This window comes from Puma concolor, chromosome C1 (assembly GCF_028749965.1).
Source record: "Puma concolor isolate L17-30 chromosome C1, mPumCon1.1.hap2, whole genome shotgun sequence".
In the NCBI taxonomy this organism is placed as follows: Eukaryota; Metazoa; Chordata; class Mammalia; order Carnivora; family Felidae; genus Puma; species Puma concolor.
In genome coordinates this window covers 9,617,363-9,761,541 of record NC_141674.1, presented here as the reverse complement: position 1 = coordinate 9,761,541, position 144,179 = coordinate 9,617,363, and the positions used below count along the sequence as shown (strand labels likewise).

The 144,179-nt window shown below is 43.7% G+C and overlaps 2 protein-coding genes and 2 long non-coding RNA genes across 14 annotated transcripts in view; 2 read left to right on the top strand and 2 right to left on the bottom strand.

Moving 5' to 3' along the window:
* PRDM2 (PR/SET domain 2) overlaps nucleotides 1-47,571 on the bottom strand; it is a 124,494-nt gene extending 76,923 nt beyond the window's left edge. For 2 of the 10 annotated variants that reach the window (XM_086715722.1, XM_086715725.1), the window contains exons 1-5: nucleotides 47,440-47,555; nucleotides 32,439-32,512; nucleotides 14,848-14,965; nucleotides 12,894-12,997; nucleotides 468-620 (exon numbers count right to left, since the gene is read on the bottom strand). In XM_086715722.1, coding sequence (XP_086571848.1) covers nucleotides 468-620; nucleotides 12,894-12,997; nucleotides 14,848-14,965; nucleotides 32,439-32,447 — 384 coding nt within the window. In that variant the 5' untranslated portion in view covers nucleotides 32,448-32,512; nucleotides 47,440-47,555. Of the gene's footprint in view, nucleotides 1-467; nucleotides 621-2,163; nucleotides 2,185-12,893; nucleotides 12,998-14,847; nucleotides 14,966-32,438; nucleotides 32,513-37,447; nucleotides 37,471-46,278; nucleotides 47,380-47,439 lie in introns of those variants that run through there. The other 8 variants (XM_086715730.1, XM_086715731.1, XM_086715733.1 and 5 more) reach the window with 7 other exon arrangements.
* Nucleotides 47,572-70,837: 23,266 nt separating this feature from the next.
* LOC147577790 (uncharacterized) lies at nucleotides 70,838-105,707 on the top strand. Its single transcript, XR_015254483.1, has 4 exons — nucleotides 70,838-71,608; nucleotides 76,218-76,410; nucleotides 95,934-96,095; nucleotides 105,650-105,707. It is a non-coding gene; the product is annotated as an uncharacterized LOC147577790 (long non-coding RNA).
* On the bottom strand, nucleotides 103,183-131,790 carry PDPN (podoplanin). Of its 2 annotated transcripts, none has more exons than XM_025912333.2 (6): nucleotides 131,453-131,790; nucleotides 112,470-112,606; nucleotides 110,675-110,804; nucleotides 106,594-106,632; nucleotides 105,930-106,041; nucleotides 103,183-104,906 (listed from the first exon to the last, which is right to left on the bottom strand). In XM_025912333.2, exons 1-6 carry the CDS (start codon nucleotides 131,517-131,519, stop codon nucleotides 104,900-104,902), a joined length of 492 nt encoding a protein of 163 aa, XP_025768118.2. In that variant the 5' UTR covers nucleotides 131,520-131,790; the 3' UTR covers nucleotides 103,183-104,899. The 2 variants fall into 2 exon arrangements, with proteins under 2 accessions (XP_025768118.2, XP_086571846.1); XM_086715720.1 differs by having other exon boundaries at nucleotides 105,936-106,041; nucleotides 131,453-131,789.
* Nucleotides 110,216-121,241, top strand: LOC147577789 (uncharacterized). Its single transcript, XR_015254482.1, has 3 exons — nucleotides 110,216-110,314; nucleotides 117,347-117,495; nucleotides 118,147-121,241. It is a non-coding gene; the product is annotated as an uncharacterized LOC147577789 (long non-coding RNA).
* Nucleotides 131,791-144,179: the final 12,389 nt, after the last annotated feature.

Here is a 144,179-nt window from a genome sequence, read left to right as displayed (position 1 = left end):
GCAGGAAGAAGACACCCGCTCTGTTTAATTTCCATTCTGAATCACATCTACAGAAGAGAAAAGCTGATAATCCAAGGCTGCCTTATACCGAAGACCAAGTACATGTTTTCGGTCAGCACAGAACCACCGCAGCTGGCGACAGCTGCTTACAGTCGACACGTCTGCCAGTCAGACCGTTCGTGACGCCTCCGTTTCGTAGGAGGAGGGAAGTAGTTGCCACACACCTCACTCATTGGTCTCTGCGAGGGGGCAGGGTGTAATTACTTAACGCGATCTTTGTGCTTTAGCGCACACAAAGCGGTGGCAACTGTAGATTTAAAACAAAGACCTTCCGATGTGTTGATGAACCACTTTCAAATATAATCCTTTCAAGGTCGGCAAAGTCATTCTTGTCAGTCCCAAGTGAGGACAGTTTTTGCAAAACTGCACGCAGAGTGACTAGAGCAGACCAGCTTTAACACTCTTACCTTTAAAGTTTTATAGTAAATGGCCCTGTTGATTTCCAGCGGAAACAAATTCTGCTCTTCTCCTGAGCAAGCCCAATTCACATACCGCAGCCAGTTTCCCTTCTCTGGATCGGTGGCATCAATGCACATCCATCCCAAATTTGGGTAATACACCTGGGGGGGAGGGGGAGGTAAACACCTTTGTTAAAATAGAAATGTCTTTAAAATGTTTCCAGTTTCAACTTTTAAGACAACTCTTTTTCGTCATATCCAAGTACTCTACAAAACGCTTCACAGAAACTAAATTAGCAGCAAAGAAAAGAAAAATAAAAGATAAAAACAGAGATCCAAAACTGATAATCCTCATTACTCATTTTTCTATCTGGACTTGAGTCATTTTTCTCTCCTAAACCTAAACAACTATAGTAATTGTGTTTAATGATCTCTAAATGCTCTGCAAATACCGTATGTACACAAAGACGAGTGACAGTCCTAGTCCCTACATGAACTTGAGAAGAAGAGTGAGCGTCCAGCAATGCCCCACCGCACCCAAATCCCCTGAGTGTTCTGGGTTGTTCTGCAAGTGAAGTGCAGGGGCCTGGTCCTGCCAGACCACACGGTTTGGCGGGTCCCTTTACTGCAAGGCTGAAAAAGAACTTCGGTGAGTGAAGGTGCAGTACGAAGGTCCACGTGAGTGACGGCGTACGAAGCCCTGGCAGACGCAGCTGACCCTCCAAACCTTATCTAAGCATCTGTCAGGACTAAGGTATCATGGAACATACTTCGGGAAATATCAGTGTCCTTCCAAGACTGGAAACCCAAGCCGCTTTTCTGGACTCAGATCAAACTTACTCCTGCAAGAAACTTGCCCTGATCATCCACTCTTGGTCAATGTCCCCACCCCACTGGCCTCTACCACGTGTCCAGCACTTCTCATACCGTCAATTTAAAGAAAATCTATTTAGCAACTATTTTTAACTTTTACCTTTGTACACACACACACATATATATAGATTTTTTTTTTTTTTTTTACTTCCCCCAAACTAGACCGTAAAAACACTTGATTAAGCACTGAACTAGAGCTGCAGGACCAACTGGTGATAGACCTGTCAAAAATAAAGCAAAAGAAATGAGTCTTTTACTTCTCTTTAGGAAAGAAAGGAAAGACTCTCGATGCTTCCATTCCTTCCCTACGTATACGAAGCGAAGACTCCCGCCACTCATTTCTTCTCTCCTCTCCCACCCACATTGCACACTCTTCTTTACTGCAACTTTTCTTCCGGAACAAAACTCCCACTCTCCACTCTCAGCTCTTCTGACCATACCTGCATCTCCAAGCCTGTGTCTGGCAGGGGGCAGCGCCCAACCTTACTGGGTACTGACCATATTTCCTTCCTATTGGGAACTGGATGTCAGGCACAGTGCTATATGCTTTGCATCTTATCTCATTGAACAGGGTAGGTTCGTTATCATCTCCTTTTTTAACATGTGGAAGGTGAGGCTCAAAATTCAATTGAACTTTCCCAAAGTCACCCAATTAAAAAAAAGAAAAGAAGATGTGCCTGACCTCTACCATACATATCAGCACCTTCCTTGACCGTCCTGGTGAAAAACTACGAATCCCTCTCTTCCCATCAGCCCCCAGTCATCCCCCCAATTTGTTTTTCTCCATAGCACTTAGGCTCTTGTAAAGTATGAGATCTACTCAGGGACTTACTTTTTTTATTTCGTGACTGCATCGTCACACCAGAGTATGAGCTCCATGAAGAGAAGACATGTTAGCCTTTTTTCACTCACTGCAGTGCTTCCAGTATCTTGACTGGTACCTGGCACCGAGCAGGCCCTCAATAAATAACTATGGAACGGATGTAAGGATGCTGTCACACATAAAGGTATTCAGGGCCGTCCCCTGTGAGTTTCTTCAAAAACTGTCTGTCTACTGAAACCCCTCTCTGCACCACTCCAAAGAAAAGCTCTCCCTGTCGCTGCAGACCCCTCTTCAAACTCACTCTCATTCACCCTCAGTGCATACAAGTATGCGTGCACACACACTCCCCACCCCCTTTTTCTTAATATTTATTTCTTTTTGAGAGTTGGGGGGGAAGACAAGAGATTCCCAAGCAGCCTCCACACTGTCAGTACGGAGCCCGACGTGGGACCTGAACTCACGAGCCATGAGATCGTGACCTGAGCCGAAATCAAGTCAGACGCTTGCTTAACCGACTGGGCCACCTGCGCGGGCCATCCACTCCTCTCCCTCTAAACAAAGAGAAAGGGAAGCCCCAAACAGTGTGTTACCAAGAGCCTCACAACGCAAATTTTAAAGTTAAATTTTAAATGCCAGAATAACAGAAGTGGCTTTACTTTAAAATGTTTAAGAGGGGCGCCTGGGTGGCGCAGTCGGTTAGGCGTCCGACTTCAGCCAGGTCACGATCTCGCGGTCCGTGAGTTCGAGCCCCGCGTCGGGCTCTGGGCTGACGGCTCGGAGCCTGTTTCCGATTCCGTGTCTCCCTCTCTCTCTGCCCCTCCCCCGTTCATGCTCTGTCTCTCTCTGTCCCAAAAATAAATAAACGTTGAAAAAAAAAATTTTTTTTTAATAAATAAATAAATAAATAAATAAATAAATAAAATGTTTACGAGACGTCTGTCACATTTGTCAGCACGGTGAATTAAGGAAAATGGGAGCCGTCGCTACTTTACCAGTCAGCCCACAGTAGGTAGCGACTTTGGACTCACTTAGCGATCAAAAGCGTTGCTTCGGTTTATCACAGAGGATGGCACGGTCCTACTCACACCCCACCCGACGTACTGACACCGCTCCAGGAAACCAACGGGAGACAGATGGTGCTGGAAAACCCCACACAGTCAAAGAGGGCAGCTGGGGAGAGACGCGAAGCCCACCCACCAACCTGAGGATATCAGCATGAGCCACGCCAGAATTTCCCGACACTCTGGTCAACACTGACCTCTGCAAAGAGCAAGGCAGCCCACTCGAGTGAATTATTTATTTACGTAGGGTTCATTTTGTTTCAAAATCGATGGCAGCATCTGCTAAGTCATACTTAAACTGAAATACGTATTTCACAGAAAAAGATGAACGCTTCAATTCTTTTAACGTGCAAAAATAATTCAGAAAGGAATACACAGGACCAAAATCTCATGGAAATAAATTAAGTTTACCTAATAATCATAAAATAAGTTCAAATTAGATCATTTCTACCTAGCAGACTGGTAAAAAGAAATTTTTAAGAGAAAAAGGAAAAAAACACAGGACCAGAGAGTAGACATTCTCCCAAACAATGCTGATCAGAGAATAAATTGGTTATCATTTTTTGGATGGAATTTATTAACAGTCCGTGACAAAAAAAAAAAGCTTTAAAATGTACACACACTTTAGTGAGCATACACACTTGCAGGAATTTATTCTCATGAGATAATTGGCAATTGTACCAAGACGCATGTACAAAAATGTTCCTAACAGTGTGGTTTATTACAGACTGTTTCCAATTAGTTGCTAAGTGAAAACCACTACGGATTAGCTCAGTATGATAATCCATGCACAGAGCAGAATACTAAGCAGACCTAAAAAGCACTTTTGTACAAACTGTTAGTTTATGTGGAATCTTTTATTTTGCTAGATAATTCTATATCCCTTAAGAATTTTTCCAATGAACACACATGACTTGTACAATTGGAAGAAAACCAAGATAACCACGAGCTGGGGAAGTATTTTTACTGGTGCAAAGGGCGGACACAAAACTAGTGACGACTGAATAAAGCTGGTTATAGAAAGTATGGCTTAAGATGGCACCATTTGTGTTTCAACATGTGAATTGCCTGAGGAGAAAAATAAGCTGACACTAAACACACGAAACTGTCGGCAACGGTTTTCTCCGAGGAGTGGGATCATCCATAGTTTTTGTTTCCTTTCTTCTGTTTATCTGCATTTTCCGCCTTTCCTCCACTGACTTCGTGTGACCTCAAAGTAAAGAAGGGACAGGGTGGGAGAGCAAATTCGTCTCCGGCGTGAAACCCCACGTCGGACTGAAGGCCTCAGAGGCCCTACCGATGCTCCTCCTTCCTCCTGCCATCACCACCGTCGTCACACACAGTGTAGATCTGCAGCTTTGTCATTTTTATTGAGAGTCTGACCTTACAAACAGAAACCGGTATGAAAACATGTTTCGATACAATTTCTACCTTAGCTGGCCAAACCTGGGCTTCCAATCAGAATCAATTTCAGTGGCTGACACACAGAACCCAAACGGTAACATGTGACAGCTCTGGCTTCACGTTAACCGCCAAAACTAGACCACAAAGGCGCTGCGGCACTGTTAGGCTAGGGTAGCGGGAAACGAACTAGAATCCCTTCTTTCACACAAAGCGAGTGCAAAGGCAGGTCAAACGCCCACTCCAGCTCCAGCTCAATAAATGATGTGCAACCAACCAATTTCCAAATCTTTATAATGACCGAAAAATATTCGGCTGACTTGACCCCAGAGAGAAATATTTTCATATAATCAATAATTTTTCCTCATCCAATCTATAGGAGTCCCTTTTAACAAAGCAAGGTATACCCTTTAACAAGGCATAACAAAAGGTACACCTTTTATACAAGGCAAGGCAAGGATACCTGATTGTGTATATACAAAACAATTTTTACAAATTAACTTCCAAGTGGAAATTCCTTCCTCGGAGAAACAGAGCTCAGGGAGAAGCATCTCCACACCAAGCCCCGGGCTAGATGCTTAATGAGGGATTTTATTTAGCTTTTACAGGAACCCTATGATATAGAAGTAAGCCCCTTTTATAAATCGAGATACTAGGAAAGGCTGCTAATTTTACTAGAACACTGAAGTCACTAAAAGTCTGAGCCAGGATTCAAACCCGGTCCCCTCAGTTATGCTTCCATTTCAATTTCCCTTTTTCCAAACCTCTCCTCCCATCCTGGACCTTCCCTCGGTCACCCAAGCCTGACCTCCCTTCTGCCCTTACCACTGAGCACAGCCTGGGTATTAACTCTTTGTCGAACAAAACATAATTTTCACACCACCTAATTGCCATGCAATTTAATCCAATCCTTTTGAAATTGCCATAAAACCACCTACACTCAAAATCCAGTACACACCGCAATCTAAAAATGCATCAAAGTTAAAGACTCCTGAAGAACAGAGGATGCTTTGCAAAGGACGAACCAAACTGATAAAACATACTTACCTCCTGGGTTGGGGGTGAGGGTTTTCATTTAGATCCGTCCTTATCATTTACTTGTTATATTCTATATGTGTTCATTCAAATTTGTAAACTCAAAAACCTCTCATTCAATTAATGCAAACATTCATCATTTGAATCCTCAACTGTCTGTCTAGGAGGTCCTTACCCACTCTCAACTTACAGTAAAGAACTTTACTCTGACACAAATCACTGCCAGGGATTAAGACAGAGCACTAAAGATGCTTCCTCATACTGAATCGACTCTCATGCTGAGATACATCTTGCATTCATCCAAACAACCCCCCAGCCCCCTGCAAATTAGAGTCTACAGTGATACAGCCTTTCTGTTGGCTGTTCTCTGGACTTGCCCTTCAAACAGCTCTGACACATTACTAATGGAGGGACAGAACCTCTCTGGGAGGTCCATGCTCCTGAGGCTCCTTTCCATCTTTATTCCTCTGGGGATCTAGCTTACTGAATTTCCAACATTATGATCCATACACTGTTTGCCACTTTCCCCGCCTGTTCCCGGGAAGAGACAATATCTATTTCCACTTGTGGAGACTGACAAAATGAGTAAAGGGGAGACAGGAGGCTCGTGTCTCTACAGGCCCAACTTGCAGAGCATTTACTTCTCATGTGTTCCATAAGTAAACAATAACTCAGCTTGTAGAAGTCACTTTCAGGATTCCTCCTGCCCCCCCCCCCACACACACACACATACCGTGTTAGAGCTTTTTGGTTCAAAATACAGCCCATACTCTCTAACATTAGAAGAGAAAAAAATTCGGACCACCTGGGTGGCTCAGTTGGCTGGGCATCCGACTTTGGCCCAGGTCATGATCTCACGGTTCGTGAGTTTGAGCCCCGCGTCGGGCTCTATACTGACAGTTCAGAGCCTGGAGCCTTCTTCAGATTCTGTGTCTCCTTCTCTCTCCACCCCTCCCCGACTTGTGTTCTGTCTCTCAAAAATAAATAAATGTAAAAAAAAAAAAAGACAAGAAAAAAATTCAGGGCACCTGGGTGGCTCAGTCGGTTAAGCCTCCAACTTCAGCTCGGGTCATGATCTCCCAATTCTTGAGTTCGGGCCCCATATCGGGCTCGGCGCTAACAGTGTGGAACGTGTTCAGATTCTGTCCCTCTCTCTCTTTGCCTCTCCCAACTCGTGTGCTCACATGTTCACTCTCTCTGTCTCTCAAAAATAAACAATTTTTTGGGGGCACCTGGGTGGCGCAGTCAGTTAAGCGTCCGACTTCAGCCAGGTCATGATCTCGCGGTCCGTGAGTTCGAGCTCCGCGTCGGGCTCTGGGCTGATGGCTCAGAGCCTGGAGCCTGTTTCTGATTCTGTGTCTCCCTCTCTCTCTGCCCCTCGCCCGTTCATGCTCTGTCTCTCTCTGTCCCAAAAATAAATAAACGTTGAAAAAAAAAATTTTTTTTTTAAATAAACAATTTTTTAAAAACAAACAAATAAATTAGAAATTCTAACTCTGGACTATGGATGCTTAAGAATCCCATATAACCCTAAATATGATATGCAAAATGTTGTGTACATATACACACTTATACATTTTCTGTGGAAATTTTCAAAAGGGCCCACAACCCACAAAAAAAGTAAGAACCTCCGGGCTCTGCTAGCGGGAAGGGCACAGAACAGGCAACCAGGAAGCCTGGACGCGAGGCCAGACTCTGGGACTGGCAGCTTGAAGGCATGAAGCAAGCCACCTCACACAGATTTCTCACCTGTCGAAAGACTCAGGGCATTTCCAGTATCCTATTATTCCACAAACAAAAATCTCCACTGGGTATTGCCAGTAATCTATGCAATACCGCGAATATTGTATGTCAGACTCAGTGCTCCAGAACTTAGGACACTGGTAAAAGCACATGCCAAAAGCTTAACAAATAGGGGCTAAAATAAAGGAATAAATGGACTCCCAGAGACACTTTTTTTTTTTTTGCACCAGACCAAGCTGCCAATCTGCGTAAAAGTTAACTTATTTGGGAGGATCACTTACTTCTCTGTATTGCAATGCCCTAATCTGCCCTAAAGTTCCACAGAAAAGAGTATGATCGGCCTAGAAGCTTCTACAACCACCAACTGTACAGCTACTCCACTGGTAACTACCAAGTTCAAAATCTTTTCACTACTGGGGTGCCTGGGTGGCTCAGTCGGTTGGGCGTCCGACTTCAGCTCAGGTCATGATCTCACGTCTTGAGTTCGAGTCCCCTGCCGGGCTCTGTGCTGACAGCTCAGAGCCTGGAACCTGCTTCGGATTCTGTGTCTCCCTCCCTCTCTGCCCCTAACGCACTCGCATTCTGTCTCTGTCTCTCTCAAAAATGAATAAACGTTTAAAAAATTAAAAAAAAATCTTTTCACTGCCATCAACCACATAGCTTCACAGTAAACCTAAGACACCAGTCATCACCACACTCATCCCCACTTGCTTCTCCTTTCTACACACTGAGACCAGGGCTCAGCTAACTTTTTCTGTAAAGAACTAGCAATAAATATTTTCAGCTTTGCAGGCTGCACGGACTCTTGTCTAAACTCCTCAACTCTGCCACCGTAGGGCCAAAGCAGCCATCGATAACATACAAACAAATGAACGCAGCTATGTTCTAATAAATCTTGATTTGTGAGCGGACATCTGAGTTTCATATGATTTTTATGTGTCACGAAACATTGGATTTTTTGTTTAAACCACTTACAAATGTAAAAAGCACTCTTGGCTGTGGGACTGTAAACAACAGGTGGCAGGTTGATTTCTATGAGACCCAGGTCTTTTCCTCTGGCACCCCCCCTCTGGTGCAGGTTTGGAAGATGGAAAGAAGAGCTGAGCAGTACTTTCTAGAAAAAGGTTCTACAGGATCAGCTGGCAGACTTCTCTGCTCTTTTTTCTTCTTGCCTCCATTTTTAACTTAGAAATAATCTGAAATTCAAAGTGTTGAGCTAGGGGGCACCAGGATTGGCTCAGTCGTTTAAGTGTGAGACTCTTGATTTCGTCTCAGGTCATGATCTCACAGTTCGTGAGATAGAGCCCTGTGCCGGGCTCTGCGCTCAGTGCAGACAGAGCCTGCTTAGGACCTCTCTCTGCCTCTCCCCTGTGCACATGGACGTGCGCAAGCTTTCTCTCTCTCTCTCAAAATAAATAAATAAACATTAAAAAAAAAAAAGAAGTGTTGAGCTAGCCAAGACTAGGGAATGCACTTGCTCATGTCTAATCTGAACAGTGCAGATGGATAAAACGCTTTTCACTTCCTCAAATGATTAAACTCTTCTCATTGAAGAGCAATAATTCATCAATTTTAGTTGAAATACAATTCTACATCTTCCCACCATCCCCGATTCAAAAGTTATTTGCCTAAATGAATAACATGCAAACAGAAGTAGTGAACTATCAGTTTTCACTTATAAGAATGGGGCGGAGGAGGGGACCATTAAAAAGATTAACAATACTGGGTTTTAAAAAGCTAGAAAAGGGGCGCCTGGGTGGCGCAGTCGGTTAAGCGTCCGGCTTCAGCCAGGTCACGATCTCGCGGTCCGTGAGTTCGAGCCCTGCGTCAGGCTCTGGGCTGATAGCTCAGAGCCTGGAGCCTGTTTCCAATTCTGTGTCTCCCTCTCTCTCTGCCCCTCCCCCGTTCATGCTCTGTCTCTCTCTGTCCCAAAAATAAATACACGTTGAAAAAAAAAAAAAAATTTAAAAAAAAAAAAAAAAGCTAGAAAAAAATAGGTACTTTTGGTGGGTATACAAATCAGTGCAATCCTTCTGGAGGTCTGTTAGCAAAATTTACCAGAGACTAAAATGTAAATAACTTCTGACTTAACATTTATACTTCCAGGAATTTATCTTAAGAAGATAACCAGACAAGTCAGCACACGTGTATACACGGTGAGTTTCATAGTCAGAAGAGTTGTTAATACCATGAAGAGATGAAAACTATTTAAATGACAACTGGTTGAACAGTGGAAGAATGCAATGGAATTCTATGTGGCCACAGGACATAATGATGCAGATGAAACTGTTTGACATGGGCACGTCCACAGCAAACTGAAAGAGAAAAACCCGTCACAAGACTGCATGTGCGCTTGGATCTCAGTTGCACGAAGCATCTCTAGATGGTGTTTGTATATGCACCAGCCTGTGTGAGAGACAGAAGAAAAACAGGCAGAGAAGCACAGACTTGGAACGTTCACCAAAATATTCACAGATGATTTTTACTTTCTTGTTTATAGTGTTCTATAATGTTTACGTTATTTTCCAATGAGCATGTATTACTTTTATAATTTAAAAGAGACTTATTAGAATGTAAACCAAGAATTAACCCTAATGAAAACTATGAGCTTTAAGTGACAGTGATGTGTCATAAGTGCAGGCTCTCTGAAAGTCTAACCAATGCACCACCCTGGTGCGATGGTGGGAGGAAGCGGGGATGGGGTATGCAGGCACACTCCGAACTTTCTGCTCAATCTGCTCTGAACCTAAAACTACTCTAAAAAATAAAATCTAGGGGAAAAAAAAAAACGCATCAAAACAATTCACATGCAAACAACTCACAAGTGCAACAGAAGCCATCTGAGACCCACGAAAGCGAATCTGAAAGGCTTTTGTCAGAAGCACAGATCACCGCAGACCTCTCGGCACGGCACGGGTGGGGGCAGTCAGCACGGGTGGGGGCAGTCCCGGGAGTATCACACCAAGTCCAGCACTCCAGCTGCCAGCAAGCAGCTCCCCACCAGAAACTGCTCCAACAACTGCTCTCCTCTTAGGAGAACCTGACTGTTTGGGGCATCACCCTGAGGATACTTTATTGTTTCTCTCCTGTTGTTTCTGATTTACTAGAATGTTTTCAGTGAAAGCTTAGGGGACGTAAGACTCTGTGAGACAATCAAGGGCTCAAGAAAAGCAACTTAACACTTGGTCTTAGTTAGCGTGAAAATGGAGTTCTAGCTGGGGCAAAAGACGAGGCTGCTAAAAGATAAGCAGGTCTTAAGGGGCTTTAATAGAAGAACAAATGCCAAGATGAGATTTTAATGGTAAGAAGTTCTCTTACTTGAATACAAGCCATTCTGATGCAAGTCTGAGGATCAGACCAAGGTTGGAAGAAATCACTGGGGATATACTAAATTTTACTTGGTGTTTTACTTTCTTTACAAGACACATGGACATTTTAACTGCTGCTTCCTGTATTTTACCGAGTGCATGCCTCTACATATACATGTATCTACTTTTATTTTAACAGAGCAAAGGCTTACAGGTTTCTGTACGGAATACTATGTACCTTGTAGTCGGAACTACCTGAATGACATCCAGTTGTTTTTAATTCCAAGAAGGAAAAGCCAGCCTTGACAAGAACTAAAGTTTTAAATATAACAAGACCTGGCAATGTCAGAAGACTCACAAACTGTGGTGGTATACAAGTAGAAGTACCTAAGTTAACAATGCGATCTTCACATGTTTGTAAGTAGAAATCGAATCCCTAATATGTCATGGCTCCAAATTAGGATATTCACCAAGCTACTATGAACTCACACGACGTACGAATTTCAATACAAACGAAGCTTAATTTACAAAAGACACTATTAATGGTTTACATACTACGCCCAACAATAATAACAAACTGTTAAGGCGGGTAAATTAGGTACAATAAACTTAGGTATAATATTAATGACATTTGTTCAAGCTCAGCAATACACACACGGAACTAGAGAACACATCTCCTGGTTTCCAGATACTGTCCTCACTAAGATTAGCGCGGACCCGGTAGAACATATCTGCTAGTTTCCCTTGGGAAATTTCTAAAATTAAAAATGCAGTTTATCTGGGGGCATACTTTTGTGGTCCAGACATTTTTAATCATACAGGCATTATCTTGAGTAATTAATATCATTTTTTGGCTGGGCAGTTTTTCTACAAATAAATATAAGCGCTCTTTCACCTCAAAAGTAGTGAAATAGCATAATGTGATTATTCTCACGCTAACTCCTCATTTCCTAAGGCCCTTCGGGTTAACTGTCATCAGATTTATTATAAGGGACTCACGACAAACACAGAACCTCAAAATTACTGGAAGAAACCAGAGGAATCTTCAAGTTAAGAAACACTGCTCTGAACACTGAGAACAGCAGCGACATACCTGATGTACAAATGTCACAGAACTTCTTGATGTAAAGTATCCAGACATTTCCTAGGCATATTTTGTTTTTAGGTCTGTGTATGTTTACGTGTGAAACAGATGTGATTCCATTTAAGACAATCTGATAGGAACGCTTTTCCTAACCACCGAAAAACTTCACTTGCTTTGCAAAGGGAGTCACACACCACTGAGATCCTATCAGACCACGAGAGCTTCCCCAGAGCACCTGATCTGAACAAAATTCCACAAGAATGATGAATTTGCATGCAACGCTCCAGGAAGCAGTAACAACCTATTTACCTTCACAGCCATCTTAATGAGGGATTTCTTCTTGTCCCCGTTTTTAAATTGAGGATTTTAGGGCCCAGAGGTTAAGTACCCTACACCCAGAGTCACAAGGCTAAAATAAAGGTAGGATCTGAAACCAGGTAATCCAATGAAACATTTTTAAATGTCTTACTGTCGGGCAGGAGACATGGGTCCTAGCTCTGCATCAACACCACTCTCAACACGGGTCCTCACGGGGAGGAACAATTCACCTCTGTTCCTGACGGCCTCACCTCTGTAAGGCATGTGCTAATGCCCTACTCTGTCCTCCAGGATCATAGTGAGAATAGGAAATGCACAAAATTAAAGCCTCCTGAGAAGTCCGAAGCACTCTATAAATATGCCATGTGCTAAATATATCCAATTCTGAATATTCCAGCAACACAGAGATTATTTTCTAAAACACAGAGAAGACCCTAACAGTGTTTTATTTGTGGTCACCTCAGAGTGTTCTTTTATGGTACCTATTTGGAAGCCTGTAAAGGGACAGACCGAAGTCTTGGTTGTAAAGCAAAACACCCTGAACAAGGCAATATAAAAACTGGATTTGACATTCATCGTTGAGGACACCCAAGCCGCTTCAAAATACAAAGGTAAACGGCGGTCTGTATCCAAAGAGACACATTTTCTCTTTAATAAAAACATTTTTGATTTTAAAGAACGTAGTAAGCGAACTATTTTAATCTCAAATGTCAAATCCTGAGAGAATAGAATGATTTCTTTAAAAACGTACTGAATGCTGATAAACAAAGAACCAGAATTCTTTCTTACCTCCCACATGTACACATTATTCTTAACCTGAGATCTTTTTTTCTTATCACCAACAAATGGCCCAAACTTTTTGCCTTTTAAAATTGGTTTAGTGGCCCAGACACCTAGAAAATAAAACCAATATTTTTATAAAGTATTGTGGTTAAAGATCAAAGCATTAAAGTCAATTCTGTTTCACACAATAGTTAAAAGGCTAGCCAGTCTAAAAGCAAGATAATGTTAAATCAATGGAGAGCAAGTGAAATTAAATGAAATCAAGTCTTCAGGAGGATTTTTATTTTTCTTCTTTGTATTCTTCTGTACTTCCCAAATAGCCTGTAAAGAACCTACACTGTTTTATAAGTAGGAAAGAATGTTTTATATCTGTTTGTTTCTATTTCTCACATGTAAAATTACCCAGATGGCACAATCACAAACACCCAGAGAACAGCACAATAACAACTTAACGAGAAAAAATACAAGGAGTGAAACTATAATTTTTCGAGGGAATGTTTTTGTTTTAAGATGTATTTATTTATTTAAGTAATCTCTACACTCAACACAGGGCTCAAACTCATGACCCCGAGATCAAGAGCCACATGCTCCACCAACTGAGCCAGCCAGGCGCCCCGAAACTATAAATAATTTTTAACTCTTTCTACTTTTCCGCAGATTTGGAATGATCTCCAATGAACATGAATTGCTTTTACAAAGGCTGAGAAATACAGTTTTGTGAATAAGTATTTCTGAAGTTCGCTCAAAACGGAACACTCTTTCCTCTCCAGCTAGGTCTCCTGAAAACTTGGCTACTGTAACAACTCACTCTTCAGAGCTGCAAACAGCCAAGAGTTATACCGCTGCTGTTCCTGCTGCTCCTGCTGCTCCGTGGTATTCCTAGGCTGTTGTTTTTCTGTGCACTACCCATAGGCAAACAGACGAGCCGAAGAAGGCAGCAGGCAAAACGGCGGAAGGTGGTGGTGGGGCCAAGGGAACCGGCACCCAGAGGTGACGCTCCCTGACAACATCCCTTTGGACAAGTTCCCTCATCTTCTGGTCTCCGTTTCCTCAGGCACAGAAGGAAGGCGGAGACTGAGCCAGTCCTGCCCAGCTAGGAGGTTCAAGTTTCCCTCTTCTGTAGGTCTATGAATCCAGTTTGATAACAGAGCTAACGATCAGTTAGTGGAGCTATAAAATCAACCACTTTCACGTGAATGATGTAAGCGCTCAAGTTGCTTACTGAACACTTTTTCAGTGAGAATTAGGAAAAGCATTTATTAACAATTTATTCACACACATATACACATAAACTGGAATATCAGAAATACATCTTTAAAAAAAAAAAACAAAAAAACGAAAAGGGATACAAACATGATAGATTCCAAAAATGTACTCTGACTAAATTTTTATGATTTACTTCCTTATTAGCCTTCCGTCTAAAGATTAGGTCACAAAAGCAAAACCAAATACACAAAAGCTCGGTTTGTATTCAATGAGAAATCCCAGCCAGAAGCATTCAGAGACACTCGGATCATCATTCGTTCAAGTACCTGCTGAGGTCCATAATGCGTCAGGTACTGGAGACATAAAGAGAAATGAGAAATGAAGGCCCTCAAATCAATGCAAGGGCAGATGTGACGATACACAAGGATGAAATTAAATATAACAGCACAATCACACTCAAGTCCCAGTGAAACAAGACAGGAAGGAATACGCTCTGTAGTACGAAGAGCCCCGAGGAAACGTGGAAGGGAACACGCGGGCTGAATCACGAAGGACGGGAGGTGGTGGGCGTGGAGATATTTCTGGTTCAGTTTTATAATCTATGTCCACCCTGGATTCTTCACTGGAAAATGCAGAAACACCACACAGTGTTCTAAATCAAAGTGCAAACCTGTTGCTTTTATGATGAGCTCCCCACCTCCACACAGGCTGCTCCCTTCCCCTCCCCGTCCCCTCTGGGGACCCTAGTACTCACCAATCCGAGTCTTGTCAACAGCAGATGGGAAAAGCCTCACTTCCTCCGGAAGTCCTCGAAGCACATGTTCAGGTACCTCAGCCAGGCTCTCAGCAGCTGCGACAGGCTCGGTGGCGTTCTGCAAGTCAAGGAACAGAAGGATCAGAGCAGAGGGAAGCAAACCCAGTTGGTGGGTTTTTTGTTGTTGGTTTTTTTTTTTCTGGTCCAATAAGCAAATATGCAAAACTGTCACTGCAACCTGAAGCTGGCAAGCCAGACGGAGACTACAAGATGCGAGATGCAGAGCATTTCAGGAGTTGCTTTCATTGTTGTGAGTCTCCAAAGGAAAAAACTGCAGCCTTCAAGTCTGTCTGTGTTAGTCTGTTTTGTTCAGCCACCTGTAGTCACTTTCAAACTACGTGAATCTCTGGCACCACACTGTTTTCAACTCCCACAGAATCTGGAAGTAAAATACGGCTTCAGCTTCCTTTTCAGTCAAAGGCTACCATCAGCATTTTAGAACACTTAAAAAATAAAAATCAACACTCCTACTTAAACGAATACTTCTGGCACACACACACTGCAAAGGCCCAGCCAGCCGGCCAGATCCCACCCCACCTATGTTTTCATCCTTCTGGCAGCAACACCCCCTTTAACAGGGGCTTGAATATTCCGACAAGAACACTACAACTTTTTCTGGGCCCTCAGTGGAAATGCAACCTTTCCCGGAAGCAGTAATTTACCGCTTCTATCAAGTCACATTAAACAGCAAAGTTGCCAGAATATCACAGGCTCCAAGAAATAGAGAATTGTATATAATTACTAACCAAAATTCACTTTAATCTTAAGAAATAACATTACTATTAGGTATGTATTATATAAGGGAAGAGGAAGCAAAAATCTGAGGCAACTGGTAAAACATGACTGTTCGTTTGAAAATAACGTTCAATCAAAGGAAAGCCAAGTTTGTATTGACTGTTATCCCATATACCCGCAAAGAACCGATGTATATATCATAACACCACTAAGAATGATGGGTCCTTTAGTCTTAGGTGTTTTTTATTTCACTGCAAAGGGAAACACTTCTCAAGGATTTTCAAAGATACCAAAGTAAGCAAAAAGCAAACTCCAACCTAAGGAAGTTAACTTCCCCACAATGAAGCTCTTATAGCTTTTAAGAATGTTTTGTACAAAGACAAGAAATCATCAACGTTTGTGTAATCCCAACATTATTTTTTTTGATGTTTTCTGTGCTGTGTTTGTTTGTTTGTTTGTTTAAAGTATCAATAGGCTGCTTTAAGAGAAATAAATCCGCCAGCAAGGAGCAACTCATTATGAAGGTCCACTCTCTGGCCTTTTTCGAGTCGGGATGCACACCAGCGGGCCCCCAGGGACGGAGATTCCCTTCTCAAACAGGGCAAAAGCTCACAGTGCCGGCACTCCGGAAGCACGAACGCCGTTAGCCTGCTGCTCTACAGCTTGGTTCTGACAATAATACCAAGCACACGTTAAATGCCTTTCAAAACACAAGAATGCCAGAACTGCCCCCGAAAATGGGTCTGATGGTGTTTTTAATTAGCTATAGTGTGAATAAACTCAGCACACAAATTTCTCACTTTTAAATATGGTACCCCATTTTTAAAACTTTAATCTATAAATGGTGATTCTGGAAACAGGAATCTTTTTTTCCAAAGGGGGAACAGGTATTAAACTGGCAGTGGGCACCCTAGGCTACATAATGATCACTGGACAAATAATAACATGGACAAACATGAAGAAGTACTTAGCTAAGGCTCTGAGTCCCATCAGCACATGGCCACTTAGCAGCGTGAGGAAGTTTTCTTCTCCTTCCTCAGATAGGACCCTAGCCTAAGATTTAAAAGGATCTGACACCATTTAACCTCCCTAGGAGCTTTGAAAAGACAGTGCATCAGCTCCTCTAAACGGGTACTTCCAGACACAATGACAATAATACTAACAAGTTAGCATTTCCTGAGAAAGTCCTGGGGGCCTCAGTACAAGGCACTGTACTAACCGTCTTCTATGCATGATGGCATTTACTCCAAACAGCTCAAGGGGCAGGGACTGTCATTGCTTCCTCTGGCACCGCCCCTGCCCTATCCCCTCACCCCCACCACCAACACCAACACACCCATTAAGGAGGAAATTGAGGCTTAGGGAAGTGTTGTCTAAGTTGCTCAAGACCAGGATTTGAACCTTTGTCTGTCTGACCCTGAGCCCACGTTCATAACTACTGTGCTCTTTCCAGTTAAGATTCTGCTGGATAAGGTCTGAGGATCTAATGTAAAACATGCTAACTCTAGGTGATAGCACTGAATTATAGAATTGAAATCTGCTAAGAGAAATGTTCTCACAAAAAAAAAAAAAAAAAAAAGGAAAAGGATAAATATGAGAGATGATGGATGGGGTAATTAACTAGATGGTTACACATATATCAAATTACCACTATGTATACTTCATATATCTTACAATTCGTCAATTATACCTCAATAAACCTGAAAAAAAAAAGAAAGAAAAAAATTCTGCTGGAACAGAATCTGAGAACCTCTGCCCTAAAACCTCCCAACTTCCATGGCAGTGACAGCAGCCAACGGCTCCTGAGGCAGGAATGGTCATTCCCACGGGAAATGTGTCACTGGAGTGTAATTCGGAGACCACGTGTGTTAACATTTCTGATACACCTGTGAACAGAAAGGACCTCAGCAGACCTGCCACAAGAAAAAAGATAAGACAGGGGCGCCTGGGTGGTGCAGTCGGTTAAGCGTCCGACTTCAGCCAGGTCACGATCTCGCGGTCCGTGAGTTCGAGCCCCGCGTCGGGCTCTGGGCTGATGGCTCAGAGCCTGGAGCCTGTTTCCGATTCTGTGTCTCCCTCTCTCTCTGCCCCTCCCCCGTTCATGCTCTGTCTCTCTCTGTCCCAAAAATAAATAAACGTTGAAAAAAAAAAAAAAAAAACTTTAAAAAAAAAAAAGAAAAAAGATAAGACAAATTCCTATGCATTTATTTACCTGCTTTTGGTGAACCCCTCCCTGCTTGTAAATTTGGGCTCATTTACCTAGTGGAGGAAAGCTTTTTTTTATATTTTAGTAGCCTTCACACTACAAGACTCGACTAAAATTTGCAGACTTCCAACCACACCAAGCCAACCCTGGCAGCCCCAGGACCTGGCTCTCACCTTTCCAGCTGCGATGGCTCCAGCTGGAAACTGCCTCTTCCCTCCCTTAGTTTACCTTCATAGTTCTTATCACAATTTTAAATAATTAGTTGTAAAATTATGTGTTTAACGTACCTCCTCTGATAAACTACAGTGAAGACAGATGGTATCTTTTTTTTTTTAAACATTTATTTATTTTTGAGACAGAGAGAGACAGAGCATGAATGGGGGAGGGTCAGAGAGAGAGGGAGACACAGAATCCGAAATAGGCTCCAGGCTCTGAGCTGTCAGCACAGAACCCGATGCGGGGCTCGAACTCACGGACCGCGAGATCGTGACCTGAGCCGAAGTCGGACGCTAAACCGACTGAGCCACCCAGGCGCCCCAGATGGTACCTATCTTACTCGATGTTGCGTTCCCAATGCTCAGCAGGGGACACAACATGTTTGTTGTCATTTAAATACCTGAATGAATACATAATTCTTGTAAACCAACTTAAAACTTTTTTAGAAAAAGGAGGGCTAGAAATAAAATAGCTGGGTCATCTATCGGAAAGCATTTTTTCCATGTGCCTGAATTTCTTGAATGTGAGGTAGGTATATTTCTGGGTCAACATAAGAATTCTTTTTTAGAAAATGTGATATATGCTTTCAATTCTTAGCATGCAACTTACAAGTAAACCTTTAGAACAAAAGACTATTTAAAAGAAAATTTCTCTCCCCCACCCATATATAAACTGAGATCTCATTTATACACACAAACATACATATACACATATATTTATATATATGAACATCCTTAGAGTATTAGATGTAATATTATACTCTAAACAAGGTCATGTTGGTTCCTACACGGAAGATCACCATTTGATCCTGGGACTACTTCCCAGATCAATTTTTCTCTAAAAGAAATTGCAGCATCTACTCAATTTCTGAGTCCCTTCTACGGCCCAGGCAATGTTTTAAGCACCTCCTTTGCCTTAACAATGTGTCACTCTATGGAGGAAGACCGACAAAATCAACCAAGGATATACAATGCCTGGTACTTTCTGATGCTCTGAAGAAAAATTAGGCACAAGAGGAGGACACAGTGACGGAGATGGGTAGGGTGCTATTTTAAACAGAGAGCTTCAAGAAGTAGAAGGGCATCATGTGACAGTATGGGGGGCAAACACACCAGGACAGGTAATCAGCAAGGACCCTTGCTGACTCAAGAATAAGCTTGATATGATCACAGAACAGACAGGCAAAAAGACCAGCGAGTCCAGAGCAGAGAAGGTGAGGGAAAAGCAGCTGGAGCTGACGCGGGAGAGGTAGGTAGGGGTAACACCTTAGGAGAAATGGATCACCTGCTGAACTACACAGAATATGAGGAATAGAAGGTGACCAACCAGAGACCAAACTGCAGGCTCCAGGAAGGACCCTTGCTCCCCCTTCTGGAGTGGCCAACCGCCCATCCTTGCCATCCCAGAATAAAGGCACGTTCCTGTTTCAAGGGTTTCTGGACACCGATCACTGTGGTAAGCACAGAGGACGTTACAAGGACTTCTCTACTTTCCTATTACGTAACAGGAAACAGAAGAGCTCGTTTATTTCACCGCTTGATGAAGTAAAGGCTCCAAACGTGTATCAGTGAACTGATCTAGAACAGCGTATGTTAAATTTAATGTGTTAAATTTAAGTTAACTTAATAAGCTTTGTTATTGATCTCATTAAATCAAGGTCTCCAACTTCCTAACTCAAACTCAAAAGAAGGCAGTCAGTATTCCTTCCCCTCCCCGACTCGTGGCCACAAGCAGCTCTCCTTCACTCAGTCCATCACTCAGTCATTAACAAACACTTCCTGAGAGCCCGCTCCAGGCTGGCCCTGCGCTGAGCAGTGAAGGTACGATGGTTCACGAAGCTGATCCGGGCCCTCTGCTCACAAAGTTTTCAGAGAACTGCTTTTTCCCTTCCCCTAATACCTAATACCTTTCCTTTGGCTCACGATGACTTCCCATGCTGGATGGTGGGGGAGCGTCAGGAGTATGACTTTTACTCCTTCCTCTGGACCAAGCTCTGTGCTCAATGTTTTTCCTGCATTACCTCGCAATAATCACAGCTAACACTGATGGATGTTCAGGACGCCACTCGGACGCTACTGCAAGCTCTTTTAATCTTTTTTTTTTTTTTTTTTTTTTTCCTGAATCTGCCTCTTTGTTTTGTTTTTTTTTTTTTTTTAATTTTTTTTTTTTCCAACGTTTATTTATTTTTGGGAGAGAGAGAGACAGAGCATGAACGGGGGAGGGGCAGAGAGAGAGGGAGACACAGAATCGAAAACAGGCTCCAGGCTCTGAGCCATCAGCCCAGAGCCTGACGCGGGGCTTGAACTCACGGACCGCGAGATCGTGACCTGGCTGAAGTCAGACGCTTAACCGACTGCGCCACCCAGGCGCCCCGCTCTTTTAATCTTTTAACCAGCTCGTTTAATCTTTACACCGCCACTCTGGCTGTGGGCACCTTCATGACCCTCACTCTACAGATGAAACTGAGACCTGCCCACAGTCATGGCTAGTAAGTGGCAGAGGCAGGATTCAAACCCAGACAGTCAGGCTTCAGGGTCTGGGTTCTCAAATACTATGCCACAGAGCTGCCCTGTCAAGTAACTCTCCCAAGCTGCGTGGTTTTAAAGTAGCAGAGCCAAGGGGCACCTGAGTGGCTCAGTCGGTTGAGCATCGGACTCCTGATGTCGGGTCATGATCCCAGGGTCAAGGGATCAAGTCCCGCATCGGGCTCTGAGTTGCGTGTGGAACCTGCTTAATTCTCTCTCTCTCCCTCTGCCCCTCCCCCTCTTACACTCTCTTTCTCTAAAATAAAATTTTTAAAAACACATAAAAAATAAAAATAAGAAAAATAAAGTAGCAGAGCCAAGATAAAGTCCAGACAGACTCCAGAGTGCACGTTCCAACCAAGCCAGTGGGGTATCTCACGGTCATTTAGGGCCACCTTTGGGGGGTCCACAGGGTCAGGGCTGTTTCAACAATAGTCCTAGGATGTTACCTGCCTTTTTCATTCTCAGGCATGTAGAGGGGAGGTTTTCAGGGTTTATGACAAGTGATGATGTCATCATTCCACTGGCTAATGGATGTGTGATTGTCTAATCTCATGTTTTAAAAATTTCTGAACTATGAGTAAGGACTGTAGTCTAACCAACTCCTGAACTAGGTCTAGTTCCTGGTTTTGATACTGTAATAAAGTAAGATGTTACCACCGCGAAAAACTGAGTGAAGAAGAGTATAGGGCTCTGTACTATTTCTGCCACTTCCTGTGAAGCTATACTCCCTCAACATTGTTCAAAGAATTTTTGTTTCAAGGGGCGCATTCGGTAGAGCTTGCTCATTCGGCAGAGCTTGGGGCTCTTGATCTTGGGGTCGTGAGTTCAAGCCCCACAGTGGCTGCAGAGTTTACTTCACAAAAAAGAAAAAAAAATTGCTTCAATTTCTCACATGGTAAATATCCAAAGATCTAATGCACATAAACAAAAGCCTGATGATTGCTGCACGAGAGACCACCTCTGCTCTTCCGGCACCTCCCATCTCAGGACTGAGAAGCAGAGATCAGGAGAGATTCTAAGAGACTAACTAAACCAAGAGGAGAAAGGAGGGTGGGGTCCGCACATTCGCACCCTACCTCCCCAACTTCTCCACTACAACTCGAGGAGCTGTTCCCTACAGGCAAGGGGGGGGGGTTCCGTTTTAAGGGTTTCACTCTGAATCAAGCAAAGCATACCAGAACAACCTGGGATAAATAGCTTCAAAGGCAATTAAAGGCAACCAGTTATTGTCCATGCCTCTGGGGCTCCTGCCCGGGTCGGATAGAAAAGCAGAAGAGAGTTCCTACCCCTTACTTTAAGCACCAGCCTGGTTGGGCCAAGGCAGGTGGGTGTCATTTTGACCTATCAAGGCAGGAGGGTGTCATTTTGCCTGCAGGGCTCTGGGCCTCTGCCCTGCCCTAAGGAAGCCAGTCCCCACTGTCCTACCAAGCAGGATTTCCCCTAAGGCTCCATTACCACACGCCCCACCTCTCCCCACCTCCCCCAGCACTTTGCACTTTGTAAGCACTTACTGGCTGGCTGGTTTAATGGCCTCTCCACCAGAGGCAGGTTTAAGCTGCAGACCCAGGGGGCAGGTTCCGTTTCACTCACCGCTGCACCCGGCGCCTGGCACAGGATGCCGAGCCCCGAGCAGTGGTTGCTGTCAACAAACAAGTACCTGGCAGTCAAGTGCAGGAGGTCTGTGTGCACAGAGATGGCTGTGAGGGTGTACAGACTCAACTGGCCATGGAGTCCAGGGGAGTGGATGAGATCAGAGAAGAGAGACAAGCAAGGACAAAGCCCTCAGGATGTCACTATCTAAGAGTGGGAGGTAAGACCAGGCACGATGTCACCGTGGCAGAAGGGGCATCAAGAACATGATGTCAGAAAGGCTGGGGAAAAGGTTCCACGAAGGGGGAGAAGTCAACAGTCGAATCTGCTGGTGAGCTTGCAGTGTGTGGTATCTGATCCTTCTCCACTTCCCACCGCTGTAGTCACCCTTCAGCCTGAAATAACACAGCAATCCCCTCATCCTGCGAAGGGCAGACGAGCACCCCGCGTGCCAGCACTGCACTACCGAGGAAAGCAGCAGCGAAGACAGATGGGTTCTGCCCACCTGACCAGGTATTCCACTGGGACCAGTGAAATAAAGAGTGTGATGGGGCACCTCGGCAGCTCAGTCGGTTGAGCTCCGACTTCGGCTCAGGTCATGACCTCACGGTTCGTAAGTTCGAGCCCCGCGTTGGGCTCTGTGCTGACAGCTCAGGACCTGGAGCCTGCTTCGGATTCTGTGTCTCCCTCTCTTTCTACTCCTTCCCTGCTCACACTCTGTCTCTCTCTTTCAAAAATAAATAAAGACTTTAAAAAAAAAAATTTTTTTTTTTAAAAAGAGTGTGATAAACAGATAAGGAGGGGGCACTGTCCTCGTCAGGGCAGCTGCGTGCGGGGGGACATCTTAGAGAAGATCACACACACAGACACTTGGACCTGAAAGATGAGAATGGCCACGCATTAAGGAGCAAGCATTCCAGGGAAACGTACTAAGGGGACAAAGGGCTTGGCACGTTCAGGAATAAAATGAGACCACCGTGGCCAGGTCACAGCGAGCCAGGGAGAAAGCAGAGGCTGCTGCCACCAGAACCTGCAGAACCTTGAAGGTCAGGGTAGAGAGAGACTGGAGCTCATTTAGAGAGCAGCGGGACACAAGTAGAAGGTCTTGGACAGGGGAGCGACATGACGTGACGAGAAGGTCTTCTGGCTTCCAGTCTGTTCCCTATTCAACTTCTCTGAACCCTCTGCCTTCTTGATTAATCATCCTATAAAGCATCCGGTTCAGAATTCCTTTTTTTTTTTTTAACTTTCTAAATAAACCAGTGGTTACTTTACTGGTTGTAGAGTCTCTCGAGGTTGAAGAGAAGCAAAGTAAATTAGACCTAAGAGCTCTTCTCAACCTGACATGCCCCTGAAGGAGGGTTCTGCTGCCTCCTAGTGAGTCTGTTACTGCTGAGACTGAGCTGCCAAATTTCAAACCACCTTCATCCAAGCAGCAAACCAAGGAGCAACAGCCTTTCAAGTCAGGTGGGAGTTTGCTTGGTCTAGCCACAGCCTTAAAAAAAAAAAAAAAAAAAGAAAAGAAAAAGAAAAAGAAAAATTCTATTGGAAGAAATCACAGAAAAATCTCGATTTTACTCTCAAAGTTCCTCCCTAGTCCCTACAGGCACCACTCTCTGGAGGTCCTCCTACTCCTTGGCGTCTTTCACAGATCAGGCTTTCAGCCAACAGGGCCCCCAGACCACTGATCCTTCTGGCCCTCAATTCTTCTGACCAGTCAATATCTTCTATATCCTTCCAGGTCAAGTTCAAATCCATTCATCCATGAAGACTTTCCAAACAACTCACGATAATCGCCTGCTTTTCTAATTTCCTATATGCTCAGGTTTATGTTGTATGAATACAGTACTCAAGACATACAGAGAATGGTCCCACAGAGAGAGAGACCGTCAGCCAAGCAGTGGTCAATGAGGGGGTTTCTGTGAAAATCCAAGGTAATGACTTGGTCTGAACTAAAGCACTAACAGTGCTTAGAAAGTATGTTACAGGACACAATCAGCACTTCCTTACGAGCTGAAAATAATGGTGATGATGATACCTACAGTGTTTCCTACATGCCAGGCGCTGGCCTTGACGTTTATTAACTCATTTACTCTTGACCACAACCACATGGGGTGGTCACCACTATTATCTCTATTTAACAGGTAGGAAAGCAAATACCAAGAGGTCAAGTGACTTGCCCAAGGTCACACAGATGGAGTGGCTGTGAAGGACGAAAGTCCACTCCCTGTGGAGTCCTGTGAAGGACTGAGGGTGAAAGTGAGTCACCACACAGCAAAGTTGAGGAAGAGCAAAACGATCCTACAAAACCTTTTTCTTTGCCAAAGCATTAATATCAGAATAACAAAAAATGTAAACCTTCTTGCCAGAGTTCCTCCCACAGTTATATAAGAAAAATGTCATCCAAGTTGCTAATTCTTTTTCAAATTTCAGAAATAATCTAATATTTTCATTCACAAAGACAATGTCCCAGATCTTATAAAAACTGCCAATTTATCTAGTAGAATACATGATTCAAAATGAGATTTAAGTGCCATCATTATTAAACATGTTAATTTTCTGAACTATACATTCATTAATCGAAGTTTAAGTCATGACACATAAGAATCACCTTACTTGGAAGTCTCTTTTTAAAAAGCCTGAAAAATCAAATTCGCATTTATAATTACTTATACAAATCTAATTCTATATTAATAACATGCTACAACAGCAAAAGTGGTTTCAACGTTTTATACCTCATTATGCATATATACCCAGGATTAGGAAAAAAGTGGGGAAGATAATCTAAAACCAAAGATAGAAAGCCATTCAAGGCTTTACCAAATCTTTGGAAATACATCTGTGAACAGATGTATCTGAATGGTCACATGGTCTGCTGCCCCCCATAAAGCGTCCTCTGTGAAAGGAATAAACTACCACCTATAACAACATGGATGAATCTCAAAAACACCACGCTGATCAAAAGGAGACAAACACAGGGGCGCCTGGGTAGCTCAGTCGGTTGAGTGTCTGACTCTTGATTTCAGCTCAGGTCATGATCTCAGAGTTCATAGGATTGAGCCCCACTTCAGGCCCTGTACTGACAGTGCAGAGCCTGCATGGGATTCTCTCTCTTTGTCCCTCCCTTGCTTGTGCTCTAAGTAAATAAATAAACATTTAAAAAAAAAAAAAAAAAAAAGGAGGGGGGCAAATACAAAAGGGCAAGTACTAACGATTCCACTCACGTGAAATTCTAGAACAGGAAAAAACAATCCACAGGGACAGAAAGCCAATCAGTGCCTGCCTGGGGTAAGGACTGGGGAGGTGGGGAAGTGACACTAACTGCAGAGCAGCAGGAAAGAATTTTTGGGGTAATGGAAGTGTTCTGTACCTTGAGAGAACTGAGTGCAGGTATCTGGCAATCTTAAGACTTGCGCACTTCAAACAGGTACATTTAAAAAAATTTTTAGGGGCACCTGGGTGGCTCAGTCAGTTAAGCATCCAAGTCTGGCTCAGGTCATGATCTCCTGGTTCGTGAGTTCGAGCCCCACGTCGGGCTCTGTGCTGACAGCTCAGAGCCTGGAGCCTGCTTCGGATTCTGCGTCTCCCTCTCTCTGCCCCTCCCCTGTTGACACCCGTTCACTTGTGCTCTTGCTCTCTCTCCCTCTCTCTCTCAAAAATAAACATTATAAAAAATGAAAATTAAATTTTTTTAAACTTTATTGATTTATTTTGAGAGTGTGTGGGAAGAGCAGAGAGAGAGAAAGAGAATCTCAAGCAGGCTCTGCACTGCCAGTGCAGAGCCCAATGTGGGGCCTGAACTCACAAACCGTGAGATCGTGACCTGAGCTGACATTAAGAGTCAGTTGCTTAACCAACTGAGCCACCCAGACGTCTCTCAAATGAGTATATTTAATGCACACAAATGATACCTCAATGTTGGGCTCTTAAAGTAAAATAAGTAAATGAATTATACACTGTCCTCTTTAAATCATGTCCAAATGAAACGGTAATGGTCCCAGAAAACCAAAGATAAAATACTGATGACGTAGTAAAAAAAATTTTTTAATCAAAATTTTTTTCAAACCCAACTCAAGCATTCCTCTGCTCAAAACCCTCCAACGGTCTCCCATTTCCTTAGGCAAAGTCTACTCTGTTCTTTACAATGACCACAGAGCTGAGCCCACACCTCTCCTTCATCTGCTCTGCTCCAAGCACACAGGTGCCCTAGAACCAGCCTGCTCTGCTCCCTAGCCAGCCCCCACCTCTTAGATACACATCCACTGGGATCAGGAAGGTAACTCCACTACACGGCGTGATATATATAGCATGGCATTGGCATTGGCTGCTGTTACAGGAGGCTGCAAGTACGATCTGACATAGACAATACGTACTAATGTTTTCATTTTTAAAAATATAAAAATAAGCAAGTTTTACTGGTATCTCATTTAAATTTGTATCAGTAACTAGGGGCACCTGGGTGGCTCAGCCGGATAAGCGTCCGACGTCGGCTCAGGTCATGATCTCGCAGTTCATGGGTTAGAGCCCTGCATCGGGCTCTGTGCCAACAGCTCAGAGCCTGGATCCTGCTTCAGACTCTGTGTCTTCCTGTCTCTCTCTCTGCCCCTCTCCCACTCATACCCTGTCTCTCTCTTTCTCTCTTTCTCTCTCTCTCTCTCTCAAAAATAAATTTTAAAAAAATTTTAATAAAATAAATTTGTATCAAACTCTTTTTACATATTCTATCCAGAAAACGACCATAAATGATCATACCCATTTTCATCAATTTAATTAAAGCACCTAGTTTCTTAAACATGAACTTTATTTTTAAATTTTAATGTTTATTTATTTTTGAGAGAGAGAGACAGTATGAGCAGAGGAGCGGCAGAGAGAGAGGGAGACACAGAATCCGAAGCAGGCTCCAGGCTCTGAGCTGTCAGCACAGAGCCCGACATGGGGCTCAAACCCACAAACCATGAGATCATGACCTGAGACAAAGTCGGATGTTCAACTGAGTGAGCCACCCAGGCGCCCCTTAAACATCAACGTAAACATCAACACTGGAGAGCAACAGCAGTGTCTGACAGAAGAGTTTAGACTAAACATGAACATGACTTGACATCGAGAATGTGTCATAGTATATCACACTAAGATACATGCTATTCTACAACAGACTAATGATAAGTACCACAGTTCATTGTTGTCACCAGCAAAAGACATCCAAGAATTAGAGCGCTAATATTTCAAATTCTATGAACAAGTCTTCTTTGTTTAAACTTGCAAACAAGACTCTTAGCTACTATTCTGGGAGCAAACAGTGAGGGGGAGAGAGGATGAAACAAGCTTCAGTTTACTGAAACAGCATTAAATCATGTTTGGTTAAGGAATGAGCAGAAGAATACGACCGCAATAACAATAAAGAGATGCGGACACCAAACAAAACAACCTTTACACGGTCTCTGGAAAACAACAGTAGCCAAAGAGTTCTAAAACACACCAAGAAAGTACCCTCTTTCAAAAAGCTGGCAGGCCCTTTAAATTGTCCGACTGAAGAAACTATCTTCAACTACGGCATTAATCTCAATAGTGAACAAACATATAACTATACTCTTGCCCAATAAAGATAAAGGGGCTACTCTAAAAAATGGAAACCAGATCATGTCACTGTCCAGTCGCTTCCCACTGCACTTAGAGTAAAACATAAGCTTCTTCCTATGGCCCTTAAGGCTCTATAAATCTGACCCCAGCCTCTCCCCAACTCCATCTTGTCTCAGAGCCCCCCTGATGCCTGCCAAGCTCCAGGCCCTGGCCTGTTCTGTCTGTGTTTGAACCAGCAAGCCCATTCCCACCTCAGAGCCTTTGCACTCACTACTGATCGCTCTACCTAGAATTTTCTTTCCCTGGATCTTCACATACCTGGTTCTTGGCTACCACTTGAGTCTGTTTTAACTGTTAGTCACCTCTTCAGAGGAGCCTTCTCTGACCATGTGATCCGAAGAAACTCCCTGCTGCCTCCATTCATCACCCTTTATCACACCGCCTTGTTTCGCCATCCTCACGGCACTTTTCGCTATCTAAAATGGTCTCGTCTTCCGCTTTTCAACCATCTCTGAGTAGGTAAGCAGCAGAGCAGAGCCCTGGCCTATCTAGTTCACTGTGGAACCCACAACACCCAGGGGTGCCGTCCAGTCCATCAACGGCAGGATGAATGAGGGAGCAGGTGAACACCCAGAACAGAGAAGAGAATGGAACCGGGGACTGCTTATCCCAGTGCTCAGGGTTGGATCTGCAGCATCCAGTGATTAAAAGCTTCTTTTGTTATTTCACTGTACAAAACTTTTATTTAAAGTCTGGAAGGCTAAGCTGCTAAAACTGTTTTGCTACTGGCAATAGCAGATCGTTCATCTGGATGTAGAAATGCTGCAATCATAAGCTGCTTTGTTGATAGAAAATTTCAAGTGTTAGTAACAACCTGAGTTACGCAAAGATTCAAAAAAAAAAAAAAAACCACCTATGTGTGATTCAATAAATCAGAAATCAAGGCAGCTGTATTACCTCACTAGGGCTAAAACTTACACAATGCCCCGTGTCAATTAGATCTCAATAAAGCTGGGGAAACAAATCACCGAGGCTATACCCAAGATGCCACAGTTCTCCTCTCTTCCCCGCAGGATTGTACTGCCCCCCAGCCAGCCCCTAATACCAGAGTTTTAAGTCAGATGTGGCCATTTGACTAACTTTGGCTAATCAGATGTGAGTAGAAGTGATGTATATTGAGACAAAGCCTTCATCATCTCTGGTTCTTGAGCAACTACAAAGGCAGATCCACACAGGATGTGTAGCAAGAACAAGAAATAAACAAATGTTGTATTAAGCCCCTGAGATTTTGGAGCTGCTTTTTGTTAGCACAGCATAACAGAGCTTATCCTGACTAATAACGGCAGTATAAAATGGTGACCTGGAACCTTAGCTTTGGAATTTGACGAGTGACGGTGTGAATCAGAGCTCTATCACTTACTGTTTGAGTGGCCGTGGGCAAACCACGGCCACCTCTCTGGGCTTTAACTACCTTCATCCATAAAATTGTTATACTACCCACACTTCATAGAGTGGATGCAAAGACTCAATTAGTGAGAAAGTACATATGCAATATTTAATGGAGTGCCTGGCCTGTTGGTTAAGCACTCAGTAGACAGGAAGTGGTATTAAACTCTAGCATACCTATTTTAAGCTACTATAAGCATATTCACATTATGGAACTTTGCTCACCTTTGATATTCTATAAAGTAAAGCATTCTAAACTCTTTATTCAACGAGAAAGTAATTTTTAAAGTTTTGGATGCTCCTAGATAAATCTATGGGGGAAAAAAGAAAGAAAATAGTGGAACATCTCAAAAGTTAAATATTGGGATGGGTGTAGAATGTTAATGAAGTAAAGGACACCTGTGATTTAAAATGGGAGAGAAAAGAAACTGGGAGAAGGAAGTCGGGAAACAGAATGGCTCTCCTCTTGTCTGCCAACCAGCCTGCACTGAGTTGGAACAAAGGATCACGGGCAACACGAGTGGAGTTCCGAGTTGGGAAGATAAGAGAAGGGCTAAGTGTTGAATGGAGAACAAACTGGAAGAGAAAGAAGGACAAAGAACATGTGGATCTGGAGGCTTTGTGCAGCCCAGGGCTAGGGTCAGAGAGAGAGCCTGGTGAGCTACCACACCAGGAACGACTTGGAACACACTGGTAAGACTGAGCAGTTCAGAATGTTGCTCCAATAGTTAGTGTTTAATATACCGTGAGACTCTGGAGTCTGTTGTTTCTTCTAAAGGACTCATTTACAAACAGTATGGTCTGCTCACTCAGAGGATCCTTCAGTCCCTAAAACTCAACCAGTAAACACATGAATGAATGATACAGTACTAGTCTCTTTGAGACCATTCCCACTATAAGAGATTGCTCTGACTGCTAAAGTTCATCTAAGCAAAGCTGCTTGGTACCTACAGGGAATAATCTCAGCGTAACATCACCATTAAGATTTTAATTAAAAGTCAATCTGGTTCAGGGGCGCCTGCCTGGCTCAGTTGGTGGAGCATGCAGCTCTTGATCTCAGGGTCACGAGTTCGAGCCCCACGCTGGGTACAGAGATTGCTTAAATAAATAAACTAAAAAAAAAAAAAAAAAAAAAATCAATCTGATTCAAGTTAAAACTTTAATATCCGAATTTTTGTGTAGTTACTTCCAAGTTTCTCAAGCACTGATTGCTCATTTTCACTGGCTGAAAAGGGGGAAATAAATATAAGAGGGAAAAAGATAAAATGTCCTGAAACAATCCTTAACTTTTAAAAATTACTGAGACAACTGCTGAAAAACACTCAGAGATTTTATGCCATGACATAATAATCAGGTCTAAATATCATACAACCGATATTCCTCAGATAATGAAAATATAACTAAAGATGCTGAAAATTTTACTCATAAAAAGCGGACAACTTTTATACTCCAAATGAAAGTTTCATTACTACCAGACCACGTAAATTACATCCAAATCAGAAATGTGCTAACCATTAGAAACATAAGAGGACACTTTTCCCCTGATATTTGGCATTTGGCATCAAAGGCAGTCTTCTGCAGATCTGATATTAAAACTTGTCAAAAACAAAATGAAATTGTAAAAGAGCCAAAAAAGAAATGGTTATTGCTACAACTCTTCTGAATGGCATGTGGACTTTCTCCACACACAAGGTCGTGTGATGTAAGGGGAGCCACAGGGTGAAAAGTATGAGGTGCCCAACAGGTCGAAACACGTTAGAAAGAAAATATTAGTAGCCTAATATGGTGTAAGAATTAATGCGTTAGTAAGCCTACCGGTAAAGCTGTAGCCACCTGAAAATAACTGGCTGCTGATTAGCAATACAACAAAAGCAACGTCAACATTTGGATTCCACTATGGAAGCCCTCGCAATCGTTCTAATCCAGAATCAAGACTCCTAACAACAGTTCCTAGGCAGGAGAAAAGCAAGTTCCTTTGGGTGACCAAGTTCACATACAGAACCAGTCTTAAGAGAGAAAGAGAAATGAAATCTAGGACATATATGTGCACATAACTTTGAGGAACAATGACTAGGGCAATCCACTGTTCTCTTTTCCCCTCCCCCATCTGACCATTTCAAAACTAATTTGGCTTCAAAAGCATGTCAGTAAATCTGCAAGTTGTAAAATAATAGGAACCATGTGCCCCATGTGTTCGCCAGATTCATTTTTTATGATGTATGGTCCTCCGCATTAAAATAAACATATTTTTGATAAAGAAAAGTAATGAAACAAAATCAAAAGAATCCATTCCAAAAAAGTCACATCTCTCAATGCAACCCGGGACTGAACTTTACTAAATGCAGCCCACCCCAATAAAAGTGGGACTCCAGTTAGAAGCACCTGTGAATGATGAAAAAAAAGGTGTCCAAAATCTCAGATAGTGAGGGATACAAAATGTTTTCAAGTCTGGTAGTTTTAAGCTCAACACTACTAATTAGACTTCACATTTTCAAGTTTGTCTCTCATATTTTTTAAATGTTTATGAAGATCTCAAGAGAGTGTCTCTAACACCCATGAATTTCTGTTAACTACAAGTAAAATGATAATAAACCAGAAAATAAGAATCCTCGTTTAGAATACATTAAGTCCATATAACTGGTTTTACTTATCAGAACAGCCCTGAGGCTCCAGAAATCTCCACAGCAGAATTGTTTAATCCCCAGGTAGCTCCACACCCTCTTCCACTAAGAAACACATCTTACATTTCAATATCTGCCTTCTTGTTTGTATTCTATTAACAGGGTTTTCAAGGACAGAGTGCTTATAAAGTCTCCCACTTGATCAGTTTCAGCTTCTAAAAATAAATTTCAATCTTCCCTTTTCAACCAATGGATAATTTACAAAATAAAAAAAATATTAAAAATGAAAGCTTAATAAGCTTCAAAACAAAACCAAAAAATGAACACTACAACGTGGCAGGGGAAAGGTAAAAACAGAAAGTCTGAACTAAGGTCTCAAAGACTCTGTCCCCTGAGCAGGCTTCCTCAGAAAGGCCAAGCCACGCCCAAACAGAGCACAGGCCACTCCACAAACAAATGCACACTATGAAAGCAATGAGCTAGTTAATGGTGCGAAGAAACAGAAAAGAAAATCAGGGGAAAATGAATGTGTGTGTTTTGATCCTTCAAAAATCAAGAACTGGTCTAGCATCTAGGTAATGTATTTGTATAAATTCTTATTTTTAAACTCACCTGATTCATTTTCAATTCCTGTTGTGTTCTGAAAAGTTACACACAACAAAGAAACTTCTTTGATTACATGAGCCCTAAAAAGAAAAACAGACAATTGTAATATGTACCTGCCTACACATTTACAGTGATTTCAAACCACATACAGAACTGTAGAGTTTGCTCAAAGGGCTATTCATAAAGCAACTCCATGCCAGGTCAACTTCAATCTATGCTGAGAGCTTACTTTGCAGATTTATTATCTACAATAAAATAGATTTCTTACTAATCTTTACTAGGCCCTCATTGTACTCTACAATTGAAAGCAGACTCATTAGAATGACATCAAATTTTTGCTGTGAAATTGCATCATTCCTAAGAAGAAACAGATTAGCTCTGTTAATAGAAACACAAAGCACTGCTGAGTAATTTATTATGCAATGTAAATGTTTTTCTTTTACTTATATCAATACTGTGTTGAATGCAAACACAATTAGACCCTTTACATTATTTAGTTTTTCAAGTTCCTGAAGTACAGCGGTGAATTTACTAACATTTCCATGGGGAGTTCTCTTTGAGGAATAAAACAAAAACCGCGTAGTAAAATACAAATGTTTTCATAAAAACTGTTTGGAAAGAACTGCAATATTCCTTTACAATCTTTATTCGTATATTCACAGTACACTAAAACGATACGACAAAATCATTTCTTGTAAATGCGTGCGACATACTTGTTTCTAAATGACGACCTACGAAGACAGTCCTTTCTGCCACGTACATCCTAGGAGGCACTGGAAGTCACTCACAATAAATGAGAGTCGTGCTGCTTTAAGTAGCACTTCCACAGAAACGTTCTAAATGTTTCTGGCAGGTACAGGCACACATACCATCAGTCATAGGTCTATTTTTTCATGAACTTGCTTTAATAAATTATCCTTCCTTCCTAGATCCACAAGACTCCACTCACACTGTAGAACTTTATGTTCTAATTGTTAATAAACCAAGGAACGTGGGACATTTTTCATCTCAGAATATGCTGCCTGCCCGCTATCATAAAAAACAGCGCTTTGACATTTTGTCCCAGTTCATTAATATGAAGATTTTGGGTTTTTATTTCCCCTTGAGCTACTTCACCACACTCACCTTGATCAGCTTTAATAATCAAAGGTACTGTATTTAAGTTAGGGCCTGGTCATCTGAACTAGTTTTTATTCACAAATGGCACAGGGAAATGTATTCTGTAACTTGCATCTTGTTAGAGAGCTCAGTGCTAGCCCAACCAATACAAACTCTTAATGAGGAAATACTCAGAGAATATGATTTCAGGTAACTGGAGGTTAGCCCATGAGGTCCATTCCTTTAAATTTTAATATCGAGCATCTTTCTCATATATATTTACCATGTCTTTCTGTAGTATACATCTCCCCTTGAACATAATCGATCCTTTTCTATGAGACTTGGAATCATTATAAAGTTCAAAGTGTATTTGGGTGTTAAACAGTGATGAGGTTAGTGGCCCGAGGTGTGCGTCCCTCAACCCCCTCTGTCACCAATGCCTACTGAATGCCACACAGTCCACTAGGAGGGCCATGAGGGACACCCTGGCACCCAGAAGTGAATAAAATATCAGTGGTTTCACCTGCCCTCTTACGAAGCTTTTATGGATGGATTTAGTAACATCGGCCATAGGGAGCTCTCTTTAAGGAACCAAAAAAAAAAAATGCAGTAAATGCCAGTACTGTAATGAAAGATCTTTTGGAAAGAGCTATGATGCTTTACCATTTCCTTCAGATGGTCTTGTCCTTCCCATGAGAATCTTCGGTATCATCATCGTAACTATCACTTATGATGCTCCTCCCAAGATAAGCAGGCACTGTGCTATGGTCACGTAAATCAGTCCAGCTGATTTTTACAAAGATAAGTACTAGCACCCTCAACAAACAGGTTCAAGGAAGTTGGATAACTCAGCCATAACTGAGTCTCATAACTGGTTTCTATTAGTGCTTCTTCTTAAAAAAAATTGTTTACCTGTTTATTCGGGGGGGGAGGGAGGGGGGGAGAATCCCAAGCAGGCTCCATTCTATAAGGACAGAGCACAACTTGGGGCTCAATCTCATGAACGATGAGATCACGACATGACCTGATATCAAGAGTTGGATGCTTAACCGACTGAGCCACCCAGGTGCCCTTCTGCTATTGCTTCTTAACCACACTTCACCAACTTTTACTCCCATCTCACCGTAACTCCTACTATCTTTGTGTCAACCACTGTTTTCAGCAGTAAGCAGAAAATCCCTGCCTCTGGGGAAAGGGACCCGCAGACCCACAACAACAACAACAACAAAAAAATCAGTAAAATGTGCAGTAGATAATGAAAGTGCTTTAGGGAAAAATGAAGAGGTGGTAGGGAGAAGGAGGTAGGAATTACCATCTCTGTCTCTATGCCTGTGAAACCAAGAGTAAGTATGGTCAGAAAAGGCCACTGTAAGAAAAGGACATCTGCATAAAAGCCGGAAGAAGAGCTATGGGCCAGGACGGTATGGGAACATGAAGTGAGAAACCCCATTCGGCAGCATGCCCATGCCCAGGTGTTTCAGGGAGGGCAAGGATGGAGGCAGGGAAAGTGGAGGAGGGGATTCAGAAAGGCAGGGAAGGCAGATAAAGTATGGGTTTAGCAAGGTAAGCACTGCTCACCAGAATGGCTGGAGCTTTTCCATCCAGGGATAGAAAGCCGTTGGGAGGCTCAAGGTGGCCGACCTCATGTGACTTAGGTTTAAAAAGAGACTGTAAGGGAAGAGGGTGGAGGCAGGCAGATCTCTCAGGAGGCTAATGCCCCAATCTAGGCAAGAGATGATGCTGGCTTGGCCCGCACAGAAGAGATGTGAGAAGTAATCAGATCCCGGATATATTTTTAAAACAGAGCCCCCAAGATTTGCTGCCACCGGAGATATCAGGTATGAAAGAAGAGGAAGTCAGGGATGACACCAAGATTTTTATCCTAAGGACAAGGAAGGCTGGAACTGCCATTTTCTGTCATCGAAGGAGATGCTGCCTCTTCCTTTCCATCTGCTTTTCCTTGCTTTTTTCCTCTTCACTTAACATTTTCTTCCTTTCCTTTCCCTCCCCTTTTGTAGTTGCTGGTTCACAGGCACAAATAACTGAGATACTATGGCCTCTAATCCCAAAGAACTCAAATACTAAAGTATTCAGAACGTTTCAGTCTTTCATTTGTTTCTCAATGAATCTCACTTTCTCTTAATAAAAAGTTACAACATAATTCAGGTTGTTAAATGATTAATAAGCTTCTCTCTGACTTTCTGCACTATCTGTTTCCTTCCTTGTCCTAATAGGAATCCGCTCATCATTTCTTTCCAGAGAAAAGGATCGTAACATCTTTTTTTTTTTTTTTTTTTTAAGAGTTCACTTATATACATGCGTGCTTGGACCCTCCTCTCCATCACTTCTAATCCCAATTGCCAAAAACCAGAGTCTCATTTTTTTTCTCTCTTAACTCACGACATCGTCAATTATATATCTAAAATATTTTACGTGAAAAGCATTGCAAATCCGACACTGACTTCTCAAATGATACTTTAAAAATTAAATCTTTTACTAAATTATACTGAAAACAAGGGATGTGAAACACAAGAACTGAGAATTTGGCAGTGGCTCTCAATACAAGACCACTGCATTTTGGACTGGGCAACTAATCCTTGTCTGTCCCTTCTATCATGGCCATGGCCTTGTCTGTCCCTTCTATCATGGCCATGGCCATGCCTGCACAATCAATGCCGGCAGTGCCTCTGACTGTTTTGAAAATCACAAATACCTACACACCTCCCAAATAACCTCCTAGCTGAGAACCTCTGAACTGTAATAATCATGTAACTAGCTGCAATATGACAACATGTTTAAAAGCAACTACAGACTCTGAAAGTTGTTACTGAAGTAACTTTAGATTCCTCCAGCATGCAAAACCCCTGTGGAAGCGTCCTGGCAATCCTACCTATTTTCATATTCAGTGCTGACTTCAACAGCATTATTTTCACATACCCACTTAACTAACATAGAATCTCAAGGTCAAAGTTTTATCATATGTACAAACTTGAACCAACAATCCTATCAGTGCAGTGGCAGAGAAAAATCTTTCCATACCTATCACTGAAACTTACTAATTCTATCAAGTTAGGGGGAAAAAAATAGCTAAACAGTTAAGTGCCTCTGGTTTTCCAATGGCAAATATTGAAAATCTTAAAATCACGAGGATTTCTCCTACCCTGGCTTATGCCTTAGTTTCTTTTTTGGATTTCTGTACCTGACCAAACCTCCTTGAATTCCAGCTTGCTGACATTTATCAGATAAAGTACATGAGGCAGATACACAGACTAAGAGTATGGGAATCTTTATCATCAACTGTACTTTACTAATAGCATACATTCTTAGAAAAATAAGAGCTTGATCTTGATTTTACATATCCATGGCTTTAATAATATACACGTACTTAACTTTTCAAGATATTGCTTCCAAATTCTAGGGCAAATCATCCTCACAAGTATTTAATTTAATATTATAGAGATGACTTGATTATACATGATCAGTATCAATGCAGCAACCATAAAATAATTAGGGTCTTTATTCCAACAATGGTCCCTTGAAGTGGCAAGACAATGTCAAGAACCGTAAGCTGCTGTCTTCTGACATGGAGGCCAGGGACCAGAAAAGGGAGAGATACGTGGGACACCCCCGTCCCTGGGTCAGACCAGCCCGGCAGCCCCAGCGGGGCACACCACCATCACCCATCACCCATCCTCAGAGATAAGGCAGATTAAACTGAAGACAAACACAAAATAACATGAATGCAATACACAGAACAGGTTAAACAGTCACATCCACCCTTTGTAGACCTGTCCATCTACAAAAACTACATGAGAGGCAAAGTAAAAGCAACAGCAGATTCTTTACGATCAGTCTAAATCTGAGAAGGAAGGGGGAGAATTAGGAAGATAATTATTTGATTTGATTTGCATATTCACCTTTTAGTCACTGATGTTATTTTACAACTATTCTCTCGGGTCATTTTAGATCTTTTGGAGCTATCTGGAAAATAATTAAATTTGCAACAAAGTCATTAATATTATTTTATAATTATTTTAAGTTATAAAAAAATGCATATTGTAACATCAAGACTCAGAAGAAACTAACTTTTAAGACTCAGGAAGCAACATAGAGCTTACAGACAAATACTAAAAGAAAAATAAAAAAACCAGTATGGTATATCAAAATGCAAAAGATCATAAATGCCCTAAAAATGTGGGCTAGATGCAAAGAAAAGTTTTAAAAATACCAATCTGTGGGGCGCCTGGGTGGCTCAGTCGGTTAAGCATCTGACTTCGGCTCAGGTCATGATCTCATGGTCCGTGAGTTTGAGCCCTGCATCGGGCTTTGTGCTGACAGCTCAGAGCCCGGAGCCTATTTCGGATTCTGTGTCTCCCTCTCTCTCTGACCCTCCCCCGTTCATGCTCTGTCTCTCTCTGTCTCAAAAATGAATAAAAGTTAAAAAAAAAAAATTTTAAATACCAATTTGTGAAAGAAGTCTTAGAAAGTTTATGGCCTATATAAGATAAATATATATATATATATATATATATATATATATATATATATATATATTCTAAACTAATCACAGCATAAAGTAGATCTTTCATGGTAAGTAAGTATCATTGTAGCAAATGCAGAGATGATTCAGCTTTTAGTGGAGTAGATTTACAGTGTTTAACACTGATTTCAACTTACTCTGACCAGAAGATTCTTGAAATCCAGAAACTTCTAGAGAAAACAGTAAAAATATCTAAACTATGCCGACTTCTCAAAAGCAGTTTTCATTAATTTACAAACACAGCTAGCATATTTGACATTCAAAACTACCACTCCTAATTCCTACCAGAAGAATGGAATCACCAAGTTACAATCTATAAACTCTAGGTATCAATAACGAAAACAGTTGGCACTTATTCAGATTAAGCAAAACCACATAATTCATAAATACTGAATCTGCCCAGGAATTTGTCAAATACAAACACAATTTCACAAGAATAATCATCTAGAACATTTAGTTTCACACTAAAAAACATACTCCCAACTCCCCTCATAAAAGGCAGATTCTATTACCATATTAAATCAGCCAAAGTGAAAAATCAAACCAGATACGTTTATCATTTTAGGAATAAAGAGGTCACGTGCACCCGTTGTGTGCGTAAAGAGAAAGAGACCCAGAACACGGCAAAGATTCGGCCAGTGTGAACTCTTGCTTCTTGACACCCCACCCTCCCGCCTCTCTCCCCATCTAGAACCATTTCTACCCAAGGCAAAAAGGCAATCATGCAACACACTATATCACACAGGAAATTTCTCTGCCTGAAAAGTAAACGAGATTTGAAGAGAAAGCTCACAAATAAATCCGTACTTTCTCCTACTTCAATGAAGCGATTTCCCCAACGAGGCCTAGAACACTATGGACAAAAATACCCCAGGGCCTGATCCTCCAAATTCTTGGAGCAAGGTGTCCTGACACAAACCTAAATAGGGAAGCAGAGTCCAGCGAATCTACTCCTGGTGGGAGAATCTGATCCTGACAACACGGTTTCAACAAGAAGGAAGGGGAAAAAACAGAAAGTCTGCCGTTCTGAATGGCTTCAGAGCTGCAGAAATCAATGAGAAAATGAGGTTGATTAGAGCTTTTGTTTGAAATATGTAAGTTAACACCACGGAAGAATGTTAAGAGATCTGTGGATGTGCGAGGAAAGTACTATAAAGCCGAATTTAGATTATGGCGCCCTGGGGGTTTTTTCCTCCCTTAGAATATCTCTACAGGAAAAAAAAAAAGAGAGAGAGAGAGAGAGAGATTCAAGAAAACTTTTTCATAAAATATTGCTTCAAGCACCCATTAATGAAGAGCTAGCTTAGCTCTCATAAACGTATAGCAAATGCTGATTATCGCTTACGTGGTTTATGTCATGGGCAGCTACTAACAAATGCTCTCCTTTCTTTTGACTACATTTATACACCCATGTCATCATATTACATTACATCACAAATTTCAGGTTTTGTTTAGCGTTTCTACAATAATACCCTCTAACCCCACAATTTAAAATACCCAGTTTCTCTACAGAAATTAAAACATATTATGCCCACTTTAACATGTTCCTCTGATATCCTTCCTCAAGGCACTAAAAACTAAAGAATCACTGTCCATTTTCCCAGATGAACTAACTCCATCAATTTAAAATACGCTTGAATTAAAAAGTTACTTTCGGGGCGCCTGGATGGCGCAGTCGGTTAAGCATCCGACTTCAGCCAGGTCACAATCTCGCGGTCCGGGAGTTCGAGCCCCGCGTCAGGCTCTGGGCTGATGGCTCAGAGCCTGGAGCCTGTTTCCGATTCTGTGTCTCCCTCTCTCTCTGCCCCTCCCCCGTTCATGCTCTGTCTCTCTCTGTCCCAAAAATAAATAAAACGTTGAAAAAAAAAAATTAAAAAAAAAAAAAAAGTTACTTTACTTTCCTTATTTTCAATGCTACCTGATAAGAAGTCTAGATGTAAAACTCCACCTGGGGAGATGGGTGGGTAAGAACACAAATGCCAGCCCCCAGCTCTGTAACACAGCTGGGCTCCCATCTCTCCTAGAAGTTCAGCTTAACCAAATGCTGGCTGAACATTCTGCCAAACAGCATTCAAACCAAAGCAGTTTCTATAAAATGATACTTTTCTGATATTTCCCTATGTTAGACATGCAAAACTTTTAAGTTCTTTTCAAAGGAAAATTAAGTCAATTCTTCCCTAACACTTAAATGTCACACTTCCAACTCAAACACAAAATTTCTAAAGCAAGATGCCACATGGTAGTTCATTTCACAATCCCTAAAATACAAGGACTTCTCAGTTGACCCCTTTGAGTCAATGTTTTTCCACTGTCATTGCCAATACAGATGTCACTTCTGTGATTAAACACTTAAAACTGAGGGATCTTCAGGAACCCTACAAAATACTTGTCAATTTCCTAGAAAACGGAAGCAACCTTCTGCAACACGATGCTCTGGTCCTGGCACTCAAGTATTCATTTTCTCATGCAAGGACTCTCTAAGCAAGCGAACGGAATCACCTTACAAGTGGCTGCTGACAGCCTTTCTGGTTTTTCCCACACAATAAAATATGTAGGAAAACTCATCTTCCGCAAGCTACACGGAAATGACAAGGCTTCCTGAATTCATCAGCGAAGAACCTAAAGTAAAATTGCAAGTTATCCCAGACAGACTGACAACTTCCACCGTACCTTGCTAAGATCCCAGACACGCTTTATGTCACTACAAGATTCAAGGTGTTCTCCCAAGAGTTTATTAAGGTATTTATTATTTTGGGAGGGAGTGACTCACTCCACTTTAAATAAAGGCTGAGGTTTAGGGTCGCTCCTCTATATATGCAAGTACTTCTGTTCTCAAGAGCGTTTTGAAAGAACAGCAACACCTACTGTCTGCAGAGCAATGTTTGTGAATTGCTCTGCAGTTTAAGTGGCTCTGGTACATACATAAGTTTTTACTTTTTAAGGGAAAGCAGGATTCCAAATAAATCATCTGTAGTTCTCGTTTCAAGGTAAAGATATGTAACTTCCCCGCCTATGACAGAAAGAATGAAAGCCTATCTCTTGGTACTATGAGCAGTGGTAAACCAAAGAGCACGACTCACTCGAGACTGTGTGCAAAAAGCACTAACAGATTAAATGGGAGAGTTCCGGAGGGGTGTGAGTCCCAGGTTAAATGTAAATCTGACCCTGTGGGTCAGGCTCCCCAGATGTCGTGTGAGGAGTTATTATCCCACCCATCCTCCCTCTGGACCCACTCCAAAAGCCCGGGAGGTCTTTAAGGAAAGACGCAAGAGGAATTAAAGGCAGAGCCCGTGAACACGTGCACCTGGGAGACCAGGGCCAAGAGCCTGATTCCATGACTGTCTGTCAGGCAAGCGGCTTCCGCCACCTGGGATGAGCAGCGCGGAGCCACCGGGAGTTTCTGACTGAGGAATGCTGCAAACAAAACAACGTCTAACAGTTTAGAAAGACTAAATGGACAGGAAAGAGCGAGGTGGGGAGACGGCAGCCAGAAAGACTGGGACTGGGCAAGTCGGTTAAGAATCCAAGATGTTATGTGATGAAGGTCTGATATGACCGACGCCACACACAGGAAGAATAGACAAAACGTGTCTTCGAACTAAACAGGAAGTAAAAAGAGATGGTGAAGAGGAGTCCAGAATATGCAATGTGACTGAGCGGAAGAATGAATATGTTTTTAAAGATAGAGCAGCCAGAGGGGCGCCTGGGTGGCGCAGTCGGTTAAGCGTCCGGCTTCAGCCAGGTCACGATCTCGCGGTCCGCGGGTTCGAGCCCCGCGTCAGGCTCTGGGCTGATGGCTCAGAGCCTGGAGCCTGTTTCCGATTCTGTGTCTCCCTCTCTCTCTGCCCCTCCCCCGTTCGTGCTCTGTCTCTCTCTGTCCCAAAAATAAATAAACGTTGAAAAAAAAAAAAAAAAAGATAGAGCAGCCAGAGTAGGGATAGTATTTAAGTGGAAGGTGGTGAGCTCCATTTTAGACTTTGAGGAGAGGCCAGACGTCCACACAGAAAGCTGCATCCATTAAATGAGGGGAAAAAAGTCCCAGCACAGATTGCCTTCAAGTGTGGGGATGGCTAGGGACGGAGATCTAGAAGTCTTCAGCCACAAGGGGGTGCCTAGGGATTAAGGAAACTGCCAAAGGAAAAAATATCCACAGAGAAGAGAAGACTAAGGATTTGGCTTTATGACAGGCATGGAAGGGACTAGAAAGAAACTTGCCCCCTCCACCATGTTCGGGGCGGGGGTGGGGGGAGGAGGCAAAAAGCTTAAGGACTCAGAGGTAACTCGGAAGGGTTTCTCTCAGCGATAATTTTGCCACGTTATCCCACAAGACTTACTGCACTGAGAGAAGTAGCTAAGAAAAACGCTGTTAATATTTTTGAAAAAACCTAAAGTAACTGAAATTGCTTTCATATTCTTCATCTATTTGCCTCAGAATATCCCAACGAAAGAAAGAAGTAATCATTGTCCCCACTTTACAGACAGGAAGAGGAGAGGATAACCGACCTGCCCCCCACCACTGCCAGAAATAACCCAGGCCCTGCGCTCAATCTGTGATACGGTTTATTCTGTGCATCCAGGCAGGGCTCAATTAAATTACTATGGGACCGCACGGATACGATAGTCCTCTCCCAAAACAGGTAAAACTGACTTGCTCAATGTCCTCTAACAAATGGTAAGACAGCTTCATAATTAAAAATCTAAATTTATCCCAAGAGCCCCCCTTCTTAAAATTCCTATTTTCAGATGTACGTTAAAACTAGGCCTTTCTGAATTATAGCGAATTCCCTAAAATAAGCCTCAGAGAAACATTCAGAATGTCACATTTATACTGATACTCCAAGTTACACTTGATTTATACTGTCTTAATAACCTCCTGGGCAATGCACAGGATCCACAGTGAAGTATGTAAGGGTTTGGTGAACCTCCAATTTCTTTTCCAATTTTAATAGCATCATTTAAATTACTTGAAAATGCCATGGAGTTTTCCCACCAGAGTTTAATGTCGTCTTAGTGGAACTACTTACACGCACACGGAAAAGCTGTAGGTTTCACCAATTCCCAGACAAGCTGCCCACAATAATCAAACTAACAGTTAAACTTAGCTTTACATATTTCAGGCTAGCTGTGCCAAGAAGCAATTTAGCTCTTTCAAAGCAAAGCCTATCGTACAATTTAGTGCAAGAGCTCCAAAATATTCTTTTCACCAAAATGGCTGGCAAATATGTAAGTAATTCAGTGAAACCTCCTTTACTGCACGTTCCAAAAAGACATTATAATAAATGAAACACAGCATAGGTATGACATGAACCGAGACTCTGAGAATAAACACTATACGGTACTGAGGAAAATACGATAAGCATATTTCACTCCAAATGAACCAGATTTACCACGTACAATAACTAATTCACAGTTCAGGGAAGTGGGGTGAGGAATGAAAGGCATTCTCTTTAAGAAAGCATACTTGAATGGCACATGCATTCATTCCAGCGAAATTATGCAGATATTCCGTAATTGAGAAAACCACCCCATTACCAAATGTGGTCCAACAGGGCATCTCTTTTTTTTACGTTTTCCTTATCACTAAGCTCTAGCTAATTCTTTATGCTACGATAAAAACTCAATCTATTCGGTTCCTCCAAAGACTGCAAATGTAGATTTGATAACGTATACTTTTTTGCCTGGGGGTTGTTGCATTAATGATGCATGTATGTCATGAAGATCAATAGCTATCTTTAAATTATAAAGTAATAAGCTGAAGTTGGGTAAGCACTTCAAAAGTAAACTTTATTTCCTCAAGACAAACTTATCACTTTCAATGCATAACCTGAACTGGTTGGGGGCGGGGAAAGATCTTAGAAAAACTAGTCTGGCCGCCTACATCAATCTTCAAGGGGTTGCTTCACCCTCATTTTCCAGAAGACGGTTGTTTCTGTGCCATTCGGGAGAACAGGCAACAAGCTTACATTATTCACCACGCATCAACTCTATACAAATTGATTTAAATCCGTAATAATTTAATCTACAGACTATGTCATGAAAACTCCTTCATACTCTCCAGGTTATCTCAAATTGCTTTATCTCTTGCCACAGAACTGCTGAAAAGTGTACGATTCGATAAAATCACAGGCACACACACAGGAAGGAACCTCCACGGGGGAGTAAGTCTATTCCCCAACTTCAAGGTGGGCTTCATGTAAACCATAGTCTATTCTTCCAGTTCTTTGCCTAAAGCGATTCCATAAACTGCTTTAGTGGTTCAACCATCCCATCAGATGGGCCTTTCTTTAAGGCTGTGGTTGACAACTGGGTCCCCACCAAGGGACATCTGGCAACGTCTGGAGACTTCATCAGTTGTGTCGGCTGGGGGGAGCTGTTACTGGCATCTCACAGGTAGGAGCCAGGGAGGCTGCCAAACATCCTCCAATGTGCAGGACCGCCCCCAAAAGAAAAAATTATCCAGCCCCACTTGTCAATCGTGCCAAGGTTAAGAAATCCTGCTTTAACGGAACCTAAGTGATGCTTTTTCAGTAATGGAGTCCATAGCTTTCAGTCGCTCTAGGAAGATGATTTTAGCGGCTCTAATTATAAACTTCTCACTTCAAAAGGAGAGAGCCAGATCTCTAACCAAATGCTATGAGGAGTGACAGCGTAACTGACAGGCACCACGCAAACCACAGAGCACTGGCCACACGTCAGCAGTATCAGCAGTAATGACTGTCAGGTAATGTCCCCATCATCTGGAAACTCCCTGTATCTGCACATCGCCTCACAAGTTTGACAATTTCCCCCCACCGTCCACCTACTCCCCTTGCACTCCCCACTATGGAGTTTTCCCATGCAGCCCACAGGCTTTTTTCCCTGCCTGGGTATTAAAAATAGCATGAAAAGCAAGTTGGAAGACACAAAAATAGTAAATAACCTAAGGTGCTTTCCATCCCGGAAAGTCTATGATTTAACGGGACTTAAAAGGTTTGTAAATCAGAACTGGAACTTGAAAAGAGATCGGCAGCTTAAAGAAACAGTCCCATGAATAAATAAACATCTACCGTAAAATAATCATCAAAAGAATATGCGTGCATACATATATATGGAACTGCACAGACCCGGCTCAGGGAGAAGAGAATAAAAGGAAGCTGAAATTGAGTGCTGCTTCCTATAACTGCATTGGCAGGAAAAATACCTATTGAGAGGCTAAAAAACAGAATTTACATTTTCACATACCTTAAAAGATTACAAAACTTCAAAATTCACAATGGAAAAACCTAAACAATCTTAATGAAGAGAGAATCTCAGGCTTTAGAAACCTTACTGATCAATACAGAATTGATAAATAAATTATGGCCCATCCATATATTACACAGCCATTAAAAATCACATTGAAGAATATTTAATGGCATGAATAGACGCTCACAATATAGTAAAAAGACAGGTTATGGATAATATACACAATCTGGTATCGATTCTGTATAAAATATAAAAGCAAATAAATACATACACGAAACACACACATGCACAAGACAGACAAGGAGGAGGTCCGCCAAAATGTTAACGGTGGTTATCTGAAGAACAAGAAGATCAGAGCTGGTTTCTTTTCCTTCTTTGTGCCTTTCTCTATCTTCATATCATCCTACACTGAGAATCATTTGTTAGTTTTTTACTTACAAAGCGAATAGATTATCACAAATACAAATTTAAACCGTACTGTTTCAGGAACCGTCCACAAAATGAGAAAAAAACAAATCTGAATATGCCAACCTTTCAATTAAAGAAACCACCTTCAGAATCCACAAAAGCGAACTTTCACGGAGTTGTTATTATGTGTCTGGTATTCTTCTAAACACTTCAATGTATTAACTTATTTAAATCAAACCAAAAGAGATGCGGAAAAAAAGAAGAGCCCTGGAATAACAGAGGCTGTGAACCATTTTAGTCCCCGTGTGAATTTCAGTCTCGGCTTCTATAGACTGAAATGAGTGTTTAATCAGATCATCTTTAAACGTCCTCTCAAGGCTACAATGAGATTCTACACATGATGAATATGGTTGCACGTTTGTAAGGAAGCTTCTAGAGAATGATGGGGCAGCTGCATGCCATCTCAAACACAAAACCCTACTTAAAAAGAACATGATTATGCGTCTCAGTTCCTCCTCAGTATCTATCTGTACAACAAATTACATAACATGTTAGAAATAAATTCTAAAGCCTTACATTTTCCCAATACTTGGCCGTATCTGATCACTTGGATATGAAGTCTGGTATGGTAGGTAAGAGAATCACTGAAAGGTTAGGTTTCTTGTTCAACGTTAGGGTTGTTTTTAACAATAAACCTGTAGTAAACAAAAACTTTATGAAACATATTAGTCGTGTTCTGGGTACAACCATTTTAGGGTCTGATTTAAGGGGCCTAAAGATCTACTGGAACTCACCAAAGGAATTCCACTTATGAAATAAAACCAAAACCTGAATACAACACGGAATGGAAAATGAGGGGCCAGCATGAATCTCCCTTCTCGGGGCGGGGGATTACAGCTGCGAGGTTAAAGGAATTTGGGCTTCCCGGGTAAATGTGGGTTTATTCCCCAAGCTCACCGCCCGACAAAAGGGGGCCAGTCGCAGTTCAGCGGCTCACTCGTGGGTCGGAAGGAACCACCGAGATTTGGGAATACCCGTAACTGTTAGTTATACTTCGGGTCTCACTCGCCACCATCAAAAAATAGGTTCGTGGATATCTTTAGTAACAAAATTAATAATACATAAGTGCACGTCTGTTAAAAACAAAAACAAAACACCGGTGGGTCTGAGATAGGAATACTGAAGGGAGACAATTTGCAGGGTGAAACCACACAAAAACTATTTAGGAAACACAAAGACGCAAGACACAAAACAAATTAAGAATGCAAGTGTGAAAGGCACATTCGCCTTGAACACAAAAGAGAAAAAGCAAAAAGCTGGCACGGCCCAGGGACCCCGCGTGCGCCTTCGCTGTCCGGGGACGCGGGTCCCGGGTGGACTCGCAGCCGCCGCCCGGCCCCGCCGCCCACACGCGTCCCCCTCGCGGGGCGCGCGGCGATCCAACGGCCACAAAGCGAACCGCACAACTTCGCCGCCGCGGGCCCCAAGGCCGGCCCGGTGGCTCGGGCGCGGGAGGGAGGAAGCGGGGAGCCCCGGGCAGGCCCGCGCCTGGTTCCGGGACCCCGCCGGCCCGGGACGCCCGGTCCTCCGTGGGGGCGCGTCCGCCGGCCCGCCCGGCCCTGCGCGCCCGGTCCCCGCGGGTCGCCGCCGCCGCCTCGCTCTTCGCGGGCAGGGACGGGCGTCCCGGCGTCGAGCCCGCCGCCGTCCCGGAAGCCGCCCGTCCCGGCCGCCCCTTACCTGCGCCCGCCGCGCCCCGCGCCTCAGAGCGCCGAGAGCCGCCGCCCGCGCCGCCGCCGCTGCCGCCGCTCCGCCCGCCCCGGCGTCCGCGGCCGCGCCGCCGCCATCTTGGCTCCGGTCGGAAGTGACGTCGGGCGGTGGCGGCCGCGGCCGCGAGAGCCCACACCGCCCGCGCCGTCGCCGAGGGCCGCGACCCCTGGCCGCGCGGGCACCCACCCCGGGACGCACGCGCCCCGACGACCTCCGGCCGCCCCGACCCCGAGGCGCCGCCGCCCTTCGGTCTCGCGCTGGCCCGGTCGCCCTCGCAGGGACAGCGCGGACCCCACGGGCGGCGCCTCGCCTCGCCACGACCAGCCCGACCGCACCCGGGGGGGGGGGGGGGTGGGAGGTAATTCTGCACGATTAAAAGTTACTACGGGAATCTATAGCCTTTAATAAAAGGTGCAGGGAGGCGAAAAATGGGTTCATCACCGAGTTCCTGGCAAAGAAGCGTCGATCCCATTCTTCGCGCGTCTCGAAAGGACCAACCTTGCCTCACCCAAAAAGCTCAAGCTCCAAGGGGACAGATGCACCTGGATTTAGTTGCTTATTCATTTGGAGCAAGTATTTATTGCCTGCCCACCATGTGCCTGGCACTGTTCTCGGTGCTGCAGCTACATCCGGCCCAGAACGTGACATTGGCCTTGTCCTGATGGATCTTATTATTTACAAATAGATGGGTTGGGTGGCTACGAATAAATGCTGTCATGGAGGCGGACTGGGTTGAGTCGGAGATGTTTAGCAGGTGGTTGGAAAGGAGTCTGGAGTCAGGGAGAGAAAATTGGCGGTTCTCAAATGTGGGTGGTATCTAAAGCCGTGAGCACTTCAAGATAAACTTACGCCCTGAGAATGAAATCAGGGAGAATTTAAAATGTAATGGGCAACATTAAGCCTCTGTGTTAAGGACCCACCGGAAAGAATAGACACTAAATTAGATGCAGGTGTGCAAGTCCACTTAGTCAACTGGGGTTTTAATCTTAAGAAAACCTGATGTATCTAACATACAGTATGTTATAATCTTCCTGCAAAGGGATGATGTAGCCAATGACCTAGTCAGGCATAGTTAAAAAAAATCAAGATAATCTCATCAGAATAAATTTCATCAAGGCCTTTGAAAGTGATAGGGTCAGTACAGAGACTAGGGAAAAAAAGAAATCAAACCTCAAGTGTTTGCCTTGTTTCTGCTACCATTCCAGGGAAAGAGGTCCCAGATCTGGGAGATACTCCTATCTAGGTATGTTACTAAAATAGCATACTCCGCTGTGGATCAAAGACGACATCAGACTTTCCATCCTTTCCCTAAATCGATGCCTTGCAACATGATCCATACATTAAAATTATCTGGAGTATCTGCAAAACAGAAAGAGAGAGAGACGCCACCATTCCATCCACTGAAAACACTGACATACAGGGGCACCTTAGACAGCTCAGTCTGTTAAGCATCTGACTTCAGCTCAGGTCACGATCTCACAGCTGATCAGTTCGAGCCCCACATTGGGGTCTGTGCTGAAAGCTTAGAGCCTGGAGCCTGCTTCAGATTCTGTGTCTCCCTCTCTCTCTGCCCCTCCCCCACTCATGCTCTGTCTGTCCGTCTCTCTCTCTGAAATAAACAAAAATAAAAAATGAGACACTGACATACAAATCAAAAAAATTAAAAGAAGAACTCTATGCCATCTGGCATTTAATAGAGTGCAAAGGAAAATAAAGGAGCATCAGGTTAGAAGGACCATGGTGACATATACTTGACATATACTAGAGAGCATCATGCCAAGAGATGGTTGACCGAGTAGCCCGTGGTTGTCCTTCTGTCATTAAGATGACTGGGTGTATTAGTTCCCTGTGGCTCTTGTAACAAATTACCATAAGCTGTGTGGCTCTAAAGACCAGAAATGGACTCTCTCTCAGTTCTAGAGGCCAAGAGTCCAACATCTGTATCAATGGACCAAAATTGAGGCATCAGGAGGGTCGCACTCCCTCTGGAGGCTCTAGGGGAGAATCACTCCTTACCTCTTCCAGCTTCTGATGGCTGCCTGCATTCATAGGCTTGTGGTCACATCACTTTAGTCTTTAAGGCCAGCATCTTTAAATCTCCCTACTCCATCTCTGCATCACCTTCTCTGGGTGTGGTCAAATTTCCATTTGTGTCCCTTTTATGAAGATAGATGTGATTGCATTTAGGATCCACCCAGATAATCCAGGGTAGTCTCCCCATGTCAAAATCCTTCACTTAATCACGTCTGCAAAGACCTCCTTCCATATGGGGATTAGGATGCGGACAAATCTTTGGGGACCATTATTTAGCCTGCCACACTTGGGTACATCCTCGGCTCTTCTAAATTACCCCCTAATTAGCCATTGCAAATTTTTCCCCTGTGTGCTTTTCTTGAACGGGCATATATTTTCCAACCTGTGCCACTTCTCAGGATAAATAAGATGTATATGTTACCAACTTAACCCAAAAAAGACACTCTCTGTCGAAAATACAATGTAATTTCATGAGTGTTTATCATCCGATATGCTAAGTATTACTCTTCTGCCTTGTTGAAAAGGTGAAATATATTGCTAAAGGGTGAGGGAAGGAAATTCAGACATTTTCACCACATCTCACGGGCAATTTCTATGTTGGGACAGAAGTATAAAATGCACTCTTTGTCTAAATCTATAACACGGCTGGAACTCCACTCTACACAGGTGGATCCTGTATCTACACAGTATAGATCCTGGCCAGTTTTGTACTTCGGTGTGCGGTAGCATTCCAGAGCATGTATCATCATTCCCCACCACATCCCGGTACCCAGAACTGTCTGGCACATAGCAGACACTAGAGAGATGTTTTTAATGGGGGGGGGGGAAGCCTTCTCTCTGACTCTTCTGAAGCGGCCGGATTACAGCAAGTATGTGTGGACCAAAGACATCATGCACTTGAAAGACAACATATGGCTATAATGGAAACCACAGAACTCCTGCTCAGGATAGCAGCCAGAAGACTTACAGAGGAGCCCCTCAAAAAGATGAAAGATTTTACAACCAAGATTAAGGAATTTACAACACATCACCAACGTGAATGTAAGTGGACTTTTCAAACTCCTCGGATGATAACACTGCTTATTTTCCACTGGCCTCTATTCTAGGTATTTTACACAGACCATCTCTCATTCATTCTCGTAGCAACCCTACACGATAAACTATCCCCATTTTACAGCTGAGAAAACTGAGGCCAGGAAAAGTTAAAGAACCTGTCTAGTTAGTCACAGAACCAGGTTTTCAACCCAGACAACTTAGCTCCCTAGTAAGCTGCAGGCTTAACAAGTGAACTATACTCCCTACACACACACACACACACACACACACACATATACACTCTCTCTCTCTCTCTTTCACACGCACACACACACACACTAAAAAGCCTAAGAGCTGGTAACAGGTAATTCTGCCACTACGTGCGCTCAACTAGTCATTCCTGAACCCAGATACTTGGGATAGGAATTAGGATGTATTTTTTTTTTTAATATCTGCGTAAGGAGACCATTCTAAATAGTCCCTCTGGGCTGTCCCGCAAGAACGTCTCATGAACACGGGAAAGGGGATTGGGTGTCTAAGGGCAACAGCATCACATCAACTCACATTTTGTCCAAAGAACACATCGCCTGGGTCTCCTTTCCTGGTGACCGTATATGGTTTCCAATGAGACCCAGAGTCTCTTCTCTCAACCTCTTCACCTCTCCCTCTCCACTCAGCATCCCGCTGCCATGTCGTTTACCTAAGCAAGGAACAACATCCCAGCAAAGCAGACCAGCAACCAAAAGATTTGGAACTTGGATTCTGGGTTCTGGTTAGAGATGAATGAATGAAGTTCAAAGATAGAAACTCAGGAGGCTAACGATACATCTTCTTGTGTACCGGACGCTTTGGGCTGCATAATTTTTGTGTGAAAATTTCTGCAGCCTCCAAATGTACAGAGGAGCCTTAGCAGCAGTAAGACTGAAAGGCAGAAAGGGGAAAGGAGGTGACCTCCACCGAGGACCAGCCTGCCCTTCTCATGAAGTCCTCAGCACAGCACAAACGACGGCTGCCGTTTTACAGATGAAGAAACAGAAGCCCAGGTTGTTGAAGGGCACAGCCTGGTGAGTGCCAGAGAGGCAGGGTTCAAGAACTCGTCTGGCGTCATGGTCCATGAGCTGTCTACTGGCCACTGCTTCCCAGTCACCGTAATGCTCTTAGCACTACAATCTCTGGGCAGTGAGGAGAGCACAAAGGGACAAAGACACCATCCCTGCCCTCCAAGAACTTAGCTTCTGGTGGAGCAGTCTGGGCTTGCTTACAAAAGCCCTGCAGAGCATTGTATAAGACTAGAACAACATCTCTATGCTCCCTGTGTGCCCCATGGGGGGTTGATCCTCACTCCTTTTTGTTCTTCAGTATTACTTTAAGGCGGCCTACTAAATGGGAAAAAAAACATCTGCGAATCATACATCTGATAAGGGGTTAATATCCAAAATATATAAAGAACGCATACAACTCAACAGAAAAAAAAAAAGCGATTAAAAACAACAGGCAGAGGATCTGAATAGACGTTTTTCCAAAGAAGATGTAAAAATGGCCAACAGGTACATGAAAACATGTTCAACCCTGAGTATCAGGAAAATGCAGATTAAAACCAAAATGAGCGATCACCTCACACCTGTGAGAATGGCTATTATCAAAAAGACAAGAAATAACAAATGTTGCTGAGGAGGCGGAGAAACGGGAACCCACGTACACCGCTGGTGGGAATGTAGAGTGCAGCCACTCTGGAAAGCAGTGCGGAGGTTCCTCAAAAAAAATTAAAATTAGAATTACTACGTGATCCAGCAATGTACTTCTGGGTATTCAGCCAAAGAAAATGAAAACACTCATTTGAAAAAAATAGATGCACTCCCATGTTTATTGCAGCATTATTTACAATAACCAAGATATGGAGACAACCTAAGTGTCCATCAATGGATGGGTAGATATATATGGATGTGGGTACGTATCATCAGTATAAGATATGTATATTGTACTTCTCCTATATCTGCCCATATATATTATATATAGCATGATAGACAGATAACCACAATGGAATATTATTCAGCCATAAAGAAAAATAAAATCTTGGCACTTGCAACAAGCTGGGTGAACCTTGAGGGCATTATGCTAAGCAAAATAACTCAGAGAAAGACAGATACCATACTATCCCATTTATATATGAAATCTAAAACAAACAACCAAACAAAACCAAAGTCATAGATACAGAGAACAGTTTGGTAGTTGCCAGAAGCAGGGTGTGCAGCGTGGGCAAAATGGGCGAGAGTAATCAGAAGGTCCAAACTTCTAGTTTTGGGGATTCTCTCTCTTCCTCTCTCTCTCCCCCTCCCCCACTTGCTCTCTGTCTCAAAATAAATAAATAAACTTAAAAAAAAAAAAAAAGAAAATCTCTCCCCCTCCCCCACTTGCTCTCCGTCTCAAAGTAAAGAAACTTAAAAAAAAAAAAGAAAATTCAGAGCACCGTTTCTAGATTTTCCCATCGCACTCCTTACACCACATTTTTAGAATGAAACATGTTAATTAATCAGTTTCAAAGTTCAGAATTTGCCATGCAGACGTCCCTGAGTAGCAGCACCCACTCCTGTCTCAGAGCCCCTAGTATAACAGGCTCGAAGGCCCATGTAGTTTTGTTCAAGAGAATACAAAGGGAAGTTTATTGAAGTCTTCATTTTCCTTGAAGGCGGAATTAATTCACTAATACGCCACCATGAGAACATGAATAAAACATATAGGTTGGCAACGAAAACATAGAGTGAAAATATTTTTCAGCAGGAAATCGCAAGCAGCACGGGAAGGAATAGAAGATAAATTACGTACAGAAATATGCACAAAGCATTGAGGTGGTAAAGCCTGCATTTGTTTCCCCAGATAGGAAGCTCCTGTGTGTCCCTTTACAGGGGTGTCTATGAACAGGTTGGCCCGTCCTACCTACCCAGACAACATTCATTCACCGTTGACATGAATCAGATGCTCTGTGAGTCCTCACTTCCCACCGCCCCCACCCTTCTGGCTTTCTTCAGCTTGCTTTTTGTCTAGAATTCACCTGTCACTCCTTCTCTCCTCCATCCGAATTTCACCTCTCAGAAGCCAGCATTTTGATGAAATTTTCCTTTAGGAGTTACGTAAGATTCCTAGGACTGCCTTAACAAAGCACTGCAGGCTGGATGGCTGAAATCAACGGAAATTTAACTCGCTCACAGTTCTGGAGGCCGGAGGTCTGAAATCAAAGTGTTGGCAGAATTGGTTCCCACCAGAGGTTCTGAGGAAGAATCTGTTCCACGCCTCTCTCCTAGATTCTGCTGGTTGTCTTGGTGTTCCTTGGCTTCTAGACACATCACTCCAAATCTGTCTCCATGCTCCCATGGCCTTCTTCCCTCTGTCTCTCTGTGTCTTCAACATGGCCTTCTTAGGAGGACACCAGTCACTGGATTTAAGGCCCTATCCATGGGCCATGAGTTTATGACCTCATCTTAACTAATTACATCTGCAAAGGCAGTATTTCCAAATAAGATCCCGTTCTGAGGTTGCAGGTGGATATGAATTTGGGGGCACACTATTCAATCAGTGCAGATGTGAACCCCACATTGATCACGTTCTCTCTTTATGAATCCCTACATATGCACCATCAGCAATTATCCATATGCTCCGTCCCACTGTGGTCCAATTACTGCATGTAGATGTTTCAAGTCCCAAACCTCTTCTAAGCCCTTAATGAAAACAGTTGTACACGCTTCCATTACCCAAACACTGGTAGAGGAGAGTCTTCCCTTCGTCAATATTGTTGATTGAGGGGAATCTGGGTAGCTCAATTGGTTAAGCATCCAACTTCAGCTCAGGTCGTGATCTCACGGTCCGTAAGTTAAAGCCCTGCATCAGGGTCTGTGCTGATAGCTCAGAGCCTGGAGCCTGCTTTACATTCTGTGTCTCCCTCTCTCTCTGCCCCTTCGCGGCTCATGCTCTGTCTCTCTCTCTCTCTCTCTTTCTCTCTCTCTCTCTCTCAAAAATAAAATAAAAACATTTAAAAATTTTTTAAAATATTGTTGATTGATAGAGATCTGTGCACTGTGTTATAATTTAAGTCTAATCTGTGAAATAGAAACACTTCAACCATAACTTACGAAGAGCTCAGGGCCTGTGCTTTGAATTCATTTTTCTTCCAATTTAATTTGGCTGTGTATCCCTCCCCCCTCCTCAACCTTTCTAAAGCTTCACAAACAAGTGTCAGAAGGCATGGCATTCCTTTGTCACAGAGGTCATCATTTATACAGTACTGAGTCATACAAATGTCACAGGCGAGATGGCACCTGCCGATACTTGCCAGGGCTGAGACATCTGAGCTGGAATCCTAATCTGAGCTGTAATCAACCTGTCTGAGCTTCTGTGCAAAACCTACCCATTGGCCAACGTTATGATTAACGTTAACTAATTGTAGAGCAGTGGTTCTCAACTAGAGTGAGATTTGATCCCAAGGCGACATTTCCCAATGTCTGGAGATGTTTGGATTCTCATAACTGGGTGAGAGATACTACTGGCCTCTAATGTGTAGAGCCCAGGGAAGTTGCTAAACAATTCCACGATACACAGGACAGCCGCTCCCACAGCAAAGAAGTATTTGGCCAAGATGTCAAAATGTTGAGAAATCCTACCATAGCTTATTCTGCGTCTGAGTTTCTAGTCTCACCTTCAGACATTTGCCTGCTCTATTGGAATATGAAACAAGAACTTGTCAAGGAAAAGGAGTATACCTCAACCTTTTGTTGTTGTTGTGACACCCTGTATTCCCAGAAGCCTTTCTAGACATTTCTTTCTTTTTTTTAAAAAAAAATTTTTTTTTTCAACGTTTATTTATTTTTGGGACAGAGAGAGACAGAGCATGAACGGGGGAGGGGCAGAGAGAGAGGGAGACACAGAATCGGAAACAGGCTCCAGGCTCCGAGCCATCAGCCCAGAGCCCGACGCGGGGCTCGAACTCGCGGACCGCGAGATCGTGACCTGGCTGAAGTCGGACGCTTAACCGACTGCGCCACCCAGGCGCCCCTAGACATTTCTTTCTAATTTATGCCTCCCTCACCATGAAATTTTAATATCACAGATATGCTGTATATCTGTTTATGGACTATGTGTGCATCTGTGCTCCCTGGTGAAATACTACAGCCACAATCATGAAAGAGCAAACAAATATTTTAGCAGAGAATAAGCTAATCTTTTACATGAGATTATAGGCAGCTTTTTAAAAAGTTATAGTGAAATGCACATAACGTAAAATTTACCATCGTAACCATTTTTAAGTGTTTAGCTCAGTGGTATTAAGCACATCCACACGCTTGAGCAGACATCACTACCGTCCCTGTCCAGAACTCTTTTCATTGTCCCAAACTGGAACTCTACACCCATCAAAAAATCACCCCCCATTCCACCTCAGCCCCAGCCCCTGGCAACCTCCATTCTACTTTCTGTCGTTATTAAACTAGTGTAGGTACCTCATATAATTGGAAGATTCATACCGTATTTTGTCTTTAATTATGCCTGGAGTGCCTGGGTGGCTCAGTCGGTTGGTTGGGCATCCGACTTCGGCTCAGGTCATGATCTCACGGTTCATGGGCTGGAGCCCCGCATCGGGCTCTGTGCTGACAGCTCAGAGCCTGGAGCCTGCTCTCTCTCTCTGCCCCTCCCCAACTCGTACCCTGTGCCTCCCTCTCAAAAATAAATAAAAACATTAAATTTTTTAAAATTGTGCCTGGCTTATGTCACTTAGCATAATGTCCTCAAGGTTCATCCATATCGTAGAGTGTGTCAGAATTTCTTTCCTTTTTATTTTTTATTAAAAAAAATTTTTTAATGTTTATCCATTTTTGAGAGACAGAGAGACAGAGCACAAACAGGGGTGGGGCAGAGAGGGAGGGAGACACAGAATCCGTAACAGGCTCCAGTCTCTGAGCTGTCAGCACAGAGTCAGGTGCGGGGCTCGAACTCATGAATCATGAGATTGTGGCCTGAGCTGAAGTCGGACACTTAACAGACTGAGCCCCTCAGGCGCCCCATCTTTCCCTTTCAAAGCTAAAGAATATCCCATTGTATGTATAGCGCATATTTTGTTTATCCATTCATCTGTCGAAAGACACTTGGGTGGCTCCCACCTTTTGGCTGTTGTGAATAATGCTGTTGTGAACATGGGTGTGCAAATATCTGTTCAAGATCCTGCTTTCCGTTCTTTTGGATAGATACACAGGAGCGTGGTGCTGGATGTTTCATTTTTAATTTTTTTGTAAGAACTGCCACACTGTTTTCTGTAGTAGCGACACCATTTTACATTCCTCCCAAGAACGCATGAGGCTTCCAATTTCTCCACGCCCTCGCCGAAACATTATTTTCTGGGTCTTGGATAGTAGCCATCATGATGCGCATGAGGTGGTATCTCCATGTGGTTTTGATTTCCATTTCCCTAATGACTAGGGATATGAACATGTTTTCAGGTGTTTGTTGGCTATATATATCTTCTTTGAAGAGATGTCTATTCAAGTTCATTGCTTTTTAAAAAAAATTTTTATTTAAATTCCAGTTAGTTAATATATAGTGTAATATTGGCTTCAAGTGTACAATACAGTGATTCAACACTTCCATACATCACCCATTGCTCATCACAGCAAGTGCCCTCCCTCACTCCCATCACCTATTTTACACCCCGACCCCCGCCGCCTCCCCTCTGGTAACCATCAATTTGTTCTCCACAGTTAAGAGTTTATTTCTTAATTTGTCTCTCTCTCTTCTCTCTCTTTTTATTCCCCTTTGCTTCACTGATCTTTTACTTGTGCTGGCTATTGAATTGTAAAAGTTGTTTATGTATTCTGAATATAAACCCCTTCCCCCTTATCTGACCTGCAGGTATTTTTTTCCCATTCTTGGGTTCTTTTGACTCTCTTGATCATGTCTCTTTTTTTTAATGTTTATTTATTTATTTATTCTGAGAGGAGTGGGGAGAGAAGGGCAGAGAGAGGAAGAGAGAATCCCAAGCAGGCTCCATGCTATCAGCACAGAGCCCGATGTGGAGCTGGCTCTCACAAATTGTGAGATCATGACCTGAGCCAAAATCAAGGGTCAGATACTCAACCGACTGAGCCACCCAGGCATCCCTTGATCGTGTCATTTGATGCATGGAAATTTTGAATTTTGTTTTAGTCCAATCTGTCTATTTTTACTTATTTTGCCTGTGCTTTGGGTGTTATAGCCAAGAAATCACTGGCAAATCCAATGTCATGGAGCTTTGCCTCTAAGTGTTCTTCTAAGAGTTTTATGGTTTTGGCTCTGACGTTTACATCTTTAATCCATCTTGAGTTAATTTTTGTGTGTAGTGTAAAGGAGAGATTCAACAACTTCTCCTTCTCCTCCTCCCTTACATCCCCCTCCTCCTCCTCCTTCTTCTTCAGCTTCTTCTTCGTCTTTTTCTTCTTCTGCATGTGCTAGTTTTTCTGGCACCATTTATTGAAAAGACTGTCTCTTCCCTATTGAATGATCTTGGCACACTTGTTCAAAATCATTTGATTATATATGCGGGGGTCTATTTCTGGGTTTATAAACAGCTCTTAAATATCAATTCCTCTCTCATGTTTCTTCTTCAAACATCTGTTTCAGCCTTGGGAAAGTTTTGGGTGTTCTGTTTTGTTTTTAAGAATTTATGGCCAAGAATTTTTAAATGTTTAATGATTAACATTTTGTATCCTCCAAGAACCAATGTTTGCCCCTGTTGGGAATGCATAACTCAAATCAATAACCTCCTGATTATGGGAGGAAAAGTTCACTAGTACAAAGGTTGAACACATTGATCAAAATAGGGATGTTGTATCCATAAGATAACATTTCCCCAATTACTTTTCCTAATGAATGCTGTTCACACCAAATGGCTCTTCAGTTTAAGATCGGGATTGTGTTTAGCAGATCCAAAGAGGCAACATGCCCAACAATGAACTGAAACCCCCTAGCAGTGAGAAAACCAAAACTTCACTTCCTCATACTGTGATTGCCTAATCTAAAAATATCAACAAACCCAGGCTCCATTTGACTGGAGAGGCACCTTGCCTCTTTCTCAATGTATCTCATGATGCAAGGCATAAGGATAGCAATATGGAAAGCTTAATATTAATCATACTCTTTTTATGTATTCTACTGTGAAAGCAAATGTCAAAGAAATTTACTAGCAAGACTGAAGCCTCATTAACATCCTCTTATGCCACTCAGGATTATGTCTGCTTCCAGGGAGGCAGACCAAAGCATGAAGAAACCGTAAGCCCGAGGCAATGTTTTTCAAACTTTCTCTTCTGATAGGATTAAAACAAGCACTAGGCATTCCTAGGGGGTTTTCCCTTATTTACCCAGGTGGCATCACAAATCACAACACCCCGACCACTTTGTATAGTTGACCATGATGTTAGATTATGACAACAGTTATATTGAGCAAACAAATATTTTAGCAGGGAATAAACTAATATTTTATGCAAGACTATAAATGGCTCTGTATTGATTTACATATTTTATTTTGAGAGAGAGAGAGAGAGACAGAGAGAGTGGATGATCTCAGTTGTGAGTTCAAGGCCCACAGTGGGTATGGAGACTACTTAAAAATAGAGAGATAGAGTGAGTACAAGTGGGGCAGAGGGGCAGAGGGAGAGAGAATCTTAAGCAGGCTCCACACTCAGTACAGAACCCGACAAGGGGCTCGATCCTACAACCCTGGGATCATGACCTGAGCTGAAATCAAGTCTATTGCTCAACCGACTGAACCCCCCAGGTTCCCCTACAAATGGCTGTTAAATGTAAAACTAATTCCTATGTTTCTTTTAAAAGTATTTGTTTTAGGGACGCCTGCAACTGGGTGGCTCAGTCGGTTGAGCGTCTGACTCTTGATTTTGGCCAGGTCATGATCTCATGGTTCATGAGTTTGAGCCCTAGATCAGTCTCCACACTGATGATGCAGAGCCTGCTTGGGATTCTCTCTGCCTCTTCAGTGCTCTCTCTCTCTCTCTCTCTCAAAATAAATAAATAAACTTTAAAAAATAAAATAAAAGCACTTGTTTTTACTCTGAAAAGTATTTTAGTGTTTTGTTTTTGTTTCTAAGAATTTGTGGTTAAGAATTTTTTTTAAGAATTTGTATGACTTTAATTATGATGCCTAGTATCTCTGGGCCTGATTTTTATGTATGTAAAATTAAGGAACTAGACCAAACCCCTAAGATCCCTACTGGTTCTAAAATCTATCATTCTAATTGTATTTATATAAACTTCTCTCAGAAAGTTTCACAATAAAAAACTGAGCCAGTAATATTTGACAAGCAGAGGTATTTTGAGTTAAAAATAGTGTAGTTGAGATATCCCTTACTTTGTAAGAAACCCTCTAAAATTTTTATTTTATAAACTTTCTTCTTAAATTTGATTTATTTATTTAAAAAAAATTTTTTAATGTTTATCTACTTTTGAGAGAGAGACAGAAAGACAGAGTACGAGTTGGGGGAGAACAGAGAGAGACACACACAGAATCCAAAGCAGGCTCCAGGCTCTGAGCTGTCAGCACAGAGCCCCACGCGGGGCTCGAACTCGTGAACCTTGAGATCATGACCTGAGCTGAAGTCGCACGCTTAACCAATGAGCCACCCAGGCTCCCCAATTTTATTTATTTTTTTAAAGAGAGCACAGGGGGGAGGGGGGATGCCTGGGTGGCTCAGTTGGTAAAGCATCCGACCTCGGCCTAGGTCATGATCTCACAGCTTGTGAGTTCGCACCCCACGTCAGGCTCTGTGCTGACAACTCAGAGCCTGGAGCCTGTTTCAGATTCTGTGTCCCTCTCTCGCTCTGCCCCTCCCCCGCTCATGCTCTGTCTAAGAATAAATGAAACATTAGAAAAAAAATTTTTTTAAACATTAAAAAAAAAGAGAGAGAGCGCAGGGGAAAGGCGGAGGGAGAGAGTCTTAAGCGGGCTCCATGCCCAAGGCAGGGCCCAATGTGGGACTCTATCTCACAGCTGTGAGTTCACAACCTAAGCCGAAATCAAGAGTCCTTGGCTTAACCAACTGAGTCACCCACTTGCCCTTAAACCTTAAGCCTAAAGTTTAAGGTGCCTTAAACTTTAGGCATTTTTCAACAATAACAACTACTTAAGTACGCATCATTTGCAATTCACCTTTTATTACAGGTGACATACGGAGGGAAATGCAGAACAAAGAAAACCATAATATTGTATAACTTGAGACTTCACATGGTATCTTAAAATGTCACTATGGAATTTGGACATTTACGGTTAAATAGGGTAGGGATGTTCTTTCAGTGACAAAAAAATAAACTCATTAGCTGATAACATATCTATGAGAACATATATAAATACATATATAAATATGTATTATAGAAGGCACATTATATAAAACAAATGTATATAATACAGTCTTTAATATGAAATGGGCAAACGTGTTTATATAATGTAAACTATGATGTATACATACAAAAGTCACTACTTTGAATCAAAGAACAAAAAGACTATCACATGTATCTTTTTATGTAATCATCTTGTTTGTTTAGATATAATTAACACATAACGTTGTATTTGTTTAGACGTACAATAACATAATATCTCTTTTAATTAAAAGAGATTATTACAGATTCTCCCCCTTAGATGGAAGATTGCCGAATAACAGAACAGGAGTTGACTTGAAAATAGCAAGAAAAACAATTTCCTCTAAATCTACAATGTCGATTTTAAAAGTAGTTATAATTCTAAAAGCATAATTATAAGAATGGCATGTATGAGATTAATAAATATTATAATGGTGTTTTAATCTTTTCTGGCTTCACTGAATTTTTTTCTGCTAAGACTTCTGAACCAAATATATAAAGGGGATGCCATTAATGTATTCATTTATTTAATTCTGTTCCACTTCATGTTTAGAATAATGCAGGTGGACGACACTTGTGTATACAGTTATAGTAGGGCAAAAATAGGTAAAGAAAGCAAAGTGGAAGAAAAAAAAAGAGGTAAGTACAACGGACGTTTCCATAAAAGTACCTCAACAACCTCCTTATGGTTCAAACATAATGTGTGTCCTATGCCTGCTATAAATAAATATGTAAATATAAATATATTTATATATATATTTATAGATACATAAAATAGATATATAAAATCTGTTTTTAGATATATATTTCCCTGTAGTGAGGGCCAACAGACAGGAAGTCCAGAAAAGCCTTTGGTCTAGATGAAATCTGACAGCAGTCTACTGAGGAATTCCTTCTTTTTTGCGGAGACCAGTCTTTTTCTATTCAAGCCATCAACTGATTGGACGAGGCCCACCCATTCATAAGACCCTCCCTATGGAAGGCAATCTGCTTTACCAAAAGTTTTCTAATTTAAATGTTAATCTCATCCAAAAACACCCTCCAAATTGATATATACAAATAGCCATTACAAAGATAGAGTAATACTATAAAAATGAATCTGATCGTAACAAATATTAATGGAAATATAACATTGGTACTTAAGTATTGTATAGCAACATCAATTAGCACATTCAGATAAAATTCTTTTTTTCTGTCAACAATTTCCATTCAGAGGCCATGTTTATGGGCAAACTTATTTTTTTTTTTTAATTTTTTTTTTCAACGTTTTTATTTATTTTTGGGACAGAGAGAGACAGAGCATGAACGGGGGAGGGGCAGAGAGAGAGGGAGACACAGAATCGGAAACAGGCTCCAGGCTCTGAGCCATCAGCCCAGAGCCTGACGCGGGGCTCAAACTCACGGACCGCGAGATCGTGACCTGGCTGAAGTCGGACGCTTAACCGACTGCGCCACCCAGGCGCCCTGGGCAAACTTATTTTTTCACAACTCTACAATATTTCTTTCTCCTTAAAGGGTAGCACTAAACAGTTGCTGATGAATCTTCTACATTTGGTTGCACTTTGTTCTTTTTCTGTGCATGTGAACTTATGAGTGAAGATTATTCCTATGAAAAGGGAAAACTGTATTAGAGCAAAGACAAGACCAGCTCAATCATGTTTATAGATCTTTTATATTTACGTGTCTTTAGCTGTAGATTAATGTGTGGCATTCAGGCAAGACTTGACATGAAACCTGGAGAATTTCTGTTACTGTAGTTTATAACATACATCATTTGTTTTTAGTATAAACATCTTTAAAGAACATTATCAACCAATAGAAAGAAATGTATTTCTACCAAAGCACCTCCAAATTCCTAGAGGAAAATGTGTTTTTGTTCCAAAATTTACACACACACACACACACACACACACACACACAGCATTTACTGGTAAAAATATGAGATTACATCTAAAAGCAAAAAATAAGGATGCAAATGTAACATTGGGGCACCTGGCTGGCTCAGGTGGTGGAGATCGCAACTTTTGATCTCGAGGTTGTGAGTCCGAACGCCACTTTGGGTGTGGAGATCTAAAAATAAAATCTTTAGAGGTGCCTGGGCAGCTCAGTCTGTTAAGCATCCAACTCTTGATTTCAGCTCAGGTCACGAACTCACGGTTTGTGAGTTCGAGCCCCGTGTCAGGCTCTGAGCTAACAGCGCAGAACCTGCTTGGGATTCTCTTTCTCCCTCTCTCTCTGCCCCTCCCCTGCTCTTGCTCTCTCAGAATAAATAAATATTCCTCTAAAAATAAAATCTTTAAAAAAAGAATACAAATAGGACATTAAGTGCAAAAAAGTGATTTCCTCCCGTAAACGCCCCCTTTCTGAGATCTCTGTAGGAACGAACCTGCTGTGTCTCACCCTCATACTTTTCCTTTTGCCCTGCATTCTTTACCTGTCTTCACTTCATTGTTCGTGTTCGGATTAGTTGATCTTGAGATGTGACAACACAGTTGACTGCATCACTAAGTTGACTAGGAGGCAAGGGGAGGTTCAGGTATTCCAGGTTTGTCCATTTACTCTGCACAGATTTATGGGACAGCAGGCAAAGTCTGGGAGGTGGAGCCCTGCCTTCATGGGGTTGGGACTGATAGTCGGCCGATTGAGGCACAGTCTATCCCACCTGAAGTCAAGGCCTCGTGTGACACCTCATTAACTGTACCTTTCAGCTTGCCTACCTTCGTTCCCTGTGACTCACCTTTGCCCGTCTTACTGGCTTGCTCCTCACTTCCCCTCTCCCAGAGGAGCCCCATTCCCACTTTCCCAGTGGTTCCCTCTTCACTTGCCCCCTTGTGAGCCCCTCCCCTGCCCTTCCTCATCCCCTCCTGCCAGCCCCCCCCCCCCGCCCCCACAGTGAGGAGAAATTCCTCCTTCTTTCATACTCCCAGAGCTCCACATCAGGAAGGATGTGTTGTCCCAGAGCTGTTTCCTAGGAAGGCTTCCTCGAGCCTTCCATCAGCCTGTTTCATTGCATTTAGAACTTTCTGCTTTATAATTCTCATTATTTGCGCCCACATCTTAGCTCTCCCACTAGACTGTTAATGACCCGAGGACAGGGTGCAAGGCTATTTGGTTCTGTCCTCACATCTGTCACAGTGCCCTGCCCACAATGGATACAGCTTATGGGGCGAATAAATTACTGAATTAGTGATTTATTTGGGCAAGTCACTTACCTCATTTAATCTGGTCTGCAAAGCGAGTTGGGGTGTAAATGTTTGCAATGACGACTTTTCGTCATGTTTTCCCGTAAATCCTGAAGGCTCTGATTAACCATACCTCAATCATATGTAAAGGTCTGGATCCGTAACCTTGAACTGGAAGGGTATAGAGTAAGCTTTTCTGGCCCTTGGTCCCTGCTTTCTCCAGACCCGGCTGACCTTCAAGAAGATGATAATGATGTGGCTGTCAGCCCTGACCGTCATCTTCCCCATGTGTGGAAATCTACCCTCCTGGCCCCCTTCTCTCCTATCCCAAACGCTCTCCTTCTCTGAGGCCGTGCTTATGACTTTGTGCTCATGGATCTGCTCCTACCCACCCCCCCCCCCGCCCCCGCCTTAGCTCCTTGACTGGCCAAGCACACGGAGTCACACTTCACACCTTTCCTCAATATGAGTTTATTTCCGGACTCTGGATTCTATTCTATTGATCTATATCTGTCCTTATGCCAGTGCCACACTTCTGACCACTGCAGCTCTGAGGCAAGTTTTGAAATCAAGAAACATGAGCCTAATTTTATTTGCTTTTTAAAAATTTTTAAATGTTTTTATTTTTGAGAGAGAGAGAGACGGAACACAAGTGGGGAGGGGCAGAGAGAGAGGGAGCACAGAATCTGAAGCCGTTTCCAGGCTCTGCTAAGCTGTCAGCACAGAGCCCGACGCAGGGCTCCAACTCACAGACCTCAAGATCATAACCTGAGAAAGAGTTGGATGCTTCACCGACTGAGCCACCCAGCAACCCCCTAATTTTATTTTTTAAATAAATTTAAAATTTAAATTTGAATAATTTTATTTTCTTTTTAAAATTAGGATGTTCCCTGATTTTATTTTATTTTATTTTAATTTTAATTTTTTATTTTTTTCAATTCACATCCAAATTAGTTAGCATATAGTGCAACAATGATTTCAGGAGTAGATTCCTTAATGTCCCTTACCCATTTAGCCCATCCCCCTTCCCACAACCCCTCCAGTAACCCTTAGTTTATTCTCCATATTTATGAGTCTCTTCTGTTTTGTCCCCCTCCCTGTTTTTATATTATTTTTGTTTCCCTTCCCTTATGTTCATCTGTTTTGTCTCTTAAAGTCCTCATATGAGTGAAGTCGTAGGATTTTTGTCTTTCTCTGACTGGCTAATTTCACTTAGCATAATACCCTCCAGTTCCATCCACATAGCTGCAAATGGCAAGATGTCATTCTTTTTGATTGCCAAGTAATACTCCATTGTATACATGTACCATATCTTCTTTAACCATTCATCCATCGATGGACATTTGGGCTCTTTCCATACTTTGGCTATTGTTGATAGTGCTGCTATAAACATGGGGGTGCATGTGTCCCTTCAAAACAGCATACCTGTATCCCTTGGGTAAATGCCTAGAAGTGTAATTGCTGGGTGGTAGGATAGTTCTATTTTTAGTGTTTTGAGGAACCTCCATACTGTTTTCCAGAGTGGCTGCACCAGTTTGCATTCCCACCAACAAGGCAAAAGAGATCCTCTCTCTCCGCATCCTTGCCAACATCTATTGTTGCCTGAGTTGTTCATGTTAGCCATTCTGACAGGTGTAAGGTGGTATCTCATTGTGGTTTTGATTTGTATTTCCCTGATGATGAGTGATGTTGAGCATTTTTTCATGTGTCAGTTGCCATCTGGATGTCTTCTTTGGAGAAGTGTCTATTCATGTCTTTTGCCCATTTCTTCACTGGATTATTTGTTTTTTGGATGTTGAGTTTGATAAGTACTTTCTAGATTTTGGATACTAACCCTTTATCTGATATGTCATTTGCAAATATCTTCTGCCATTCTGTCGGTTGCCTTTTAGTTTTGCTGATTGTTTCCTTCCCTGTGCAGAAGCTTTTTATTTTGATGAGGTCCCAGTAGTTCATTTTTGCTTTTGTTTCCCTTGCCTCTGGAGACGTGTTGAATAAGAAGTTGCTGCAGACAAAATCAAAGAGGTTTTTGCCTGCTTTCTCTTTGAGGATTTTGATGGCTTCCTGTCCTACATTGAGGTCTTTCATCCATTTTGACTTTATTTTTGTGTCTTGTGTAAGAAAGTGGTCCAGGTTCATTCTTCTGCATGTTGCTGTCCAGTTTTCCCAGCACCACTTGCCAAAGAGACTGTCTTTATTCCATTGGATATTCTTTCCTGCTTTGTCAAAGATTCGTTGGCCATACGTTTGTGGGTCCATTTCTGGGTTCTCTATCCTGTTCCACTGATCTGAGTGTCTGTTCTTGTGCCAGTACCATACTGTCTTGGTGATTACAGCTTTGTAGTATAATAGCTTGAAGTCTGGGATTGTGATGCCTCCTGCTTTGGTTTTCTATTTCAAGATTGCTTTGGCTATTTGGGGTCTTTTCTGGTTCCATACAAATTTTAGGATTATTTGTTCTAGCTCTGTGAAGAATGCTGGTGTTATTTTGATAGGGATTGCATTGAATAGGTAGATTGCTTTGGGTAGTATCGACATTTTAACAATATTTGTTCTTCCTATTCAGGAGCATGGAATGTTTTTCCATTTTCTTTGTGTCTTCTTCAATTTCTTTCATAAGTTTTCTATTGTTTTCAGTGTATAGATTTTTCACCTCTTTGGTTAGATTTATTCCTAGGTATTTTATGGTTTTTGGTGCAACTGTAAATGGGATCGATTCCTTGATTTCTCTTTCAGTCACTTCACTGTTGGTATATAGGAATGCAACCGATTTCTGTGCATTGATTTTATATCCTGCAACTTTGCTGAATTCATGAATCAATTCTAGCAGTTTTTTGGTGGAATCTTTAGGGTTTTCCATATGGAGTATCATGTCATCTGCGAAGAGTGGAAGTTTGACCTCCTCCTGGCCGATTTGGATGCCTTTAATTTCTTTGTGTTGTCTGATTGCAGAGATTAAGACTTCCAATACTATGTTGAATAACAGTGGCACAAGTGGACACCCCTGTCTTGTTCCTGACCTTAGGGGGAAAGCTCTCAGTTTTTCCCCATTGAGGAAGATATTAGCGTTGGTCATTCATATATGGCTTTCATGATCTCGAGGTATGCTCCTTCTATCCCTATTTTCTTGAGGGTTTTTACCAAGAAAGGATGCTGTATTTTGTCAAATGCTTTCTCTGCATCTATTGAGAGGATCATATGGCTCTTGTCCTTTCTTTTATTGATGTGATGAATCACGTTAACTGTTTTGAGGATATTGATCCAGCCCTGCATCCCAGGTATAAATCCCACTTGGTTGTGGTGAATAACTTTTTTAATGTATTGTTGAATCCGGTTGGCTAATATCTTGTTGAGGATTTTGCACCCATGTTCATCAGGAAAATTGGTCTCTAGTTCTCCTTTTTAGTGGGGTCTCTGTCTGCTTTTAGAATCAAGGTAATGCTGGCTTCATAGAAAGAGTTTGGAAGTTTTCCTTCCATTTCTATTTTTTGGAACACCTTCAAGAGAATGGGTGTTAACTCTTCCTTAAATGTTTGGTAGAATTCCCCTGGAAAGCCATCTGGCCCTGGACTCTTGTTTTTTGGCAGATTTTTGATTACTAATTCGATTTCCTTACTGGTTATGGGTCTGTTCAAATTTTCTATTTCTTCCTGTTTCAGTTTTGGTAGTGTATATGTTTCTAGGAATTTGTCCATTTCTTCCAGATTGCCCATTTTATTGGCGTATAATTGCTCATAATATTCTCTTATTATTGTTTGTATTTCTGCTGTGTAGGTTGTGATCTCTCCTCTTTCATTCTTGATTTTATTTGGGTCCTTTCCTTTTTCTTTTTGATCAAACTGGCTGGTGGTTTATCAATTTTGTTAATTCTTTCAAAGAACCAGCTCTGGTTTCGTTGATCTGTTCTAGTGTTTTTTTTGGTTTCGATAGCATTAATTTCTGCTCCAATCTTTATTATTTCCTGTCTTCTGCTGGTTTTGGGTTTTATTTGCTGTTCCTTTTCCAGCTCTTTAAGGCATAAGGTTAGGTTGTGTATCTGAGATCTTTCTTCCTTCTTTAGGAAGGCCTAGATTGCTATATACTTTCCTCTTATGATTGCCTTTGCTGCATCCCAGAGGTTTTGGGTTGGTATTATCATTTTCATTGGCTTCCATATACTTTCAAATTTCCTCTTTCATTCTTTAGTAGGATGTTCTTCAGTGTCCATGTATTTGTTACCTTTCCAAATTTTTTCTTGTGGTTGATTTTGAGTTTCATAGAGTTGTGGTCTGAAAATATGCACAGTATGATCTTGATCTTTTTGTACTTACTTAGGGCTGATTTGTGTCCAAGTATATGGTCTATTCTGGAGAACATTCCATGTGCACTGGAGAAGAATGCATATTCTGCTGCTTTAGGATAAAATGTTCCGAATACTTCTGTTAAGTCCATCTGGTCCGGTGTGTCATTCAAAGCCGTTGTTTCCTTGTTGATTTTTTGATTAGATTATCTGTCCATTGCTGTGAGTGGGGTGTTGAAGTCTCCTACTATTAAGGTATTACTATCAATGAGTTTCTTGACGTTTGTGATTAACTGATTTATATATTTGGGTTCTCCCACATTTGGCGCATAAATGTTTACAATTGTTAGGTCTTCCTGGTGGATAGACCCCTTGATTATGATATAATGCCCTTCTGCATCTCTTGATACAGTCTTTATTTTAATGTCTAGATTGTCTGATATAAGTATAGCTACTCTGGCTTTCTTTTGTTGACAATTAGCATGATAGATGGTTCTCCATCCTCTTATCTTCAATCTGAAGGTGTCTTTAGGTCTAAAGTGGTCTCTTGTAAACAGCATATAGATGGATCTTGTTTTCTTATCCATTCTGTTACCCTATGTCTTTTGATTGGAGCATTGAGTCCATTGACTTTTAGAGTGAGTACTGAAAGATGCGAATTTATGTTTCTTGTAGAGTTGGAGCTTCTGGTGGTGTTCTCTGGTCCTTTCTAGTCTTTGTTGCTTTTGATCTTTTTTTTTTTTTTTCATCTTTTCTCCCCTCAGAGAGTCTCCCTTAAAATTTCTTGCAGGGCTGGTTTAGTGGTCACAAACTCCTGTAATTTTTGTTTGGGAAACTTTTTATCTTTCCCTCTGTTTTGAATGACAGTCTTACTGGGTAAAGAATTCTTGGCTGCATATTTTTCTGATTCGGCACATTGAATATATCCTGCCACTCCTTTCTGACCTGCCAAGTTTCTGTGGATAGGTCTGCTGCAAACCTGATCTGTCTTCCCTTGTAGGTTAAGGACTTTTTTCCCCTTGCTGCTTTCATGATTCTCTCCTTGCCTGAGTATTTTGTGAATTTGATTATGATATGCCTTGTTGATGGTTGGTTTTTGTTGAATCTAATGGGGATCCTCTGTGCTTCCTGGATTTTGATGTCTGTGTCTTTCCCCAGGTTAGGAAAGTTTTCCGCTATGATTTGCTCACATAACCCTTCTACTCCTATTTCTCTCTCTTCCTCTTCTGGGACCCCTGTGATTCTGATGTTGTTCCTTTTTAATGAGTCACTGATTTCTCTAATTCTTAAATTGTGCTTTTGCCTTAGTCTTCCTCTTTTTTCTGCTTCATTATTCTCTATAAGTTTGTCCTTTATATCACTGATTCTCTGTTCTGCCTCATCCATCCTTGTTGCCATAGCATTCTGGTTCAGACATCTTGCTTGTATCTGTGTTGGTTAAATCCCTGGCTGTCGTTTCTTCATGCTCTTTTTTTTAGGGTGAATTCCTTCGTTTTGTCATTTTGAAGGAATAAAAGGAATTAATGAAGTAGAAAATTTTAAATTAAAAAAATTAAAATTAAAAAAATATTAAAATTTTTAAAATATTACAATTAAAAAATTAAACACACACACACACACACACAAATCAAATAAACGATGTTAGATCCTAGGTGTGTTTTGGTCTGGGTGTTGAAAGTGCTTTGACAGATTAGAGAAAAAAAGGGCAGGGAGAGGAAATCGTTTGAGAATTTGAAAAAATGAATACACCGAAGTAGACTAAAATGAGATGATGGGAGTAAAACAGAATTTTAAAAAATTTACACAAAAATAAAGAATATAGTAGAAAAAAATTAAAGAAAAATATTTTTAATAAAAATTAAAAATAAAAGTGAATTTTTTCTCTTTCTGTATTCAAGAAAAAGAAAAGAAACAAAAAAGAGAAAAAAGAGAAAAAAAAAGGAAATCATTTGAAAATTTGAAAAAGTGAATACACTGTAGTATACTAAAATAAAATGATGGAAGTAAAATAGAATTTGAAAAAATTTACAGAAAAGTAAAAAATATAGTAAAAAAATTGAAGAAAAATATTTGTAATAGAAATTGAAAGTAAAAATGAAGTTTTTCTCTTTCTGAATTCAAGAAAAAGAAAAGAAACGAAAAAGAGAAAAAAGAAAAGGAAGAAAAAGGAAATCGTTTGAAACTTTGAAAAGGTGAATACACTGTATCAGACTAAAATAAAATGTTGGAAGTAAAACAGAATTTGAAAAAATTTACACAGAAGTAAAAAATGTAGTAAAAAAACAAAGAAAAATATTGTTAGTAAAAATTGAAAATAAAAATGAATTTTTCTCTTTCTGTATTCAAGAAAAAGAAGTGAAAAAGAAGAAAAAAGAAAGAAAATGGGATAGATGGACTTTCTACCAGATTGAAATAGAACTGAAATTACTTTGTTTTCCCCCTAGAAGTCAGACTAGGAAGCGCTTTATGGTCCATAAACTCAGCAGGCGGTGAGACGTGTGTTCTTGAAGAGCGAGGTTGGCCCGGTTGGGCGGGGCTCAGTGTAACAGCTCCGCTCTCCACTAGATGGCGCTGCTAGCCTCCTGGGGTGGGTTCTTGTGGCGCTCGTAGGTGCGTATGCGCATGCGCGGGAGCAGTGAAATGGCGCCACCCAGCTACCCGGTCTGTTCTCCCCATCAGCAGTCGCGCACCCGTCCTCTGTCTTCAGCTCTCGTCCGCTCCCCGCTTCTTCCCTCTCCGTGACCAGGCCCCAGGCAGTCGCTCTCTCCCGAGTTTTGTCTCAGACACGGCTGTTTTCCCCGGCCCCTTACTTTGGAAGGGCTGCAGCTTCGGCCCCTTCCGCCCCTCTGCGGGAGGGTCTCCCCGGGCAACGGCCAACGCCGGCCGCACCCAGGAAAGTTCGCCAAACCGTGCTGCTGCCGGAGCCCAGAGACCTGCGGCCGGGTGCCAGCCGCCCCAGAAAAAGTTCGCGATCTAGCGCAGCAGCAGCCTTTCAGGGATTATGGAAAGTCGCAACACGCATCTGGCACCAGGCTTCACCCTTAACGACCTTGTTCCAGCACCAGCGATCGGGCTGTTCTCTGGGCTCTGCTGGGCCCAGGTGGCCTCACAGCCTCTACGGGAAGTCCTTCCAGCCGTGGAACCGCTTCTCCCCGTGTGGCCCGAGAACCTCCCGGACCCCGCTCTGCTCCTGGGGATTCGCCCTTCCCTCCAGAGCACCCACCGCCAGGTATCGAGCTGGCGAGTTGCAGCCTTTTCGCTCCCCCTGTTTACAGTCTTAATGGAATTTAAACCCTCTTCTTTCTCCTTTCTCCCTTTTTAGTTCAGTCCCTGCGGCTGTTTCCAATTTTCCACTTTCTCTCCAGCTGCTTTTGGGGAGGGGTGCTTTTCCCGTATTCTCCCCCCGACCCTTGACTCCGTCCTCTCTCTGCCTGCAAAAGCACCTCCCTTCCCGTGGCTTCTTGCTCCCCAAGTTCGCCTCTCTGCACCGCGTACCTGCTGAATTCTGTGGCTCAGGTTGTGCAGATTGCCGTGTTAGTCCTCCAGTCCGTTTTCTAGGTGTGTAGGATGGTTTAGTGTTGGTCTGGCTGTATTTCACGGACGGAGACACACAAAATCTTCCATGCTGTTCTGCCATCTTGGCTCCTCCCCTCCCTAATTTTATTTTTTAAAGATTGTTATGTGTTTATTTGAATATGTTGTGCAGACAGTGTGAGTCACAAATTTAAAACTTTTGTGCATCAAAGGACATTACCACGTCAATACAAGGCAGGCAACTCAGACAACGAGAAAAAATATTTGCAAATCATATATCTGATAAGGGCCTAGTATTCAGATTACATAAACAACACTTACAATTCAACAAGAAGAAGAAAAATAGCCATATTTTTTAAAAAGAGCAGAGGATTTGAATAGATTTTTCTTCAAACAGGATATACAAATGGCCAATAAACACACGAAAAGGTGTACCACATCAGTGATCAGAGGGAAATGCAAATCCAAACAATGGTAAGATACCACTTCATACCCACCAGGATGGCTGTCATCAAAAAGACAGACAAAAAACAAACGTTGGCAAGGAACGATTACAATTGGAACCTTCAAACATTGCCAGTCGAAATATAAAATGGTGCGGGAGCTTTGGAAAACAGACCGGCAGTTCCTCTAGAAGTTAAACGTAGAGTTGCCATAGGACCTAGCAGTTTCACTCTTAGATTATATCCAAGAGAATTGAAAACATATATCCACACAAAAATGTCTATACAAATATTCAATACAGCTTTATTTATCATATCCCAAAGGGCAAACAACCCATCAACTGATGAATGGATAAGCAAATTGCACCGTATCCTTAAAATGGAATACTATTCAGTCATAAAACAGGATAAAGCACTGATTTTTCAAGAATGCTTCATGTTTCAGGGGTGCCTGGGTGGCTCAGTCGGTTAAGGTTCCAACTCTTCATCTCAGCTCAGGTCATGATCTCTAGGTTCTGTGACTTCAAAGTCCCTCGTTTGAGCCCTGCATCCATCGCATCCATCGGTCTCTGGGCTAACAGCAGGGAGCCTGCTTCCGATTCTGTCTCTCTCTCTCTCTCTGCCCCTCCCCACCCCACTCTCTCTCAAAATTTAAAAAAAAAAAAAAAAAAAGAATGCTTCATGCTTCAATATGAATAATGCTTCAAGACTGAAACTGGAAAACATTACGTGAGGTGAAAAACGCCAGACACAAAAGACCACGTATTGTAAGATTTCATTTGTGATAATTACCCTGAATAGGTGAATCAGATCCATAAGACCGAAAGCAGGTTAGTGGTTTCCAGAGAAGAGGGAACGAGGTTTCCTTTTGGGATGATGAAAATTGTATGGAAGTCCATAGTTGGTGATGGTTGCACAACTCTGTAAATAGGCTAAAAATCACTGAAATTCAGTACACTTTTTAAAAAGCGAATTTTATGGTGTGTGGATTATACATTAATTTTTTAAACTGCAAAGACAAACTAATCTCTATCCCAGAATTACCTACTCTGAGCACAGCATACAATGAAATGAGTGGTAAGTACACTCCAAAATATCGTGATTGAAAGGGCAAGTTTCAGGGGTGCCGAGTGGCTCAGTCAGTTAAACATCTGCCTTCGGCTTAGGCCATGATCTCGCAACTCGTGAGTTTGAGCCCCACATTGGGCTCTGTGCTGAGAGCATGGGGCCTGCCTGGGATTCTCTCTCTCCTCTCTCTGCCTCTGCCCCACTTGTGCTCTCTCTCTCAGAATGAAAAAATAAACTTTAAAAAAAAGAAAAAGAGGGGCGCCTGGGTGGCGCAGTCGGTTGGGCGTCCGACTTCAGCCAGGTCACGATCTCACGGTCCGTGAGTTCGAGCCCCGCGTCAGGCTCTGGGCTGATGGCTCGGAGCCTGGAGCCTGTTTCCGATTCTGTGTCTCCCTCTCTCTCTGCCCCTCCCCCGTTCATGCTCTGTCTCTCTCTGTCCCAAAAATAAATAAACGTTGAAAAAAAATTAAAAAAAAAAGAAAAAGAAAAAGAAAGGGCAAGTTTCAAGGGTGAGTCTGAAAAGAAAGCCCTGTGAATTCATTCCTTTGGTCTGAGGAGTGATTTCTGATACCTGTCAAAATGGCAAACCAATATAGGCTGCTGTTTCCTTCTTCAAAAAAATCAACTTTGGAGAAACTATTTAAAAACAACAAAAGGATGGGGCGCCTGGGTGGCTCCATCGGTTGAGCGTCCGACTTTGGCTCTGATCATGATCTCAAGATTTGTGGGTTTGAGCCCTGTGTTGGGCTCTGTGCTGACAGCTCAGAGCTTGGAGCCTGCTTCGGATTCTGTGTTTCCCTCTGTCTCTGTCCCTCCCCCAGTCATGCTCTGTCTCTCTCTGTCTCAAAGATAAATAAACATTAAAAAAGAAAATTACAAAAAAATAAATAAAAACAAAAAAAGGAAAGTATGGCTTCCATAAGCTAAGAAAAATGCAAACCAACAACAAAATGTTAGAAAAACTAGCTGGTTGTGGGAATACTGGTGATTTAGCCTGGGCGGTGGCAGCTGAAAATGACACTAAGAGGTCAGGATGGGGAGAGATCTTAAGTTCTCCTCTTCTTTCTTCCCCAAAATGGCTCCCCTGCTTAGCCAGAGAAGTCTCAGGTCATGGGTGTCTGAGGGCACCACATGTCCTTGCTGGGCTGAGGAGTTGATATACATTAATGTATGTGTATGCCTACATCCATATATAATGCATACATATGTCCTTAATATAGGCACATATATACACGTATTTTTATATATCATGAATCTCTTAATTGCATTTTTCAGATTTCGCTGCGTATATGCATAGTGAGAGGGAGGAAACTCTACGTGCCAAACAGCAGAACACATCTTTTTCTGCACATTTTGGGGTACATGTGGAAAAAATATCAAAAAAGTAGACCATAAATTAGGCCATAAAAGAGACCTCAATAAATTCCAGAGGAACAGGATCACATATGCCATATTGATCATGTTCTTCAGCTATAATGCAATAAAATTACAATTTAATACCAGAGGATGACCACAAAAATGCCATATGTCTGGAACATGAAATATTAAGAAATAACCTATAGTTGTAAAGGAAACAAAAAAAGAAATAAAGACATTCTTAGAACTCAATGATAGTAAAAAAAAAAAAAAAAAAAAAAAGATAGTGAAAACATTTGTCCATAATGTTGATGGTCTGGTGAAGAATACTTCTGCTGAATATTTCTGCCACAACTGGAGTTGTGCTCACGTGGCATATCCCACAGTCTGGAATCTCTCACTGAAGGATGAAGTTGCATGGATTTTAATGGAGTCCACAGTTTAATGGAGTATTTGGATTTTTAAGGAGACCAGACTCTGATGCATATGGTCCAATCATTAAAAGTTTGCTTTCTTCTCCTGAAAATCAATAATTTTCTACCTTTGATGAAGAAAGAGCTCAATGATGTGTTGTTGGGAATAATCTTAATACCACATCGAAATGCTTGACACAACACGAAGAAATACAGCCCATGCCAACAGCAAGGAAACAGGAGACAGGAATTCGCACTCAGCTCCTACTCAAGTGGAAATGGAAACTTCCAGAACAAGTGTGACATGTTGGGTGAGCCAAGGATGGGGCACTGGAAAGAGACTTCCCTGAGGGATCTGCCCATAACTTCTGGTCTTCCTCCTAGCTGAGCATTCGTAACTATGTGAGCTGCTACATGCTTGCTGCCATTCTCAAGGACTCTTAATGAGGAATTTAGTATACGAAGTGGGCAAATGTTGTTTTTCCCCAGCAGACATTAACGCCCCACTTCTCTGATAACCGCATTCTAAATTCACCTTGGAAAATGACCCCCTTCTTGCTCTCAGGCTGTGCAGTGCAGGTGGATGCCAACCTAAATTTGGAGGATGGGTACAAGTCCAGGCCTGTCCAGGGATTTCAGCATTTCCTGGGCACAGTGATTGGTTTATACCCAGGAAGATGGATTTGTAATCAATCCATCCTTTGGGAGATTTTCACAGGGTTTTTGCTGAGAGAGCCACTCTGTCCTTTTGAGAGCATAGGCAATAAGGTATGTAAGTCTGGAGCAGGCTGGGGTTATCTTTGCTGCCACATGGACAGAAGGCCTAGAATGGAAGGAAAAAATAAGAACCAAAAACAGGGACGGTGGGACCCAAGAGATGAAAAGAGACATGTTCTTGATGACATCATTCGGGTGCCTAGATCCAGCCATGCGTAAAATTAGCAGTATCTCTGAAGTTTCTGGTTATCTAAGCCAATAGGTTCTTTTTTTTTTTTAATTTTTTTTACATTTATTTATTTTTCAGAGACAGAGAGAGACAGAGTGCAAGCGAGGGAGGAGCAGAGAGCGAGGGAGACACAGAATCCAAAGCAGGCTCCAGGCTCTGAGCTGTCAGCACAGAGCCAGACTCGAGGCTCAAACTCATGGACTGTGAGATCCTGACCTGAGCTGAAGATGGACGTTCAACCGACTGAGGCACCCTGGTGCCCCATGAGCCAGTAAGTTCTTTTTTAAAATTACGCTAATTTGATATTTATCACTTCAAGGGAAAGAACACTGGCAAGTATAGCAACTAATAAAAAATAAGAAACAAAACCAATTGGATTCGGAGCCATACTTTTGGCTCAACTGATCCATCATCAACAATGTCCAACTATGGACACCTTCTTAAAAGAGAAGAAATGGCATATCCTAGTCACTCATATAAACAACTATTATTCTTTATTTAAAAATATGTTTTATTTTGTTTACAAAGAACTACAAGGGATTTTAAAATATGTTGAATTTTATTTTATTTTTATTTATTTAAATAATCCCTATACCCAACGGGAGGCTTGAACTCATGACTCTGAGATCAAGAGTCACATGCTCCTCTGACTGAGCCAGCCAGGCGCACCAAATATGTTGAATTTTAAAATAAATTTGGAGAGCTGCGTGTACCCCAAAACCCCATTTTATACTCCACTGAGGTCACCAGTTTGAGAAACTCTGACTCAGCTTTATCCCTCCTTCCCAGCCTTCCTTCCACAGTGGATTTACAACCATCTCGTTCTATATGGAAGTATGTCTTCTGACTGTTCTTTAGAAGCCTGTTGAAAACATTTTACCTGGACAGGGAAACGAGGAGACCTTCACTTATGTAAACATATTGGCTCTTTCGTTGGCTTCTGGGCACATTTTTTGGGTGCTCTTTAGAGCTGCCGTCTTAAAATTGGCGTGCTTAAAATCACATGCTCTCTGCTCCACTGAGAAGGGCGTTATAAGGAAAAGAATAGAGGATTTAGAAAAGGAACAGCGCACATGTGTATTAAATTCTGAGCATATTTGCATGCACGAGTGATTTGCAACAAGGAAAACCATATTGCGCATCAATATTTACGTTAAAAGAGCAAACTACAGGGGCGCCTGGGTGGCGCAGTCGGTTAAGCGTCCGACTTCAGCCAGGTCATGATTTCGCGGTCCATGAGTTCGAGCCCCGCGTCGGGCTCTGGGCTGATGGCTCAGAGCCTGGAGCCTGTTTCCGATTCTGTGTCTCCCTCTATCTGCCCCTCCCCCGTTCATGCTCTGTCTCTCTCTGTCCCAAAAATAAATAAACGTTGAAAAAAAAATTAAAAAAAAAAAAAAGAGCAAACTACCATACAACCAAATGAGGATTTCAAACCTCTCCTTGCTGTCAGCTCCCTCATTTGCACTTGAAAAGAGCTATCAGTCAAGATTGGGTTTTTTTGTTTGTTTGTTTCTTGGTTTTTTTTTTTTGTTACTGGAGAGATGATTCTCTTGGAAGGCTATGTTTTTTCTTTTTTTAAGCTACAACATGCTTCACAACTTAAAAGTGTGTTCATCTTCTTAAAATCACATGGGCTTCATTTTTCAAGCCTTGAGTTAAAGGGATATCGCCCTGGATAAAAATACATCCACGGGGGGAAAGGGTGATTTGCAATTCAGAAATGCTAGTCTAATGCATTTGGTGGCGGTGTAAGTTGGGACTGACATAGGAATCTAATTTAAAGTTTTAGAAACCGTAACTGTTTTGGTTAAAGTAATGCGAAGATGAGTCCGTTTTCTGACAGCTCAGCAGGCCTCCCAAGCTGTGATTGTCAAAATGATAGACACTGACAAAGAAAATCAATTCTATGTCACAGTGAAACCTATTGCTGAGGTTTTTCATTAAAAAAACTGCAAGTGAAGCCCAGGCAGGACTCTTGGGCATATCTATAAGGTGTGAAAAGCAGCAGAAGAGGTATCTGAATCAAACTGAATTTAAAGATTTCTTTTCCAAGAGAGGCCCCCATTCAACCACCTTAACACTTTCTAGAACATTGCATGTCTTCTGCGCCAACCCCAAGGGTAAGACATCTAACAATTCATTAGTAGAATTGCCATGTTCTTCCTTTTCCTTTGCTTTAACAGCAAACACCAGATGCTTAGAGCCTGGAGCCTGCTTCTGATTCTGTGTCTCCCTCTCTTCTGCCCCGTCCCCCACTCCGGCTCTGTCTCTCTCAAAAGTAAATAAACATTAAAAAAAAAAAAAAAAAAAAAAGACTCCCTGGTTAGTACTCCTGCTGAATGGCCGCTGCTCTGTGCCTAAGTCACATCTGCCACTCTCTGAGCTCCCTAACGTGGTGCAGCAGTGATCGTCCCTGCTTTCAGTTGTCTTGGAAATGACGAGTAACTGAGGAATCCCTGCCTCCCCCCATCACTGTGGGGCTGGTGCTTTCCCATTTCCCACCCAGATTCCTACTGGTGTCCCACGTTGTGAAGCGATGCCTTACACCCCAGCCCTGTTCCCCACGATGGGCATGGACCGAGGTCTCTCTATCAGGCATCATCTACATCGCCTTCCCTCCTCCCACCCTTTCCCCATACCCCAGCCCTAAGCCAAGGAAGCAGTTTGTAACTCTCCCATTTCAGGGCTCTGTAAAATAATATGGTGATGTGGTATAGTGGAAGGGCGATGGCTTTTGAAGTTTCACCCAATATTGTGACTTTAGGCTACCTAACCGCGGTTCTCGCTTTGCAAGGTCGTTGTGAGGACTCAGGAAAAGAGGATTATAAGGCTTCTGGAACCTGGTGGTACTTGGAACGGAAGGTCGGTTTCATAAGCACCGTGTATGCGCGCGCGCGTATTAGGGGCAGAAATGACACCAACTGGACCGTTTGTTTTCACTTCTATCCCTCGGACGGTCACTGACTGCGGAGCGGGCTTGACTCGGTCCCTCCTAACCTGCTCCCTTTGCCAGGCTGGACTGCACAACATGTGGGAGAACGCGCCTCCTTGTGGCCGGCCAGAGAGTTGCGGTTACTTGCCTTGTCTTGCATCAGTACTTTTTTTTTTTTTTAAGATGCAAAGTCACTTTCCTGACCCAGGTGCTGAGAGGGGTGTTAGGAGCGCGGTGAGGTCACAGGAGTTGACCTGGGGAAGTTGCCTTCAAGGAGTTACGGTAACCAAGGTAACCAACGTTGGTTGGTTGGCCGGTGGGGGATGAAGGATACATTGTTATGCTGAGGTTGTTTTTCCCACTAGCAAAGCATTAACTTTAAGACAGTTGGGAGTTCCCAGGGATGTCAGACTGTACCAGTCTGGAGTATTTATCAATGGGCTGCAGATTGTAAGGGGATTTGATTTTATGTACATTTTCTTTTGCCTTTGTTCTCCACATCAGCCTGTGGAGGGGGACATCCAGGACTTTAGCAACTCCTGGACAAACTGGGACACGGTCCCCACTAGGTTTATCTCGCTCTGTTGCTGAGCTGAGACCAGGTCTCTACAGGGGTTAAATCACAACGCTGGCGGTTTAAATGGGAACAAGGATTGAGAAAAGTCTGGAGAATGGCACAATTTCCCTAAAGGTCAGGTGTAATCAGGGTACCAGCTCAGAGACTGGGGGCAGGGTGGGCCACGTTGGGAGAAGGAACTCACAAAGAACAAAGTTCCTCCCATTGTGTCTACACAGCGACGTTCTGGACTCTGTGATCTGGCTTTGTCTCTAATCTTTCTAGGACTGGTCTTCATCAAAGAAAGCCTTTTGCAGATTTATGAGCTATGGGGTAATTGTTTTCCTTTTGGCAAGACAATTTAAGGGAAGTTTCTGTCTCCATTATTACATCCCACAGAGCCAAAATGAGAAACTTCAAGTTGTCCTTTTCATCCACCAGCGCTGTGCCAACTTAAACATTACAAACAAATCACAAATTAATATCCCCTAACTAATCACTAGAAGTGGAGAGAATAATTATGGTTTAGTCATGCAGTGTAGAACAGAAGCAGAGAAAGGCACCATGTGCCGTGAAAATTGGAAGGAACACCATGGAAGGTAACCTCAAGCACCTGGACTGGAAATGGGCCAGGACCACACGGTTCACACACCGCTCAGGCACAGGTGTTCCGGTGAATGAACCAGAGCGACCTCCCAACCTTTTAAGTCACTTATCAAATTACCCAAATTCTACTCCTGTTGGTCCTTGGAGGTTGCCTTTGCAAAGACTTGCTCGGTTCAGTCCTGCCCAGTGAATCAAAGCCCATCAGATGAAAGAGGAAAAGGACCAGGGTGTTGACTCCAAGACTTCCAGTCCCCTTTCTGTTGTACCGCTGCTAATGCAACTCTCTGGGTTTATTATTACACAACAGCGGTTTCCAACTGGGGATCATTTTGCTTTTCCCCTCCCCCCACCGGGGGGGGGGCATTTGCTAATGTCTGGAGACACTGTGGTTGTCACCACTTGGTGAGTACTACTGGCATCTAGGGGGTGGGGCCAGGGATGCTGCTGAATACCTCCAAGGACAGGAAGCTCCCAGGACAAGGAAGTATCCATTCCCAAGTGTCCAGGTCCAGAGAGCCTCCAAGATGGCATAGCTCTGTCAGGCTCTTCTGCTTTCCTTTTTCTCCAACCAGAGGAAGAACAACTGATGTGTATGTTCACGTTGCTGCCATGGGAACAGCATCCACACTTTCCCAGGAACGTTCAACAAAAACAGAATAGAGGGGCGCCTGGGCGGCTCATTCGGTTAAGCATCCGACGCTTGATTTTAGCTCAGGTCATGATCTCACGGTTCATGAGTTCGAGCCCCGCGTGGGGCTCAGAGCCTGCTTGGGATGCTCTGTCACCCTCTCTCACTGCCCCTCCCTGTTTGTGTACTCTCTCTCTCTCTCTCTCTCTCGAAAATAAACATTTAAACGAACAAACAAAACCAGAATAGAGAATATAGGGTGATGTTAAAACCCTGATACTTTCATCAATTTACTGAGCGCAACGGAAAGAACTGAGCTAACTCCATTGCAAATTGGTACAGCTCAGGGAATAGGTCAAGGGTTCAAAGCTAGGATCATAGGTTTGTGGTCAAATCCAGAGGACTGCCAACACCATCCAAAAGAAAGGTAGAAAGACAGGAATAAAGTATTGTGGAAACTCAATGTGTAGCCACATATCATATAATTGTAGTATTAATTCAGTTTTTACGCATGGCCAACGGGGAAATTTACAAGATGCATGTGATAGTGCCAGAAAATAAGAAAGTGCTCACATAAATAAAAAATACAACAATGGGGGTGGGGGGCGCCTGGGTGGCTCAGTCGGTGAAGTGTCCAACTTCAGCTCAGGACATGATCTAATGGTTTGTGGGTTCAAGCCACAGAAGTGGCAGGTTCTGTGCTGACAGCTCAGAGCCTGGAGCCTGCTTTGGATTCCATCTGTCTATCTGTCTGTCTCTGTCTCTGTCTCTCAAAAATAAATAAACATTTTAAAGTAATTAAATACCATGATGGGGACATGTCAGAGGGACACATGAGCCAGCTGCAGGAGCTCCTCCCAGTGGCCAAAGCTGGAACATCCTGAACAACAGAAAAACGAGATAGTGTGGGATTATAAACCAAAGTATAAAATAACTAGCCATGAAGCCGTAATACCATAACTAAGTGAGGAAGAATAACTAAATCTATTCTGGGTTGGAGGATAAGAAAACTCATATTTTATTTTTCGAAGCTGTCTGTTAGAGGCGTGCTAGCATCTACACTCTGGAGGCAGAGGGACTTCCTCTTCTCTCTGCCACTTCCAGCTTAGTCAACTTGGGCAAGTTGCTCGTCTTTCTAAAGGCTCATTTTTTTTTTTTTTTTGCATAAGCAAAATGGAGATAGTAAGGGTATCTACCTCATTATCGTGTGAGTCTCTTACCTTGGTGCCAGCACAATTCAGGAATTTAAGAACTTTTCTTTCCTCCTCTGTATTATTTGCCAGTTGGCATCTCCTTCTTGCCTCTAACCTGTGAGGTCAGTCAGGGTGGGGACTGGGTCCCTCATCCCCAAAACATTCATCACATCACCACATCCATCACAGTGGTTTCAAAGAAGGCTCTGTTGAACAAATGAATGAACCAGTGAATGGAGGCATGTGTAGATGTGATCAGAACTGCAGCCACACTGGCTGAAGGCCACAGTGTCAATAGAATGGGAATCTTGGTTTCAAGCAATGGGGACAGGGAAGGTGGGGAGTCAGCAGGTGGGGTAAGACCTTCAGACTTTGGATCTGACTGTGTTTGGCAATTCTCTTGACTGTTTCTGTCTTGGAGGGAGGCATGCAAGTTACCGAGGCCCTGCCAATCCGACTCTTGGAGATGCAGAGTCTGTGAGCACTTCCTCCTGTGAGTAGCAGGTGACCTGGGAGAGCTTACTATCACAAAGGAGCTCCACAAGAAGCAGGACTTATATAAGACACAATCATTAAAGGATATCGTTCTATGGGGTGTCCAACATACCAGTTGTATGCTAGCCGGTAGAACGTACAACTCTTGATCTCGGGGTGGTGAGTTAGAGCCCCATGTTGTGGGTAGAGTTTACTTTAAAAAAAAAAAAAAGGACCTTGTTTGGGAAGTATTGAATCTACTTTGAGCCAATTACCTTTCAGTGCCAAAAGCACACCAATAAGAACTCTGTTGTGTTTGGATTTTATAAATATATCCGTATATGTGCACACATACAATTTCTTAATACAAACAAGTTACACTGTGGATTTGTGGATTTGTGTATGTTTTTGAAATATATGTTAGATCCTAGGATTATTATAGGCTCTACCAGTAAAGTTTTTATTCTTTGATTATGTCCTTTCAAATGTGTTCTGACTTCAATAAGATCATACTTATTCCTGTGATTTTAGTCCTAAAGGAACTTTCCTTGGATAACAAGGGTGCATTTTCCAGTTCTTTCGATAGCCACAGAAGATAGCTATTGCATCCAGTTTAATCGCCTCATGATTTTCATGAATTAATGCTGCGTGTACTTGTGTGGACTCGCTCGATTTTCTGGATGTGTAAACAGTAACAAAAGTGGGCTTCACTTAAAATGGCAAAGCAGGGTAGCTACCAATGCCAAATTTGCCAAAGGAGTCCTTAATTCTCTGTTTGTCTGTACAGACCCAGCAAGACGTTGTCAGAGCTGGCTCAGGGTGTGATTGGTGAGTCTGCTTGAAATTCCAGACTTTCCATCACAGAGTGCTGGATGTGATAAATGGGCTGGGGTCTGATGGTTAATGACTGCTCTCAAGGACAGCTAGAGTATCCTTCAGGCTGAATTACAGTGAACTACCAAGAACCTGCTACATACTCAAAAGCTTTCTGCAAAAGCTATACATATTCAAGGGTGGCTTTTTTTTTTTTTTTTTTCCTCCAAACACAGAGATTTTCTATTCCCTTCTTTTCTAACCCCATCCTGGACCCTCCTCCCAGTATTCTGACAACCGTATCAGGCAAGCTGCTCATCGGTTTTCCAGCCAAACGCACCCCTTGGCATTTTAAATAAAGATGTCTGTATGATTTAGTTAAGAGGGTAAAAATTATGTACTGTGGAAGGTGCCTAAAAAGTGGTTTAGAAATTGAGATGTAAGATGTCCTTAATGCAAATGTTCTCTCTATTTTTCCTGGCAAATAATGTCTTCATTAATGCTTGCCACTAGCTGGTGCTAGGGCACCACTGAGCAAGCGTGCAATTTCATTGAATCCGTCCACCAGGATTAGTCACCCTAGGTGGGTCGTTCCTCTTTGTTTAACATCACGCCCTTATGTCATTTCCACTCTCTGGCTAATCAACATGTAGGAAAGCAGTTCTCCAATCTTCCCACCCCACAGCTGCACTTTACAAACATCGAGGAAATTTCCTTTTGAATGAGATGAGCTTTCAAAACACCGGGATTTTCTCATTTTATTGTCACGTCCAACACATAAAGTTATTTTGATTGTTCTTCAATCTTATAATATACAGGGTGCATCTGGGGGACCAGAGATTTTAAAGACAGAGGCATCCTAATAAAGATATGAATCCCCAAATTTATATTGTTCAAGTCCTCCTTAAGGGAAGCAACAGGGCTAGATAGCCAGAACTCTCTTTTTATTTTACAGTTTTACATTGGATCATTTATATATACGTTGAAAGACTCTGCCTTATAGAGGTTTGAAAGCCTCTCTATAAATGTGGGGTCTTTCAACTACTGGAAAAACAATGCAGAAGTTCACATCCTGCTATTTGTTGGTTACTTCTGTTATCCTCAACCAGTAAAGAATAGCAAATTCTATGACAAAAAAAAAAAAAAGAAAAAAAAAGAAAAAAGAAAAAGCACAGAAGAAAAGTTTCATCTATTGATAAAAATATGCTGACAATTCCATTTCTGGTTAAGTTTTATGTAACTATCATCTTTCAAAATACTTAGGAAATTTGCACAAATTGAGTTTCATTTTATTATACTATCATCATTATACATTTTGCTTTTAAAAGCCATTAAATTTTTAAAAAAGTGGGGAGGGGGCACCTGGGTGGCTCAGTCGGTTAAATGTCCGACTTCAGCTCAGATCATGATCTCGTAGTTTGTGGGTTTGAGCCCCACATTGGGCTCTGTGCTGACAACTCAGAGCCTGGAGCTTGCTTCGGATTCCGTGTCGCCTTCTCTCTCTGCCCCTCCCCTGCTTGAGCTCGCTCACGTTCTCTCTCTCTTAAAAATAAATACACATTAAAAAAAATAAATAAGTAAAAGTCATCGAAATAGTTAGAAATACCATTATTTGCAATTCTCTGAATTAATTGCTCTAAAGTGATCAGCTCTGGCATTTCTGACGGTAACATGGAGTGCTCCTCCCCGCTGTGGAGATCAAGGACAGGATGTGTTCTCAAAGGTTTGTGACACATGTGAGCCACTCTGTTTGTCAACAGCAAATGTGAAAGTCTCCTATCCCCGTTCTGTCTGGTATATAATATTGCACCACAAGTTTAGAGGAAGTGGACAGCTTGGCCAGCAAGCAGAGTTTATTCTTCCTGGCGTCCTGTGTCACATGTGTTGGGCTGTTGTTGAGGTAGGAGGGTGGGTAGTGTGGTTAGAAAACCTAAAACAGCAGGCTGAATGAAGGTGTCGGCTATTTCCCAGCGTACTGACTTGTAACTTTTAAAGTAGTGTCGAGTTTTAGCCTCAGCGACAAGGTGCTGGAAATATGAAATAAATTATTATCTTTCTTTAACTAAGGCTATCCAATGAACCAGAACAGCCATCATTTCCACTAACTGTGTTAAAACCACAACAATCACAATTCCATCTGGAAAATAATCTGTCGCTCACACAGTATGTCAAGATGATTTCCAAGAGTGGCTGGCTGGCTCAGTAAGAGGAGCATGTGACTCTTGATCTCGGGATCGTGAGTTCAAGCCCCATCTTGGGGGTAGAGGCTGCTTAAAAAAAAAAAGAAAAGAAAGAAAAAAGATGATTTCCAAATGGACCAAAGATCTACATTTTACTTTTTTTTTTTTAATTTTTTTTTTTAACGTTTATTTATTTTTGAGACAGAGAGAGACAGAGCATGAGCGGGGGAGGGGCAGAGAGAGAGGGAGACACAGAATCTGAAGCAGGCTCCAGGCTCTGAGCTGTCAGCACAGAGCCCGACGCGGGGCTCGAACTCGCAGACCGCGAGATCGTGACCTGAGCTGAAGTCGGATGCTCAACCGACTGAGCCACCCAGGCGCCCCAAAGATCTACATTTTATAAATGAAATTATATAAGCACTGGAGAAAAAGTAGGCAAATTCCTTTGTAACGTAGGAGTGGAGAAAAACCTTAGTCATTATGACTTGAAATTCAGAAGCAATAGAAAAAAGAGATTGTGAATTTAACTCCCCCAAATAAAACAAAACACATCGAAGACCTTTTAAATGGTGAAACTACTAGACGCAAAGGCAAAAGACAATAAAGACGGGAATGATTTGCAACTTATAGAGAAGGGATTTATAGACAGCGCCTCTAAAAGTCAAGAAGAAAAAGTGATTTTTTTTAATGGATGAAAGTTACAAACAGTTCATAGAAAATGAGAAGCAAATGGTTTTTAAAAAGAAGATAAAGATGCTCAACGTCACTCAGAATAGGGGAAACGAGGAAACCTCACCGAGGGGTTATTCCTCACCTATCAGAGTTACACACATTTAAAACTTTGACACGAAATGCCATCGGTGAGACTGCGGAGGAAACAGGAATCCTCATACATCATAGGTAGGAGTACAGAATAACATAAGCCCTGTGGAGGAGGATTTGGCAATATCTAGCAAAACCCCGTATGCATTTATCCTTCGAAGGAACAATCCCATTTCTAGGAAACTATCCCAGCGATTCATCCGCAAACAAGCAAAACACAGAACGACATGTGAATTTACTCATACATATTCAGTTACTCATGACAACATTATTTGCAATGGTAAAACACTGGAAACAGCACAAATAGCCCTCAGTAGGGAAATGGTTGAATAAAGTATGAAAAATCCACACAATGGAGCACTGTGTGTCGTATAAAGGAATGTGGACTATCTCTGTATTCTTAAATGGGGTGATATGCAGGATATATTGGTAAAAGAAAAGGCCATCCACAAAACACTGCATGTAGCACACCACCTTTTCAGTAAAGGAGGGGAGGAAATACTAATGCGAACACACACACACACACACACACACACACACTTATATTTCCAAAAGGAAACACAAGAAGGATAAACTAGTGGGGAAAATATTGGGAGGAAGAGGGAGAGCATATGAGGCAAAACAGAAATAGAAATGAGACTTCTCTGAATAAATCTAGCTATAAAGCTTTGACTTGGGAATCGGGAAATATTTTACATATTCCAAAAAGAAAATTAAATCAAAAGTCAGGGAAAAAAAGCATTTCCTTAAAATTCGAAAACAAATCCAAACAAGTACTGAATTATATATGAAACTGATGTACCACTAAGATCACTAAGATAAAGAGCTATTTCAAGTTAACTTTGGTAGGCAGCATTTGGACTGCACATCATTAGAATATTCTGAGGCTAAAAAGAACTGTGAAGAAAATTTGAACTTCAACAGTCTTTTATGAGTCTCAATATTGACATTTTGAAGTTATTATATGTGTATGGTAGATTAATAAGTCATTACAGCAATAAAATTATTGCTAGAAATCAAGATTTTTTTTAGTATAATGGAAAAGACACTTCTGTTATAAACAAAATTAAAGAATTTAAGTGTAAACCCAATGATGTTAAACTTGAAGCGGAAATATCACTACAAATACTTCAGGCTTTTTGCTTTTGAAAAACAGTGAAAGATGTGTTTTCTAAATCAGTTAACAGAGGCAATAACAGCTCAGTAGCAATGAATATACCATTCCCCACTGAAACAAACAAGGCTTTTTAGAGAAATAGCTAAAGCTAAATTGGAGGCAGGAAGTGTATGAGCTGGTCCTGGGGGCTCTGGTGCCAGAAAGCAAGGAAGCAAAGACGAATGGGGTCATGTCAAAAAGCCACCTTGTGGGGCTACCATGGTCTAAGATGGGACAATTTGAGCTTCAGAAAGAATAATGATTGCAACTGATCAACACATAACAAATGTATGAGATCCTGAGTTCACAGTGATAATCAGAAGAAGGGAGAGGGATGGCAACAGTAACTCAAAACATTCATCGGGCTCTATTGAAGCAACTATTGGAAGCTAGAACACCAACTCTTTTACGGACCGAATGTTTGTATCCCCGCCAAATTCAAATGCTAAAACCCCAACTCTCCAGTGTGAAGGTGTTCAGAGGTGGGACCTTTGGAGCTTTCTCTCTGTCTCTGCACCACATGAGGACACAGCAGGAAGGTGGCAGTCTCCAAGCCAGGAGGAGGGCTCTCACCGGACACTGAATCTGCTGACAACTTGATCTTGGACACCCCAGCCTCCAGAATTGTGAAAAATAAATGCTTACTGTTGAAGGCACCCAGTGTGTGGTATCTTGCTACAGCAGCCTCAGCTAAGACGAACTCTCTACTCTGAGAAGTGGTAATGCAAGGGAAAGAATTAAGCTTTCCTTCTGCTTGTTCCGTGTGAACTGTATTTCTACGTTACTAAATAGTTCTAGTTGATGAAGAGAAGTTCTTCTTTACAAGAAAATTCCAGCTAATAAATGTGATAGAATAAAAATGGTAGAAAGATCACCACTTTTCAATTCCTAATTAAATAAGTGGTCCAGATGCAAAACCTAATGGTGATGGTTGACAGGGACATTTACAACGAGAGATCGGACTGTCCCACCTGAACCCACTGGCGTGTCCAGCATCACTGTAGGTAGGACAACCGGATTATGTACCTGCTGATGAGATACATAGAAACTACAATAGAAAGTACCACTGTGAGGTATTCTTGCCAAAGAATTCCCAAAACCTCTAAACCTAGCTTTTAGTTTATAGAACAAACAAGGGACAAACACCAAGTTAAATATCTCCAGAAGAAAACTAACAAACACGTGCAGAATGTAGGACACCCTGTAGAAAAACAGATGCAGTTTCTAAAATAAGTCAAGAGCATAAGGTGCTCTTGGAAATAGGGTGGAAGGAACAGGGATTGGGGGAATGTCCCGGATTATAAAAAAGACTTGAGAGCCATAATAATCTTCAAATGTAATGAGTGGAAAATTAGAGTATACACTGACTAATCGTTCTTATTAAGGAATTTTTAACTTCAGTTAAATGAGGTGATGCTATTGTGGGAAATGCCCTGATATTTTAGAAAGATCTACAGAAGTATTTCAAGGTAAAATGACATGGTGGTAAGGCTATGCTTTTAATTAGCGATGGGGGAAAAAAGACAGGAAGGAAGGGAAGGAGAGAGGGGAAGAATGGTTAGATAAAGCAAGTATGACAAAATAAAAATGTTGAAATCGCTAATGCAGAGAAATGGGTCCGTGGGGGTTAATTATTCAATTCACTGCATTTTTGCGGGAAAAAAATGTTCATAATAAAATGTAAAAGACAAAACAATAATCATTGCGCACTTTGCCAAAAAGATTTCAGATGATCAGTGTATCACCTAGGATAGACCTTCTGGTCATGAGTTTCCTGCACCCGGGTGCTGACAGTGACCTTCCCAGGTAGTCCAGAGAAGAGAGATATGCAACGATGGGGTGACAGGTGCTCCAAGAGTCCCTCGTGAGCTGCTGTGTCTTCACTGTCCCCTTAAGAAACATTTTATTTTGAAAGCTTTCTTTCTTGGAGCGCCTGGGTGGCTCAGTCGGTTGAGCGTCCGACTTCAGCTCAGGTCATGATCTCATGGTTTATGGGTTCAAGGCCCGCGTCGGGCTCTGTGCTGACAGCTCAGAGCCCGGAGCCTGCTTCAGATTCTGTGTCTCCCTCTCTCTCTGCCCCTCCCCCGCTCATGCTCTGTCTCTGTCTCTGTCAAAAATAAATAAACATTAAAAAAAAAAAAAGGAAACCTTTCTTTCCTTTATTACTGATCAGGCTGATTCAAACAGTCCATTTAGCAAAAGTGCCCGACAGGTCCGAAACATACCGTATGAAACCAAATGATGTGGCTCATTCATTCCCAGAAGGGAATAGCTCTTTAGAATAGGCACAGAAAAGAACAAATGTTTTTATGATCTGGACTTAAAAAAAAGTTAATGTAAGGAAGAGCGGGAACATACTGGATTGGGAAGAAGAAGAGCTGGGTTGTGCCAGTAAAGGACTGTAGGGTATTTGGCAAGTTGCTTAACAAGAATAAGATAGTGTCCAGGGGATCCCCAGTTCTGGGCTTCTAGGAGCACGTAGTCTCATGAGGTAGTGAGCATCTGCTCACGGGTGGTGCATGAGCAGAACAGGAGCCAGAGACAGAATGCAGAGCTAGGAGATGATTGTAAGGTTCCTTGTGACTGTGAGATCCTGGGATGCTGGGACCCAGGTGCCAGAATAGCACACGTGTGGAAGGGTGTTCATAGGCACATAAAAGAAGCTCCAAACTCCAGTTCTGTGACGGGATCCGCCACCTTGCCTCCAGCTGGAGTGCATCTCTGCTATGAAACACAGTAGCTTGTTTCTGGATAGGCCGGTCAATATTTGGTTTTCCAGGCAGTGATTCTGGGGTGCCCCAGAGAATGTGGTCCAAGAATTCCTGAGGGATCCTGGTAGCCCTTTCAGGCAGACCTCCCTTTGTCAACCTGTCTGATTGAAGCAGGGTTTTCTCCATATACCTAACCAAAACCCAAATGCAGAAGCAGGTATGGGAATCCAGCTGTCCTCGATGATACCAGACATTAAGGAGATTTGCAAAACTGTAAAACAATGTCACTCTTCTCACGAAATTGGTTTTGTTTTGGAATTCGTAGTTATTTTTCATTAAAAATGTGCTATTTATGGTAATGTATAAATGGCCTTATTGTATTTTAAATAAATATATACATATTTTTAAATGTGTATTTTTGAGAGAGAGACAGAGCGAGCACAAGTGGGGGAGGAGCAGAGAGAGAGAGAGAGAGACAGAATCCGAAGCAGGCTCCAGGCTCCGAGCTGTCAGCACAGAGCCCGATGTGGAGCTTGAACTCATGAGCGGTGAGATCATGACCTGAGCCAAAGTCAGACACCCAACCGACTGAGCTATCCAGGTGCCCCAATAAATATATATTTTTAAATTCTCCCAGTTTTAATTTCTAATGTGGTAAATATTGGTAGATATACCATGTAAACAAAAGCTCTTTGTGGTCCTAAATCATATTTGAGTGTAAAGAAATCCCAAGATTGAAAAGCTTAAGAACCATGGTTCTAGAAAAATCTGACCTCGGGGTACCTGGGTGGCTGAGTTGGTTAAGCATTCAGCTTTTGATTTTGACTCAGATTATGATCTCCTGGTTCTCTCTGCCTTTCTCTCCCTTTCTGTGTGCCCCTCCTCCCCTCAAAAAAACAAAATAAATAAAATAAACATTTAGAAAAATCTGACCTCATTTTACTTCTAGCCTCTTCTTACCAAGGATGAAACTTAATCCTTGCAACAGCTCTTGAAGGAAGACACAGATGGAGAAAAGAGGCTCAGAGGTAAATCACCTTGTCCAGAGGCTGCCAGCCCCAGCACACTTCCACTGTCGGCTCAGAAGTCAGAATTAGTTCCCTCGCCAGTTCTAAATCAATCACTGGAAAGGAGATGAGATCCATGATTGATTTAGACAGGTTGCTTAGGGATAATGGATGTTGGGGTGTCAACCACAGATTGTCCATTCTCTTTATAAATGACAAGTCCGTGCAATGAAATGGCCAAAGAGAGGTGCACTATCTCATTATGGATCAGACCATTCCCGGTGGCTACAACAATCCTCAACCCGCGGTATTAACTGTCACGGATCACCGAGGAGCTGGGACCCAGGTGCTGCAGCCCAGGACCCTATAATGTAGCCTCTGTGTACCTCCTCCGCCTTCTCCGGACAGCTGGGCTTGGTGCTTTTACAATTGCTGGCCATATCTAAGTCCTTTTCATACAATTCTAATTGATTTCTTAATGTCATTGCCTCGGCATGCAAATCTATAGCTGTTGACTCTTCCCACAACAGCATGAAAGGTTGTAATTTTCCAGAGCATCCGTTCAGTTGAAGCAATGGTCAAGTTTCCACTTCCTGAAAGCACATTCAGAGGCAAGAAAACTGTGTTTACTGTGAAGAAAAATTAGCATCAATCATAGGTTGTACTAAAAGTCAGCTGACTGATTTAGGAAAGCTAATACACGCAAATATTTGTTTGGGTTCTCAGGGCTCAATGCAAAGCTGGAGACACTTAACTTTTATTCTAAAGGAGCCTCTTTGGAATAATGATTGATGTACTGAAGTTCTTCCAAAGCTCAAACCCAGAGCAAGGCCGCCCGGCCACAGACTGCTTCTCCAGACTTCTCACGGTGTTATTTCTGGAGGAGCTGTGGCATTGGTAACTCAGGGCACACACTGATCTGTAAGCAGAGGCCTGGTCTGCGGACTGGGGGGAGGGGGCACTGAGAGGCAATAGAGCCAGAGGCTAAGACCTCAGGTCTCAGCTTTGCCACTTAGTGTTGAGTGCCTTTGGGCCTTTTGCCCTGACCATGCCTCAGTTTCCCTGCTGTGAAACAGGAATAATAAATAATAATAGTGTGCACTTCCTGGGTTGTCGTGAGCATATGTAGAGCTCATAGAATGATGTGCAGCATATGACGAGGGATGTGTGTGTGTTTACTATTATTATTATCCCTCTGGGATTGAGGCCGGCAGGGTGAACCAGCGAGGTGGGTATGGGGGTGTGGGGTCGGACTTGGAGACAGATGCTAGGGAAAGACGCGGGAGGCCCAGGGCTTGGTCACGCCCCCGGGGTTGTTGGTGCTTGTCCAGTGCTTGGGAGTGTGATGGGTGTGAACACGCACTTGTGGAAGAGAAATTTCATCTCCCGTGGCCCCTACTAAGCCCATCAGGAAACTTGTCACACAATTGGCTTTCCCTGTGCAGATAGCTTTTTTTTTTTCTTAGATATTTTTTTTCAAAAATTGTAAATGTTTATTTATTTTGAGAGAGAGAGAGCATTAGCAGGGGAGGCACAGAGAGAGAGGGAGAGAGAGAGAATACCAAGCAGACTCTGAACTGACAGCGCAGAGTACCACAGGGGGCTCAATCTCACAAACCTCAGGATCATGACCTGAGCCAATAACAAGAGTCTGACGCTCAACCGACTGAGCCACCCAGGCGCCCCTAGATTTTATTTTCTTCAAGTAACCTCTACACCCAACATGAGACTCAAACTTATAACCCTAAGACTAAGAGTCATAAGCCCCATCAACTGAGCCAGCCAGGTGCCCCAAAGATGGCTTTGGATAAAAACGAGTTGCCCTGCCAAGGAAACCCACCCTCCGATTATGAATACGTATACCAGAAAACGTATGAAATAGAAGGAACCCAGCCGATTAAAATGCCCTCAGATTTGATTTGCACAGGGTTCTAAGTGTTGTGCTCCTCAGCATGGAGAGATTAACAAGCAAGGAGGTTGAATGGAGATCTTTGTACTTCGACCCAACTGTTTGTTACCAGAGGGTCTGTGGGTTTGGTCCGATGCCTAGACCCACAGATGCAGACGGAGAGACACGTAGCTGGCGCGGCGCGATGTGGGGTTTATTTACTGAGTGGGCTTGGGCCGCGACTGGAGTACAGCACAAATCTGTGACTCAGACCCTTGTTGCTGCTGGCAACTCCCCTGGGTGACCCCCCAGGCTGTGTGCTCCCCATCTTGTGCTCACCATGGCAACCCTTCATAACCCACAGGTCGATGACTCGGGATTAGCTGAGGAGCTGATTTCAGGGCTTGGCCACTGGGGACAGCCTGACCCCAGTGAGCAAAGCTTTCCCCCGTAAATAGCCATATGCTCTATGTGTGGGGCACGGGGGAAGAGAGGCAGCAGGCTTCTGTCAGAGCCTTGAGGGCCCTAGAGGGGATGGTGTGGGGGGCCATGCAAAAATGGATCTTTTCGGGGCTCCTGGATGGCTCAGTCGGTTAAGCATCTGACTTCAGCTCAGGTCATCATCTCACAGCTTGTGGGTTCGAGTCCTGCATCAGGCTCTGTGCTGACAGCTCAGAGCCTGGAGCCTGCTTCGGATTCTGTGTCTCCTTCTCTCTCTGCCCCTCCCCCCGTCTCTCTCAAAAACAAATAAACATTTAAAAAAAGAAAAAAAGAAAAAAAAAGGAAATGGATCTTTCCCCCCACCGGTTTTATGCTCACACGGGAAGGGCAGGTACACCCAGCACAGGGGGCGAAAGGACATTTGTTTAGTGCGGTGGTTTCCCGTGGCTGCCGTAACAAGGTGGCACAAGCACGGTGGCTGCAAACAACAGAAACGCATTCCCTCCCGGTTCTGGAGGCCAGAGGTCCAAAGCCACGGTGTTGCAAGACTACGCTGCCTCCGGATTCTCCAGGGGAGACTCTGTTCTTTGACTCCACCAGCGTCTGGCGGCTGCTGGCATTTCTTGGCTTATGGTGCGTTACTCCAGCCTCTGCCTCTGGGGTCACCCCGCCTCCTCTTCTCCCTGTGACTTCTCTTTTTCTGTGTCTTATCGGGACACATTGGGTTTAGGGCCCACTGAGTAATCCAGGATGATCTCATCTAAACATCCTTAAATTAACTACATTTGCAAAGACCCTTTTTCCAAATTACGTCCCATTCACAGGTTCTAGGAACTTGGATGTGGACCTATCTTTTTGGGCACAACCACTGAACCCACTACACCCAGGTACAGGTTCTATACCCGATGCCCTTAGTCCCTTCAAGAAGGTCAGAGGCCACGCTACAAGGCAAACAAACCGAGTTGATAATCTAGGCTGCTAGCTAAAGTTTTCCAGAAGAGAGGGGGAGTTGAATACCTTGTTTCTTAGACGTTTCAATTTATTTCTCTAGGTGAGACAAAAGCATTCATCTGAGTGAGCCTGTGTAGGAACAATGTCTTATATCGGGGGATCAGTGACACAGTGAGAGCTAGAGGTTTGGGACGGAGGTCCTTCACCTCCTATTTTTTTTTTAAGTTTATTTATTTATTTTGAGAGAGACAGTGAGCAGGGGAGGGGCAGAGAGAGGCAGAAAGAGTGAGAATCCCAAGCAGGCTCAGCACCATCAGCGCAGAGAATCATGTGGGGCTGGAACTCACGAATCACAAGATCATGACCTGAGCCTAAATCAAGAGTCAGACTCTTGATGCTTAACTGACTGAGCCACCCAGGCGCCCCTCCTTCACCTACTGTTGTGTGGCCTTGGGTAATTCAGCCACCCCAACGTTTGGCTTTCTCACCTAAAAAAAAAGGGCAATAGCAATACCCACATCTGAGGGTTGTTGCAATGCATGTAGAGACTCTATGTTGTGTTGTTCTTTTAAGATTTTATTTTCAAGTAATCTCTATACATGACGTGGGACTCCGACCCACAGCCCCGAGACCAAGAGTCGCGTGCTCCACCGACGGGGCCAGCCAGGTATCCCTACTGCTTTGTATTTAGAAAACACTTCCACGTGCACTATGGATTTGTTCCAGGTGCAGACAAGACTGTGGACCGTGTTATTATTTCTATTTTTGCAGGCGAGGAAACAGACAAGTAATGTGCTATTACATGAACTTCGAGCCAGACACTCCAGCATTAGACTCCGTGTTCCTTCTACCCCATGGTTCTCTCCCCTTCCAGGTGGCTCAGTTGGCAGCCTGCTGAGGGCAAGCTCATTCATCGCCGTGGAGGATACAGGAGCGTGGGGGAGAGGACCGAACAACGGGGAGGTGGGAAGGCACCAAAGAAGTTCCTAATGTTGCCACAACCATCTTTGAAGTTGTGTTGCTCTGTGTTTGGGTGTCTGACCGCCATCTGACGCCATGGCCATTGAACTCTAATCCCGTTGGAGATCTGTGAATGAAGAGTGTGCCTCAGACCCCAAATAGTTGTTTCCTTTAGCCACAGACCCAAAGAGATATTTTCATTGGCACGCTTTATGAGTTATTAGAATAATTCTTCTCACTGTTAACATCTATGGCAGCGCCTGACTCACAGAAAAGTGCTCCGTGAATATTTGTTGAATGCTCAGTCGACGTCGGTATTTTATTTTCCTTAAAGCGTTTCTGATCACGCAGAGCGAGTGTTGAGTGAGGAAGGCGTTTTAGGGTGACTCACCACAAAGGGTGGAGAAATGAGTGCAGCTGGGTCTGCCTTTCTATACCGCTCATCATGCAAGTGTTGGCTTTGCCTATTGTTCCAGGACACATTTCTGTCACCGTGGATTCCTCCAACATGAGTGAAAAATTGGAATGACAGTATCGGAAGGTCTGGGGACATCTGTCTGTCACAAAGGAAGCATGGTAGCTGCCAACCCATTGTTTAGAAGAATCCAGGGAATGGCTCCAGGTCAAGAGTGGATGAGGTCAGTGTCGCTTTCCATCTGGGATGGGCTGGATGGGCCATGGGGAGCTGCCTTCCCAGATGGGCTACTCACGGGGTGTGTTAATTTCCTAGGGAGGCTGTAACAAATTACCTCAAACTGGGTGGCTTAAAACAACAGAAATTTATTTTTCATAGTTCTGGAGACAACAAATCTGAAACCAAGGTGTTGGCAAGCATACCTCCCTCTGAAGGCTCTAGGGGAAACTTCCAGCTTCTTCAGCTTCCTGTGGTTTCCAAGGGTTCCTTGGCTTGTGGCTACATCACTCCGACCTGCCTGTGTCTTCATATGGCCTTCCCCACCCCCCCACCCCCATGTTTCTCTTCTTCTCTTTTTTTTTTTTTTAAATTTTTTTTTTAACGTTTATTTATTTTTTTGGGACAGAGAGAGACAGAGCATGAATGGGGGAGGGGCAGAGAGAGAGGGAGACACAGAATCGGAAACAGGCTCCAGGCTCTGAGCCGTCAGCCCAGAGCCCGACGCGGGGCTCGAACTCACGGACCGGGAGATCGTGACCTGGCTGAAGTCGGACGCTTAACCGACTGCGCCACCCAGGCGCCCCTCTCTTCTTCTCTTTTTACAAGAACACTTGTTATGGGATTTAGAGTCCCATTAATCCAGGATGATCTTGTCTTGAGGTCCTTAACTCACTTACATCTGTAAATACCCTTTTCCACATAAGCTCACCTTCACAGGGATTGGGGGTAAGGACTTGGACTTCCTCTTTTGCGGGCCTCAGTTCAACCCATTAGAGTTGGGGCTGGCTCCCGTTTCTGAAGGCGATGCTGATAAAACAATTGTGGAGGGATTCCCAGTCGATTCCAAGCATACTCCTTATTTCCTACTTAAAAGAGGAAATGTTCAATTTAATTTTGCGCATGTAGAAATTCGTTTTCATTTCAGAGAAGGTGACTATCATGAGATCTTGTGATTTTTGACAACTTCCCCAGAAAGATTTTGGACTCTGGATCACCAGAGGAATTTTCTCAGGAGCCAACTTCACATCTTTAAATTCCTTTTCTTCTACACATTAGAAAATCCCTTCCAGCATCTAACACATCACCTTATACTTAAAAAAAATACACTGACTTTTAAATTCACTCAGTTCTATTTTTATTAGAAATAATTGACTAGCTCCAAACACGTTCTCATGGAAGGTAAATGAGACATTTCTATCATTTTGAAAAGACACAATAAATGTATTTTATCAAAATGTTTTCATATAGAAAATAAGATCAGGAGGTCATCTGAAAGAGGACAGATGGATAGGAACGAAAGATCCTTGTGAAGTTATTAGCCATTTAAATCCAATTAATTTAGACCTTCTTCCTGGGAACATCACACTTATGAGGAAGATGTCAACCAATTCCTAATCAAAGCTGGATAATTAAATATCCAAAGAATTAGTTCATGTTTACTTTTATTTTCCCTAGGGGACAAAATCCTCATCTCTAGAAACACGTAAATTCTTTTATTATGACCCCATTGGTCGCAGCATGATTTGTAATTCAAAAATTTAGAAGCATCCTAAATATCCATCTGCAGGAAAAGAGTTAAGTAAATAATGGTCTGGTCATGGTCTAGTGCTCCACACCAGCTACAGAGATATACTGGAGCTCCACGCTCAGTGAGGAAGAATCTCCCAGTGGAGGGCGCGGGGGGGGGGGGGGGGGGGGGGCGGGGGGGGGAGAGCAAGTTACAGAGAAGGATTCGGAGCAGTTAAAAGTTGAAAACACGTACAACAAAGCTACATGTTGGTTATGGGTGCCTACGTATACAATAAGAAGAGTGGTAGAGAAATATACATGTTTTCCAATGAAACGTATGCAATTCAGGAGAATGGTCCCTCTGGGAAGGATAAGAGGAAGGAACTGATGTCAGGAGACTACCCAAGGGACAGTATGTGCTGGGGGTAGGGGGGTTTCTTTCTCAAAAAAAAGTATGTAGAAAACATGAGAATACATTTGGGTTTGCTAGAATGGAATTTGGGCATGTGGGGCTTTCTTTCCCCCATATGTTTAAAATATTTCATAATTAAAAAAATAAGTTCCCCATTTTCCACTGGCTGAAGAAACTGTATCTTCAAAATGCACTACTGTTGAGCCGATAGGGAAACAAGTGATTAAAAAAAAATTTTTTTTCCAATATTTACTTTTGAGAGACAGAGCTCAAGCAGGGAAGGGGCAGAGAGAGGGACACACAGAACCCGAAGCAGTTCCAGGCTTGGAGCTGTTCGCACAGAGCCCGACATGGGGCTTGAACTCACGGACCGTGAGATCATGACCTGAGCCGAAGTCAGATGCTCAACCAACTGAACCATCTAGGTGCCCCAGGAAAGAAGTGATTTTACAAGAAGACTTGTGGGGGCTCCTGGCTGGCTTAGTAGGTAGACTGTGCGACTTTTGATCTCCAGGTCACGAGTTCAAGCTCCACGTTGGGCGGAGAAATTACTTAAAAAAAACAGAAATGACACGTGGACCAAATAAAGGAGGTCCAGAGGATGAATAGAGATGCCTGCACCCTGGTTATGCTTCAGGCACATTGTAAATCTGTAATTTTAGGTAACCGTTTGAACCCCAATGTCTTCATCCCTAAAGTGGGGTTAATCTCTCTTGCCTCCTTCACAGGGATGTAGTGAGAGTAATTGAGGCTATCATAATTGAAGCAAGAAGTGGTCGTTGGAATAATTGCTGCTAATGACTGAGCAGTTACTGTGTTTTCAAACGGGCAGTAAACATTCATTATTTATTTTAAGGCTGATAACAATTCTATGATGTAGGTATTATTTTCTATGCGGTTGTGTGTGTGTGTGTGTGTGTGTGTGTGTGTGTGTGTGTGTGTGTAAAAATAGTAAGGCTCAGAGACAGATGGTTTATTCATGCTCTTCCCTCCAGAACCAACCCCTGCCAACAAGGAATGGGCAATGACGAGGGGTGGGGGTGAAGTTACCTACAGTGGTCGGTGACCCATGTGGCCTGGCACAGGGAGTTCTGACCAACAAAGACGATGGGTAATAGCCAAGCAAAGCAGATTCCCTCGGGCGTCAGAAGTCTTAGAAATGCAGTGAATCGGTCCAGTGGTGGCAGAAACCAAAGTTGAGGGAGGCTGTTGCTCTGGCAGGGTGCACGTGCCTCGGGGGCACCACTGGCCCATTTGTGATTTCAGCTGGCAGATCGTGGAAGTTCTAGATCCGCAGAGGCCAGGAAGCAGCATGGCGTTGGCTGGTGATGGTAGGAAGGACGGGAGGGAATTCTAGATGTTCAACACAGAATTCCTGCTCTTTCTCAAACCCGAAATACCCACAGCCTTCCCCAGTGACCTGATAGTAACTCCACTTTCTAGTTGCTCAGGGCAAAGTCCTTAGAGTCATTTTGATTCTGTTTTTTTGTTTTTTGTTTTCCATATCCCACGCCCAACCCATCAGATAGTTCTGTTGACTTTATTCAAAATACAGTCAGAACAAGACCACCTTATGCCACCTCCACTACAGCCATCTGGTCTGAGCCACCAGCATCTTGAGCCTGGATTATCACACTGGCTTTTTTTTTTTTTTAAGCTTATATTATTAACTAATCTCCATACCCAACATGAGGCTTGAACCCACAACCCTGAGATCAAGTGTCACATGCTCTACCAGCTGAGCCAGTCAGGTACCTCTACCAGACTGGCTTTTTAATTGACCAGTTCCCAACCAAGAGTGAGAGTGATTTGTTTAAAGTTTTATTTATTTATTTTAAGGGGGTGGGGAGGAACAGGGGGAGAGAGAGAGAGAGAGAGAGAGAGAGAGAGAGAGAATCCCAAGCAGGCTCCATGCTGACAGCTTGGAGCCCAATGTAGGGCTTGAACTCGTGAACTGCGAGATCGTGACCTGAGCTGAAATCAAGGGTCAGATGTTTAACCAACTGAGCCACCCAGGTGCCTTATTTAAAAATGTCAGGGGCGCCTGGGTGGCGCAGTCGGTTAAGCGTCCGACTTCAGCCAGGTCACGATCTCGCGGTCCGTGAGTTCGAGCCCCGCGTCGGGCTCTGGGCTGATGGCTCAGAGCCTGGAGCCTGTTTCCGGTTCTGTGTCTCCCTCTCTCTCTGCCCCTCCCCCGTTCATGCTCTGTCTCTCTCTGTCCCAAAAATAAATAAACGTTGAAAAAAAAAATTTAAAAAAAAATAAATAAATAAAAATAAAAAATAAAAATGTCAGATGTTTTTTTTGAAATGGCGCAGCTCTGCTCAAAGCCTTCCAATGGCTCCCCATTAAGAGCACCCCCAACCTCTCTGGCTTCATCACCTACTTTTCTCCCCAGAATTCATACTGTTCCAGCCTCCTGAGCTTCCCTGCCTTCCCTAAACACCAGATGGGCAGACGTGCTCCTATCTCAGGCCTCTGATGTTCCCCTGCTGGGAAGGCTTTCCATCCCGATGTCTCTCTGGCTCACTCCTTAGCCTCTTCAAGAACCTTTCCAAACCTTGGCGAGGCCTTCCCCACCCCCAATTCCACGCTTCAGTCCTCCACCTTGCACTGCTTCTCCCTTCCCCTGTTTCTCTCCACTGTCTCTACTGTCCGCGAAGCTTCTACATACTCTATGACTTATTTGGGGTGCAGTCTGTCTCCCATCCTAGACTGTAAGCTCACATGGGCAGGGATTTTTGTCAGTTTCGGTCACTGTGTATCCCCAGGACCTAGAAGAGGACCTGAGAACAAATGTTTGTTGAATGAATGAATGAATGAATGAACAGATTATTCATCCCACAAGAGAATCTCTCTCTTTCCAGAACCCCCAAAGACCTCGTTGACACCAAACATTCCCTTTCCAAGTGGCCCTGTGCCATCCACAGCTCCAGCCTCATCTACGGGGTGGATGTCAGAAGCAAAAGGAAGCTTCCACTGGTCCCTTTAGTTGGAACATTCTTATCCCTCCTGAGGTCACACATGGGACACTCTAAGTAGTGTTAGTTGTCCAAGCACATATTTCAGATGATGTCTTCAGTAGCTTCCAGAGGGCAGCCGTCATTTCAGAAACAGCTCCCTGTGACTGGCATGTGACTTTTTCCCCCGAAAGATTTGCATCAGTGGGAAGGTAGAGGCGGTAAGAGAGAAGGGAGCAGGAAAGGAAAAAATGGAAGAAATGAGGTCTCAGGACTGCATATGATTCTGGCGGGGAGCCCTTGGACGCAGAGGTAGAACACACAGAGTGCTTTGCCTCAGTGTCTGATAAAATGACCGCCGGAGAGAGCAGAAATGACAAGGAATCATTTGGGGGAATCCAGGCTGGCCCTTAGCCTGTACGAGGCAGATACGTGTATCTTGGATGCTCCGGACTAAAAACAAAACAAAACAAAACAAAACAACCCACATTCTTCACAGCAGTGGGTCAATCTTCATGCTTTGACTCCAAGATTTTAAATTTATTCTGCAGTATTTCCCATGAATGGTGGTTACATAATTTATATTTACTGAACTTAAGAACCCAGGCTCTATGACACATCCTAACACAATGTTAAGCCTCAGGTAGAGCACAGAGAAGTGTAGTCTTTTAGGCAAGGCAAGCTCTCCAACACACAAGTGCACGACTGAGTATTCCAAGCATGTGGCCACACCCAGCCGGGTCTCGGGGACCTGCCTCTCCCACTTTCACTGGACTTTTGATTAGTCGAGAAAGGTTTCATGTCAGAATACACATCATTGCCCATCGAAGCATTTGTCCCAAGCCGCCCCATGCCCTGAATACTAAGAAAGATGGATACAGCAAGGGGTTCAGTTACTTGTTCTTTCCCGGTTCATGAAACGTGGGGCAGGAGGCAGAACTATGTGTTGGTTTTCAACTGGCTCTTTCAGGTTGACAAAAAAAAAAAAAAGGTGTGTGTGTCCGTGTGTGGCAGGGGTTAATACAAGGCTCTGATCTGGTGTAGTTAACTTAAGCACGCCGGCTCCCAGGTGCCTCTGACGGGAGAATGGATGCCGGCATTTCCTTGAATTTCCAGCACCCTTTGGTGGCTCCATTAGGGCGCAGTCCTCTTGTGCGGGGAGCGTGTGAGGCGACGTAACTGCACACGTGGTGTAGCTGAGATCTCTGTTCTCTGTCTCTGAGGCCACGTGGACGTGGCTCGTTTCCTGTTAGAAAAGGGATGCTTTTTTTTCTTCACCGTCTCATGGACTTTCTTACAAAGAAACTGTAGCCCAAAGAGGTTAAATGACTCACCTGAGGGATTCCTGTTGTAAACTAGAGAACGGGACTGAAATTCTGGTCCCTTCCACTATGCTTCATCGGTTAGGAAACAGGCACCCAGAATTCCTGATGTCTGCCCCATCCAACAATCCCGATTTAACAAAAACAGAGCGCTGCAAGGAAGGCATGGTACTAAGGGCTCTCGTGCTCCAACTTCCAACCTTTAGGAGCGGGGATAGGTTGGGCAGGGAGAAGGCCCCAGGTGTGGCCCTGGAGTCCACACTGAGCAGTGTAGGTGGGCGTGGGAAACAGATCAACCGCCAGAGAGGGACAGAGCGACAGAGGCGGGGCGCCTGGCCACTGCGGTCTCCAGAGCGGGTGGAACATTTGCAGCCGAGGACCACAAAGCAGGGAGATGTCCCAAGGACAGGAATTCCGGAGTGGCAGTCTGCCCCGGGGCCCACAGGTGGTGGGAACACCCTCACCAGGCTCCCTGCCTCTTCCTGTGTAGCCAAGCCCCACACAACTGAGGCCGGGTTCCCAGGGAGGACTGGCAGGTACAGAGGGGAACTGTTCCCTGACCTGGCTCCCGTCCAGTGCCGTCCAGTGCCGAGAAATCAGGAGCTAGGCAAGACCTTGTTAACTTTGTGACCAGAGGGCAAAAGAAGTCCCAAGGTGCCACTTGTCTCATCCCATTCCTCACCTTGACCTTAACCTCTCTACTTTGACAGAGCCCTACGTGAAAGGTGTGTTTGTGTTTGTTTCCAGTGGATGCATTTCCCGTGACCACTGAAAATTCACTCCCAATCAAGAAAAGAGGCATATGTTTCCATAACTTACAATCTCATCTGGAGGTGTTCTGAAGTGTGACCCAGACATGATCTTTCCAATCAAAGGCCTGACTCATCATTACACGCAATCATCTGTTTTATTTTAAAACATGTCTATACTGCGTTGAGCACCAACACAGATGTGACCAAGAAACCCACAGTCCTGTCCCAGCAGGCGGCGGGTCCAGTGTGTGACTTGGGGCGGACGGTTATGGTTCACAGTGACAGAAAAAAAGAAAAGGGCAGGAAAGACAAAACGGACTTTGTCCTCAATTCCTGTTCAGGAATCTGAGCAAAAGAAAGAGAGGGATCCTTAAGCTCACAAAGCTCTTCAAAAGCCCCTTCTCTGAGTTAGCGGATGTTCAAATATAGACCCTGGGTTGATGGACCAGCCGGACTTGGTAACAGAAGAGCAAGCTGTTTAATATAACATCTCCACGTTACTGCAAGAAAGAGGGAAATGGGCTGTGCTTTTTTAGTTTACTTTTTCGTACAAGTGGAGAGGATATCAGCCTTACACAACCACAATCGTGACAGACCATCTGGTCAGTATAAAAACTCTGCGTTTGGGAAAAAGATGTCACCTGACCTACGGGAAGAAATGGACTGAGCTGGATGGTGCCTACACCAGATGGCAGCTTGGGTTCCTTTACTTTAATGATCTTTTCAACGATGACGCCACGGAAGGGTGTGGTATGTGTCGTGAAGACTGGGAATCTCATTTATTTTTACATCAAGCCCTTACATCCACCTGCTTCCTTAAAATTACTATCGTACGGGATTCTTCTCGTGTCCACATCGGTCCTCTGAGGCAGGAAGTAAAGGTTAGAAAATTGGCAGGTTCTGTTTCTCAGGCCAGAGGACGCACAGGGTTTCCTTCTGTTTCTTGGTTTCTGGAACACTTGAGCCTCAGGCACCATCGGGCCTCCAGCAGCCTCCTTGGCATCCAGGGCTCGGACTTCCCTATTCCCAATCCAGAGGACTTATGTCATGGAAAGAAAAAAGACTGCCCCAAGAGTCCTCGGCTCCTGGGCCCTCATCTGAGGGAAGAGGAAGCAGTAGGTAGGAGCAAACCTTTGAGTCACCAAGTCATCACTGGAGAAGGCAATAAGCAAGCCTAGAGCCTGCCTGATGACCTTATTGTGAGAAACACAGTCCCTTCTCCAAACCATAGACTTCCTGTTTATAATCTAAAATGGGTGTCTTTGAAATGACTTACCCCGGGCCAGTGAAAGGCAGTCGCTCATTACATGTTATACTAGGTTAGATTTCTACTTGATGATTCACATGAAATTTGAAAACGGGCCAGACTACCTTGGAATGTGTGTGTTTCAACTGATCAGAAATTGCAAAACGCTTTCGCCATTTACGAATATAGCACTTGAACCCAAGGGCTCCATTGGTATGAATATTTCCAGACTTGTTTGCCTTTTAACAATAACAGAGCATGGTCGGAATGAAGACCTGATTACAGTTTCTAACATCGATTAAATTATATCATCTGAGTTACAAATCAGTTTACGCCGTTTTGCTCCATTTTCTATGCACTCTGTCTTTTAAATCATCTGGTATGAAATTTATATTTAAAAAATTTTTCAAAAGGCAAATGCCTAGAGGAGCAAGTCGTTTGCATTGTCTTTCCTTGAGTTACTTTGGGTAAGCGGAGGGATCACCATGGATTTGGAGTGGGGTCGCCAAGCATTTCCATGGGTCATCTTCTTCCACGTGCCCCAGGATGGGGAAGTCGGAAACTCTCTTCTAAACATGTTGGCAGAAGGGCACAATTTTTCAGCTCTTTAGGGCCTGTGAAAACAAAGAGAAAGGTGGCTGTCACTTCTCTTACTGGCACCGTGAATAGTAATCCCATGAGTCATGGTCCTATTGTCCTCTTGTCTAAGACTCGCAGTTCTGGAACCTGGACCTCTTCTCCTCTCTCTGCTCATTCCTCCTGCATGCTTGGTCCTCACACGGCCAGGGGCAGACTTCCAGGCATTTCCAAGCACATAAATCTGTGATGCTATTGTGGGCTGTGTCCCTCAGCCCCCAGTTGTAGAACATTTGCCCTTTCTGCCACCCTCCACCCCATTATATAACATCTCCCTAACAGAAATAAGAAAAAGACTTCCTCTGGTTAGGAGTTTGAATCTTCTGAGTTCTTATGGAATTTTCAGAGACAGAAAGCACTCCTTCCCCTCCTCAATGGTCAATTCTAGGAGTTCACTACATGTGTGTGGGTGTGTGCAGGGCAGAAGTGGAGGGAGGAGACCTCACTACCAGAAGAATTCTCATCAGAACGGTGACCTAGCTCTGCAATGAATGCTCTTCTGGAAACCACCCAACTCCCTCTGATGCCTGGGAGTGGGGAGATTAGGTATCAAGGTGAAACTTGGTTTGGGTTTTCTTTCAAGTTCAGTTAGTTGAAAAATTAGGACAAGAAGCCAGATTTGGTTAGAGCTCAATAGGAGTCAAATAAAAGCCATCTCTGGCTCTAACTCTCCCTCTCTCTCTCCCTCCCTCTCTCTCTCTCTTTTTTTTTCGAAACTTAGAAAGGCCAAGCAGTTACCTGTTTCTCCCAGGGAAACTTCAGATGTAGCCCTCACAGAGGTAAGGGGCTTCTGAAAAGGACTCTTTGCTTTTAAAGTAAACTCTATGCCCAACGCGGGGCTCAAACTCAAGATTATGAGATCAGCAGTTGCTTGTTCCTCTGACTGAAGCAGCCAGGCACCACTGAACCTGATTTCTAGAGGTTTCTATTGGCTCGAGGTTGGGGTTCTAGATATGACCACTCTCATTTATCTACCACATGGGTGTAATTTCTTTACTTACGAGTACCTTCCTGACATTTTTCGAGCAACCAAAATGATGATCCCACCAATGAATCCAATGGCTAGTAAGACTCCAACTATGATTCCAACCAGGGTCACTGTCGCCAGGCCATCTGATTGAGGAGGAAAAAAAAAGCATGAACCCCAGATAAATGATACACCTGTGTCATTTATAAACAATACCACTGTCCCACTAAAGACAGCAAATAATGTTCTAATTTGCTTCTCCTTATCCAGTAGGAGTTGACTTAGAAGAGATGAAACCTTGGGCTACTCTAATCCCATCTTATGAGTGGCAAGATTCCTGGGTCTCAGGATCTATCAAGCATATCACTCATACTGGGTGGCTTCACTGTTTATTATTAGGTAGTGTTTGCTGCTATTACATTAGCCCCTACTTTTATTCTTAGTAACAATAAATTATATGACACCGTTCTCCATAGCTGTCATTAAGTGAGTAGACTCATTTGCGGTTTATTTTCAGATTCAGGTAATTTTCTTTTCTCTCTTAAAAGAGGTTTGAAACCTGTTCTCAGAAGGTTCTGTATTGCACTCTTGTTGACTACAATCCAGGAAAGAATGTCATTCATCAAAAGATTAGCTTCAAAGAAACTTTTTTTTTTTAAACTCCCACAAAAATATTTTGATAACAAAATCTAGCTTACCTTTCTCAACTGTTGTCTCTGTGTCTTCACCTATTTTCTCTGGAAAGAAAGAGATGTAATGATACAGAATTATTAGGATTTAATAACTATAATTTAACAACTGGCAAAAGATTAATTTACTCTAAGTGGAAGGCAGCAAGGCACAAGCAAAGAGGATAATTTCTTAAATAAATTGGATCAGAGGATTTTTAAGCAAGCTCTGACATGATCCTATCTTCAAAAGTATTATTATCGAATTTATGAATGCTTCTTCACACCTATGGGCCCATAGCACTTTGGTGTATCTTTTTTCTCACCCACTTTAGAGAGCAGAGTCAAGGAAATTGACCCACAGAAATCTTACATAAATGGTCACAAAGTTTCAGAGGTTTCAATGACACAAGAAGCCAAGGCTGTTGATTCTATGGTCCAATGTCAAGACCGTAGAAAACTCATTCACCGTGATGAGTTTGATTTTGAAAGATTTTGTTTTAGAACAATATACTCTAGTTCTGGAAGATGGGCCCAGACAGTGATTTGTCTTAACGTATCAGTTCCCTGCTTTTTCTTTAGTAGCAAAACCCACATCTTACAGGGCAGCGATATGCCCAGCTAAGTTTAATGAGGGAATATACCTTGGGGCACCTGGGTGGCTCAGTCAGTTAAGCACCTGACTTTTGGCTTAGGTCATGATCTTATAGTTCATGAGTTCAAACCCCACGTCGGGCTCTGTGCTGACAGCTCGGAGCCCGGATCCTGCTTCAGAATCTGTGTCTCCCCTTTTTTTCTGCCCCTCCCCTGCTCACGCTCTGTCTGTGTCTCTCAAAAATAAGCATTAAATTTTCTTTTTTTTAAATGAGGGAATATACCCTTTGTGTTTAGCCTCTGTTATTTTAGGATTTCTCTCTGTAGCCAAACCTAGTCCCATAGTTACAATGTGAATATTCTCATTAAGCTATCACATGGGTTTGAGTTATTAACTTAGAGTAAGTAAGTAATAAAGCTGCGAGTTTCTTTCAGATAATTTTACACAATGTCTATTTAAAAATATACGCTTTGGGTTTTATTTTTCCCATCACCCTGCTTGCATACTAAGTCCTTAACTCCTCTGGGTGGTGGTGATTTACCTAGTTTGCAAATGGAGAAAAAGTCAAGAGGCTTTGATTTAATGAAACAATAGAGAGACGTGGATCAATTAGGTGCCTCCCTAGGACTGTAGTTCACAACCTGCAAATACCGCAGATATCCAAGAGCTTTTCTAATCAAAGGGGAAAGCACCATCTGCAAGATGGTTACTTTTCCTAATGCTTGAATTTGAAAGAAGTCTTTGTACCAAGGCTCTCTTCCAAAAAAAAAAAAAAAAAAAATGCACCTTTTCAAGATGGTCCCAGGATAAGAGTGTCTGAATCCAGCTCTGCCGGATGGCATGAGCTGAACTCATAGCTGTGGAGCATTTACATGGAGCTCAAGCTGATGGTGCTATCCCACCTAAAAAGGGGGTGAGACTGTTGGGTCTGAGGCCAGCCCAGAACAAAGGTGTCCTGGAATCACTCCTGAAAGGTCATCTTTGGTTGCCAACTACCAGTAGAAAAAAAGTCAACCATTCACTTATCATGAACTAAACTGGTAGCTGCTGATTCCAGACTTACAACACATCCTCATCCATTGTGGCACCGTTGGCCAGAAAACATATTACCAAAAATTCATGTGGAAGATTCGTTACCAAATTAAAGCTTATTAGTTCTAGCTCCCACCCGGTGACGGTGGCTGCAGTCATGAGAATGTGTCATACATACATGTGAACGTCATCATACTTGGGTGTTTCGTGGGAAAGACATCTGCTGCCCTAATAAAATCAGCTCTTAAAAACCAAGTGCTTATAATTATATTTTAACTCACATGTGAAAATTTCTGGGATGCTGGTGTGTTATGGGGAAATGTGCGGTAAGTCACAGTTTTTGTGACAGGGTGGGGCAAGAGACAGGACAGGAGACTAATCATGAGTATTTTCCAGAGAACTGAGAATTTTGTTTTAAAGGAATGGGAGAGGTATCCTGGTATTATAGGAAGAAGGCTCCATTTTCTGCAGGTAATTAGCCGTCAACTCATTTACACGCAACTGATTCTCCAAAATTTTGAAATGTTTTCCAATGACCATATTGATGATTCTTTCCTCCCATACCCCTACTTGGTTCTATCTAGTGCTTAAATGGTAAGCGTTTTTTGGGGTGCCCTGGGTGGCTCAGTCGGTTGAGTGTACTACTTCAGCTCAGGTCAGGATTTCACAGCTGTGAGTTCAAGCCCCATGTCGGGCTCTGTGCTGACAGCTCGGAGCCTGGAGCCTGCTTCAGATTCTGTGTCTCCCTCTCTCTCTGCTCCTCCCCCACTCATGCTCTGTCTCTCTCTCTCTCTCAAAAATAAATAAACGTTAAAAAGAATAAATAAACGGTAAGCATTTCTTTAGCATCTCAGAGAGACTTTGTGGCTTTATTCCCAAAGTACTTCATACAGCTTTTTTCTTTCCTATCATGGTAAAATACACATAACATAAAACTATCCTCACCATCTTTAAATAGCCAGTTCAGTGCCATTAAACACATTCGCTCTTGTGCCACCGCCACTGCCATCCATCTCCAGGACTCTTCCTGTCTCACAAAACTGACACCCCATAGCCATTAAACCGACTCCTCACGCTCTCCTTCCCCCCTCCTACTTTCTGTCTCTATGAATTTGACTCTAGGCAGTCTAGTACTCATATAAGTGGAATCATACAGTGTTCGTCTTTAGGTGACTGGTATGTTCCAGTTAGCATAATGTCCTCAAGCTTCATCCATATTGTAGCATGTGTCAGAATTTTCTTCCTTTTAAAGGCTGAATATTAGTTCATCAAATGTATATACCACATTTTGTGTATTCATGCATGTTGATGGACATCTGAGCTGCTCTTGTGTCCTAGCCATTGTGAATGATGCTGCGATGGACATGTTGTGCACAAATATAAAGCAATTAAAAAAATCCTCAGAAGCATTATAGTTTTTAAAAACAGAATGGTGATAGGGTCTAGAAATGTATACTGAACAATAAAGAGTAATTTTCTAGGTGTTCAGATGGGCAACTGATTGGAGGAACCGTTAATTTAGGTAAGGTCTTTATGTTGACTTTCATTTAAAGATGGAAACACTCATCTAGATAAAATAATTAGCAAACATTCAGTGCAATTATTGGAGGATCACTTTTTTCCCTCTCCCACCCCCATCTACTCCAAAAGAAATAAAGAAATAAAGAAAAAAATCTCAAATAGGAGCCCCTGCGTGGCTCAGTCAGTTGAGTGTCCAACTTTGGCTCAGGTCATGACCTCACAGTTCGTGATTCAAGCCCCTCGTTGGGCTCTGTGCTGACAGCTCAGAGCCTGGAGGCTGCTTCGGATTCTGTGTCTTCCCCTCTCTCTGACCCACCCCCACTCACACTCTGTCTCTCTGTCTCTCTCTCTCTCAAAGATAAATAAACATTAAAAAAAAATCCCAAACAACTGAATTTCTCCTAAAAAAGCTCTAGAAATAGGAGGCTTTTTCTTTCCATTGCTAAGTTGTAATGGCAATTATTTTTCCTCCTTCTCAGGAAGGATGGAAGGAAGGATGGAAGAATGGTCTATACCCATAATAATGGCCAAGACCCAAGACAGTGCTCCATTCACATTGCTGCAGGTGTCACCTATGAATCACAAGGACAGCCCCAAATCCTGGTAAGAGTGGTTACATAGGTTGCTTGGGTTTTCTGCTCCTGGGAGTCAATGGGAAGTTCTTAGTGTAACATTGTATCAAGTTAGTCAGCAACATGACACTGGTAGCTAACTTGCCCCTTAGGGACATTTTCACTAGTTGTCATTCAAAGTGGAGAGCTGTGTTCAGCAACCCAATAAATCAGATGCACTTTAGCAACCCTATAAGTAGAATTCTGAAGCTAGCACATAAGACTTGGTTCAGAATTCACTCTTATGTTCCAATATATGCGCCACTAATCATTAGATTTGTTCATGGATATTTGGAATGCACTGATCATGCAAAAGAAGATCAATACCTATTGGGGCGACTGATTTTCTTACCTATGGAGTGACTGGTCACCACATTCAAGGTTGTGGTGCTCTGGCTTTCTTCATTGGCATGGCCTGTACTTTCTTGAGTTGGCCCATCCTCTATGTGAAAGTCTGTTATACTCTCTGTATTTGTTGGCACCTATTGGAGAAGTAAATGAGACAAAAGAGAAATAAAATCTAATGTTTTAAAATATATATTCAGCCTCATAACAGAAAAGGATTTAAAGGCATAAATATATAAAATATATGATGACTTAAATTTAAACAGGAAACAAGAAAACAAACAGAAATGACAGAGTGGGGATAGGAATAAAACCAAACGTACTCCACAAATAAATATCAAATGTTGACTCCATAGGGTCTTAATTCTTTAGAAAATACCAGGTCACTAGGCTTTAATTCTTTATCTCCCTGAACTTAAATGGCATTTTTCCTTTATTTGGCACATAATATGTTGTATCCTCTTTCAATGCCCTCCCTCCTCCAATTAGAGTAATAACTGAATTTTATTGAGAGCTTACTATGTGCTAAGCCTTTTAAATACCTTCTCATTTATTCCACAAACAACCCTCTAAAGTCAATCCTAATGTTAGTCCTATAGTCTGGATGAGGCCAAGAGAGATTAGACAACATGCCCAAACTCAGACAGCTAACAAGCAACAGAAGGTGACTTAGAAGTGATTCTGTTGACTTCAAAGTTCATGCCAATGTGGCATTGGACAAATAAGCTCGTCAGTACAGGCAACAAAAGCAAAATTAGATAAGTGGGGCCCCATCAAACTTAAAAACTTCGTGCATTATAACACACAATCAACAGAGTAAAAAAGCAATCTGTAGAATGGGAGAAAATATTTACCAATAATATATCTGATAAGGGTATAAAGAACTCCTACCACTTAGCAACAAAGAATCAAATAACTTGACTCAAAAATGGGCAGAAGGGGGGCGCCTGGGTGGCGCAGTCAGTTAAACGTCCGACTTCAGCCAGGTCACGATCTCGCGGTCTGGGAGTTCAAGCCCCGCGTCGGGCTCTGGGCTGATGGCTCAGAGCCTGGAGCCTGTTTCCGATTCTGTGTCTCCCTCTCTCTCTGCCCCTCCCCCGTTCATGCTCTGTCTCCCTCTGTCCCAAAAATAAATAAACGTTGGGAAAAAAAAAATTAAAAAAAAAAAATGGGCAGAAGGGCTCGCACAGACCTTTCCCCAGAAATGATAGACAATGGTCAACAAGCATATGAAAGATGCTCAGTGTCTTAACATAAACATCAGAAAAAGGCAAATTAAAACCACCATGAGATGATCACCTCACTCCTGTCAACAGAATGGTAAATAACGTACTGGCAAGAAGGTGGAGAAACTGAAATCATTGTATCCTGTTGGCGGGGATGTAAAATGGTGTAACTGCTATGGAAAACAAGATAGAGGTTCCTCCAAAAAAATTAAAAATAGAACTACCTTATGACCCATCAATCCCACTTCTGGGTGTATACCCGATTGAAAGCAAGATCTGGAAGAGGTGTTTCCACATCCATTTTTCATAGCAGCACTGTTCACAAGATCCAAGAGTTGGAAGCAACTCAAACATCCACTGACCAATGAACAGATGCACAAAATGTGGCACACACATACAATGGAATAATAATCAGCCTTGAAAACGAAGGACATTCTCACATGCACTACAGCATGGATAAATCCTAAGGACACTATGCAAAGTGAACTAAGCCAGTCATAAAGTATCCTTGCATGTGGTTGCATGGCTGTGGGGCAACTTCCTCTCTTCCTGGGACACTCTTCCTGGGACACTCACCAGACCTGTCGGGCCAGTAGACTCCTCAGGGTCTGCGCCGGCACCTGTGGTCACCACATTGTCTTCTGCACCTAGGGTCACCATGCCATCTTCCACACCTGGTGTCATAATGTCATCTTCTGGCCGGACTGTGCTAGCTAAAAAAGAAAGACTGGGTCAGGGCTTAAGGTAGAAATTGTGTGGGCAGACCTAACTGGCCAGCTACAATCAGATTATTTTCTTTACCATTTCTTTTGGGGATTGTTTTTGGGGGGAGGGTCATCTTTCCAGCTTACCACAAACCACTCTCCTTGCTGTACCTCTGTCACATACAAGGACCTGGTTGTCTCCATAGCAAGGTAAAGGGAGATAAAAATACAAAATGGTGAAGCCGCCAGCCCTTCCCCACTGTGGTAACAGGAGGGATATAGACCTTGCCTTTTCAGTAATGAACCAGGTTCTTCCTGGTGTCGTTTCATACAATGAACGAATGCATTCGGGTTGCTAGAATATCATTTAGACCTGGAAAAATTTTTAATTAGAGTCACGTGGAAAGACTTCTAAAAATATCAATTTGCAGGCTCTATCTTAAACATTCTGAATCATAATGTCCAGAAGGAGATCTCCATCCTTAAAAATCAAGCTTGCTTTCCATTTTAATTTTGAGACTGCTGTCTCCTTGAATGAGGAGAACCATTACCTCTGACCACGGACCTCATAGGTGAGGTCAACTTCTTAGTTTATAGTTGAGGTTACTATCTATGGGAGATAGTAATGTATGTAACGTGCTGAGGTAGCCAATAGGATTCTTAGTGCACAGAGAGCTAAACTAATAAGGGACCTCGGTGCCCCAGGCTGGGGTTTTTCTGCTTTAACATTGAATGAATGACCCTGTTGTACAAACCAGAAAGGTTTTCAGAGGAGCAGGGGATGGGTGGGGTGGGATAGCAGGTTGAATTCCACACAAAGGTGGGGTGGGGGAGTGGAACAGATAACAACAGTGGCCTTTTCTTTAACCTCTGTCTCAATGATCCAGACTAAATCACGACCAAGCAAGGGCATCACCTCAACTCATCAAATAACCCTTTTCATGAGTTAAAAATCTGACTCATTGGCCACGGGCTCCCTCCCCATACTCAGAGTGGCTCTGGAAATTCCATGACTAAATACAGTTGCAAACTAAGCAAACACATGTCCTAGGAGCAAGAGGGGCTGGGGTGCTTGGAGGCTTCTTTGTGTAATTAAAGAGTTGATGTTTGTATCCAGGCAGTGCTCAAGTTAGCAATCCAGACCTTGCCTTAAGATACCTTATTTCTCCCTATGCTTAGAGAGCCCAGCCAAAGGCACAGCTAATAAATATTTGATCATAACTTCTTTGCTGATGCATAGAGGTAGAAAGTCTCAAGAGTAAATTCGCTTGTTCTGTGAGCCTTCTCTTTGCATCTGGAGTCCTAATCCAGGGCTGTCTATCTATGGCTTTGGTTGAGCCCCCTAAGCATATACATTTATTTTTTCATCTGGGGGGGAAATGGCTTTCACCAGTTAGCAATAACTGAATACCTTCGTGCAAGCAGCCTCCCCTCCTGGCTGCTTGCTGGGGTGGGGGTGGGGCCAGCGATGGGCTCCCACCAGGATTTATGACTCTGGTGGTAGACCAATGTTGAATGTAAGAGGGAGATATCCCTTTGCCAGGCAAGTTGTCCTTATTAAACACACACACACGCACACACACACACACACACACACACACACACACCCCTTTTCTTCCCCTCCAGGTTTGAACAGTTAACAAATCATGAATTTTACAAATGTTTTCTGGAGGCTGCTTAGCAAAACCATTTACTATATGGTACCTTCCAACTTTATAAAACAAAACACCCTTGCTTTAAAAAAAAAAAAAAAATCAAGTACTGAATGAAGTTGGTTTGAATTCTTTCATAGAAAGTTCAGCTCATTGAAAGCGTAACTTGATAAAAAATTCCTTCTTGTTCTTTTCTATTCTTGGCCCACAGAGCCAAGCACTAAAATCGCCCTGAATAGACAAAGGGCGTTTTATGAATGACACTCATGATTAAGATGCATGGCTTTTGTCTCACTGCCCTGGCATTCTTTTTGCTCCATGGGAAAGTTGATCTTTAACAAGGGATCTTCCATTGTCCCTCGTATTATTTTGGCGGAAGGCTTTCCTGGGTGAAGAGTTCCTACCAGCCCAGCTGCCGCGTTTCCAGCCAGCGATTGATGCCCCTTTCCCTTCAACAGTGAAATTCAAATCGTGTCTTGATGCCCTTCATCTCGGATTCTTTTTCCTCCTAAGACACGTGTGTGCACAGGCAATACCCACAGCTGTTTATATAAGCACAGTGAGGAATGTACAATCACAGGGTCAGTTCTGCTGCCGTGTACCCTCATGATCTCACGATTCCAGCCTCACCCAGGTTCACCCAGCCTGGGGGTCAGAATCAATGGAAGTTTCCAAAGACGGTGGCAACCCATCCATTTGCTTTGGAATTTGTGCGTAGGTGTTATTCTTTCAAGAGCTCGGCCAAACTTTATATTACCTATGAGAAGATGTGATAAATCCATTTTACCTTGAGGTTCTTAAGCTTGAGAACAAGTAAGAACTGAAGAGATGTTTATTGGCTTGAAAGTGCTAATTATGAATTGCTTTTATCTTTGCATGGAAGCCCGACCTCTCCAAAGGAATTCTTCTAGTTTATATACACTTAGGGTAGGGCCTTTCATTTAAAATATCTTAGAATTTAGATGCAAGGTAAATCATGCTGCTACTGTAATTAATAGTAATAGTCCCAAGTTCTTGGTCAAAATGTTTTAAATAAGTGTTTTCAATCTTCTGGTTTTATGGACATTCCTGATAAGTGGGGAGTTCTTCCATTTATCTGTTGGCCGTTAAAAATATCTTCTCTTGTGGCCATTTTTCTCTTATGGCACTCATCTTTTTTACAGTTTTGTAAGTGTTCTTTATACCTTAGGAATACATCCTTTGGGGGCACCTGGTTGGCTCAGTTGGTAGATCTGGATCTCAGGGTCATGAGCTCGAGCCCCCTGCTGGAAGGAATATACTCTTTTTTTTTTTTTTTTTTTAAGGTACTATCTTTTTAACAAAAATGTTTATTTATTTATTTATTTTGAGAGAGAGAGTGCATGCACGTGTGTGCGAGTGGAGGAGGGGCAGAGAGAGAAGGAGAGAGAACCCCAAGCCGGCTCCACACTGTCAGCCCAGAGCCCTTATGGTTTTGTTCTTACACTTCATATTTCTATTTGCCTTGTGCTTCTTTTGAAGTATGATGTAAAATGGGGACATAATTTGATTTCCACTGAAAGATGGGCCGTTTGTCCCAATAAACTGTCCTTCTCCCCCTGCTTCAAAACTAGCTCTCACTGACACAAAGGTCTTCTTTCAAGTACCATGTCATGGTCATGGGGGGAAGCTTTCAGTATAAGGACCAGCTGCAGTGGCTTGGGCACTGCCACCTGCCCCTTCTTCCATGCCACCCTCTGTCTTCAGATTCTTTCCAGAACCGATTCCGAAATCCGTGTTCCCCTTACCGTCGGCTCCCCCTTCCTCCTCATATCAGCTAACCACTGCTGGATGAATTCAACGTCACGGGTGTAGGGGTGTAGAGAGTGAGGAGGAAGGGTAGACTACTTCAACAGAAGTTCATCGAGGTCTTTCCAAGTTGCATGTTCTACTTAACGTGGGAGGCCCAGCTTTATAACATCACCCTCCCCCCGCCCCCCACCACATTTGTGCAGCCACGTAGGGTTTATTTGTTTATTATCTTTCGGCTGACTTTATTCCAAAATGGCCTTGTGGGTGAGTTGCACTGGCATCATTGTCCCCTTTATCAGATGAAGACAGTGAGGCCGACAAAGATCTCCCCTTGACCAAATTCTACTTAGGTGTCCCTAACCATCCTTGCAAGAGTCTTGTTTCTTTCTTTCTTTCTTTTTTTTTTTAACATTTATTTATTTTTGAGACAGAGAGAGACAGAGCATGAATGGGGGAGGGTCAGAGAGAGAGAGGGAGACACAGAATCCGAAGCAGGCTCCAGGCTCCGAGCTGTCAGCACAGAACCCGATGCGGGGCTCGAACTCACGGACCGCGAGATCGTGACCTGAGCCGCTTAACCGACTGAGCCATCCAGGCGCCCCGCAAGAGTCTTGTTTCAACAAGAGTCTGAAATCAGCTCCCAACTGACCCAGTTCCCCATCCCCCACCTTTGATGTCTAAGTGGTAGGCCTGCCTTGAGCAAGAATCCTGTCAGGCCAGATTAGCAAGAACCCCCTACCCTTGATGTGTCTTCTCCATAATTGGCCATTCACTGCCCCCCCCCCACATACTCTGCTCCTTGCTTATAAACCCCCAGCTACGTTTGCTGCATTTCGAGCCGAGCTCTATTTCTCACCCCCCTTGGGATAAGTCTTGAATAAAGTGTTCCACCTGTTTCAACAAGTGTCAGAATAATTGTCTAACACTGGAAATTAAATGGTTTGCCTGGTTCACCTGGTTGGTGAGCAGACACAAAGCCATGTGTTGTGACAGCTCATCCGTGTAGTAACCAACACAACAAAAGACATCTTTGTGCCACCGTGGCCGTGGTGGCCCAGAAAGCCCGCAGCCCCCCACCCTGGGTCCTGACGTCCTTCCTCTTCAGCCCCCATCCTCTCATAAATTATAATCCTGGTTGTCAGAAGCAACTGTTTCCTCTGGCATCACACATCCTCTTATGAAATCCCATCTGGTTGGAATCTTCCAGTTTGACTTGTGTAGGAACCAGAATCTCGGCTTCCTCAAATGAGTCCCTTCGAGGACTAAGTTTTCAGAAGTGGTATAGAAGGAAGGTGTGACCTGCTTTATAAGAGTGTGACTCTTTCAGCAGCTCTCCCTTGCTCTGCAAATGAAGGCGGCAGCAATGATCAGGACTGGAATCTTCCCAAGGCTCACCTGTATATCCCCAAATAGTCCATGTGTATCTACTACGTGTTGGGTCCCATTCTGGGCACTGGAGACAGAGGAGTGAACAAGGTGAGTTCTCTCATGGATCTGGGTACCATCGGCGGTGGTGGGGGGATACTTCCAACAAGCAAACAAGGGAAACCTCAAGATAGCTTTCTTCCACCCCCTTTAGATCCATCCTCAAAGGGCACTTTCTCGGGGAGGCCTTTTCCCATGACCGAAGTGAAATTCCCTCCCTCCACACACCCTCACACATATACCACAGTACTCAACCTCTCATGCTGTGTATCCACTAACTGGCTGTCCCACTAGAATACAAACTCAATGACGGCCGTTTACTTCAATGTCCCCCCTTGCCTAAAATATCTGGTACACAGGAGACACCCAGTAGGTATTTGTTGAATGAACATGTGAACTGTGGACAGGAAGAGCCGGTCTAATTAACCCAGAAGCCGAGAGTGAGCCCGTGGCACCACTCACTGAAGAGACAGAGAGTGGTCAGTGGGGCTGGATGAGAAAGAAGCAAGACTGAGGAGGTGTGGAGGGCCAGTCGGGTGGGATTTTCCTTTCAATTGGAGGGTGAGGGGAAGCCAGAAGATGACGTTACTGGAGTCGGAATGCCATGTGAACGCTGGGGGTGGGGGCGGGGGTCTGTCAAGGATGGTGCTGGGATCTGGCTGAGGCAGGGAGACCACTCTGGCTACCCGGCTGTCCCGGCAGGAGCGGCTCACTGCTTGCACCAGAGCAAGGGGAGAAAAACAGACAGGTAATGGCCGGGACATGTCTGAAGTCATCACCCACCAACGATCAGAAATAAACACAAAACATCGGAGCCAAGAATTCGTTTTAGCATCCGTGACAGCTGCGTTGAGAAACAGCATTCGGAGTGTGAATGGATGTACTGACTGTATGACGCTGAGTCTTTTACTGGACTTCCCCTTGTTTCGTTAGGAGAGCCACGGAAGTCCCCTCCCTAAGTTTAAGAGCCTCTGTCTGGTTGCCATGTCCGCAGGAGGGAGAAGCTCCCGCTGCCCTCTTTCTGCTGACCTGAAGCCTCAGAAGCAGACAGCTGGAGAAGCGGCCTCCACAGCATTTTATCTTGAAACAGGAAAGTTGATTTTAGCAATAAAGAAGTCACACGCTGAGCTAGCCCCGGGGTTTTTCAAAGAAAACCTGCGGTGTTCGCCAACAGATCAAGGCAGTCTTTCGTGGTCCCTGGTGTGTTCCATGTTGAGCTGTTCCAGCATCTAAATGCACAAGTAAAGCCTTTGAAGATGGAGAAATACGTGGCCAGGGAATGGTTTTCGTGGCCACTGAGAAATAGAATGCCCCTTTTTTTTTTTTCTTACATCCTAGGAAATTCTGGTTTTCCCCAGTAGGGTAATTAACAAGCGATTAATTCTAGCATTCCCCACTCCCTACTTCCATTTAGGATGCAGTAATGCTTTTAGAGAGAGGTCAAAACACCTACTTGGAAAACAAAGGCAAAAAAAAAAAAAAAAAAAAATGTCTGCTTCTGTTCCTTTGCCCAGACATAGGCCTCTGCATATCACTTTTCTATCATGTCTCAATACTGTGCTCCGAAGCCTGAAAATAAACACACCCAGAGCTGTGGAAAGGTGCCAACCTCCAACATTTTCTAGCACCCTGCAGACCACCCACAGTGATCCCCAGATACTCAGATCTTCATATGGTTCTTCATCTCAATTCAAACAGCCCCAATTTAGCTGTTTGATGTTATTCCCTTAGTTTCTGCTACCAGAAGAAAGGTGTTAGGACTTAGCTTTTTTTATTCACCACATCTTTTGAGTTACTCCTCCCGTCCTACGGGCCAGCCCATCCTCTGACCCTTGTGAAGGAGCCTTTCCTTGGAATATTGAAAACCGCTTGCTGACGCGGAGCTATGCGCCTGTGCTCAGCTCCTGGCAGACACTGGGTTGTGGTCAGTATAATCACTGATGTGGCAATGGGTTCCACCTCTAAGCCACCCTCTCCTTGGACCCTGGTAAAGTGCTTACTGGATCAAAAGTGTGGCCATGGAAAATCTAGGCAGCTCCTTGAAGGCTTGGCCCTGCCACTCGGTATCCCATGGTGATTTTCCTCCAGGTTGCACAGTGCTACTTAAAGTCCACACTGCCCCATGGTCCCAGTGCTTGGCACCGTGGTAAGCCTTTTGTAGATGTTTGTTGACCAACGGTTGGAAAGAGAACACTGACACCCAAGTAGGACGTTTCTTTTGAATTATCCCTTCCATGACAAAACCCTGCTACTGTCCACTGTGCTTCCCTCAAGAGTTGTTGAATACCTTCCCCCTTCCCCCGAACGTGGCTGAAAATAGGACAATGCCCCTCCGAGGATGAGCTCTGTGGCTTTGCTGTTCAATCTGTGGTGAGCAGCAGCCTGCTGCTCGGTGTCTCACCCTGGCAGTCCCTGCAGGCCCAGACCAATGGTGAGGAGTGACCATCCACTGTTAGCACTGGGGACCCGTGCCTCCCCCATGAAATTCAAGAGAGACGTGTCAAGGCTGAGATCAAATAGGTATCACTAGTTCCTCTGAAGAAATCAGAAGAAATGCCACACATCAAGATTTGGAGCAGAGTTCCTTGACTTTGGAGACGGGGCCCCACAATGCCCCCAAAAGAGGCAGAATTCTGAAGAGCTCTGTAGCTGAGCATGGGCAGTAAAAGCAGGGAGAGGGGGCCATGTGGCTGGGGACTCATGTTTCAATTCCATAGCAAGGGCTCACACCCAGTCACTGGCAGGTGAATAGAACAGAACATGCAGGCCATTAGACGTGACACCAGGCTCCCAGCCACCTGCCTTCTTTCTCTCACCTGATGGGGGAAGATCAGCTGAGACCCACTGTGTGCCCTTCACAAGTCTTCACAGTTAGTCTCCACGGCTATCTGAGAAGCAGGTATTTTGTTCTATTTATTTTTCAGTCCAGTGTAATTAACATATAGTGTTATATTAGCTTCAGGGGTACAATATAGTGATTCATAATTCTATACTTACTCCGTGCTCCTCACGATAAGGGTACCCTTAATCTCCCTCACTTAGTTCACCCATCTTCCCACCTACCTCCCCTCAACCATCCATGTGTTCTCTATAGTTAAGAGTTAAGAATTTTTTGAGTTTATAGTTAAGAGTCTTTTGGTTTGTCTCTTTCTTTGTTTTGTTTCTTAAGTCCTACATAAGAGGGAAATCACATGGTATTTGTCTTTCTCTGACTTAATTTCACTTAGCATTATACTCTCTAGATCCATCCGTGTTGTTGCAAATGGCAAGATTTCATTTTTTAGGGCTGAGTAATACTCCATTGCATATATACACCACATCTTCTTTGTCCATTCATCTATGGATGGACCCTTGGGCTGCTTCCGTATCTTGGCTGTTGTAAATAATGTTGCGATACACATAGTAGTGCATGTATCTTTTCGAATTAGTGTTTTCATTGTCTTTGGATAAATACCCAGGAGCGGAATTACGGGATCATAAGGCAGTTCTGTTTTTAACTTTTTGAGGAACCCTCCACACTGTTTTCCACAGTGGCCGCACCAGTCTGCACTTCCAAGGAGGTAGGTATTGTAATAATGGCTGCTATTTTTGAATTTAGGGGAAAATGTACAAACGGTGGTGCCCAGCACTCTCTCCTGATCTTTACAAAAGCCTTGCAAACGAATGCCATTCTCGTTTTGAAGCTGAGGACGGTGACCCTGAGAGTAAACTGCCCATGTAGCCAGCAAGTGGTGACACAGGGATTAGCCATCAGATCTGTCAGACTCCAAGCCCCGCTTGAGCCACCGTCTCACACAGCCCCCCATGTATCCCGGTTACTTTCCTGCAGCTCCCCTCATACTCCCCCTACTTCACGTGGCAAGGACTGGGGTGGCACCGAAGCAGCTCCCTGGGCTTCTGGATGCCAAGGGCACCCGAAGTTTCATCCTCTGACTGCACTGTCATCTAAACCCCACCTACTCTTCTACCTGGCCCCGGTGCGAGACTCCTTCCCTTAGAGCCTTCCCAAGGTGACAAGAGAAAGTAATTCCTCTGAACTAGCACAGGATAACACCCACACTGGCTACTTTTTCTCTGTTAGCATCTATAAGCTTCCTGAGGGCAACACCCCCTTCTGCTGGAGGTTTGCAGCCTCCCACCCACCAGCGCCATGGCTCTGTGAGCTGAATGAATACATGAATATTCATCCCCCCCCTTTTCAGTGTTCACATATCAACTTACCCACTCACCACCGCCCCCACCCACCACAAACAGGGCCCAGGACTCCTCCAGCGTTAAAACTGGATGCTGTTGGTTACAACCTCAACCAAGATTACTCAGCCCGGGGAGAGGTTTTCTCTGTTGACCAAGAGCAGAATGTTCTCTGTAAAAGAGGAAATGAGTTCAGCTTGGTAAACTGGAATCAACACCTCCGTAATAACTTTTCTGGAACTAGCTGGGTCTGGCGTCCCGTTAGAAAGGCCACCTCATAGTGAGGACTGTTGAGTACTTGAAAAACCAGATGACTAAAAAACCTGCTTTACAAGTCATGCCCCGGAGCAGTGCATCTCAACCACGTGGTGGACCATTTGGGAAACACTCGCCATCTGCTCGGAAACTGAGCTTCTGATTCATTCAAGGCTGTCAGCTGAGCAAGCCCTGATTTTGCAAGAGTAAAAAGAGAAGCCCCTTTAGATCTGACCTCACCATCTACCCATGCAGCTTGCAGACAGCCCAGCTGTGCAGCCAGGAGGATGAGGCCTTGCAGGAATGTGCAGAATGTGGCTGTGTTTCCATTAGCTGCCCTCGGCCTTGATCCTGAGCCTGGCTGGGGAGTCTGAAGTGTGCTTCGGTAGATTATTAAAAATAATTGTTCTCAGCTGGTGGGGGGGGGGCACTCTCTTCTGACCCTCCTTGCCACCTTTCTCCCCTTGTTCTGATGAATGGGGAGGAGTTCAGGCAGCAAACTGTGTGTCCAGGGTTTATTTCTGATGCCATTTTGATGATCTCCCCAGGTACCCATCAGATACATCAAACTGGATGTCCTACTATTACCTCAAAGTCACTGCGTCTAAAACAGAGTACACAAACTTGAACTCCTTCTTATAACATTGGTTCCAAACTTATCAACCCTCCAACCTGCTTTTTTTGTATTTCTATCACCTGCCTCCTTGTCATTTCTGCCCAAAGTTTGGATCACTGTGTTTCCTCCCTCTTCCTCCTGACAAATGTTTACGATGCACCAACCATGTTTTTTCAAGTGCTGAGTAAGGCATGGATCCTGCTCTCTTCTCTAACGGGCAAGAGGTGTATATAAGTAACTAAAATACAGTGGTAAGAATAGTCAAAGCAATCTTGAGAAAAAAAAAAAAAATCAAAGGAGGCAGACTCACACTTCCCAACTTCAAAACTTACTACCAAACTGCAGTAATCAGGACTGTGTGGCATTGGCGTAAGGACAGATGTACACAACAATGGAGTAGAATTGAGGGTCCAGAAAGAAATCCATCCATTTATGGTCAATTGATTTTTGACAAAGGTGCCTGAGTAACTCAATGGGGGAGAGAATTGCCTTTTCAACAAATGGTTCTGGGACATCTGGACAGCCACATGCAAAAGAACAGAGTAGGATCTCTACTTCGTATCACATATAAAAAGTAACTCCAAATGAGCCAAAACCCTAAATTTAAGATCTTAAACTGTGCAACTATTGGAGGTAAAAATAAGAGTAAACCTCTGTGACCTTGGATGAAGCAATGGGTTTTTAGATATGACACCAACAACATAAGCAATAAAAGAAAAGCGAGATAAATGGGACTGCATCACAAATTTTAAAACTTGTGCTTCAATGGACACCATCAAGAAATTGAATGGGAAGGATATTTGCGATTCATATGTCTGATAAATGTCTAGTATCCAGAATGTATAAAGAATTCAACAGAGACGCCTGGGTGGCTCAGTCAGTTGACTGACTCTTGATTTCAGCTCAGGTCATGATACCAGGGTTGTGGGATCAAGCCCTGAGTTGGGCTCCATGTTGAACATGGTGCCTGCTTGGGATTCTTTCTCTCCCTCTCTCTCTGCCCCTCCCCTGTTCACGTGTGTGCATATGCTCTCTCTCTTTCTCTCAAAATAAATAAACATGTTTTAAAAAGAATTCAACAATAAAAAGACAACTCAATTTTAAAATGGGAAAAGGATTTCAATAGACATTGCTCCAAAGGAAGATAGGTTAATGGCCAGCAAGTGCATGAAAAGATGCTAAACATCGTTAGTCAATCAAAATCACAATGAGATACCACTTCATACCCATTAGGATGGCTTCCATCAATAAATGAAATGAAACAAACAAAAAACCGAAAATAACAAGTGCTGCTAAGGATTGGAAAAATTGGAACCCTTCTGCATCGCTGGTAGGAATGTAAAGTGATGCGGCCACTTAGAAAACAGTTTGCAGTTCCTTAAAAAGTTCAACATAGAGTTACCATATGACCGGGCAATTCTACTCCTAGGTATATCCCTGAGAGACATGAAAGCACATCCACATGAAGATTTGTGCATGAATGTCCACAGCAATATTATTCATTATAGCCCCAGAGCGGAAGCGACCCAAGTGTCCAGCAACTGCTGAGTGGATACGTAGCAGACAGTATATCTGTACAATGGAGCATTATTCAAACACAAAAAATTAAAACAATTCCGAGACACACACACCACAACAGGAATGAACTTTTGAAATCATGCTAAATGAAAAGAAGCCAGGCACAAAAAGCCACATAGTGTACAATTCCATTTATATGAAATACCTAGAGTAGGCAAATCTATAGGCCTAAAAAACAGATCAGTGGTTGCAGGGGGTGGGGGTGGGGTGACGGGAGAAATTCCTAAGGGTTTGATTATTTTATTTATTTATGATTTTATTTTTAATGTTTTTTTTAATTCTTGAGAGAGAGAGAGAGAAAGAGCACGAGCAGGGGAGGGGCAGAGAGCGAGGGAGACACAGAATCCGAAGCAGGCTCCAGGCTCCCAGCTGTCAGCACAGAGCCCAATGCGGGGCTCGAACTCATAAGCCAGGAGATCATGACCTGAGCCGAAGCTGGACGCTTAACCAACTGAACCACCTACGTGCCCCATTATGATTTTATTTTTAAATAATCTCTATACCCAATGTGGGGCTCAACCTCACGACCCTAAGAGTCACACGCTCCACCGACTGAGCCAGCCAGGTGCCCGACTCTTCAACTGGAAAGGGTTAATTTTATGATCTGTGAGTTACCTATGGATAAAAAAATGTAAATAGTGTTGTGTGGTTAAGAGGCGAATAGTAAGAATGCAGGAAATGAGGGAAGAGTAAGAAATCAGGAAATACTGAGCTACAAGTCAGTAGCTGGCTCTGATTCCCCCAAATCTGACCTCACCACCCCCCCATTCTGTTGTCACCACACTTAGTCTCTTATCTCCTGACCGCCCCCCCATCCCACCCCACCCCAGTGGTCCCATAAACTAGATTCAATCCCATACGGTTCCTGTCATCATTTTTTTTTCTGACAACTGCTAATTCATGGCGCACCTCACTCCCATTTGCGGTTATTGCCTATTGCCTACAAAAAAAGGTCCAACTCTCTCACTCATCAGGGGTTCGTCCTTCCCCCCGACTTCCCTTCCTCCAACACCAGTGAGCCTCCATGCATCTTCCCACACAAACTCCAGGTTGTTCCAACTCCCGTGCATTTGCTCAAGCAGTCTCTCCTGCCTGGACTGCCCCCTTCTCTGCCACCTTGTCTGGCCAATCCTACCATTTTTCACAGTCAAGATCAATTCCCATTTGGGGCGCCTGGGTGGCGCAGTCGGTTAAGCGTCCGACTTCAGCCAGGTCACGATCTCGCGGTCCGTGAGTTCGAGCCCCACGTCGGGCTCTGGGCTGATGGCTCAGAGCCTGGAGCCTGTTTCCGATTCTGTGTCTCCCTCTCTCTCTGCCCCTCCCCCGTTCATGCTCTGTCTCTCTCTGTCCCAAAAATAAATAAACGTTGAAAAAAAAAAAAAAAAAAAAGATCAATTCCCATCTGCCCCATATGGTTTTTGTTTTTTTTTTTTTTTTTTCCCCAACTGTTGGCAACCACAAGAATCTCGTCTCCAAACTCTGAGCACATAATGGTTTGTGCTGCTCAGGACATGCTGTTTTGTATTGTCTTGTATGTTCTTTTTATGCTTATACCACACCCACCTGTCTTGCTTCTCTCTGTGAGCTGCGATCCCGCTTCGCGTTCCTTCCTTCACTCTTAAAAGTGTTTTTTTTTTAATTTTTTAAATATGTTTTTATTTATTTTTGAGAGACAGAGTACAAGCGGATGAGGGGCAGAGAGGGAGACACAGAATCCGAAGCGGGCTCCAGGCTCTGAGCTGTCAGCACAGGGCTCGAACTCGTGAACCACAAGATCATGACCTGAGCTGAAGTCGGAGGCTTAACCAACTGAGCCACCCTTAGCTCTTAAGTTCTTAATAACATGTGTGTCCTATAAATATGTAAAGGGGCAGGACCATGACCTTCAGTTTGGTACCCCAACGCCAGCCAGCTCTTCAATCTGAAATATGCATCATCTAACAAATACCAGGTGATGTTGTTACTGTAAGGGTATTTGAAGAAACCAATTGGCTGATTTTCTGGGTGTCCTTGGAAGCCTTGAGCCCAAGTATGGGTGGCTGTCGTGTTGAGTGGTTAGGAGCATGGGTTCTGGGCTTGGGCTGCCTGGATTCAAGTCTCACCTTTGCTATTTACTACCTGCCTGTGTGTGTAAGTAACTGAACCTCTCTGAGCCTCTTCACTGGCCTATGAAATGCAAATAGTTCTTACCTTGTAGGTCTGCTGCACAGATTAAGTGAAGCAGGGCTTGGAGAGTGCTGGAAATTGCTAAGCACCCAGTAGAGGTTAGCTGCTATTACATAGTTACTGCGGTTACCACCACCCAACCAGAATCCAGTTCCCTTGGCTTTATAGATCCAGAAATTTAATCTTACTATGGGGTGATCCAACTCAGATGATACTGTTTCCCATCAGCCAAATTCACAAGGGGCCAGGAAACCAAATCGTTTATTTCCAACAGGAGACAGCTTTCCAACACCAAACACATCATGCCCTTCTCAGGAGTGAACTACCTGGGATGCTGTTCGGTGTGTATAAAACAAAGGCAAAGGGTGGGGCTCTTGGGTGGAGTACATTTCCAGACTGTGATGGAACAGAGGTCCCTGATTCACCATAGAACACTGTGACTGAGATCAGAACACCCATGGCCACCAGATAGGATCTCCTGCATACTAGCTGTAAACAGGGATTACATGTGCCTTGCCTGACTCACAAAGCAGTCACTCAATACGTACTTGGTAAATAAATGAATTCCTTGGGTAGGGCGGGTTTACCGTCATAAATCCTCATCACTTTTCTCTCCCTTTCTAGATTCTCAGCAAACTGACACCTTCTTCCTCAGGCAGGACACTATTTATCGATAACAGCCTTCAATGCTAAGTTGCGTCTTACTCTCCTGGATAGAGACATTGTAATGAATTGCAGGAAAATACTGCATTCTCATCACATCTTGTAGCACCCCTTCTCTGCTTCCTATCTGTTGTCTGTGTAATTGACAGTACTTTGCATGCTGTACACATTAACAATGTCAATGTCATTCGTTACCCCCTGTGTTCAGTGATACTCTCTCCACTGCCTGGGGCATTGGCATCTCTATCCCCCTGGACCCTGGTCGAGAGCCCATCATCCTCCAGAAAGATGATTATCCTTTTGTTGATTTCCCCCCACCCCCTGCATGAAATTGAGTGTTGCCCCAAACAATTTCAGTCTGCAAGCTCCCCAGACAACTAAGTGAATGAATGAGGTGCTCAGATCTGCAGACTTCCTTCTGGACTCAGCGTGATTCCCCTCAGAGGGCAAACCCACCTCCTCTGAGCAGTTCCCCAGGCAAAGGCACCCAGCCAGACAAAAAGAAGGGAGAGCCTGCCCACCCCTGTGTGTGAAGCCCGAGGGAATTCTTGCCTTGGACTGGTCCCCCCACCAGGCGCCAGTGGTTGATGGGCCCTGGAGTGGGGCAAGGAGGAAAGAAGCTGTCACCTCATTTTCCCCACTTGCATGAAGTTGGCAGAATTCCAGCTGTTCCCTAACCTGGCTCTATCCTGTAGCCCTCGGATCAAATGCCTGATCTCTTTCTTTCCCCCAAAGTTTTAAGAAATCAGTAGGGAATGGATTCAAAATTTCAATCGAGGTTGCTTCATTTCTTATCTTCCCCGCCCCCCCTCCATGGGAATCTATCAAGACTTATCTTGATAACTGTTGACTTGGCTGTAGGAGGGCTCCCCACCCCGTGCCCCCAGTCATTTGATTCTCTTCCAACAAATCGCTCACGCTGGGGGTTTCCTGGAGGGGTTTCAGGGTGGCAGGAATGGCAAGGCTTCCTTCAAGAGCCTTGCAGGCTCTTATTCAGATTATTCAAATGAGTTTCACCAGGGTAGTGCTGGGTATTTGGGTCTTTTGTCCTCTACATCCTCCCCTGAAACATTTCCACAAGTTGTAACCTGGCATGCCTGTTCTTGGAGCCCGAAATATGACAAATATTCAGATAAGCCAATGGAATTTAAAGCACAGGTCCGTTGCTCTGCTGGTGAAGACTTCAGGGAATGCTTTGTAATGTTAGGTGTGCCTCTCCCGAAAGTGCTCACAGCTCAAATCCAGTACCTGGCCCTGTACCAAGCACTCAGGAGATGCTCGATTACCATATGGGGAAGGAATTAATGAATCCTATTTCAACGTACTGTGATGTCTTCATTCTTATAGGAATATTATAGCAAGTATTTAGTGTAAAGGACTTTTTATACCTTTATATATATTATAATATTATATTATATATATTTATATTTATATATTTATCTATTTTTATATAATTATACAAATTATATGATTATATAAATTATTTATATTTATATATGTGTATATTTGTATATTTATATATTTAAATTATATAAATTATATAATATATAAACTATTTAAATTTAAATTTATATAATTATTAAAATTATATAAATATTATTTATATTTATATATTTATATATATTTATATATAAAATATATGTTTATATTTATTATATTTATTTATATTATAATATTATATATATATTCATGTTTAAGGAGCTTAAAATGACATAAACCTTCAATTTCAAGTTCAACTTTTGGTTCTTATGTGGTTTTGTAATGTAGTGAAGAGAGCCTGGGGTTTGGAGTTAGACCCATCTCTGAAACCCAGTTCTGGCATATTCTGAAGATAGTGATGTATAATTTAAGGAGTTGCCATGGTTAAATGAGGGAACTGTGACATTCCTAGCACGTGGCGGGGGTGGAAATGGGAGAGAGGTGGTGTCCTCCCCACTTGGCCAGACCACTCACTGTCATGCCAAGGTTTGGGGGCTTTACAATTCTTTGGTAGAGAGTTACTCATGGACCACTCATTTTAGAGGCCAGAGAAAGAGAGAAGGAGTCGTATACCTCCGCTCAGCCAGGGTCCTGCCTTATCCGCCAAGTTCTGACTTAGCCTTCTCACACTTGGATCCTTCTTAAAAATGTGTTTTTTCTTTCCATTAAATGCTATTTTGGATCTCACACACCAGTGTAAGGGCTAGACTTCCCTCGCGAAGACTCTAACAGACCTGGTGTTTATTAAATGCGTGATAGATGTCTTTAAGTGAACAGAAACTCTCAGCAACTCATGAAGGTCTCAGGGCCTCTGAAACTCACTGCCAAGAGTTTCGGGGAAATCACAGGGAAATTTGTTCACCGCATGATTAATCCTGGGTGGATTGGTCCCGGAAAAATCACATGTGGGTCTGTAGCGAGCAGCAGCCTGCAGAATTTTACAAAAGAAACCATACCGGATGGGCCCCGGAGTACGTGTTTTGTATGAAAGTTCAGAGTGAGGGCGGGGCCTGACGATCCAGGCCAGATGTGCGGACAACGGTACTCCTCTGGAGCCACTCAGCTCCAAAGACGACGACACATAGGACCAGATTACAAAACTGAACCAGATCATACAGCAGAGGAGGGAAACCCCGTAGGGAGTAGGATCCTGTGAGAAGGATAATAAAATTCATCCCCATAATTACCCCCGGCCCAACTCCGCAACAGGACCCACAATAGCTCAGCTCAATGAAGTTATTCATCCATATTCACATCGCCTCAGTCATTATCCTCAGACAAAACCCCTCCTGGGCCTCAGCTGCTCGAAGGCAGCCCAGCAATTCAGTGTCCACACACAGCTTGGGGCAGGAGGGGGGGTGTGTGGGGGGGAGGGGGGGTGGAAGATGGGGGGTGTCTGCAGTTAACAGATTTTCTAGTACCAACTGTGCTGGTAGTTTTTTTTTCTTTGTTTTCTTTCTTTTTTTTTTTTTTTTTTTTTTTTTTTTTTTTTTCAGACAAGGTTTACAGAGGCCTAAGTCAGGTTCACGCCTTGGGCAAACCCCTCCTTTAAAGCACCTCTGATGTTCAAAAACTGGTGTAAGGATAATTACAGCCAACCCTTTCCTAGGAGGAAACAGAGGATGCTGCCCGGCTGTTGCCTTCCCTTAGCTAAATTGGGATGAGGCTCAGTTTGGGGGTGTCCCACACCTTGGCCTGGGGGAGCACGAAATGGTATCCTCTGCACACTGTGTCGCCAAAAGGGAAACGTAAGTGAAGGGCAGAGCTGTGTATGTTCCAGTGGAAAGAGAAGTTCCAAAGATAGGACCGGCCATGAATAGCCCACGGCCCTGTAAAAACAGTTGCTCAAGTCTCTCTGAAGCAGACGGCCTGGCACAGAGTAGTGCACCCTGTATAATTTCCCCAGGGCTGGGTATTATTGTCTTCGCGCGGAATTATAGCTGCCTAGGTGAGGTCCGCCCTCCCACCAGCCACTCCCTCCCAGAAGGATTTTTTTTCTGGTACGAGACCTTCCTCTAGCCTCCATTTGGAAAATACAAGAGTTTACCTTTCAGCAACCTCCAACTCCAAAGATCACAAGTGAGCTTACAGCTCCTCCAGCCAGGATTTAGTGAGCAGCTACTTCGTGCCAGATATGGTTTTGGCCCTAGGGATCGAGACTAGGACGGAGCTCTGTTCTCCAGAGCTTATATTCTATGCGGGGAAACAGATAAAAATAAAGTGGATAGAAGAGTCCGAAGAGGGAAAGGGGCGGGGGAGGCATAGCTGGCGGGCAGGCGGAGCCCCCACCAGCAGATCTAATGCAGTTAAAGTCCAAGGAGACGCCAAACACTCACTCGATCATTGGTGTTGGCCAAGTTCAACACAGGGCCCCCCAAACCAGCTTATGCCTCAGGGCTCACAACAGTCCTCCACTGCCCCACACTACTCGGGAGCCCTCCGCTCAGTCCTGCTACACGCAGCATCCTCTCCACGGAGGATAACTGACGCCTCTTCCAGACAATCCCAATGATGGGGGTCCCCGGGGTGTCCAACACTTTGCGCACAGGGTGTAAGACCAGGCGGCCACCAGAGGGAGACCATCGCCGCACAGGGGAGTCCTCCCCTGTACTCCCAGTACTGATTAGTGTCCCTCCTGATACCCAGGGCCAGCTTCTTCGGAGGCCGTGTGCATTCCTCCCATGCACAGCCCTATACGAAAGCACAGCCCAGCCAGGGGAAGGCGCCTTCCTTCCAGCCTTCTACCCTAGGTCTCATGAGCTGAGCAGGGGGTGGGCAGGAGGTGGCCTGCCCTGCAGGGACATCCCTTTCTGCTCCCCACTCCTGCTACCCGTGGGTGCGGGGTCTCCTTCTTGCAGCCTACTCAGCCATTGCTTTGGGACTCGGCACCAGCTAAGCCACTGTCTCTCCTTCCCGGGATCCTCCAGCCTCGCGGGCACACGCACACTCCCAGCTCCCCCCTGCTCTCCTGGGCAACTTCAAATACCAGGCCCAGGCATTCCAGCAAGTCCCAGCTCGCACTCCTCCCCACCCTGCCTGAGCCGTTCTGCTGGGTCTTACCTCCTCCTGCCGGGATCCAGAGCCAGGCGCTTCCCAAAACCAAGAGTAGAACCGGCACCTTCCACATCTTCTTGGTTGACTGGTCCTCTTTGGGGCCCGTGCACCTGGTGTCTGTGCCAGGGGAAGATTAAAAAGCTCTGCAGCCAGAGGCCCTCGCCCAGTGGAACCAGAGAGTAGGGGCTGGAAGGCGGGGAGCAAAAGCCTCAGCGCGGGAGGGGTCCCCGAGCTTCCTTCCCCCACGGCAGCGGCAGCGGAGGAGCAAACTTGGCAGTTGGAAACTTTGCAGAGAGTGAGAGCGGAGTCAGCATTTATCTCTCCCGAGGAGGGCGGGGAGCAGCTGGCCCTAAGGTGGTCCCAGTCCAGGGCTCACTAGGACCGCCCTCTGCCTCTGTTTGGCTAGCACGAAAGCGATGACCTCAGGCCAGGTTTAAAGTTACAGGGCTGCAGCTGTGGGGGGCTGCCAGGGCTTGTGGAGGGCCCTGAGCCCCAACAGGAGGGAAAGGGGATGCAGGCAGTGAGCAATTTAGTTTTTAAAACATTTTATTTTATTATTGTGGGTTTTTTTTGGTTTTTGGTTTTTTGTTTGTTTGTTTGTTTTGCTTTGTTTTGTTTTCGGAGTAAGGCACAAGCCTACGTTTTTCTTGTTAGGAGGAGTAAACTCTTCCTTGTGTGGCCAATAATTTTAGAACCAAGCATGGGATTGTTCTTGCAAATATTGAATTTGACGGCTTTCTTCAAAAGTGGCCGTCCTCATCTGGGTGGGCCCGGAGGCGGATCGGGCTGGTGGATCGTGCCTTGTCTGGGGGACCTGAGCAGGTGGGCTCTGGGGTCCTGGCTGCCTGAGAGAGATGGTGGGGACTTTCGGGGACTCCCTGGCTCTGGCAGTTTTAGAAAAAAGGCTGAGTTTGAGGTCTGCTTCTCCTCCCTTTGGATGTAGCGCTGTGGTGCTGGACGGACGGACAGATGGACGGCCGTGTGCCGTGAGTGAGGTGTCGTAGCCCAGGAATGTCAAAGGCCCCACCTGGTCACCAAATCTGTGTCCACTTCCAGCCCACACTCATCCTTTTTAATCCTGGAATTTGGACTCATGATCCCTGCTTTACTGGTTTAAGCCGTTTCTCAGGTACTGGATGTTGGCAATAGGCAAACTTGGTGTGTGTGTGTGTGTGTGTGTGTGTGTGTGTGTGTGTATGTTACTTTTTTTCCTTCTGAACCGTAGACGAATGCCCCAAAGCTCCTGACTGGTATGAAAGTTGGTTATTTTCAGATCCTCATCCCCAGACCCTGATTCCAAATTTATTTTGTCATAAGAATCACAAGGGGGAGGTTGCTTTAAAAGCTCAGATTCCTGGGCTCCACCCCCCAACTCCTTAAATCAGACCCTTTGGGAATTCACTTGTTAAACCAGTGTAGAACTTTGTCCAGAGGCCTCGCTTCTCAAACACCAAGGTGAGACGCCTCAGTGCTGTTAGATGCAGGTGGGCTTCTGAGGGTCTGGGGTGGGGGAGATTCCACATTTCTAAAGGTCTAGGCAATGTCTTATCCTGGGGCTACAAGATAGGAGCTGAAACCTGACCTAAAGAGAGGGAAGGGACCCTGGGTCAAGGGGTTGAAAAGGTAAAGATAAAAGGGATAGAGAAGATAACCTGACTGCCTCTCCCATCTTGTTAATAGATTATTATTACCACATTACCAGGAATGTTTGTTCACAGACTGAATGATACATGTATCATCTGTTGAGCCTGTTAGATGGAGAAAAGATGCAAATCCACTCTAAAGAGAGAGAAAGAAAGGGAGGAAGAGCCCATCTTCACTTGGGAACAGGGGTGAAATGAAGCCTGTGTGGTGGGGATGCGTTAAATTCAGCTAGTTTGGAGGGGGGCTGGGGCTAGGTTACTACTCAAGGAGATGCCCCTCTCCCCACCCCCACTGCCAACCCTCTCCCCAGGGATGTGTCTAGATTCTACAAGTTTGGTCACCCGACATTCTGGTGGATGATGGAGGAGGGAGACGTGATAGAGAGTTGCATCCTGTTGGAGGCCATCCTGGGGCCGGGGAGAGGGGGAGGACCAGGGGAGTCTATGGACATGGTCTAGGTGCTGTTGGTTTGAGTAACTGGGAAGAGTGGGCTACAGAAGCTGGTGAGGGACCTTCCTCAAAATGCAGACAGCGCAGGAGAGACAGGAGACACTGTCTCGGACACAGGGGTAGGAGGCAGAGGTCATCTGAGTGACTCAAGGTTGGGCCAAGAAGCTGCAGTGAAGCATAATGGACCTGGCAGCCTGAGACCAGCCCAGATGAGGGGAAGAAGGAAACAAGTAGAATACATGCCGGAAGATGCCTCCAGTCTTTGAAATAGCTTGTGCTCCAAAAACAGTGACTGGTAAGATAATAGTGACATTTTCTCTGTTCACCAGGAACCAGAGCCCTGTGTCACTTAATCTTCAAAATACCCCTTGGGTTGAGAACACTGATAATACCCATTTTGTATATAAGGAACATGTTTCCAAAGGGGTTTCCAGAACAAATGTGCATCAAATTTGTGTGAGGACTGGCTGGTTAGAATTAAGACACTGAGGGGCGGGGCGCCTGGGTGGCTCAGGCGGTTAAGTGGCCAACTTTGGCTCAGGTCATGATCTCACAGTTCTTTAAGTTCGAGCCCTGTGTTGGGCTCTGTGCTGACAGCTCAGAGCCTGGAGCCTGCTTCGGATTCTGTGTCTCCCTCCCTCTCTCTCTACTCCTCCCCAACTCGTGCTCTGTCGGTCTCTCTCTCTCACAAATAAATAAGCATTAAAAAAATTAAAAGAAAAAAGACACTGAAGGGCTCCTGGCTGGTTCAGTGGATGCGTTGGTGGAGTGTGTGACTCTTGATGTTGGGGTCCTGAGTTCGAGCTCTACACTGGGTGTAGAGCTTTCTTAAAAATAATTAAGGGGTACCTGGGTGGCCCAGTCTGTTGAGCATCCGACTTCAGCTTAGGTCATGATCTCATGGTTCGTGGGTTTGAGCCCCACATCAGGCTCAGTGCTGACAGCTCAGAGCCTGGAGCCTGCTTCGCATTCTGTGTCTCCCTCTCTCCGCCTCTCCCTGCTCACACTCCGTCTCTATCTCTGTCAAAGAATGAATAAACATTAAAACATTTTTAAAAAAATTAAAGGTTCAGTTACTGATCTGGGCCCCACTCCCCAATTTCTCACTGTAGGTCAAGAGTGGGGCCCAATAATTTGCATCTCTAACAAATTCCCAGGTGACACTGCTGGCCCTGGGGCCCCTGGTTTGAGAACCACAGATTTAGAGAAAACACAAACAGTCCAGGGGCACCTGAAATGAGTGGGGGAACCGCTGTCCCTCTATTGCAGGACTTGAGCCTCTTGATAGTGCTGTCTTGCTTAAGGCTCTAGAAGGAGAGGTCTGTATGTTGCTTTTAAGGAGCACAAAGCCCCCCGCCCAAGGGTGGGGTACCACAATGCACAAGGAGAAGATGCAAGGTGAGAGCACCTGCCATGGGACCCTGAACCATGAGGTTGCTGGAGAGAAACTGTCAGGATCTCTCCTGCTCCCTGCATGCTCTGAGGCCTGTCCAGAGCCCCGGAGCTTCCCCCATGCTGCCTGGGAAGACCTCTCAAGCGTCTTCTCTTGCTTCTCAACACGCACTGCTCCGGGGCCAGGATACCACCTGAAATGGTAGCCGATGTCAAAGGCACCTCTGTGACGCAGGAATAAATCACGCATTTAGGTGTACGAGCAAAATGTATTTAGCAGCAAGGGGATGAGGTTGGGGGTGGGGAAGGCGGGTCGGGAGTGGTGTGGGACTGAAGGAGGGCACAGTAGCTTGGTTTGCTGGAAAGAGCCTCAGTGTTTTCGAATCAAACTTCAGCTCCATGGTGGCCTCTGGCCACACAAGTCTCAGTTTCTGCTTCTTTAAAATGGGCGTGTTATTCCTATTTTGGAAGGGTCTATGCACAGCCACGAGTGTGCCTGCTTTGATCGCCATGATGGCTGTTTCTGCCAGGCCCTGCCTGGTTCTCAGCCTCTTGAGTACTCCAGTGCCCACCTGTGCCCACCAGCCAGCCCCTATGTCAGAGGTACTTGACATGGGCCCGATGGAACCGGTTCCTTTCCACCTTAGGACACCCAGCTGGATCAGTACATGGGGACCTGGCATCAGCTTGTTCTCTGTTAGGGCCAACCCTCACCTTGGGCCTTATTCCTAAAAGCTCTCCTGGATCCCTGTCCAGCTCCCTGGGCCCGAGGACCCCTCTGGGAAGTCAGATTATCCCCTCATTTCTACCCAGGAACTAGTGTTCTACACCAGGATCCTACCTGGAGGCTGGATCCTGCCATTCCACACATGGTGGGAAGCTGGCTTGGATTCCTAGTTGCCAGAGCACCACCCTGCGCTCCCAGGAGCCTCCCCAATGCTGACCGCCCCTTCCTATTGTCAGAATCAAACTCATGCCCTATTTTAGTGGCGGGCATACCATTTTGCTTGCAGACCTTCAAAAGAATTTTGAGAAACTAGATACAATCATTTTTTTTAATGTTTCCTATTTATTTTTGAGAGAAAGAGAGAGTGTGAGCAGAGGAGGGGCAGAGAGAGAGAGACAGAGAGAGACAGAGAGAGAGAATCCCAAGCAGGCTCTGCACTGGGAGCCTGGGCTCGATCCCACCCACGGTGAGATCATGACCTGAGCTGAATTCAAGAGTCAGGCACTTAACTGACTGAACCACCCAGATGCCCCATATACCCAATCATGTTTAACCACAGAATTAAATAAGTATACGTTTAGTGGGAGGTAGTCTATATTAAACACTTGATAAAAAGAAATAAGGTGAAGACTAACTGTGATTGGAAAAAATACTCATGGTATGTTTTGATGATATGAACTGAATACGTATTGGCATGGAAAATTATATAAAAATCTTATCCATGAATTTTAATCCATACATTTTGACATTTTTTGATAGCAGATCCAGAAAACTTTCCAGTTACCCTTAAAAGAATCAGCGTCACTAATATTCTTTTGTATTTATTTTTATTTTTCATTGTATGTATGTATTATGTAAATTCTATACCCAGTGGGGGCTTGAACTCACGACCCTGAGGTCAAGAGTCATGTGCTCTACTGACTGAACCAGCCAGTAGAGCATAATTATATATATATAATAGAGTATAATAGAGTATACTCTATGTAGAGAGTATAATTATAACATCTAATTATAATGTTATAATAATCACAATTATGAATTATAAAAATATAAATTCATTACAGAAACTGTGGAAAACAGGAACATAGAGAAATTATCCTATGTCCAGATTTCTTTGTGCATTTGTTTGCAACTTTTTTTTGACAAGGTTTCAACCCCTTGCTTTGTGTTTTGTCCTATTTGTTTCATTGTTATCTCTGTATTGAAAACGTTTGAATATTGGTTTTGTTCTGAATCCCTTGAGAGGAATGGAGATTATGGCCTCCAGCCCTGAACACCTGGGTGTGAATTCCCCAAGGACAAAGACATTCTCTCCTAACGGCAGTAGGATTAGCAAAGTAAGAAACTTAATATGAATACCATACTATTATCTAATCCACAGCCCATATTGAAATTTTGACAACTGTCCCAATAGTACCCTTTACAGGTTTGTTTGTTTTTTTCCCCAGAATCAAATCCAAAGACACGTGTCATCTGTCATCGTGTCATTGAACTTGACTGTCTTGTCTTCCCAAGATTCCAGAACACTGCTTTTCTTTGTCTTTCTTGAGCTTGATGCTTTTTGAAGACGGCAGGCTAGTTATCTTGCAGCTTGTCCCTTCCGTCTGGGTTCCTCGGATCTTTTCTCCTGATTATATTCAGGTATGCATTTTTGGCTGGAGGGCTGCAGAAGTGACCCGTGTTTTCTCAGTGCCTCAAGGAGGAGGCAGAATGGCGGTTCCCAAGGCAATTGAGTGTTAACTTTGATCCCTGGGAGGGCCTTCTGGTGCTGAATTCAGAACCCCCCAAAGTAGTCCCAGCTCCACCCTTCACAGGATGCATGCAAACCAGGAAAAACCAGTCTATATACACAGGCACCCCCGGGGCTAAAGATATTTTTTTTCCCGCCCCAGAAAATGCCCCATAGTAAGACTTGAGCTTGTAGAAGGAGCTGCCTTTTGTAAATGGAGAGGGGTTATTTGTGAAGATGCTGATTTATCCCTCCCTGTGGCTTTACAGGAAAATTTATGGATGCTGAGGATTTGAGAAGTTGCTCCCTTGCTGGGATGCCCCTGGGGAAGTCTGTGTGTGTCCCCAGTTTGAAAACTCCTGCCCTGTCCCTCTGCCTGCGTGGATCTCCTCCCAGCCTTCCAGCCACCTCATCCCATCCTGATATAGTTGAAAGACTGAGCCCAATGTCTTCTAAACTACGATGCCGCCCCTGCCCCCTTGAGGAGGTCATGAGCTCCCCGAAGCCAGGAACTTACTGATACATTCATCTTCGATTTTATCTGACCTGCTGGGAGGGAGATCCTCCCCATCCAGGGCACACACACACACACACACACACACACACACCCCGTCCGGGCTCACCCCAGAGACACAGTCAATGGCAGGTGATACACCACAGGCCAGTCTAATTCCAAGGACAAAACCAAGAGCAAAGGGGCGCCTGGGTGGCTCAGTCGGTTAAGCATCTGACTTCGGATCAGGTCATGATCTCATGGTTTGTGAGTTTGAGCCCCACCTCGGGCTCTGTGCTGACAGCTGGAACCCGCTTGGGATCCTCTTTGCCTCTCTCTGCCCCTCCCTCTCTTTTGCAAAAATAACATTAAAAAACAAAAAACAAGAGCAGGTGTTGATAGGGCGCCCAAGGGACTGGCTTCTGGGGATTTTCCAGGAAGGAGAAAGCCCTGGGGCGCTAAAGACACGTTTTACCCATTCATCATTCTGTTTGGTCAAGCACTGCTAGCCATTCATGCTGCCACTCATTCACTATTGTAATTCATTGACTCACTCGTTCCAGAAACGCTCAGTGATGCGCGCGGCCTGCCCCGCGTGGCACTGCCGTGGGCATTCTGGTTGTGGTGCCAGGACTGTGACATCTCCCGCGTTTGGCTGGAGCTACCCCACCGACACGACCTGCCATCAGCCTCCTCGGGCCAAAGGTCCGCTTTCAGCGCCCTCCCCCCCATTTTGGTACAGGAGAATCGACTCTTCTCTGCCCAGGCGGGGCCCTGTGTCTGTCTTGGGACAAGGAACAAGGTGTGTTGTTCCTTTTCTTCACTGGTCTATTAAAAGCATCAGGCTTTTGAGTGAAGCAATAAGGAGAACATTCACCTCTGTGAATCAACAGGCTTCTGTGTGCTTCGTCGTCCTGGGGAAGCCTTGGGCCTCTCCGCTGGGCACAGAGTGAGGTCCACAGACACCGGGAGAATGGAGAGCTCGGACCTGGCCGTTCCCCGTTTCACAGACTAAATTTGGTGCTGGTTTCACGGGGCACCAAAGAAATGCAAAAAGCTCTCACTCAGGCCACTGGTAATTTTTTTTCCACAACAACGAACTGCTTTTTTATATACAACCTCCCCCGCCCAACCCCCTCCCCCAGCCCCAAAAGAGAAAAAAATTGGCTGAATCCACGAGTTGCTTTGAATTCAGGTATTTTGGATGGTTGGGAGGAGAGGGCCACTGATTACTTTCATGCGTTGGGAGCATAGTCAGTTTTTTGTTTGTTTTGTGTTCTGTTTTGTTTTATTATTATTATTTTTAATCAACACTGAGTTTTTAATGGACAGACAACCATCAGGGAGGAGGGAGGGTGGCGTTTTTTACAATTTAGACCTATGCACACAGAAAGCCCCTTTCATTGCTGTGTTCAGAGAGTCCTTCATTATGGAGACTCAGAACTGCTTGGAAAACAATCTGAATGAATGTGTCTCAGTGTGGGAGGCTGGGAAGTCGAGTAGGGACAGGGCTGGGAGGCTGGTGTTTATCTTACTGTTCTCTTCAAGGCTGGTGGCCCTGAAGACATCGGTCCTTGGCTTTCTCTCCCTCAGTTTCCCTGGGTGGAAACTGAAGCTTGGTGATGAAGCCCCTGTGTATCAGGAAAATCACTGACGTGGCCGTGTGCTGAAGGCTTGAACGACCTCACCCTGCATTCCACCAGCTCCTGCTCGCACGCTGAGGGCAATGGCAGCAAACCCTCACCACGGACCTCATGCTGTCCCGCCCTCCTGGAGTCCCCTGCCCAGATCTGCTGGTGGCTTTCCCCAAAGATGAGGCCAAGAGGACCAGAGGATGAGCCCCAGCCCTATATCCCTCCACTGGGTATAATCCCTATGGAACAGTCTGGCTTTTGTTGGTATTTTGGAATCTTTTGTTGAGGTCCCAAATCGGTTTTAATCATCACTGTTCAGGAATCTAATTCAAAAAATTCAGACGTTAGTGCCTGCCAAGAGGTGGGTTTGGCCATGACAGGAAAACAGGAAAAGGCTTAAAACTTAATAAAGCTGGAAGAAAACAACTTTAATGTCAGCAGTCCAATATCCAGAGCCCCTGCCCCCCATCCTGTCCTCAACTGCCTTTGGATAGAGCCAGGCATCCCGAGATGGGTGAGAGGCACAGAACAGTTTCTGGAAGATGTTATTAGAGGGATTTAACTGTTTTCCTTAGCAGAGCCGGGGAACCTGGTCACCTTTTTATTACTGGCACCAAGAGCAGGAAGCTACAATACAGATGATTTATTCTTTCATTTAACAACTACCTACGGATCATCCGGCAGGGTGCCAGGCAGTGTCCTGAGCTCCAGGGACATGGCAGGGACAAGGCATCCAGGTGGCTGTTTCTGAGCCCTTTACATTCTGTGGGGGAGACAGATGATAGGTCCACAAGTAAATCCGGTAGGTAGGGGTGGTGGAGACTGTTATAAAAACAGTAAAAAAAAAAAAAAAAAAAAAAAAAAAAACAACCTCAGAGAAGCAAAGAAGCAATCTCGCAAGTGGGGTTGGAAACCACCAAAGGCAGTGCTGACTCTCTGAGGTGACACACACCGACAGGAAAGTTTAAAGGGCATCAATTTTCTTTTTCTTTTTCTTTTTTTAACACTTATTTTCTTTAGTTTTGAGACAGAGAGAGAGAGCACAAGTGGGAAGGGTCGGAGAGAAAGGGAGACACAGAATCCGAAGCAGGCTCCAGGCTCTGAACTGTCAGCACAGAGCCTGAGGTGGGGCTTGAACTCACCAACTGTGAGACCATGACCTGAGCCAAAACCAAGAGTTGGACGTTCAACCGACTGAGCCACCCAAGCGCCCCAAACATCAATTTTCAAATTCTCAGCTAACTTGTGTTCTCTTTGCCTACATGGCTCTAACACGTTTTTCTTCCACTTTGCTGTAGAAAGACAAATCTGTTAATCATCCTTAATCGCACAATGATGCATGGCCTATAGGATGTAAAACCCCTGTAAGGGCGAAAAGATGACAATTCAAAACGATGGCAGATGCATGGTCTTCTTTAAGTAAAGTACCATAAGCCTATAGGAGAGCTTTATGTCTTTTTTGTCATATGGATATTTCCATGGAATGTGAAATCTAGTTTTAGAATTGGGGTTTTGGGGCACCTGGGTGGCTCAGTCGGTTAAGCGTCCAACTTTGGCTCAGGTCATGATCTCGCGAGTTTGTGAGTTCGAGCCTCACGTCGGGCTCTGTGCTGACAGCTCAGAGCCTGGAGCCTGCTTCAGATTCTGTGTCTCCTTCTCTCTCTGACCCTCGCCTGTTCACACTCTGTCTGTCTCTCTCTCTCTCAAAAATAAATAAACATTAAAAAAAGATGGGGGTTTTCAGACCCAAGTTGGGTCATTCTGAATTCAGATATCAACAGTGATGACAATTTGATTTTATGACCTGGCCTCTTCCATATCCTGGCTCTTGACCCAGATGTGTGGCTCTGAGGGAGAGCTCTGGGAGACCAATGCAGAGAAAGGACAAAAAGAAACAGTGAAGGCTAGGGGGACATGATGGATGTTTCTGACGTGAGAAGGAAGAGTCAAGATGCTCAGAAGGAGGACAAAGGGGGAAAGATGCTCCCTGGGTCCTTTGGGGCTCTGTCCAAGGTCAGGGTGATGGCAAGAAGATGGAAACCTCAGTCAACACATGGGCCAATGTTCTGCTTCCAGAACCATCCAACATGGCAAGGATGAAGAAGTGTGGCACTGTGGAGGGAGGTGTCCAGACAGGTTCCAGAGACATGACCCTGAACTGGCACAGCTGGCCCCTCATGGGGGGAAGTCCCTTATGTCCCCCTCAGAGGAAAGAGAGAGGCCAAGAGGACCAGAGGTCCTGACACAAGCCTGGGTCAGGACAGGGAGATCTCAGAGAGCAATGACCTTAGCCCAGAGCAAATAGCAGAGTCGAGAATCAGTAATAGCAGATGCCAGCTCATGGATTAAGAACAGACAGGACCAGTGACCTCACCAACCAATTCAGCAAGGATGGAGATCAAGCCCAAAATGTGCATACGCATGTGGATGTCTAACTGTCATAGACTTAATGTTTCTGTGTCCCCCAAATGCATATGTTGAAACCTATTCCCCCAATGTGACAGTGTTTATAGGTGGGGACTTTGGGAGGTGATTAGGTCATGAATAGGATTAACACCCTTACAAAAGAGATCCTTCTGCCATGTGAGGACACAGTGAAGAGAGCCATGTATGAACCAGGAAGCAGAATCTCTCTCATCAGACACTAAACCTGCCTGTGCTTGACCTTGGACTTCCTAGCCTCCAGAACTACAAGAAATAAACTTCCATTTATTGTTTATTATTTTTTTAATGTTTATTCATTTTTGAGAGACAGAGAGAGACAGAGCATGAGCAGGGAAGGGGCAGAGAGAGGGAGACACAGAATCTCAAGCAGGCTCCAGGCTCTGAGCTGTCAGCCCAGAGCCCAACGCAGGGCTTGAACTCACGAACTGAGAGATCATGACCTAAGCTGAAGTTGGACGCTCAACTGACTGAGCCACCCAGGTGCCCCGAAACTTCCATTTTTTATAAGCCACCTAGTGTGTGCTATTTTGTTATAGCAGCCAGAAAGGACTGACACTAACTTTGCAAGACAATGCTACATTGTTTTCCAGAGTAATTCCTTGTTTTAAATGACACCATACCCCCTACCCTCTGGAAGCTGTGCCAGTTTCTATTAGGGCACATTCTGCCAACACTCGTTAATGTCAGACGTTTTAATACTACAGCGAATTCTTTTTTTTTTTTTTTTAATTTTTTTTTTCAACGTTTATTTTTATTTTTGGGACAGAGAGAGACAGAGCATGAACGGGGGAGGGGCAGAGAGAGAGGGAGACACAGAATCAGAAACAGGCTCCAGGCTCTGAGCCATCAGCCCAGAGCCTGACGCGGGGCTCGAACTCCCGGACCGCGAGATCGTGACCTGGCTGAAGTCGGACGCTTAACCGACTGCGCCACCCAGGCGCCCCACTACAGCGAATTCTTACACGATACCGTGTGTTAGGCACTATTCTGTATTTTACGTATACTAATTTTCATGCACTCTTCATGACCTCGTGAGTCGGGGACTACAGTAAAAGTCTGTCATAATCCTACAAATGAGGTCCAGAAAACACAATCGTTTAAGATATTAGGTGGTGTTATTGTGGGGTTGGTGAAATGAAAACAAGGGCTGGGTGGATGATGGGAGCCAATTTCCAATAAGGTTTTACTGGGCGAGTGTTCCATTTTACATAGAGGAAACTGAGGCGTGGAGAGGCTGTTGCTTTCTCAAGGCTTGGAGGAGCCATCCTAGGACCTAGTCTGGCTTTAGAGTCTGTGGTCTTACCTCCAGCACAATGCAGACCTAGAAGGTGTAAAATAGCACAGTTCGCTGGGGTTCTGTATGCAAATTAGTACCTGATTACTAATGAGGCTGATTATTGTTCCATAGGTTTATCCACCATATACATTTTCTCTTCTGTGAAAGTCCTGCTTGTATCTTTTGCCCATTTTATTATTAGGTTGTTCACCTTTCTCTTATTGATTTATGGGAATTTGACATATGTATATATTGTATCCATGCTACCAATCCTTTGTGCTTATAAGTGTGCAAATATATCCCCCAATTCATAGCTTACTTTTTCTTTATGGTGTCTTGTGGTGAACAGAATGGATTAATGTAAAAAATTTTTTTTTCAACGTTTATTTATTTTTGGGACAGAGAGAGACAGAGCATGAACGGGGGAGGGGCAGAGAGAGAGGGAGACACAGAATCGGAAACAGGCTCCAGGCTCTGAGCCATCAGCCCAGAGCCCGACGCGGGGCTCGAACTCACGGACCGCGAGATCGTGACCTGGCTGAAGTCGGACGCTTAACCGACTGCGCCACCCAGGCGCCCCTGGAATGGATTAATTTTAATGTAGCTCACCGTGTCAAGTTTTTCTTTTAAGTCTTATGTAAAAAAAAAAAAAAAAAAAAAAAAACTTTCCTTATTCCAAGGTCATAAAAATATTCTCTGATATGTCCTTCTGAAGTTTCAGATTTTTGCCTTTCACATTCGTGTTGTTGATTCACATGGAACTGATTTTGTAGGTGGTGTGAGGCAAGGGTTCCCCCGCCCCCACCCCAGATGGATAATCAGTTATCTCAGGATTTATTGCCTAATCCATCCTGACTCACAGAACTGCGATGTCTCCTCTTTATGTATCAGGTTTGCAAATAATTAAATCTATTCTGCTTCATTGATTGGCATGTCTGTAATG

What these genes read in the sequence shown, in the direction of transcription:
- PDPN (XM_025912333.2), bottom strand. Translation starts at nt 131,519, where the DNA reads ATGTGGAAGGTGCCGGTTCTACTCTTGGTTTTGGGAAGCGCCTGGCTC. An exon ending in CTGGATCCCGGCAGGAGGAG is followed by an intron (nt 112,607 to 131,452) that starts GTAAGACCCAGC and finishes TTTCTTTTTTAG; the next exon opens with CTAGCACAGTCCGGCCAGAA. An exon ending in AGAGACAACAGTTGAGAAAG is followed by an intron (nt 106,042 to 106,593) that starts GTAAGCTAGATT and finishes CTCCTCAATCAG; the next exon opens with ATGGCCTGGCGACAGTGACC.